This window comes from Amblyraja radiata, chromosome 19 (genome assembly GCF_010909765.2).
Source record: "Amblyraja radiata isolate CabotCenter1 chromosome 19, sAmbRad1.1.pri, whole genome shotgun sequence".
Lineage (NCBI taxonomy): Eukaryota > Metazoa > Chordata > Chondrichthyes > Rajiformes > Rajidae > Amblyraja > Amblyraja radiata.
Window position 1 is genome coordinate 46388408 of NC_045974.1, and position 144179 is coordinate 46532586.

At 44.3% G+C, this 144179-nt stretch overlaps 1 non-coding gene and 1 pseudogene across 1 annotated transcript; one reads left to right on the forward strand and one right to left on the reverse strand.

The window, feature by feature from the left end:
• The first annotated feature begins 22377 nt into the window (after positions 1-22377).
• On the forward strand, positions 22378-66760 carry LOC116984188 (annotated as a pseudogene).
• Positions 66761-125745: 58985 nt separating this feature from the next.
• Positions 125746-125937, reverse strand: LOC116984273. The gene has a single exon (XR_004414948.1). It is a non-coding gene; the product is annotated as a U2 spliceosomal RNA (small nuclear RNA).
• Between the last annotated feature and the right edge of the window lie 18242 nt (positions 125938-144179).

The window sequence follows — 144179 nt, forward strand, 5'->3', positions numbered from 1 at the left end:
TCGAACCTGAACAAAAGTATAAAAAAGGCCAAAGGCATCCACAGGCAAAGGGTGGAAGACTACTTTAATACCGCATGTGGCAGGGTGTCAGGGACATCATTGACTACAAAAGCAGCCCCGCCTGCCCCCACGGTGATATCGCTTATCAGTGAAAGATATTACAGCAGTGCTTTGGCAGGATAGATTAGAGGGCTCGTCTAGGGAGGCTATTTGGGTGGAACTGAGAAATGGGAAAGGGGTAGCAACACTTATAGGACTAGAGATGGAAATTAGCTACAATCTCGCATATTTACATGCAAATGTTCATTAAAATGCACCTTCCCTATAAACAAAACATTATTATTATTATAGACCGCCAAATGGGGATCGAGAATTGGAAGAGCAAATATGTAAGGAGATTGCAGATTTTAGCAGTAAGCACAAGGTAGTGATTGTGGGAGATTTCAATTTTACACACATAGACTGGGAAACACATTCTGTAAATGGGCTGGATGGGTTGGAGTTTGTAAAATGTGTGCAGGATAGTTTTTTGCAGCAATACATAGAAGTACCCAAAGATTATAGAGGAGCTATAGGATCTTTGGAAGTACCTACTAGAGAAGGGGCGGTGCTGGACCTCCTGTTAGGAAATGAGACAGGTTAGGTGGCAGAGGTATGCGTTGGGGAACAGTTCGGGACCAGTGATCACAATACCATTAGTTTCAATATATTTATGGAGAGGGTCAGAGGGTCAGACCTAGGGTTGAGATTTTTGATTGGAGAAAGGCTAACTTTGAGGAGATGCGATAGGATTTAAAAGGAGTAAATTGGGACAGTTTGTTTTATGGGAAAGCTGTGGAGTACAAATGGAGTACATTTAAAGGTGACATTTTAAAAGTACAGAACCTTTATGTCCCTATTCGATTGCAAGGAAATAGTAAAAATTGTAAAGAGCCATGGTTTACAAGGGGAATTGGACACTTGGTTCGGAAAAAGAGGGAGATCTACAATAATTATAGGCAGCATGAGTAAATGAGGTGCTTGAGGAGTATAAAGAATGTAAAAAGAATCTTAAAAAACAAATTAGAAAAGCTAAAAGAAGATATGAGGTTGCTTTGGCAAGTAAGGTGAAAGTAAATCCAAAGGGTTTCTACAGCTATATTAATAGCAAAAGGATAACGAGGGATAACATTGGTCCATTAGAGAGTCAGAGTGGACAGCTATCTGCAGAGCCAAAAGAGATGGGGGAGATATTGAACAATTTCTTTTCTTCGGTATTCACCAAGGAGAAGGATATTGAATTATGTGAGGTAAGGGAAACAAGTAGAGTAGCTATGGAAACTATGAGATTCAAAGAAGAGGAAGTACTGACACTTTTGAGAAATATAAACGTGGATAAGTCTCCAGGTCCTGACAGGATATTCCCTAGGACATTGAGGGAAGTTAGTGTAGAAATAGCCGGGGCGATGACAGAAATATTTCAAATGTCATTAGAAACGGGAATAGTCCCCGAGGATTGGCGTGCTGCGCATGTTGTTCCATTGTTTAAAAAGGGTTCCAAGAGTAAACCTAGCAATTATAGACCTGTTAGTTTGACTTCAGTGGTGGGCAAATTAATGAAAAGATACTTAGAGATAATATATATAAGCATCTGGATAAACAGGGTCTGATTAGGAACAGTCAACATGGATTTGTGCCTGGAAGGTCATGTTTGACTAATCTTCTTGCATTTTTTGAAGAGGTTACTAGGGAAATTGACGAGGGTAAAGCAGTGGATGTTGTCTATATGGACTTTAGTAAGGCCTTTGACAAGGTTCCTCATGGAAGGTTGGTTAAGAAGGTTAAACTGTTGGGTATAAATGCAGGAATAGCAAGATGGATTCAGCAGTGGCTGAATGGGAGAAGCCAGAGGGTAATGGTGGATGGCTGTTTGTCGGGTTGGAGGCAGGTGACTAGTGGGGTGCCTCTGGGATCTGTGTTGGGTCCTTTGTTGTTTGTCATGTACATCAATGATTTGGATGAAGGGGTGGTAAATTGGATTAGTAAGTATGCAGATGATACCAAGATAGGGGGTGTTGTGGATAATGAAGAGGATTTCCAAAGTCTACAGAGTGATTTAGGCCATTTGGAAAAATGGGCTGAAAGATGGCAGATGGAGTTTAATGCTGATAAATGTGAGGTGTTACACCTTGGCAGGACAAATCAAAATAGGACGTACATGATAAATGGTAGGGAATTGAAGAATACAGTTGAACAGAGGGATCTGGGAATAACCGTGCATAGTTCCTTGAAGGTGGAATCTCATATAGATAGGGTGGTAAAGAAAGCTTTTGGTATGCTAGCCTTTATAAATCAGAGCATTGAGTATAGAAGCTGGGATGTAATGTTAAAATTGTACAAGGCATTGGTGAGACCAAATCTGGAGTATGGTGTACAATTTTGGTCGCCCAATTATAGGAAGGATGTCAACAAAATAGAGAGAGTACAGAGGAGATTTACTAGAATGTTGCCTGGGTTTCAACAACTAAGTTACAGAGATAGGTTGAATAAGTTAGGTCTTTATTCTCTGGAGCACAGAAGGTTAAGGGGGGACTTGATAGAGGTCTTTAAAATGATGAGAGGGATAGACAAAGTTGATGTGATCAAGCTTTTCCCTTTGAGAATAGGGAAGATTCAAACAAGAGGACATGACTTCAGAATTAAGGGACAGAAGTTTAGGGGTAACATGAGGGGGAACTTCTTTACTCAGAGAGTGGTAGCGGTGTGGAATGAGCTTCCAGTGGAAGTGGTGGCGGCAGGTTCGTTGGTATCATTTAAGAATAAATTGGATAGGCATATGGATGAGAAGGGAATGGAGGGTTATGGTATGAGTGCAGGCAGGTGGGACTAAGGGAAAAAAATTGTTCGGCACGGACTTGTAGGGCCGAGATGGCTTGTTTCCGTGCGCTAATTGTTATATGGTTATATGGTTATATGGTTATATGGTTTATATGGTTATAGACCTGTTAGTTTGACGTCAGTGGTAGGCAAATTAATGGAAAGGATACTTAGAGATAATATATATAAGCATCTGGATAAACAGGGTCTGATTAGGAACAGTCAACATGGATTTGTGCCTGGAAGGTCATGTTTGACTAATCTTCTTGAATTTTTTGAAGAGGTTACTCGGGAAATTGATGAGGGTAAAGCAGTGGATGTTGTCTATATGGACTTTAGTAAGGCCTTTGACAAGGTTCCTCATGGAAGGTTGGTTAAGAAGGTTAAACTGTTGGGTATAAATGCAGGAATAGCAAGATGGATTCAGCAGTGGCTGAATGGGAGAAGCCAGAGGGTAATGGTGGATGGCTGTTTGTCGGGTTGGAGGCAGGTGACTAGTGGGGTGCCTCTGGGATCTGTGTTGGGTCCTTTGTTGTTTGTCATGTACATCAATGATTTGGATGAAGGGGTGGTAAATTGGATTAGTAAGTATGCAGATGATACCAAGATAGGGGGTGTTGTGGATAATGAAGAGGATTTCCAAAGTCTACAGAGTGATTTAGGCCATTTGGAAAAATGGGCTGAAAGATGGCAGATGGAGTTTAATGCTGATAAATGTGAGGTGTTACACCTTGGCAGGACAAATCAAAATAGGACGTACATGATAAATGGTAGGGAATTGAAGAATACAGTTGAACAGAGGGATCTGGGAATAACCGTGCATAGTTCCTTGAAGGTGGAATCTCATATAGATAGGGTGGTAAAGAAAGCTTTTGGTATGCTAGCCTTTATAAATCAGAGCATTGAGTATAGAAGCTGGGATGTAATGTTAAAATTGTACAAGGCATTGGTGAGACCAAATCTGGAGTATGGTGTACAATTTTGGTCGCCCAATTATAGGAAGGATGTCAACAAAATAGAGAGAGTACAGAGGAGATTTACTAGAATGTTGCCTGGGTTTCAACAACTAAGTTACAGAGATAGGTTGAATAAGTTAGGTCTTTATTCTCTGGAGCACAGAAGGTTAAGGGGGGACTTGATAGAGGTCTTTAAAATGATGAGAGGGATAGACAAAGTTGATGTGATCAAGCTTTTCCCTTTGAGAATAGGGAAGATTCAAACAAGAGGACATGACTTCAGAATTAAGGGACAGAAGTTTAGGGGTAACATGAGGGGGAACTTCTTTACTCAGAGAGTGGTAGCGGTGTGGAATGAGCTTCCAGTGGAAGTGGTGGCGGCAGGTTCGTTGGTATCATTTAAGAATAAATTGGATAGGCATATGGATGAGAAGGGAATGGAGGGTTATGGTATGAGTGCAGGCAGGTGGGACTAAGGGAAAAAAATTGTTCGGCACGGACTTGTAGGGCCGAGATGGCTTGTTTCCGTGCGCTAATTGTTATATGGTTATATGGTTATATGGTTATATGGTTTATATGGTTATAGACCTGTTAGTTTGACGTCAGTGGTAGGCAAATTAATGGAAAGGATACTTAGAGATAATATATATAAGCATCTGGATAAACAGGGTCTGATTAGGAACAGTCAACATGGATTTGTGCCTGGAAGGTCATGTTTGACTAATCTTCTTGAATTTTTTGAAGAGGTTACTCGGGAAATTGATGAGGGTAAAGCAGTGGATGTTGTATATATGGACTTCAGTAAGGCCTTTGACAAGGTTCCTCATGGAAGGTTGGTAAAGAAGGTTCAATGGTTGGGTATTAATGGTGGAGTAGCAAGATGGATTCAACAGTGGCTGAATGGGAGAAGCCAGAGAGTAATGGTGGATGGTTGTTTGTCAGGTTTGAGGCCAGTGACTAGTGGGGTGCCACAGGGATCTGTGTTGGGTCCACTGTTGTTTTTCATGTACATCAATGATCTGGAAGATGGTGTGGTAAATTGGATTAGTATGTATGCAGATGATACTAAGATAGGTGGGGTTGTGGATAATGAAGTAGATTTTCAAAGTCTACAGAGAGATTTTTGCCAGTTGGAAGAGTGGGCTGAAAGATGGCAGATGGAGTTTAATGCTGATAAGTGTGAGGTGCTACATCTTGGCAGGACAAATCAAAATAGGACGTACAAGGTAAATGGTAGGGAATTGAAGAATGCAGGTGAACAGAGGGATCTGGGAATAACTGTGCACAGTTCCCTGAAAGTGGAATCTCATGTAGATAGGGTGGTAAAGAAAGCTTTTGGTGTGCTGGCCTTTATAAATCAGAGCATTGAGTATAGAAGTTGGGATGTAATGTTAAAATTGTACAAGACATTGGTGAGGCCCATTCTGGAGTATGGTGTACAATTTTGGTCGCCTAATTATAGGAAGGATGTCAACAAAATAGAGAGAGTACAGAGGAGATTTACTAGAATGTTGCCTGGGTTTCAGCAACTAAGTTACAGAGAAAGGTTGAACAAGTTAGGGCTTGATTCTTTGGAGCGCAGAAGGTTAAGGGGGGACTTGATAGAGGTCTTTAAAATGATGAGAGGGATAGACAGAGTTGACGTAGATAAGCTTTTCCCACTGAGAGTAGGGAAAATTCAAACAAGGGGACATGACTTGAGAATTAAGGGGTAACATGAGGGGGAACTTCTTTACTCAGAGAGTGGTGGCTGTGTGGAATGAGCTTCCAGTGAAGGTGGTGGAGGCAGGTTCGGTTTTATCATTTAAAAATAAATTGGATAGTTTTATAGACGGAAAAGGAATGGAGGGTTATGGTCTGAGCGCAGGTATATGGGACTAGGGGAGAATACGTGTTCGGCACGGACTAGAAGGGTCGAGATGGCCTGTTTCCGTGCTGTAATTGTTATATGTTATATGGTTATATGGTTATCGCACTGGCCAACGAACTAAACACCTTCTTTGCCCGCTTCGAAACTGGCAACACCACCAGGAGGAGTGGAATAACCCCAGCCATGGCGGAGGGACAGGCCTTATCACTGAGCACTCAGGAGGTACAGTGCGCTCTGCGTAGGATCAATCCACGCAAGGCTGCAAGCCCGGATGGAGCCCAGGGAAGGGTACTAAAGGACTGTGCTGTACAGCTGGCGGAGGTATTCACGAGAATCTTTAACCTGTCTCTATCTCTGGCAACGGTCCCCAAGTGCCTGAAAACAGCTACCATAGAGCCGTGCCGAAAAAGTCTAAAGTCACCAACCTGAATGACTACCGCCCGGTTGCCCTAAATCCAATTCCCATGAAGTGATTCGAAAGGCTGGTCGACTACCACATTAAATCCAGCATCTCTGCCTCACTGGACTCTCATCAATTTGTATACAGGGCAACTAGATCAACAGAAGATGGCATCTATCTGGCTCTTCACACTGTCCTGACTCACCTGGATAGACAGGGCACGTACGTGAGGATGCTCTTCATAGACTATAGCTCTGCATTCAATACGGTCATCCCCACCAAGCTCACCACCAAATTCCATCAGCTAGGCCTCAGCTCGCCGATATGTGATTGGATCCTGAATTTACTGACGGAGCGACCGCAGGCAGTGAGACTGGGCCCGCACTTGTCCTCCACTATCACACTGAGCACGGCACACCACAGGGCTGTGTACTGAGCCCCATGCTCTACTCCCTCTTCACACACAACTGTGTTCTTGCATTCAACACCAACGCCATCATCAGGTTTGCAGACGACACAACGGTGATCAGGCTGATCATCAACGGTGATGAAACAAAATACAGAGCGGAGGTGCGGAACCTGGCGGACTGGTGTGCACGTAACAACTTGTCCCTAAACATCTCCAAGACCAAGGAGCTGATTATCGACTTCAGGAGGTCACATAATGGAGAATACGCCCCAATCTCCATCAACGGGGACAGTGTGGAGAGGGTGTCCAGCTTTAGGTTTCTGGACACACTTATTTCTGAGGACCTCACGTTGTCCACCAACACCGCTGCGCTGGTCAAGAAGGCACAGCAACGACTGTTCTTCCTGAGAAAATTGAAAACGACTGGTCTGCCCCAACAGCTGCTGACAACCGCTGCACCACAGAGAGCATCCTAACATTTGGCATCTCTGTGTGGTATCTCAGCTGCACGGAGGTGGTGAAAAGAGCTCTTCAGCGCGTCGTCCACAGAGTGCAGAAGATTATTGGGACACCGCTACCAGCCTTGGAGGGCATCTACTAGACACGGTGCCTCAGGAAGGCCATCAGCATCCACAAAGACTCCTCACACCCTTGTAATGGACAGTCGAACTCCGACCTACCGGCAGACATTACAAGGCCTTCTACACCCGCACCTCCAGACTCAGGAACAGCTTCATCCCCAGATCTATCGCTGCTCTGAACCGGCCCTGCTGAGTGCCCCCCCCCATGAACTGTCTCCCTCGGATGGTCACATCGCACATCGACCCGGCAGAGACACATTTGCACTTCAGACTGTTTTGACTGTTTCACTGTTTTATTGTTCTTGTTATAAATCATGTTTCTCGGGGTATCTAAATCTAAATCTAAATGTTATTAGTTGTTTAATTTATGACATCGGATGGAAGCTGCATACCAAATCTCGTTGCACATATGTGCAATGACAATAAAATATATTATTATTATTATTATTATTATTATTATTATTATTATTATTATTATTATTATTATTATTATTATTATTATTATTATTATTATTTATCCGCATTAAACTTCATCTGCCATGCATCTGTCCACTCACCCAATCTGTCCCAAGTCATACTGCATTATTCTTGAGTGTAGATCACAGTTTTATTCTTATTTCGCAGTCTCATAATGGCTTCTTTGACTTTCATTGGCACAACATTTGTCCTCATGTTGATAAACAGTAATAAAAGTCTCCAAAGGTGATAGAAAGACTGGAGGAAAGACTAGGTGCTGAGAGCTCTCGTATACCAGCATTAAGGAGACATTTAAACACCCCTGAACAATTACAAACACCTGTGAAGCCATGTGTCCCAAACATTATGGTCCCCTGAAATGGAGGGGGGACTATGTATAAACACAGCTGTAATTTCCACATGGTGAAAGCAAAATGTATAAAAAAAACCTTTAATAAAATCTGACAATGTGCACCTGAACCTCATGTGATGTTTTCTGTTACAAATCTCAAATTGGGGAGAACAGAGGTCAATAAATAAATGATGGGTCTTTGTCCTAAACATCATGGCAGGCACTGGTATTTAAATGCATGCTTAAACTGAGCGGTAACTATAATGACAAAGGTGTCTTCTCTGTTGCTACCTTTTGACATTTTTTTAATCTGTTGGTTGTTAAGGAAGAAAACGTTAAAATGAGGGTGCTCTTTGAAACTCTTTACCCTAGCATTCTAATTGGTTAAACCGATAATGAATGGGGACTTTCATTCATCAGGCTCGGTAATTCACTGACATATGTGACTTGCGTGGGTTCTTCAGCTTCACATTAAGTCGAGCCTTGCTAATACCACTTGTGAGCAGCAAGAAGTGGAATAGGCCATAGTCATAGTGTGATAAAGTGTGGAAACAGGCCCTTCGGCCCAACTCACCCACACAGGCCAACAATGTCACAGCTACATTATCCCATTTGCCTGCGCTTAATCCATATCCCTCCAAATCTGTCCTGTCTATGAACCTCACAAGAGATTAGTATACAAACTTAAAGCACACGGCATTGGGGGTTCAGTATTGATGTGGATAGAGAACTGGCTGGCAAACAGGAAGCAAAGAGTAGGAGTAAACGGGTCCTTTTCACAATGGCAGGCAGTGACTAGTGGGGTACCGCAAGGCTCAGTGCTGGGACCCCAGCTATTTACAATATATATTAATGATCTGGATGAGGGAATTGAAGGCAATATCTCCAAGTTTGCGGATGACACTAAGCTGGGGGGCAGTGTTAGTTGTGAGGAGGATGCTAGGAGACTGCAACGTGACTTGGATAGGCTGGGTGAGTGGGCAAATGTTTGGCAGATGCAGTATAATGTGGATAAATGTGAGGTTATCCATTTTGGTGGCAAAAACAGGAAAGCAGACTATTATCTAAATGGTGGCCGACTAGGAAAAGGGGAGATGCAGCGAGACCTGGGTGTCATGGTACACCAGTCATTGAAAGTAGGCATGCAGGTGCAGCAGGCAGTGAAGAAAGCGAATGGTATGTTAGCTTTCATAGCAAAAGGATTTGAGTATAGGAGCAGGGAGGTTCTACTGCAGTTGTACAGGGTCTTGGTGAGACCACACCTGGACTATTGCCTACAGTTTTGGTCTACAAATCTGAGGAAGGACATTATTGCCATAGAGGGAGTGCAGAGAAGGTTCACCAGACTGATTCCTGGGATGTCAGGACTGTCTTATGAAGAAAGACTGGATAGACTTGGTTTATACTCTCTAGAATTTAGGAGATTGAGAGGGGATCTTATAGAAACTTATAAAATTCTTAAGGGGTTGGACAGGCTAGATGCAGGAAGATTGCTCCCGATGTTGGGGAAGTCCAGGACAAGGGGTCACAGCTTAAGGATAAGGGGGAAATCCTTTGAAACCGAGATGAGAAGAACTTTTTTCACACAGAGAGTTGTGAATCTCTGGAACTCTCTGCCACAGAGGGTAGTCGAGGCCAGTTCATTGGCTATATTTAAGAGGGAGTTAGATGTGGCCCTTGTGGCTAAGGGGATCAGAGGGTATGGACAGAAGGCATGTACGGGATACTGAGTTGGATGATCAGCCATGATCATATTGAATGGCGGTGCAGGCTCGAAGGGCCGAATGGCCTACTCCTGCACCTAATTTCTATGTTTCTATGTTTCTATGTTTCTACCTGTCCAACTGTTTCTTAATTGATGGGATAGTTCCAGCCTCAACTACCTCCTCTGGCAGCTTGTTCCATACACCCACCGCCCTTTGTATGAAAACGTTATCCCTCGGATTCCTATTAAATATTTCCCCCTTCACCTTGAACCTATGTCCTCTGGTCCTCAATTCGCCTACTCAGGGCAAAAGACAGCGCATCTACCCGATCTATTCCTCTCATGATCGTATACGCCTCTATAAGATCACCCCTTATCCTCCTGCACTCCATGGAATACAGACCCAGCCTACTCAACCTCTCCCTATAGCTCACACCCTCTAGTCCTGGCAACATCCTCATGAATCTTTTCTGAGCTTGACAATATATTTCAAATAACATGGTGCCCAGAACTGAACACAATATTCCAAATGCGGTCTCACCAACGGATTATACAACTGCAATATGACCTCCCAACTACTATACTCAATACTCTGATTGATGAAGGCCAAAGTGTCAAAAGCCTTGTTGACCACCTCACACCACTAGTCATAGGCATCTAGTCTGAGAGCAACCTTCCTCCATTACTCTCTGCTTTCTTCCATGGAGCCAATTGGGTATCTATTCAGCTATCTCTCCTTGGATACCATGCAATCAAACCTTCCAGAGCAGCCTACCATGCAGAAGCTTGTCGAACGCCTTACTGCAGTCCATGTACACAACATCTACGGCTTTGCCTTCATCAACATTTTTGGTAACATCTTCAAAAAAATCAATCAGATTTGTGACACATGACCTCCCATGTACAAAACCCTGCTGACTATCCCTAATCAGCCCTTGCCCATCCAAATGCCTGTATATCCTATCCCTCAGAATACGCTGCATTAACTTACCAACTACAGATGTTAAGCTCACCGGCCTATAGTTCCCAGCATTTTCCCTGCAGCCCTTCTTGAAAAGAGGCACAACATTTGCCACCCTCCAGTCCTCCGGCACCTCTCCTGTATTTAAGGACGACTCGTAAATTTCAACCAGGGCTCCCGCAATTTCCTCTCTGGTTTCCCACAATGTACTCGGATAAAGCAGATCAAGCACTGGAGATTTGTCTACCTTCAAATACAACAATACCTTCAGTACTTCTTCGACAATAACCCTGACTGCTCTCAAGACACTTCCAGTGACTGCTCCAATTTCCTCCGTCCTACTGGCTTTCTCCTCGGTAAATACCAAGGAGAAATACTCATTGAGGACCTTGCCCATCTCCTGTGGCTCCACGCAGAGATGACCGCTTTGATTCCTGAGAGGTTCCACTCTCTCTCTAGCTACCCTTTTCCCTCTCATGTATTTGTAAAATATTTTGGGATTATCCTTAATGCTACCCGGCAGGGCTATCTCCTGGCCCCTTTTTGCCCTTCTGATTTCCTTTTTTAGTTTATTCCTTAGCTCCCAAAACTCCTCCAGGGATGCACTTGATCCCAGCTGCCTACACCTGTCCCGTGCAACCTTCTTGTTTTTGATTAACGTCTCAATTTGACTCGTCAGCCAAGCTTCCTTGCGTTTGCCTGCTTTGTCCTTCACTCTAACGGGGACGTACACATCCAGAGCTTTTTCAGTACACTTTTAAAAACATCCCACTTGGCCGATGGTCCTTTCCCATCTAATGACCTGCTCCAGTCAACTTGAGCGAAACCTTCTCTCATACCCTCAAATTGGCCTTACCCCAGTTGAGCATTTTAACACGTGGACCCTCTCAGTCCCTATCCATAACTACCTGAAACCTATTCGAACTGTGGTCACTGGTCCCAAAGGGCTCCTACACGCACACTTCATTAACTTGCCCTTCCGAATTTCCCAATGCTAGATCCAGCGTTGCCCTCACACGTTGCTGCTTAAGAAAACTCTCATGAACACTTTTGAGGAACTACACTCCATCTAAACCCTTCATGCTATGATTTTCGCAGTCTATATAAGGAAAGTTACAACAACCCTACTACAACAACCTTATTTGACCTCCAGCTGTTAACAATCTTCCAGCACATTAATTCTTCTAATTCCTGTTGACTATTCGGGGGTCCCACATAAAAATATAACAGAGACTTGCAAGAAGAGAGTCGTATTCCACCTATAAAGACAGGACAATTGTGTAGGAATTAACTGCAGATGCTGGTTTACACTGAAGATAGACGTAAAAAGCTGGAATAACTCAGCGAGTCAGGCAACATGTCTGTAGAAAATGTATAGGTGACCTTTTGGGTTGAGACCCTTCTTCAGACTGAGAGTCAGAGGAAAGGGAAATGGGAGATATAGAGGGTACATAGCAAAGAGAGAGGATGTTACCGAACTCTCGTCATAGAGAGGAGAACTTCTTCAATGTAGGCATACCTTGAGGAGATTTCTCAGTGAAGCAGACAAAATGTGTAGGAAAGAACAGCAGATGCTGGTTGACACTGAAGATAGACACAACATGCTGAAATAACTGAGCAGGTCAGTCAGCATATCTGGAGAAAAGGAATAGGTGACATTTTGGATTGAGACAGTTCTTCAGAGTGAGAGTCTGGGGAAAGGGATACTAGAGATAGACGGTACATAGCAGGGAGGCAGGTGTTTTAATAGCATCATGATGGACACTATTAAGGGGCTGTCCCACTTGGGCATCCTAATCTGCGAGTTTATAACAGTGTTTTCGACCTTCACTCGCAGCATGGTCGACACGTGGTCCTAGGAGGTCCTATTTGGTCACTGGATCTCTCCTTCATGCACGATGGAAGTTCCTGAATACCCGTGGCCACAGCTAGGTCGTGGAAAAAATTTCAGCATTTTGAAAATGTTTTGGCAAGTAGAATTTGGTCGGCATGGTTCTTTTTAACTCGTAGTGCAGAGGAGTGGGGTCGCTATTTAGTTACAGGCACTCGAGGGCAGCCGTAGGTAATCTCCTTCACTGACCGGGCATTTTGATTGGCTCATTGGAGTTTTCTGGACCAAGGAAGACCTTGGTAAAATGCCCGTTACACTTTATTAAACCTCTTAAAAGTATCTCCACTCCTTCTCCACACCTTCTCTCCCCTTCTCCCTCCCTTCTCTCCCTCCCTTCTCTCCCCTTCTCTCCCCCTCTCTCCCCTTCGCCCCCCCCCCCCTCCATGCTGTCTTAAGGACTTACCATTAATGTGCATCCGTTTTACCTTCATCTTCATCGCTGGTGTGAATTTCAGACAGCGCTCCCCCGCTTTCCCTGGCCCCCTCCATTGCGATGTGTTTGTGTGTGTGTGTGTGTGTGTGTGTGTGTGTGTGTGTGTGTGTGTGTGTGTGTGTGTGTGTGTGTGTGTGTGTGTGTGTGCACGTGTGTGTTGTGCGCGTGTGTGTGCGCGTGTGTGTGTGTGTGTGTGTGTGTGTGTGTGTGTGTGTGTGTGTGTGTGTGTGTGTGTGTGTGTGTGTGTGTGCACGTGTGTGTTGTGCTCGTGTGCGTGTGTGTGCGCATGTGCGCGTGTGTGTGTGTGTGTGTGTGTGCGGTCGGTCGATCCAGCTCGCGGATTCAACGTGGACGGTCGGTCCAGCTTGAGGCTTTCCAGGCGAGTGCCGGTGAGCTGGAAGGTCGAAGGCACTCTTTTTAACTCGCGGATTAGGTCGCCCAAATGGGACAGCCCCTTTAGGCACAGTAGAGCAGTGGTGGACGTTGCCCTACAGCACCAGAGACCCATGTTCAATCGTGACTACTGGTGGTGTGTGTACGGAGTTTGTACAGTACGTTCTCCCTGTGCCCGAGTGGGTTTTCTTCGGGTGCTGACATACACCAGTGAGGGCATTTGGAAGTTCCATGGTTAAATGTTACATATTTAGTAGTCACCCAGGAAAAACAAAATGCGCCTCAAATAATCATTCTAAATGAAACAGCGATTCACTTGCACTTCATTCAATCAGTGCATTCGGTGTTCACAGTTTGGTGTCGTATACACTGGAGAAATGAAACGCAGATTGAGTGGTCATTTTGCTGGGCACTTGCAATCTGTCGGCAAGGATGACCTGAATTTCCTGTAGCCTGCCACATTTATTCCCAATTTCACTCCCATCACCACCTGTCTGTCTACAACTCCTCCACTGCAACATTGTGACCCGAAAATAAACTAGAATAACAACACCTCAGCAACGTCTTGGCACTTTGCAACCCTCAGGGATGAAGACTAAATTACCCAAATTCATTTCACATTACCATGCTTGCATCACTTTTTTAATTTGCATTCTTTAAAATATATTGCTATTGATCTATAATTATGTTCATTTCATCTGATCTGAGGGTAAAACAGTAAACATCACAGGTCCACAAAACCTGTCGGACAGGATGAATTCTCCTGGCATTCCTGTTCTTTTCAAAATAACCCCTCTGCGTCTGTGCCTGGAATGTTTTCATCTGGAGCTATAATGTGAAAACTATGCTTTACTAAACATGACAGTAATCTTGACGGGTTTGCCAATTACTTTTGCTTTGATGAATTATATTGTTATCCTGTGTCCAGCTAATGAACTTTGTCCATGTGAAAATGCTGTGTTTGTTTCTCAAAATCACAAATGTGAAAGAAAATAAACTTACTCAAAAATATTAGTCCATAGATAGTACTGGCTCATTGGAGCAACACAGTGCAGATGCTGAAGATCTGAAGCAAAGGAAAAAACGGTGGATTTGCTCGACAGGACAAGCAGCGTCTACTCTAGCTTCTTAAACTAATCTGCACAACCCTAATACTAAATCAGCATGGAATACAAGGACCACTCCATGCACTACTATGAATTTGCTTTTCCTAATTGTGTTTTATACTGAAATCTTGCATCATGCTTTTTCATCTAGCCCTCAACATCATCAGCAGAATGGTTAACGGCTTCAGGTTTCTTGGTATCCCAGTCACGCGCAACTTTACCAGGTCCCTTTGTACTGATCTAGTGATCAAGAAAGTGAATCAGCATGTTTAATTTCTTACAGTAGGTGCATGAGAAGTTTTACCCAAGGATTCTCTCGGATTTCTACAGATGCGCTATAGAAAGTATATTGACGGGATACACCTCTTCCTGGTATGGCAACTGCTCTGCTTTTGACTGCCTGAAACTGCAGAGAGTGGTGAACGCAGCCCAGTCCACCACAGGCTCATCATTCCTTCCATCCAGTTCATATACAGTGTGTTGCACCAGGAAGGCTGGAAGTATCCTCAAGGATGTCTACCATCCTAGCGAACTGCCACTCCTCAGACCAAGAATACCTCACAGTGAAATGCCACTCTTACTACCTGCCATAGAAATGTATGTTGACTATCCTATTCGCAGTCTACATTCCACCCCATGCTGATGCTAAGCTTGCACTTGAGGAACTGCACACCATCACCATTAGTCTTGAAGCAAAGTGCCCTGAGGCCTTGTTCATAATAGCTGAGGAATTCAATGTGGCCAAACTCAAGAGCTTGACTTCAAAATGCTATCAGCACATCTCCTGTCCAACCAGAGATCTAAACACCTTCAACCACTGCTGCAGAACCAGCAAGGACTCCACCCCCCAACCACACATTGGTAAACCTGACTTTGAAGTTGAAGGACCAAGTACAGGAAGTCATGCAATGCCGGTCTGAGGAAACATAGAAACATAGAAACATAGAAAATAGGTGCAGGAGTAGGCCATTCGGCCCTTCGAGCCTGCACCGCCATTCAATATGATCATGGCTGATCATCAAACTCAGTATCCTGTACCTGCCTTCTCTCCATACCACCTGATCCCTTGAGCCACAAGGGCCACATCTAACTCCCTCCTAAATATAGCCAATGAACTGGCCTCAACTACCGACTGTGGCAGGGAGTTCCACAGATTCACCACTCACTGTATGAAAAATGTTTTTCTCATCTCCGTCCTAAAGGATTTCCCCTTTATCCTTAAACCATGACCCCTTGTCCTGGACTTCCCCAACATCGGGAACAATCTTCCTGCATCTAGCCTGTCCAACCCTTTAAGAATTTTATAAGTTTCTATAAGATCCCCCTCAATCTTCTAAATTATAGCGAGTACAAGCCGATTCTATCCAGGCTTTCTTCATATGAAAGTCCTGACATCCCAGGAATCAGTCTGGTGAACCTTCTCTGTACTATGGCAAACATGTGAGATCCTAGGCGACTGCTTTGAGTTGATGGATTAATCCTTATTCAAGGAGTTTGTCGCTAACCAAAATGAGTGTGTGTGCCACACCTGTCACAGACTTCATCAGCAAGTGTGCAGAGGAATGCATACCAAACACAATACGTGTGTGCCCCAACCAGAAACCATGGATGTGCCGCGAGGAACACGTTTAATTACAATTCTGTACTCAAATGGGTCAAACTATCCCAAAAGGTACAAGAAATCTATCCAGCAGCTTTGCAAAGACATTAAGGATGCCAAGAGGGAATTCCAGGCCACGCTGGAGTCCCTGTGCAATAACACACGTAGATTGTGGCGAGGCTTACATGTTATAAAAGGCTACAAAGTGGTCAGATTGTATTGCTGATAAATATGGGCCCCTCCCCAATGAGCTCAATTCTAGGCCCGCTTTGATCAGAAGGTCAGTAGAAGAACGTCACCCACCCCATCAGTCTCGGGTGCAGCTGAACCAATGGTTACTGTGGCTGACGTAAGATCGGCCTGAGAGTGATTCAGCAGAAAGCCACTGGCCTGGATGGAGTCTCCAGTCACGTTGTCAGGGCCTCCCCATGGACCAGATTTCACTACTTTCACTACTCCATTCTGAAATCCCTACCTGCTTTTACAAGAGATGCAAATAATTTATTAGCCAAGTATGTAAGAACATACAAGGAATTTGATTTGTCAGAGAGTCATACCAAAAAAGCAGCAAGACACACAACTACATAAAAATTCACTGATGGAAGGCAATAACGTATTATCTTCTTCCCTCCTTTTTTCCCGCGGTTGGGGTAGTCGAACCATCCGCAGTCGGGTCGATTGAAGCTCCCGCAGCCGCGATCGAAGCTCCCGCGTCGGAGCGATCAAAGCTTTTAGAAGACCACTATCATCGTGGGGCCAAAGCAAAGCAAAGTTGTGTGCCTCAATAACTATCATCCAGTGGCTTTGACATCCACCCTCATGAAGTGCTCAGAGATGTTGGTGGTAACACACATTAACACCAGCCACCAGCCTTGATTCACTGCAGTTTGTTTACACAGCAGCACAGTGGACACCTGTCTCACAACTCATCTCCAGAACACCTGGACAACATAGACACCTATGCTACACTCCCATTTATCACCTATAGATCCAGCTTCACCACCATAATCCCACCTAAACTGGTTACTGTAGCAGTTGTAAGATCGGCCTTCCTGAGAGTGATTCGGCAGAATGCCACTGGCCCGTGTCCTCATCTCCAAAATCTGGACCAAAGACTCAGCATACTTCCCTGCTCATGGATCCTCGACCTTCTGATCCATAGACCACAATAAGTGAGGATAGTCAACAACACGTACTCCACAATAATCATCAACACTGGTGCCCCTCAAAGATGTCATCTCAGTCCCTTACTGTACTCTCCATACACTCACGACTACCGTGGGGAAACTCTACTCTAACTCCAACTACAAGTTTGCAGATGACACCACTGTGGTGGTTTGTATCATGCACAATGAAGAGACAGAACATGGAAAGGAGATAGAGAGCTTAGTTAGAGGATGGAGGACAATATCCATCTCCTCAATGTCAGCGAGACAAAGAAAATATTTATCAACCACAGAAGGCGTGGTGAAGTAGATGCCCCAATCAGCATCAATGATGCCAAAGTGGAAATGGTTGAGAGCTTCAAATTCCTTAATGTAAATATTATCAAAAAGCTGTTGTGGACCAACCTCATTGAAGCGACAACCAAGTAGCCACATTAACACCTCTGCTTCCTCAATAGACTGAGACAATTCAGCATTCTCCAATGGCTCTTACAAACATCCACATATGCACCAATGAAACTGTCGGAGGGTTGCATCACAGCTTGGTTTGGAACAGCTCTGCCCAAGATCACAAAAAATTGCAAAGTGTTGTGGTAGAAGCTCAGACTATCACACAGACCAGTCTCCCCACCATTGACAGTTCACTATACCTCAGGAAAGTAGTCAACATAATCAAGGACCCTGGCCCCGCACTCTGTTTAGGCAGGAGATATAGAAGCTTGAAAGCACGCACCATCAGACTCACAAATAGCTGCTTCCCCACTGTTATTAGGCTTCTGAATGGTCCATTCATTAGCTAGATTACTGTTCCAATTCTTCAACCTACGCCATTCTGGACAATGCAATTTTCTTTGGAACATGTGTTAGATGAATTTGGAGAAGCCAATTTCTCTTTTCCCTACTTATTGTACTTGAGTTTAGCTCGATTGTACTGATGAGTGTACTTTCTGATTTGATTGAATAGCATCCAAAGAAAGCTTGTCACTGTACCTCTGTCCAAGTGACAATAATTATCCTGAAATATTTGTGTTTCTTTACTACCTTCTGGGACAAGAGACAGGAGCTTGAAAGCCTATCATGCAGACTTAAAAACAGCTTCAACCCCTGAACCAACCACCTATTTCACACTCACTTCCACGGGTGCTGACATTTTTACTCAATTCAATTCAATTCAACTTTAATGTCATTGCACAAATACTAAGTATGGGTACAACGAAATGCAGTTTTGCGTCAGTCCGTAGTAGTAGTGCATATAGAAATTTAAAAAAAAGAAGATACAGAATAATCAAAAATACAGAATAATTAAACAATGGGGACGGAGGGACCAGAGAAATCTATCGGCGGGACTCCGAGTTTAGCAATGTGATGGTATAATTGTAGAAGCTGTTCCTCATCCTACTGGTACGAGACCTGAGGCTCCTGTACCGCCTCCCTGATGGGAGGAGGGCAAACAGTCCATGGTTGGGGTGGGAGGGGTCTTTAATGATCTTCCCAGCCCGTCTCAGACACCGTTTTCGGTGGAGGGCATCCATGGCAGGGAGCGGGGCACCGATGATGTGCTGCGCGGTTTTCACCACCTGTTGTAGTGCCTTCCTGTCCGCAACAGTGCAGCTGCTGTACCATACCGTGAAGCAGGTGGTCATGATGCTCTCGATGGTACAGCGGTAGTAGTTGGTCAGGATCTGGGGGGACAGGTGGGCTTTCTTGAGCCTCCTCAGGAAGTAAAGGCGCTGCTGTGCCTTTTTGATCAGCTTGGAGGTGTTGAGGGACCAGGACAAATCCTCCGAGATATGTACCCCGAGGAATTTGTAGCTGGAGACGCGCTCCACCTCAGTCCCGTTTATATGACTGCCTCCTCTGACCTTCCTGAAGTCGACAATAATTTCCTTCGTCTTCTTGGAGTTGAGGACGAGGTTATTGTTGGCACACCAGGTTGTCAGGTGCTGGACCTCCTCTCTGTAGGCGGACTCATCGTTGTCACTGATCAGTCCTACCACCGTGGTGCCGTCAGCAAACTTAATGATGGCGTTGGATCCGTACTTAGGGATGCAGTCGTGGGTGAAGAGGGAGTAGAGGAGAGGGCTGAGCACACAGTGTTATAGTGGAGGAGGTGAGGTTGTTGACCCTGACAGACTGTGGTCTGTTGGTGAGGAAATCCAGTGTCCAGTTGCAGAGGGAGGTGGAGATGCCAAGTCCGCTGAGTTTGGTGATCAAGCTGGCGGGGATGACAGTGTTAAAGGCAGAGCTGAAATCAATGAACAGCAACCTGATGTAGGAGTTGTTGTTGTCCAGGTGGGTCAGGGCAGAGTGTGGGGCCGCCGATATGGTGTCCTCTGTAGACCTGTTGGGGGTCCAGTGTGGGGGGGAGGCTGGCTTTGAGGTGAGCCAAGATCAGCCGCTCAAAGCACTTAGCAATGACAGAGGTGAGTGCCACTGGGCGGAAATCGTTGAGACTCCCTGTGGCTGACTGTTTGGGCACTGGCACGATGGTTGATGTCTTGAGGCAAGTGGGGACAACACCCTGGGCCAGTGAGAGATTGAAAATGTCGGTGAAGACTGGGGATAGTTGTCCAGCACATGCCCTAAGCACCCGGCCAGGGATGCCATCGGGGCCGGCAGCTTTGCGCTCATTCACCTTGCTCAGTGCATCTTGTACAGCAGAGGTGGAGAGACTGAGGGGTTGTTCATTCGGGGGTGGAGCAACTTTGATGGCTGGGGTTTTGTTGTCCCGGTCAAAGCGAGCATAGAAATGGTTTAGCTCGTCAGGAAGGGTGGCGTTGTCTGGGGGAGGGGTGTTAACTTTATGGTAATCGGCAAGTGATTTGATTCCTTGCCACATGCGCCTGGGGTCAGAGTTGTTTTGGAAGTGCTCCTCAATCCGCCGTCTTAACACTACCTGATACAGTTATTCCATGATTGCACTTTGATTGTCTTTGCTCTACTTCAAAGAGTACAACAATCTTTTCCCCAATCTGCTGTTTTGCATTTGCTGTTGTATTTATAGGTGTATCTATCATTGCCATATACTGCTTGCTGTGTAAACTTCATCTGAACAAGGAAATGAATTGCAACCTATAAATATATAACCATAAATTAATCTGAATTTGACTCGTTTATTTTTTTCACATAAAATGGCATAACCTCTGTACTCTCTTACACAACTAGTTATATTTTAACTTTTAACTGTATCATTCAGTCGGGCGCTGATCCCAAATCACTTGAAAGAGTTTGTGGCCATCTTTAAGGGTGAACAATCCATTGTGCAGCCCCTTTCAAGATGTTCTTTGGGAAAGAGACTTTTATAATTGGTTTCTTCTTTTTTTTCATTCCAATGAAGAGTCCTTGACCTGAAAAGTCAATTTTGTTTCACTCCCTGATCACCTTAAACTTTCTTTGGTTTAAATAGATTCAGCATAATATATTGAGAAAGACTGATGGTGTGGCAATTCCAACACCGGAGGTTGCAGAGGGTGTTGGCCTCATCCCGATCTATCAGGGGAACAACACATCTCACCACAGAAAGCATCTATATGAATCATCTCAAGTATGTGCCATCTATCATCAAGTCCATGCCCACTTCTTACTGCTTCCGCCCGGCTGAAGACTCACACAATCAGCTTCAGACCAGCTGCTTTCCTACAACTTTCAGGTGTTTGAAGCAACCTGCATAACCCTAATCCTATAACCATATAACCATAAAACATATAACAATTACAGCATGGAAACAGGCCATCTCGGCCCTACAAGTCCGTGCCGAACAATTATTTTCCCTTAGTCCCATCTATTTGTATTTCACAATCGCCCATGGCAATAGTTAGAAAAGTATTTTTCAACTTGAAAAACAAAATGAAACAAATAGAACTTTGTACATGTCTAACAAGCAGAGGATTTGTATGTGATGGTTAACCATATAACCATATATAACCATATAACAATTACAGCACGGAAACAGGCCATCTCGACCCTTCTAGTCCGTGCCGAACACGTATTCTCCCCATGTCCCATATACCTGCGCTCAGACCATAACCCTCCATTCCTTTCCCGTCCATATAACTATCCAATTTATTTTTAAATGATAAAAACGAACCTGCCTCCACCACCTTCACTGGAAGCTCATTCCACACAGCCACCACTCTCTGAGTAAAGAAGTTCCCCCTCATGTTACCCCTAAACTTCTGTCCCTTAATTAACCATATAACATATAACCATATAACAATTACAGCACGGAAACAGGCCATCTCGACCCCTCTAGTCCGTGCCGAACACATAATCTCCCCTAGTCCCATATACCTGCGCTCAGACCATAACCCTCCATTCCTTTCCCATCCATATAACTATCCAATTTATTTTTAAATGATAAAAACGAACATGCCTCCACCACCTTCACTGGAAGCTCATTCCACACAGCTACCACTCTCTGAGTAAAGAAGTTCCCCCTCATGTTACCCCTAAACTTCAGTCCCTTAATTCTCAAATCATGTCCCCTTGTTTGAATCTTCCCTACTCTCAGTGGGAAAAGCTTATCCACGTCAACTCTGTCTATCCCTCTCATCATTTTAAAGACCTCTATCAAGTCCCCCCTTAACCTTCTGCACTCCAGAGAATAAAAACCTAACTTATTCAACCTTTCTCTGTAACTTAGTTGCAGAAACCCAGGCAACATTCTAATAAATCTCCTCTGTACTCTCTCTATTTTGTTGACATCCTTCCTATAATTGGGCGACCAAAATTGTACACCATACTCCAGAATTGGTCTCACCAATGCCTTGTACAATTTTAACATTACATCCCAACTTTTATATTCAATGCTCTGAGTTATAAAGGCTAGCATACCAAAAGCTTTCTTTACCACCCTACCTAATCCTGACTTGGCAGCGAACATTTCGGACCACTTCTTGCAATAACAAGAATTTGTTTTGCTCATTGTGAACACTGATGTCGTGCTTTTTATATATTTATATATTAACTGTGTTCTTGCCTTTCACCTCTAGAGGGGGAAGTCAGAAATGTTCTCATAGAAGTTCAAGACACAGTTTTATTCCGTGCTGTTCATGATGTCAATGGCCAAACAGAATAACTTTTACTGAATACTTTCATTTTTATAAAAATGAGTGTAAAGTATATTTCGTCTGAAGAAGGGTCTGATTACTTGTTGCGCACGGAACAGGAGTGCGTGTCGAATGTGTAATGGGTGTGCCATTATATAAGGACACATGTACAGAAGGACAGCGAAACTGGGAGGAGTCGACTTTTCAATCAATGTTTGAAGCATTCATTCGTGCTAAATGTGACCAGGTAATACCAACAGCAATCTGTCTCCTGCAGATAATTTGAAAGCTTCTCGACATCAATGAAAAGAAAATAATTGCAAATCGCAGGTAATTCAACGCCGTCGCGAACTAGTTTATGTTATTATGTTTTAGAATCAAATAAACTGTTCGTGCCTGAGAAAACACCCTCGCGATAAAAGCTGATACAAGGAACCGCAGATGCTGGTTGACAAAGTAAAAGACACGAAGTGCTGGAGTAACTCAGCGGGTCATGTAGCATCTCTGGAGAACATGGGTAGGCGATGATTCTGGTCGGTACCCTTCTTGTGACTGATTGTGGAGGGATTTTTTTGAGGAGTAGATATTGGTGCCCCTAGAAACAGTAACAGACCAACCACCACCACCACAATCAGTCTGAAGAAGGGACTCCGACGACAAACTCCATCTTATCGAAGTTCTCCAGAGATGCCGCCAGATAAAAGCTGCGGCTTTGAATTCTCGGAAGTATACTGGTCGATGGGGGGCTGATTCATAGACCTATTATTTCATGTGTTTTCGACAATATTTAAAGCACGGGGAAGATCATAGATTGGCTTTCACGATGAATGGCGTAACGCTAAATCAATATCACAGGTTGATCAATAAATAAATGACGGGTGGAAAATTGCGGATGATGCGTGCGGATGTTTTACCCGTGGTCTTCATGGGTTCAGGGACCAGAATATTAGATTATATTGAGATTGGAACCAAGTGCTAAAGTTGACAGCTTCAGCAGAAGTCATGTAACGCGACGGCCGGGTGACCATTTTCTAACAGAACACTGTACTTAACGTAGTGAAGAGACAATTACATACGAAACGTAACTAACTTCATACCAAAGATATTCCTCCAGTCCTTTGCCACAGTTTTACTCCCATTGTCGTTTTGTAAAGTTAACGTGTGAAGCCACGGGCGGAAACTCTCGAGCTCTTAATTGTTTTCTTAGTTGTAGATGTACACGGGATTGCGGGGGCCTCCAACATGGACAAACACACTACAAAAAAACCCACTCGTGTCGGACGATTCCTGATTTTGGCGTTGCTGGCACTGGCATTGGTGTTTCTAAACTTGCGGCATATAAAGGTGCGTAGAAAGATAAAACTAACGCTCATGGCTCCACGCAATGGATTGATAACTGTGTGAAATAGAAAGATTAAACGAGAACTTACCGTTTGAAGTTTGATTTTGAAGTGCCAGATGGGCATCAGCTTGGGGTGAGATATAGACCGCGGTCAGGATGATGGAGGTGAATTCCCTCAGTAGGTAGAAGGGACGGCACTTCACCGCCAGATGTTTGAGGTGTGGATAGGCCTGCCACGTCTGAGCTCCACGCAGAGTTGACCATGAGGCAGATACCCCCTCCTCTCCCTTTCCCAGATGCCAGTGTACGGTCCATACGGTGGATGGAGAACCCTTCAGGCTGGACTGCTGAGTCTGGGGAGCTGGGGATGAGCCGTGTCTCTGGGAAACAGAACACAGAGCATTCCCTCAGCCCCCTTTGTTAAAGCAGCCTTGCCCTTAATGCTTCCACTTTATTTTCAAGGGACTGTACATTGGTCAGTAGGAAAGTAGGGAGAGGGGATCGAAGATCCGAAAGTTTGATCAGTCTGATCTGAAATCCTGCCGGTCGGCCACGTTTCCAGTACACAATTTAGCAATGTTACAAAATGTTGAGATTTTAAAAATCAAGTCTGCAATGTATCCCATCAGATAAAGCATTAAAAGGAAGTTTAATTTGACACATAATTCCCTTTCATATCTTCTGTATTAAAAAAGTTATGGTCATTTTCATATTCGGAAATTAGCATCTTGTTCCCTATTGCTTTTGCATTGACAACACAAAAGTTGTGATCGAGAACAGTCAAAAGCCCATAACTTTCTTATAAATTAAGAAAACTGAATGAAATGTTCGGTTATTATAGATTGAAACATTCTGATACAAATATAAAACATCTTACTTGGATGACCTGAAATTAAAGCATATAATTAGTTAATTACCTAATTGTAGTCAATTATAAAATTGACTGGGTGTTCAAAAAGGAACTGCAGATGCTGGAATATCGAAGGTACACAAAATTGCTGGGGAAACTCAGCGGGTGCAGCAGCATCTATGGAGTGAAGGAAATAGGCGACGTTTCGGGCCGAAACCCTTCTTCAGACTGATGGGGGGTGGGGGGGGGGGGGGGGATGGAAGGAAAAGGGGGGGAGGGGGAGAAGCCCGAGGGCGGGCGGATGGGAGGGTGGGAGGAGACAGCTAGAGGGTTAAGGAAGGGGAGGAGACAGCAAGGGCTAGCAAAATTGGGAGAATTCAATGTTAATGCCATCCGGACGCAAGGTCCCCAGACGGAATATGAGGTGCTGTTCCTCCAATTTCCGCTGTTGCTCACTCTGGCAATGGAGGAGACCCAGGACAGAGAGGTCGGATTGGGAATGGGAGGGGGAGTTGAAGTGCTGAGCCACCGGGAGTTCAAGTTGGTTATTGCGGACTGAGCGGAGGTGTTCGGCGAAACGATCGCCCAACCTACGCTTAGTCTCCCCGATGTAAATCAGCTGACATCTAGAGCAGCGGATGCAGTAGATGTGGTTGGAGGAGATACAGGTGAACCTTTGTCGCACCTGGAACGACTGCTTGGGTCCTTGAATGGAGTCGAGGGGGGAGGTGAAGGGACAGGTGTTGCATTTCTTGCGGTTGCAACGGAAAGTGCCCGGGGAGGGGGTGGTGCGGGAGGGAAGGGAAGAATTGACGAGGGAGTTGCGGAGGGAGCGGTCTTTGCGGAAGGCAGACATGGGGGGAGATGGGAAGATGTGGCGAGTTGTGGGGTCACGTTGGAGGTGGCAGAAATGGCGGAGGATTATGTGTTGTATTTGCCGGCTGGTGGGGTGAAAGGTGAGGACCAGAGGGACTCTGCCCTTGTTGCGAGTGCGGGGATGGGGAGAGAGAGCAGTGTTACGGGGTATGGATGAGACCCTGGTGTGAGCTTCATCTATGGTGGTGGAGGGGAATCCCCGTTCCCTGAAGAACGAGGACATTTCCGATGCCCTGGTATGGAATGTCTCATCCTGGGAACAGATGCGGCGTAGGCGGAGGCATTGGGAGTAGGGGATGGAGTCTTTACAGGGGGCAGGGTGGGAAGACGTGTAGTCCAGATAGCCATGTGAGTCAGTGGGTTTGTAATGTATGTCGGTCAGGAGTCTGTCCCCTGCGATGGAGATGGTGAGGTCAAGGAAATTGACTGTTGTGACGGAAATAGTAATAAACACCCAGACTGCCTTGAAAATTCAAAAATGTGATATTCTCAAGATCAGAACATTAATATTATTGTATTATATGCTGTCAGTCAGTAACAGATAGGTAAATAAATTCCAATTTCTAGCAATAGACCAAGTCTTTATGGAGAAGATCAGTTGCTAGCTGGCACATTGGGATATCATAATCAGTAGCATCATCATACTCCTCAGACTGTAACTCTGTGCACCTTGTCTTTCCTCAAATTTTCAATTTTGGCATTGTAAACTACAAGTTTTTGCTCTTCAAACGACGTGTGACATGCCTTTCTGCCCACTAATTTCCCATTAAGAATGTCCTATAGATTCAATTTCTTAAGAAACTGATTTTTTTTTTAAATAGCCTAAGTATCCAAAAAACAAACTAATCCCATTCACACAAGAATTCACAATATAACATGATTTTTAAATCTCACTGTCATGAAGTCATATGCCAGATGGAAGGAATTTGATGTTTAATTCCCATAAATTAATCTAGAAACATCCACTCAATATAATCAACATTTTTATTATTTTGCACAATACGTGACTAAAACTGATATTTAGTATAAAAATATTGATTATGGGTAGACAATAACACAAAATATCAACGATGCTTTTGTGACATGATTGTCAAAAAAACCCAATTTAAATCATATTGCGAGTGGGTTTTTCTGGAACGCGATCGATTGGAACGTTGCATTTGCGGTGAATTTGAACCCCATATCGGCAAGAAAAACATTGCCATATTGTTCGTATGGGGCCCAAATCACATTTTTGCAACTTAAAATTTGATTAATACCATCCCAAGAAGCAAGATTATATGTAAAATACACGAATTACCTGGAGTTTTGTCCCGTTCATGCGATCCGTCACGCTGTAGGTGCTGAGGGCGTTAGAAGTCACTTATTATGTTAATCAAATCATTAAATTGTCTCGCGATTAACAAAAAAAAAACCGGGAACGCTAGTCCAATCGAATTTTCTTCATCAGCTAGGAGCCCGAGGAAGTCCACCTCCGCCTCCGACAGGCAGGAGAAAACGGCATTTTAATCCCCTCCCCCCACATTATCTTATTGAAACACAAGATAAAGTGGGTTTGGACACATCAGAGGCAGGAAACCTGTTCCCAATGTTGGGGGAGTCCAGAACCAGGGGCCATAGTTTAAGAATAAGGAGTAAGCCATTTAGAACGGAGATGAGAAAAAACTTTTTCACACAGAGAGTTGTTAGTGTGTGGAATTCTCTGCCTCAGAGGCGGTGGAGGCTGGTTCTCCGGTTGTTTTCAAGAGAGAGTTAAATATATCTCTTAGGGATAGCGAAATTAAGGAATATGGAGAGAAGGCAGGAACGGGGTACTGATTGTAAATGATTAGCCATGGTCACATTGAATGGCGGTGCTGGCTGGAAGGGCCGAATGGCCTACTCCTGCGCCTATTATCTATTGTCTATCTTTGTTTGTCTGTTTATGATTTAATCGATTGAGTACTGTGTTGTGAACCTGTTGTGCTGCTGCTGTCAGTAAGAATGTCATTGTTCCGTTCTAATACATATGACAAGAAAACACTCTCGAATCTTGAATAATAATATTCTAATCATGTTGTAAAAATTCTGTGATTTAAATTGAAATTTGAAATTTTTAGTCTTGAGGTTATAAATGCTGTAAAATAATTTGAAAAAAAAATAATTGACTTTGCTGTTTTCCATAGTTTGCGCAATTTTCAATTCCCGGAGCAAAGTCAGTGTGGATCAGATGCCCAGCTCCGAAGAATCATTCCACATTACTGCAGGAAGTAAAAATGCCGAAGACTGAATGGATCCACAAGCTGATGCAGTATGGCTATCAGACTCATAGTTTCACCCTTGAAGAAAGAACAGAGGGGACAGTACTGATGAAAATGATTGAATGGCCAAAGACTCCCGATACCAGTGTGCCCTTTAGGAAAAGCAGCGACCCGTTGCATACTTGCTTTATCATTTTAAATCCTGAGAAGACTTTCCACGTTGGAGATCAATTGCAGGTGATGCTGCGAATGTTTGACTTTGACGGAAATCCAAAACAATATGGAGGTGACTATCTGCAAGCACGGATTCACACCCCAGAGTTAAAGGCTGGTTCAGCAGGGACAGTTATAGATAACCAAAATGGATATCATTACATTAATTTTACTTTATCCTGGCCAGGAAAAGTCCAAGTGTCAGTTTCCCTAATTCATCCCAGTGAAGGGATCAAAGTACTAAAACGGCTGCGTGAAGAACGACCAGATCGAATTTATATGAAAAGCACTTTCAAAGCTGGAGCAATTTCAAAGACTACTGTTTGCCATGTGTTTTTAACTCCAACTAAACCACTATGTAACTTTACCGATCCCAGGACAGGTGAGCCTTGGTTCTGTTACAAACCAGAAAATCTTCCGTGTTCTACCCGAATCAATCATGCTGGACGTGGATATTTGAGAGATGTTTTAATTGGAGAAGAGAGGCTGTTTATGCAAAGGTATTCCTCCTACATTTTATCTTTTATATTTTTATATTTCCATTTAGTGTTTTCTGTTTTTATTTCAGATATCTAGCATCTGCAGCTTTTTGCTTTAAAGTTACAATTCATTTTGGTTCTTTATTTATTGAGTTCTTATTGATTTATAGTATTTATTAACTTATTTTAAAAAATGTAGGTAGTCAAGATTCCTCTCGTATCCCAAGTACATGCTGGTTGGTAGGTCAGTTGCTTATTATTAAGGCTGTCTTAAAACACATAAAGGTGGATAAATCCCTGGAGCTTTACCGAGTATATCCTAGAACATTGTGGGATTGGAGGAAATGAATTGCAGGGGTTCGGGCAGAGATATTTAATTCATCGTTAACCATAGGTAAGGTATCGGAAGACAAGAGGGTGGCTAAAGTTGTGCCTTTATTTAAGGAGAGGATAGGCTGGGGAACTATAGGCTGGAGAGCCCAACATCAGTGGTGGGAAAGTTGCTGAAGGGAATTCTGAGAGATTAGATCCACCAGCATTCTGAAAGTCAAGGACTGGTTTATGGATAGCGAGCATGGATTTATGCATGGGAAATCGCATCTCCTAAATTTGATTGAGTTTTTTCAAGAGGTGGCAGAGGATTGACAAGGGCAGGTTAGTAGACATTGACTGCAGGGTATCTAGTGAGGTATTTGATGAGCTCCCACATGGTAGGCTGGTCTTGAAGGTTAGATCACATAGGATCCAGGGTGAGCTGGCAAAATAGAATACAAAATTGGCTTGGTGGTAGAAGTCAGAGAGTGATAGTGGAGAGTTGTTGATCAAATTAGCGGCCTGTGACCAGCGGTATGCCACAGGCATCTGTTGTTTCTCAACTATATGATTTGGCTGAACATGTAGGTGGCACGGTTACTAAGATGATGGATGAGACCAACATTTTTGATATAGTGAAGTGAAGAAGGTTATCTAAGATTAAAACAGGATCTGTATTAGCTTGAACTGGGGACTGACAGATGGAATTTAAGTCGGACAAGTGCGATGTATCTCACCCTGGAAAACAGATTCTGATAATCTGGCCTATCATTATCTCTCATAAATCAACATAATTCTATCTTTTTCTTGCATATGGCGTGCACAGCCTAAAGTTGTAAGACAACTTGTTGTTTGATCTGTTTGTGCATGCCGGGTTGATTGCATTCGTTGAAACAGGGTGGACCACGTGAAGGTTGCAATCTCCCGCCCCGACATAATTCTCGCAGGTAGCCCATCAGCTTCTGACATTCCAGAGAAAACAATCCAAGTTTGTCCAAACTCTTCTTATAACCAATTGTCTTTATATTTAAATGATACTGTTTTTATTGATGCTACCAATGTGATGATATTATAATGAATGCTTCATGGGTTCAGGTAAAATGTATTTTTATTTTGTCTGTTTATCGTTTTTCTCTACTCTCTATTTGGAGGGTACTTTTTACATGCAGGGGTTCTGATCCATCCTGACAACATTGGTCTTATTACACATTTGTTACCTTGCACAACCATCTTGTAATTGATCTTTAATTTTCCAAATGGTTCCTCAGTTGAACCCCCACTATCTTGGTACACTCCTTGAAGTATTATAGGGAGGTATTTTATTTTCCAGCACAAAGATAAGTAAGCCTATCCATATGGAACTGGTTCCTTCTTCCTTGGTGTTTACAGAAATTAATAGTAAGATTAACCGAGAACTTACCAGTTTGAAGTTTGATCTTTATTTTATGAGGAGTTACGTCGAGGGAATACGTGAAGACCCCGCCAGCATGCATGCGCGGCATGCTTCAAAGCAGCGGTGTGAAATCACAGTAATAGTAAGTGAAATAAACATAGTAAGATAAGAAGAACTAGGAAGCCAGTTGACCTTTATGATAGAGGGTGGACGTGGAGGGCACATATTATCTCGACGTAACTCCTCATAAAATGAAGATCAAACTTCAAACTGGTAAGTTCTCGTTTAATCTTACTATTTTACTTCGGAGTCACGTGAGTAAATACGTTAAGATTTTAAAGATCTGTGATTTCATGCCGTGGAACAAATCCATGCTTCACTCACTGCCGAAGTCATCCAAGGGAGGAAGTATGTTATCGTATTCAGACATTAATCAAATTCAAACAATAACTATTAATATTAACAAAATTAATGCTCCCTTGGGTTAAATATATTACATAATTCAAAATTGATTCTGCAGGTTTGGCTATTGGCTTATTATAAAAGAGTTGGAAGTTCTTCTCTCTAGACTATCCTGCTGTTGCCAGGATATGGTCCATAGGCACTTCCCTGCAAATTTGGCATTTAGTGGAGATTTTATTGTGCTCTTTCGTAAGCAATTGATTTCATACTGGGTATTGCGGAGCAATGCCAGTGTGTCCTGTTGAGTGTCCGTCTTCTCTGTACCATCGACTGAACGAGCAAACAATGTGATGCCCACCGTCAGAAGTTTTAGAAACTTCTGTAGTTTGACCTCCTGGGTTCTTATGCCAGTCCCACTGTACCCCCAGATCACATTGTTTACTGCAGGCACTTTTAACGAAGTAAAGTTCACAGGAGGCATATACTTCTCCGTAGTTTCGTTAACTACTTGTTCCTGCAGAGGATGGAAGGACAGGTAGTCGATGCTGGCCGCCAGCTTGGTCTGCAATGGTGCTCCTGATTGCGGTGGTCCGCAAATTTCGTGACCACTCCCAGTAGCTCCTTAGGATCCTGCACCCCCAGCACACTGCCGTTTTCTTCAGCCACGTCCCCTTCTTCAGGACCAGCCCAGCCCTGGCCCGCAATGCTCCCCTCCGTCGAGGGAGATGCATTGGACGGCCCTGGATAAGGTGCTGTTATGGGAGTGCGAAGACTACCATGGTGAGCTTGCCCCATCTCCCGGAGCAAGTCACGTTGGAGCATTTGCTCCATCAACCGCTTGTGCCGGAGAGGCGGCACCTCTGCTGCACTCGGGCAGCGCGTCCTCCCGACCGGACTCATCTGAGTATATCGGCCGGACCAACTCCTGCTGGGCTTTACCTCCAGCCCGCTGCGCAGATTCGGGCTGTACAGCTCGCGGCGCTGGGCTCAGCTGTGCAGAGTTTACGTCTAACTGTGGACCGCAGAGTTGGTCGCCCCCAGCTGTCGGAGCTTTCACAGTCCTTCGCAGCCATACGAGACGCGACCCATTTTTCTTCCCCTTGTCCATAGTGCTACAACACAAAGCACAACAAGGGGAAGAGATACGACCTTCGAATAAAATGTCTTACCTGTAGGTCGGTTTTTTTCAATTTTCCCGCGGGAGAGCTCTTACCCCGCCCGCCCATCGCTGGTGCAATGCGTGAGATGATATATTTTGCATGCGTGCTGGCGGGGTCTTCACGTAGTCACTCACGTGACTCCAAAGTAAAATAGGTAGCCTGCATTTGCCCCACAGTGGCACACAAGCCATGGATCTATCCGATGTGTTCACAAACATAAGTAATCTCCATGGAGAGCGATGTCCGAACAAGGCCACATTGTTGCTCCAAAACTTTTTATTGTCTTTCTCACCACAATGTAGCACCTTATCACCAACAGACATCCAGTTGGAACGCAGCAAATCTAGTCTTTGCAGGGATAAGTTTATACTGACAAACCCTTTTGATTGTTAATCACAGCCTTACTTTGTTAACTTTGTTGTCTGATCCCTCTGTCAAAGCAGTATACTGAGCACTGCTTGAGGCTGACTTGCAGAGTTTACGCTAACTCATCCAGCTTACCCTAACTAACAAGTTCTCGGCAACTACTTTTTGTTGTTAAGACATCTGTGTTGTAATGATGAGATGATCACTTGACATGTCCATCCAAGGATGCTGACTGACTGAAACCTCTGCAAGGTGGGGGCTCAATTGATGTGGTGACAAAGAAGGCACTGACACAACTCAATCTTTATTAATATTCATATCAGTTTTAAATGAGTTAAACTGTTATAAAGACAGTTCGATCTAGCTCTTAGGGCTAAAGGAATCAAGGGATATGGGGGGAAAGCAGCACAGGGGTACTGATGTGTTCGAGAAGGAACTGCAGATACTGGAAAATCGAAGGTACACAAAAATGCTGGAGAAACTCAGAAATATCTAACGTTTCGGGCCGAAACCCTCCTTCTTTTGAAGAAGGGTTTCGTCCCGAAATGTTACCTATTTCCTTCGCTCCATAGATGCTGCTGCACCCGCTGAGTTTCTCCAGCATTTTTGTGTACCTACTGATTTTAGATGTTCAGCCATGATCGTATTGAATGGTGGTGCTGCCTCGAAGGACCGAATGGCCTACTCCTGCACCTATTTTCTATGTTTTCTATGTTTTCTATGTTTTATGTTTCTAAATTTGCAAGCATTTAACTAAACGATTCAACAAGAGCTTTGTAACTCTTAGTTTAAATCTTTTTATTTGAATTTTGAATTTAACAGCAATTTGCATACATACAATGATAACAGACAGTGATAATCAGGACATAATTGTACAACAGTATGTAAACGACCCTCAAAACCCTTACCCTTACCCTTACCCACCCTCGCCACCCGGGAACAAACAACACTCACATACGTACACATCCACACAAATACGATTTAAAAAAAAAAAAAAAAAATTTAAAAAGAGGAAAAAATAAACAAATAAATAAATAAATAAATTGTGGGGAGGGGGGGGGGAGGGGTTGAGGAGATAGCAGCTGCAATAAGACAGAGCTGTGATAGAGGACACTCAGTCCTCTTCCGAGTCCGGAAACAAGTTAAGAGAGTTAACAAGTTCCAGGAAAGGATTCCATGTATCTAGGAATGTCTTGGTAGAGCCTTTGAGAGAGAACCTAAGTTTTTCAAGCTTTAAGTTGTAGAGCACCTCCTTGATCCAGTGGGCATGTGTCGGGGGACAGGTTAGTCTCCAGTTAAGCAAAATCAGTCTCCGGGCTAACAGGGTTGTAAAAGCCAGGACCCGCTTCAACGCAACAGAGAGGTTGGTGTTGGGGGGAATACCAAAAATAGCTGACAGTGGGTTTGGAGGAATAGTCTGGCCATAGGCTCTGCTTAGCACGTCGAAAGCACTCCTCCAAAAGGTTGCTAGCTTAGGGCAAGACCAAAACATATGACTATGGTTGGCAGGGGATTGATTGCATCTGTTGCAGGTGTCTTTAACAGCGGGGTATATTCTAGATAATCTTGCGTTTGTGTAGTGGACTTTGTGAAGGACTTTGCATTGGATTAGGCCATGACGGGCACATATGGAGGAAGAATGGATCAAATCCAAGGCAGAGTCCCATTGCTGGTCTGTTAGTTTCATATTCAGCTCGCCCTCCCACGCAGCTTTTAATGAGGTATGAGGTTTCAATATAACCGACCCTTATAAGTTGTACAAAAAAGAGATGCATTTCTTCCGGTTGGGATCTAGAGCTAGGATGGAATCGGTCAGGGTTTCAGGGGGACGATTTGGGAAATGGGGGAATATCTTCTTCACAAAATTCCTAATCTGGAAAAAACGAAAAAGGTGGGAGTTTGGGAGGCTATAGTTGTACGAAAGCTCTGCAAGACGAAAAAATACCATCCTTGTATAGGTTTTTGATACTACTGATGCCATTACTATGCCAGGTTTTGAATGCGAAGTCTGTACTTGAAGGATTAAAGATGTGATTTTTAAGCAGTGGGGTCAAGATGGAAGGGCCTTGTAAACCAAAGTTTTTCCTAAATTGACTCCATATCTTGAGCGAGAGGGACGCAATTGGGCCTGCACCCGCAGATGTTATAGAAAGGGGGAGTTGAGAGCATAGGACAGACCGCAACGGGAGATGTGAACTCGCCTTTTCCATGTGTACCCAGGTCGGTAGGTGGTCGCAATCATCATTCATCCAGTACAGGATTTTTTGCAAGTTAGCAGCCCAGTAGTATCGCCTAAAGTCAGGAAGTGCCAAACCGCCGTCACTCTTAGGAGACTGTAGTAGCGTCTTTCGAATTCTGGCCGGTTTGCTACCCCATAAAAATTTAGATATTCTCCTTTCTAATTTATCAAAAAAAGATTTAGTGATAAATATAGGAACATGCTGGAAAAGGTACAGGAATTTGGGTAGGACGACCATCTTGACCAGATTTATCCGGGCCGCGAGGGATAACGGTAAGATTGACCAGCGGTCAAAGTCTCTTTCAGCTTTCTCAACCAGAGGCAGGAAGTTTGTGCGGAACATATCAAATATAGGTATTGTGATAAAAACGCCGAGGTAGCGAAATCCTTCCTCCGCCCATTTGAATGAGGTTAAAGAGCGAGGGAGCTGCTTAGCCAATGAGTTAATCGGTAATAATTCACTTTTTTGGTAGTTAAGTTTATAACCAGAGTACACCCCAAACCGTTCTAAAATATTCATAATCACAGGGAGAGAGCTGACTGGATTCGAGATGTACAGGAGCAGGTCATCCGCATACAATGAGACTTTATGAATTGTGTCAAACCGTGTAATACCTTTAAAGCCCTTCTCTGAGCGTAACCAGACCGCCAAGGGTTCTATCGCGACAGCAAACAGAAGTGGTGATAACGGGCAACCCTGCCTGGTACCTCTCTGAAGGGGGAAGTGGGGCGACAGTGTGTCGTTTGTTTGTACTGAGGCCACCAGGGACGAGTATAATAGACTGACCCAATGAATGAAACTATTGCCGAGGCCAAACCTGTCCATCGCCTCGTATAGGTACTTCCACTCGACCCTGTCGAAAGCTTTTTCGGCGTCGAGGGAGACCACTATCTCCGGGGTCTCACTACTTGGTGAATGGATGATGTTAAGGAGACGCCTAGTATTGTGGGAGGACTGTCGGCCTGGCATAAACCCTGTTTGATCTAATGAGATAATAAAGGGCATCACTTGTTGAAGACGGAGCGCAAGAACTTTAGAGAGGATTTTGAGGTCCACATTCAAGAGTGAAATTGGTCTATAGCTACTACAAAGCAGAGGATCTTTCTCCTTTTTAAGAATTAGGGAGATAGTAGCCAACGACAAGGTGGGCGGTAGGCGGCGATGTAAAAACGCCTCATTGTACATATCTCTCAGGACTGGTGCGAGGAGAACAGAGAAAGCTTTGTAATATTCTACAGTGAAGCCGTCAGGGCCGGGCGACTTTCCGCTTTGCAGCAATGTGATGGCTGCTTGGACCTCAGTGACAGTTATGGGACCACCCAAGACTTTCGTGGCTTCATCGTCAATTCGGGGAAACGTCATACTACGGAACATGTCATCTGCAGTGGGAGGACAATCGGAAGTGTATAGCTCAGCGTAAAATTTAGCAAATGCTTCATTAATTCTAAGAGGATCGGTATGAATCTCCCCTAAGCTGGATCTAATGGCTGGAATTAGCCGTGAAGTCGCCTCGGTTCTGGCCTGATGGGCCAAAAGCTTCCCAGCTTTATCCCCAGATTCAAAAAAGTGTTGCCTAGATTTAAGCAGTCGTAACTTGGCTTTATTGGTAGACATGAGGTCAAAGTCTATTTGTAACCTAAAGCGTTCTTTATAAAAATTAGGGTCTGGGTCAGATGCGTATTTATCATCAATGTCCTTTATTTTTCGTAACAGGTCTGCCATTTGGGACGTCTCGGCTCTTTTCAGGTTGGAGACAAAAGAGATAAGTTGGCCCCTAATATAGGCTTTTGAAGCTTCCCAGAGTATACCTCTTGCTATGTCCGGCGAGTCATTCAGCTCAAAATATAAGGTGATTTGGGAGTGCAGGAATTGCTTGTAGTGAGCCTCTGCTAGTAATTAGGAGTTGAACCTCCACTGTTTAAAGGGGTTAGTTCGTTTACGAAAGTGAAGATCGAGGGAAGTCGCAGCGTGATCTGATATCACGATATACTATGATACTCGCTGGATTTGATTTTGGAGAGCAGTCTGTTATCTAAGAGGAAGAAGTCTATACGGGTATAGGTACGGTGCACGTGGGAAAAAAATGAAAATAATTTAGTCGTGGGAAATGTATGTCTCCATGGGTCAGTGAGCCCAAGTTGTTTGGTAAAAGCATGCAAAGTCCTACCTGATTTAGTTAAAGTGGAGGCTTTGTTCGAAGATCTGTCCAGTATAAGGTCTTGGACCAGATTAAAATCTCCACCCACAATGATGTGGTAATTTTCAATGTTTGGGAGAGATGTAAAAAATTTGGTTACAAATGAGCTGTCATCCCAGTTGGGACCGTAAATACTGGCCAATATGACAGGTGTGTCTTGCAGTTTGCCAGAGACCATGACAAAGCGGCCAGCAGGGTCTTCCACCATTTTCTGTGGTTCGAACATAACGTTTTTACGAATCAGGATAGCAGTACCCCAAGCCCTATAATTAAATTTTGAATGAAATAAGTGGCTAATCCAGCCTCTCTTTAGCCGTGTTACCTCTCTGTTGCGAAGGTGTGTCTCTTGAATAAAAAATATATCGCCCTTAAGGTATTGCAAGTGGGCCAAGATCTTATCAGTCTTAGTAGGACCCCCCACTCCCCTCACGTTCCACGAGACAAATCTAAGAGTGCCGTTTGTGTTGGCCATATTTAGCTATATCCAAACGAGTGGGCAGAGCGCTGTAATACTGCAGATTGAAATGGAAGAGCGCATCGAAGCCAGCTGCTGAGAGTGGGGGTGCGGGTGGTAAAAGGGGAAAAGAAAAAAAACAAAACAAAAAAAAAACATACATACGTATACACACAACAAACGGTCGTGACACATATCACTTAACCATCTTTCAAACCTGAGTCCCCGGACCTGAGGTCCCCAATGTCCCAACCGAACCTTGAGTGCCCATTGCACCAAGGTACGTTGTCCTCGCATCCGCATGGAGTAGTCCGATCTTAACTCCCAATATTTCCACATCCCAAAGCAGCAAAGTCGCTCAATATCAGTAAAGTAACATAAAATGAATATAACTATAATAATGATAACAATGATAATAATAATTTGAGAAATGGACAATAGAAAATAGAAATAGAAATAGAAATAAAGTGAAGTAAACCTAAATGAATAGATACAAAGTTAAAATAATAGCCTTGGTAGTTGTACTACCAATGACATTGCTAACACTAATGGTAATAATAGTAGTGATGATAGTAATAATACAACAAGACAAATTAACAAAATTAACAAAATAGTGATACTAAATAAGTAAGCCAACGTATAAGTGAAACAGGAATAGCTTCCTTTGGTATAACATAGTATAACTTAAAGTTGGTAAGGTATAAAGAAAGAGTTAGCATTAGAGAGATTAACAAGTGGCAAACTGGATTCTTGGATTAAGGCGCAGGGCAGAAGAACATCAATTAAGTTTTGTTAAACAAAAACGCTGTAAGAGTTAATTGGTGTAACGCAGCCTTGACTATAATGAGTTTTTATCAGCCCCAGACAGTCCGCTATTAAGACTAGTGTAAACAAACCATTCAAATGCTGGCCAGCTGCTAAAAGCAAGAAGGCAGAGATCAAATCACGAACCACAATGTGGGTCCCTTTAGCCCTATTTTATAGCATGTACAGGGGAAGAGCCTTTCAAGTATGATTACACATAAACATTAAAAGGAAAAGTTGGTAAGACATAGTCATTGATATAACAGCAAGGCCGAGCGCTAGCAGTGGCTAATTGCTAAGGGCAGTCAAGCTAAAGTTAGCCCATAATGTAACCCATAATGTAACCGTAGATTAACTGGATCCCTGTGCCATTCGGATGTAAACGTACCGAGCAGAGTCAGTCATCTGTGGGTCCCGGTCTGCATCAACGGTAAGATGAAATGAAAGCCTGAGCATCCTCGGGAGATGTTAACCGTCGCCTCTTTCCCTCCCCGGCCATGATGAACAGCTTGGCCGGATAATGAAGGGAGGGTTTGAGACCCAGGTTGTACAGCTCCTTCATGACGTCTCGATATGCAGAACGTTGTTCAACTATCTCGGGACAGTAATCTTCAAAAATGTGAATCGGGATATCTTTGTACTTCAGCTTACCCCTCTGCCTCCGAGCCTCACGCACCACCAACTCGCGGGTCTGGAATCTATGGAAGCAAACCACAACTGCTCTGGGTTTCCCACCAGGGCTTGGTTTGGCTGCTAGCGTGCGATGGGCTCGGTTTAGCTCCGGGGCTGATTCCAGTATGCGTTCGCCAAGTGTCTCGAGCAGGAGTTGAGAGAAAAAAGCTGTTGTTTGGGGGCCTTCGATGTTCTCGGGGAGGCCGACTATCCTTACGTTATTTCGGCGACTCCTGCCTTCCAGGTCGATAAGCTTAGACTTAAACTTGGCGTTCTCTTCGATGACCGTAGTTAGCATTATCTCCATAGCTCGCATGTCTTGGCTGGTGGTATCTGCAAATGTCTCTAATGACGAAAGACGCTGTTGTTGATCTAGAATAGTGGTCTGGATATTGTCCAGCTTTGTTTCCAGCTTGGTGAACGCTACGTTAAACTCTGCCAGTAGCGATGCCTTGTGCTCTGTTAACAAGGCTGCTAGCGTAGCCATGATGGTGCTGGTCGACGAGTCTTCAATATTTTGCTCCTCTTTCTTTCTTCTGCCTGCCATCTTTACGATGTGGAGGAGTTGCTGTCGATGGTGTTAAATATTTATGGTAGTTTTAAAACTTCGGCTGAGCTGTAATAACAGTTGAAGGTTAACAGATTGGGAGCTTGGAAAAAGTGCGACTACTCCAGCTTGTTGCTCCGCCTCCTCTTTGAGCTTTGTAACTCTTAATCACCTAATTTACTGATATGGCTTTTCCTATCTTGCTGCCCAATAATTGAAACAGCACTTGGACATGGATTCCAGATGTAAGATGAACTGGTTGGGATTACTTCAATGGGTTGTAATCTTCTCTGAGTTAAGATGTCAGGGTTCGCCTTCTGTGTTAGCTGTCCTCGAGTAATATCACTCCTGGTGTACAATGTTTATTTGATGTTTTCACATCAATCTTCTAGAAGGCTGGGGGTCCTCAAATCCCAAATGAGGCAATTGGAAATTGGAGCTTGGACTTGATTGCTCCTGACAATATTCTCACATGGGTACCATAACTAAGTTTTTCTACATTGCTATTTCATCGTTTTAACCTGTACATCTGGTTATTCCTTATTGCCATAGTGATAAAGCCCCTTTTCCTAAGTTTGATGCCTTTGTTTATCGGATTTTCTTCCCTTAATACAACTAAATGGTCACTGTTGTGTTTTCACTTCATTTTGCCTCTGAGCCTGGAAACCCTGTGAGAATGATGAGAAGATAGACGGTTACTTGCTTCTGCTTTTCCTTCTATCATGAAGATCTGATTACAGTCTGTCCCACATAGTTTAATCGCCATCGATGGCCTTTTGCAACAGTTCCTGATTCTCTATTCTGTGTCACTATTCTTCCAGTTAAATTGTTGTTAATTATTTTGGTCTTCTCGGTAAACTTTATAGACCATGAGCTGAGCATGAGTGAAGTAATCAAATGGAACATAATGTCCAGTCTATGTTTCACGTTTGAGACCCTGCATCAATTTAAATCTGACACGACTATCGCTTTGGCTCCACAGATGCTGCTTGACCTGCTGAGTTCTTCCAGCAGTTTATTTTTTTGTTCCAAATTCCGGCATCTACCATCGCTTGTGACTACCCTCTGTTCTGAAATGATTATTTACAACAATTGTCTCACAATAACTTGCTTTGTAGAAGTTTAGTTGCTAGCCATGTGGCTACAATAGAGACATACAGCTGCTCATACTTAACTACATTAAACTCCATTAGCAAGCCTTGGGCACATTTGCTCAGCTGATCAAGACCCTGCCATAGTTCTTGATAATCATCTTCATTGTTTATGAAACTACCTATTTTAGTATCATTTGCAAACTCGCTTATCATGCCTTGTACATTCTCATCCAAATCTCAAGCAGATGACAAACAGCGATGGACCCCATACTGACCCCTGAGGCACACCACTATTCACAGACCACCAGTCCAAAAAGCAACCTTCTACCACCATCTACTTCCTACCATGAAGCCCATTTTGTTTCCAGTTAGCTATCTCTCCCTAGATCCCGAGCGGTCTACTCTTCCAGAGCAGACGACCATTGGTTAACCTGTTACATTTCCGGTGTGCAGCGCGACTCACGTCGCAGCGGCCTTGCAGTCCGTCTGTCTTTTTGTAATTTTTTGTCCCGTTTTAATGTAATTTTTATTTTTTTGATGGGGTATGTGTGTGTGTGTGTGTGTGTGTGTGTGTGGGGGGGGGGGGGGGGAACTTTTAAAATCTTTCCCCTGCAGGGAGAAACCGACCTTTTCCCTGTCGGGTCTCCGTTGTCGTTGGGGCTGCAATGTGGAGCGGCCTCCAGCAGGAACGTCCTGGGGCTCCAGTCACGGAGCTGCGGAGCTACTCACCATCGTAGAGCTGGCTGAGTTCGGAGCGGGTGGAGCGGTGGTGGCGCGCTGCTGCGACCCGACCCCCGGAGCTTCGGAGGCTTACCGCAGGTCTGGTGGACGGTGATATCAGGAGGCCGCGGGTCCCTGCTGGGAGACCGCTTTTCGGGGCTTCCGCAACGGCGACTTCTCCCGCCCGAGTAGCGGGGTCGAGGATGACCTGGAGCAGGGCCTTACATCATCGCCCGGTGTAGCTTCAACGGCTTACAACAGGATCTGTATTAGCTTGAACTGGGGACTGACAGATGGAATTTAAGTCGGACAAGTGCGATGTATCTCACCCTGGAAAACAGATTCTGATAATCTGGCCTATCATTATCTCTCATAAATCAACATAATTCTATCTTTTTCTTGCATATGGCGTGCACAGCCTAAAGTTGTAAGACAACTTGTTCTGTTTGATCTGTTTGTGCATGCCGGGTTGATTGCATTCGTTGAAACAGGGTGGACCACGTGAAGGTTGCAATCTCCCGCCCCGACATAATTCTCGCAGGTAGCCCATCAGCTTCTGACATTCCAGAGAAAACAATCCAAGTTTGTCCAACCTCTTCTTATAACCAATTGTCTTTATATTTAAATGATACTGTTTTTATTGATGCTACCAATGTGATGATATTATAATGAATGCTTCATGGGTTCAGGTAAAATGTATTTTTATTTTGTCTGTTTATCGTTTTTCTCTACTCTCTATTTGGAGGGTACTTTTTACATGCAGGGGTTCTGATCCATCCTGACAACATTGGTCTTATTACACATTTGTTACCTTGCACAACCATCTTGTAATTGATCTTTAATTTTCCAAATGGTTCCTCAGTTGAACCCCCACTATCTTGGTACACTCCTTGAAGTATTATAGGGAGGTATTTTATTTTCCAGCACAAAGATAAGTAAGCCTATCCATATGGAACTGGTTCCTTCTTCCTTGGTGTTTACAGAAATTAATAGTAAGATTAACCGAGAACTTACCAGTTTGAAGTTTGATCTTTATTTTATGAGGAGTTACGTCGAAGGAATACGTGAAGACCCCGCCAGCACGCATGCGCTGCATGCTTCAAAGCAGCGGTGTGAAATCACAGTAATAGTAGGTGAAATAAACATAGTAAGATAAGAAGAACTAGGAAGCCAGTTGACCTTTATGATAGAGGGTGGGCGTGGAGGGCACATATTATCTCGACGTAACTCCTCATAAAATGAAGATCAAACTTCAAACTGGTAAGTTCTCGTTTAATCTTACTATTTTACTTCGGAGTCACGTGAGTAAATACGTTAAGATTTTAAAGATCTGTGATTTCATGCCGTGGAACAAATCCATGCTTAACTCACTGCCGAAGTCATCCAAGGGAGGAAGTATGTTATCGTATTCAGACATTAATCAAATTCAAACAATAACTATTAATATTAACAAAATTAATGCTCCCTTGGGTTAAATATATTACATAATTCAAAATTGATTCTGCAGGTTTGGTTATTGGCTTATTATAAAAGAGTTGGAAGTTCTTCTCTCTAGACTATCCTGCTGTTGCCAGGATATGGTCCATAGGCACTTCCCTGCAAATTTGGCATTTAGTGGAGGTTTTATTGTGCTCTTTCGTAAGCAATTGATTTCATACTGGGTATTGCGGAGCAATGCCAGTGTGTCCTGTTGAGTGTCCGTCTTCTCTGTACCATCGACTGAACGAGCAAACAATGTGATGCCCACCGTCAGAAGTTTTAGAAACTTCTGTAGTTTGACCTCCTGGGTTCTTATGCCAGTCCCACTGTACCCCCAGATCACATTGTTTACTGCAGGCACTTTTAACGAAGTAAAGTTCACAGGAGGCATATACTTCTCCGTAGTTTCGTTAACTACTTGTTCCTGCAGAGGATGGAAGGACAGGTAGTCGATGCTGGCCACCAGCTTGGTCTGCAATGGTGCTCCTGATTGCGGTGGTCCGCAAATTTCGTGACCACTCCCAGTAGCTCCTTAGGATCCTGCACCCCCAGCACACTGCCGTTTTCTTCAGCCACGACCCCTTCTTCAGGACCAGCCCAGCCCTGGCCCGCAATGCTCCCCTCCGTCGAGGGAGATTCATTGGACGGCCCTGGATAAGGTGCTGTTATGGGAGTGCGAAGACTACCATGGTGAGCTTGCCCCATCTCCCGGAGCAAGTCACATTGGAGCATTTGCTCCATCAACCGCTTGTGCCGGAGAGGCGGCACCTCTGCTGCACTCGGGCAGCGCGTTCTCCCGTCCTCCCCATCCTCTCTCTAACCTCCCCTCAAATCCAGCACCAAGATAATTGCAATATTGACTAAAAGGGAGATTGTCACTTATCCTCTTCTCTCCTCTCCTGCACCCACTCGCCTCTCCCCTTCTCCCCTCATTTACTGCACTCATCTCCGCTCTTTTCTTCCCCTCATCCCCTTCTCAATCCCTCCCTCCCTCTTTCTTTCCCCGCCCCTCCAAATCAGCACCAAAGACTGTCTCCTCCCTCCTTTCCCTTCTTCTCCTCTGCTATTCTCCTCTTCAATCCTCTAATTTACACCCCACCTCCTCCCCTCTCATCTCCACTCCCCTCCTCCACTCTCCTATGCATTCTTACCCTCTCCTCACCTTCTTCCCTTCTCCACAACCCTCCACTCCCCTCCCCTCCTCTGCTCTCCTCTGCTCTTCTCTTTTCTCCTTCCTATGCTTTCCGCTCCTTTCCATTCTTCTCCTCTTCTCCCCCCCTCCTTCTTCCCATCTCCCCCTTCCTCTCCCACTCACCTCCTCACCACTCTTCCCTCTGTCCTCCACTCCCTTCTCGCATCTACTCTTATTCCCTTCACTCCTCTCAAACCCCCTCTCCTACCCTCCCTATCCCTCCCATCCTCATCTCTCCTCTCCTCCCCTCTCCCGTTCCCCCGTATGCTCCCATCACCTCTCCACTCCTCCCCTCTCCTATCCCTTACTACCCTCTCCTTTCCTCTCCCTTCCTCCCTTCCCCACTGCCCTCCACTCCCCTCGTCTCCTCTGCTTTCGTCATTCCTCCTCCCATCTCCCCCTCTCCTCTCCTCACCTCCCCAATCTCGTCTCCCTTCCCCTCTCCCATCTCCTCCCCTCCCCTCCACACCTCTCACCCCCCCTCTACTATCCCCCCTCTTCCTCCTCTGATCTCCTTTCCTTACCTCTCCTCTCCTCTATCTTCCCATTCCCTCCCTCCCCTCTACCCTCCTCTCATCCACTCCTCCTCCTCCCTTCCTCTCTCCCCATCCTCTTAAATACAGCACCTTTGATAATTGGTGGAGGTAAGAGATTGTCCCCTCCCCACCCCCATCCTCTCATCTCCTCTCCTCCCCACTCAATTCCTCTCCTCTCATTGCCTCTCCAATCTCCTGCTCTCTCCCCTCCCTCTGCCTCTCTCTCCCCTCCACTCATATCCAGCACCAAAGATAATTGCAATATGGACTAGGTGAGTGTCTGATCCCCTCTCCACTTCCCCTCTCCTCCCCTCCTCTCTGATCCCCTCCATCTCCCACTTTTCTCCCTCACCTCTCTTCTCTCTGCTCCTCTCCTCCCCTCTCCACTCCTCTCCTCTCCTCTGCTTTCCTCTCATCTCCTCTCTCCTTTCTCTTCTGCTCCCCTCCCGTCTCCTCACCTCTCCTCTCTGCCATCCTCGCCTCTGCTCTTCTCTCACCTCCCATCTCCTCCTCCTTCCTCTCCTCCCCGCTTCTCTCTCCCCCTCCCCTCAATTCCAGCACCAAACATAATTGTAATATAGTGGAGGCGAGTGATTGTTCTCTCCTCCCATCCTCTCCCCTCGGCCACTCATCTACTCCCCACAGCGTCTCTCTTCCCCTCTTCTCTGCTTCCTCACTCTCACCTGCCCTCCCCTCGCCTCTCCTCTCTTCTACTCCCCACATGTCCTCTCTTTTCCTCCCCTCCTCTACCCTCCCCTCCTCGCTCCCCGACCCTCCAAACCAGCACCAAAGATAATTGTAATATGGTGGAGCTGAGATTGTCTCCTCTCCTCTCCTCCTCCCCCCATTATCCCCATACCCTCTCTTCTGCTATCATACCTTCTCCACTAACTTCCCCTCCTCATCTGCTCTCCTTGTCCCTCCTCCCATCTCCCCCCTATCCTCTCCTACTCTCGGCTCCCCTCCCTCTCCCACTCCTCTTCTCTCAGCCCTTCCCTCGTTCTCCCCTCCCTTCTCCTCTACTCTCCTCTCCCCTATTCTCTCCTTGCTCCCCTCCTCACCTCTCCTCTCCCCCCTCCTCTCGTTTTCTCTCCCTGCCTCCACTCATCTACTCCACCTCCCCTCCTCTCCTTTCCTTTCCTCTCTTCTCTCCTTTTCTCCTCCCCCTCACCTCTCCCCATCCCCTCCTTTATTCTCCCCTCCCTCTTCTCCTCACCTCTATTCTAGATGCTTTCAAGAGAGTAAGGTAGGGCTCTTAAAGATAGTCCAGGAATATGGGGAGAAGGCAGAAATGGGGTACTGATTGTGGATGATCAGCCATGATCACATGGATAAACATGACTTCATCGGACAGAACCAGCATGGTTTTGTGAAGGGGAAATCCTGTTTAACGAATCTGCTCGAATTCTTTGAGGAAGTAACAACCCGGGTGGATAAAGGGGAACCGGTGGATGTGGTATACTTGGACTTCCAAAAGGCTTTTGACAAGGTGCCACATAAGAGACTATTGCTAAAAATAAAAAATTATTGGATTGGGGGTAATATATTAGCATGGGTAGAGGATTGGCTGACAAATAGGAAGCAGAGAGTGGGGATAAATGGTTCATACTCGGGATGGCAACCGGTAACTAGCGGGGTTCCGCAAGGGTCGGTGCTGGGACCCCAGTTGTTCACAATTTATATAAATGATTTGGAGGAGGGAACCAAGTGTAATATATCAAAATTTGCGGACGATACAAAAATGGGAGGAAAAATTGGGGATGAGGAGGATAGGAAGAGTCTGCAAATGGATATAGATAAGCTAGGTGAGTGGGCAACAACTTGGCAGATGAAATTTAATACTAATAAATGTGAAGTCATTCACTTTGGGAAAAAAAATGATAGGGCAAGTTATTTTCTAAATGAGGAGGAGCTGCGTTGTAATGCAACGCAAAGGGATCTAGGGGTATTAGTACATGAATCACTAAAGGTCAGTATGCAGGTGCAGCAAGCAATCAGGAAGGCCAATGGAGTTTTGGCCTTTATTGCTAGGGGGATTGAGTATAAAAACACGGAGGTCTTGCTGCAGCTGTACACAGTATTAGTGAGACCACATTTGGAATACTGTGTACAGTTCTGGGGTCCATACTTAAGGAAGGATGTACTAGCCCTGGAGGCAGTGCAGCGAAGGTTTACAAGATTAATTCCTGCAATGAGGGGATTGACATATGAGGAAAGGTTAAGTAAGCTGGAGCTCTACTCTTTGGAGTTTAGGAGAATGAGAGGCGATCTCATTGAAACATATAAGATCGTGAGGGGCCTTGATCGGGTGGATGCACCGAGGATGTTCCCAATGATCGGGGAAACTAGAACGTAGGGGACATAGTTGCAGAATAAGGGGGGGCTCTTTTAAAACTGAGATGAGGAAGAACTTCTTCACCAAGAGGGTGGTTAATTTATGGAATTCACTGCCCCAGGGAGCAGTGGAAGCAGAAACGTTAAATATATTTAAGTCTAGAATAGATGGTTTTTTAGCTGCCGAGGGGATAAGGGGCTACGGGGAGAGGGCAGGGATATGGACCTAGGTATGGTTAGTATAGTAAGACCTGAGTGATCTCCTGGACAAGTGTCGATTGCCTGGATTGGGGTCGGAGAGGAATTTCCCGGATTTTTTTTCCCGAATTGGACCTGGGTTTTTATCCGGTTTTTTGCCTCCCCCAGGAGATCACGCGGTTCTTGGGGTGGAGAGGGGTGATAGCGGTATGAAGGGGAGGGTAGTGTCTTGTGTTCTGTGTCTTGTGTCTACTGTTTGTGGGTAAGTGTGTCTGTTTAGTGTTCAGCCATGAGCGAATGGCGGTGCGGGCTCGACGGACCTGGTGGTCTACTCTCGCACCTACTTTCTATGTTTCTATGTTTCTATGAATGGCAGTGCTGGCTCGAAGGGCTGAACGGCCCACTCCTGCACCCATGGTCTGTTGTCTTCTGTCATCTGTTGTCTTCCCATCTCCCTCTCTCCTCTCCTCTCCAACTCTTGGCTCCCCTCCCTCCCCCATCTCTCTCCTCCCCGCTCTCCCCTCCCTTCTCCTCTTCTCTCCTCGCCTCCTTTCTCTCCTCTCCTCGCTCACCTCCTCCCCTCACCCCCTCTCGTCTCCTCTTCCTGCCTCCACTCATTTACTCCCTTCATCTCCCCTGCTTTACTCCCCTCTCCTCTCCTTTCCATTCCTCTCCTCTCCTCTCCACTCTACACTGCTCCCTTCTCCTATCCCCCTCCCTTCATATATCCTCCCCTTCCTTCTCCCTCTCCCCCTTCCTCTCCTCTCTCCTCTATTCTGGATGCTTTCAAGAGAGAGTTATATAGGGCTCTTAAGGATAGACCAGCGATCTGAGGAGAAGGGAGGAATGGGGTACTGATTGTGGATGATCAGCCATGATCAGCTGGAATGGCGGTGCTGGCTCGAAGGGCTGAATGGCCTACTCCCGCACCTTTTGTCTGTTGTCTTTTGTCCTCCCGTTTCTTCTTCTCTCCTCCTTCCCTTCTCACTCCTCCCCTCCCTCTTTCTCTTCACGCCCCCTCTCCTCTCCACTCGCCCTAAGTTTCCGCTCCGCTCTTCTCTTTTCTCTCCCCTACTCCCCCCACCTCTCCCCTCCTCACCTCTCACCTCACCTCTCCCATCCTTTCATAACCCTTCCAACCCTCTCCTTCCCTCACCTCTTATCTTCTCGACCCACCTCTCCTCTCCCCTCGCCTCCTATCTCCACCCTTCCCTCGCTCTTTTTCTCCCCTACCCTCAAATCCAGCATCAAGGATAATTGTAATATGGTGTTGAGATTGTCTCCTCTCCTTCCCTCCCACCTCCTCCCCTCTCCCCTACTCCCTTCCAATCCCCTCTTCTCCCCTCCTCTCCTCTCCTATCTTCCCCTCCGCCCTCTTCCTATCAGCTCAACCCCTCTCCTCTCTTCTCCTCTACTCTCCTCTCCTCTCCCCTCTCTTCTCCTCCCTTCTATCCCCTCCACTCACCCCCTCTCCTCCCCTCCCCCTCCCTTCCTCAGCTCTCATTTCCTCTCCACCTCTCCTTTGTGTCTGGCTGCCCATCGCCGCTCGTCTGGACATCTGCAATATCCACAGTCTGTCTTAGCCTACGAACGCCAAACTCTCCTGAACATCCCAGCCTCTGTAGTCGATTTCTTCATCCGAGGACAAAACTTCCTTCAGTGATCGGTCCTCACTCAACTCCCAGTAGGTGTATGGGCCCGGCCTTATGGTCATCGCCGCATGAACGGAGCCAGGATGCGGAGTAAACGCGTGGGTCCCCTTGAAACGCTGAAGAATCTATCCATCGGTGGTCACTCGAGCTCAGGTTTGCCTCTCTCCGTTCCATCATTCCGGTCCCTGGTCTGTCGGCCCGCGGGCTCCCAGCCAGGCTCTCTGTGAAACGCAGCAGCGTGGTTTCCCTGAACCTCCACCCGCTGGCTTGGGAGCCGCTAACGGACCACAACTTACCTGCTGTCCCTGTTAATATGGCCTTGATCAATGCAAGATTCATCCAAGGGAGGAAGTATGTTATCGTATTCAGACATTAATCAAATTCAAACAATAACTATTAATATTAACAAAATTAATGCTCCCTTGGGTTAAATATATTACATAATTCAAAATTGATTCTGCAGGTTTGGTTATTGGCTTATTATAAAAGAGTTGGAAGTTCTTCTCTCTAGACTATCCTGCTGTTGCCAGGATATGGTCCATAGGCACTTCCCTGCAAATTTGGCATTTAGTGGAGGTTTTATTGTGCTCTTTCGTAAGCAATTGATTTCATACTGGGTATTGCGGAGCAATGCCAGTGTGTCCTGTTGAGTGTCCGTCTTCTCTGTACCATCGACTGAACGAGCAAACAATGTGATGCCCACCGTCAGAAGTTTTAGAAACTTCTGTAGTTTGACCTCCTGGGTTCTTATGCCAGTCCCACTGTACCCCCAGATCACATTGTTTACTGCAGGCACTTTTAACGAAGTAAAGTTCACAGGAGGCATATACTTCTCCGTAGTTTCGTTAACTACTTGTTCCTGCAGAGGATGGAAGGACAGGTAGTCGATGCTGGCCGCCAGCTTGGTCTGCAATGGTGCTCCTGATTGCGGTGGTCCGCAAATTTCGTGACCACTCCCAGTAGCTCCTTAGGATCCTGCACCCCCAGCACACTGCCGTTTTCTTCAGACACGTCCCCTTCTTCAGGACCAGCCCAGCCCTGGCCCGCAATGCTCCCCTCCGTCGAGGGAGATGCATTGGACGGCACTGGATAAGGTGCTGTTACGGGAGTGCGAAGACTACCATGGTGAGCTTGCCCCATCTCCCGGAGCAAGTCACATTGGAGCATTTGCTCCATCAACCGCTTGTGCCGGAGAGGCGGCACCTCTGCTGCACTCGGGCAGCGCGTCCTCCCGACCGGACTCATCTGAGTATATCGGCCGGACCGACTCCTGCTGGGCTTTACCTCCAGCCCGCTGCGCTGAATCGGGCTGTACAGCTGGGCTCAGCTGGGCAGAGTTTACGTCTGACTGTGGACCGCAGAGTTGGTTGCCCCCAGCTGTCGGAACTTTCACAGTCCCTCGCAGCCATACGAGACGCGACCCATTTTTCTTCCCCTTGTCCACAGTGCTACAACACAAAGCACAACAAGGGGAAGAGATACGACCTTCGAATAAAATGTCTTACCTGTAGGTCCGTTTTTTTCAAATTTCCCGCGGGAGAGCTCTTACCCCGCCCGCCCGTCGCTGGTGCAATGCGTGAGATGATATATTTTGCATGCGTGCTGGCGGGGTCTTCACGTAGTCACTCACGTGACTCCAAAGTAAAATAGGTAGCCTGCATTTGCCCCACAGTGGCACACAAGCCATGGATCTATCCGATGTGTTCACAAACAGAAGTAATCTCCATGGAGAGCGATGTCCGAACAAGGCCACATTGTTGCTCCAAAACTTTTTATCGTCTTTCTCACCACAATGTAGCACCTTATCACCAACAGACATCCAGTTGGAACGCAGCAAATCTAGTCTTTGCAGGGATAAGTTTATACTGACAAACCCTTTTGATTGTTAATCACAGCCTTACTTTATTAACTTTGTTGTCTGATCCCTCTGTCAAAGCAGTATACTGAGCACTGCTTGAGGCTGACTTGCAGAGTTTACGCTAACTCATCCAGCTTACCCTAACTAACAAGTTCTCGGCAACTCCTTTTTGTTGTTAAGACATCTGCGTTGTAATGATGAGATGATCACTTGACATGTCCATCCAAGGATGCTGACTGACTGAAACCTCTGCAAGGTGGGGGCTCAATTGATGTGGTGACAAAGAAGGCACTGACACAACTCAATCTTTATTAATATTCATATCAGTTTTAAATGAGTTAAACTGTTATAAAGACAGTTCGATCTAGCTCTTAGGGCTAAAGGAATCAAGGGATATGGGGGGAAAGCAGCACAGGGGTACTGATTTTAGATGTGTTCGAGAAGGAACTGCAGATACTGGAAAATCGAAGGTACACAAAAATGCTGGAGAAACTCAGCGGGTGCAGCAGCATCTATGGAGCGAAGGAAATAGGTAACATTTCGGGACGAAACCCTCCTTCTTTTGAAGAAGGGTTTCGTCCCGAAATGTTACCTATTTCCTTCGCTCCATAGATGCTGCTGCACCCGCTGAGTTTCTCCAGCATTTTTGTGTACCTACTGATTTTAGATGTTCAGCCATGATCGTATTGAATGGTGGTGCTGCCTCGAAGGACCGAATGGCCTACTCCTGCACCTATTTTCTATGTTTTCTATGTTTTCTATGTTTTATGTTTCTAAATTTGCAAGCATTTAACTAAACGATTCAACAAGAGCTTTGTAACTCTTAATCACCTAATTTACTGATATGGCTTTTCCTATCTTGCTGCCCAATAATTGAAACAGCACTTGGACTTGGATTCCAGATGTAAGATGAACTGGTTGGGATTATTTCAATGGGTTGTAATCTTCTCTGAGTTAAGATGTCAGGGTTCGCCTTCTGTGTTAGCTGTCCTCGAGTAATATCACTCCTGGTGTACAATGTTTATTTGATGTTTTCACATCAATCTTCTAGAAGGCTGGGGGTCCTCAAATCCCAAATGAGGCAATTGGAAATTGGAGCTTGGACTTGATTGCTCCTGACAATATTCTCACATGGGTACCATAACTAAGTCTTTCTACATTGCTATTTCATCGTTTTAACCTGTACATCTGGTTATTCCTTATTGCCATAGTGCTAAAGCCCCTTTTCCTAAGTTTGATGCCTTTGTTTATCGGATTTTCTTCCCTTAATACAACTAAATGGTCACTGTTGTGTTTTCACTTCATTTTGCCTCTGAGCCTGGAAACCCTGTGAGAATGATGAGAAGATAGACTGTTACTTGCTTCTGCTTTTCCTTCTATCATGAAGATCTGATTACAGTCTGTCCCACATAGTTTAATCGCCATCGATGGCCTTTTGCAACAGTTCCTGATTCTCTATTCTGTGTCAATATTCTTCCAGTTAAATTGTTGTTAATTATTTTGGTCTTCTCGGTAAACTTTATAGATCATGAGCTGAGCATGAGTGAAGTAATCAAATGGAACATAATGTCCAGTCTATGTTTCACGTTTGAGACCCTGCATCAATTTGAATCTGACACGACTATCGCTTTGGCTCCACAAATGCTGCTTGACCTGCTGAGTTCTTCCAGCAGTTTATTTTTTTGTTCCAAATTCCGGCATCTACCATCGCTTGTGACTACCCTCTGTTCTGAAATGATTATTTACAACAATTGTCTCACAATAACTTGCTTTGTAGAAGTTTAGTTGCTAGCCATGTGGCTACAATAGAGACATACAGCTGCTCATACTTAACTACATTAAACTCCATTAGCAAGCCCTGGGCACATTTGCTCAGCTGATCAAGACCCTGCCATAGTTCTTGATAATCATCTTCATTGATTATGAAACTACCTATTTTAGTATCATTTGCAAACTCGCTTATCATGCCTTGTACATTCTCATCCAAATCTCAAGCAGATGACAAACAGCGATGGACCCCATACTGACCCCTGAGGCACACCACTATTCACAGACCACCAGTCCAAAAAGCAACCTTCTACCACCATCTACTTCCTACCATGAAGCCCATTTTGTTTCCAGTTAGCTATCTCTCCCTAGATCTCGAGCGGTCTACTCTTCCAGAGCAGACGACCATTGGTTAACCTGTTACATTTCCGGTGTGCAGCGCGACTCACGTCGCTGCGGCCTCTGCAGTCCGTCTGTCTTTTTGTTATTTTTTGTCCCGTTTTAATGTAATTTTTATTTTTTTGATGGGGTATGTGTGTGTGTGTGTGTGTGTGTGTGTGTGTGTGTGTGTGTGGGGGGGGGGGACTTTTAAAATCTTTCCCCTGCAGGGAGAAACCGACCTTTTCCCTGTCGGGTCTCCGTTGTCGTTGGGGCTGCAATGTGGAGCGGCCTCCAGCAGGAACGTCCTGGGGCTCCAGTCACGGAGCTGCGGAGCTACTCACCATCGTAGAGCTGACTGAGTTCGGAGCGGGTGGAGCGGTGGTGGCGCGCTGCTGCGACCCGACCCCCGGAGATTCGGAGGCTTACCGCAAGTCTGGTGGACGGTGATATCAGGAGGCCGCGGGTCCCTGCTGGGAGACCGCTTTTCGGGGCTTCCGCAACGGCAACTTCTCCCGCCCGAGTAGCGGGGTCGAGGATGACCTGGAGCGGGGCCTTACATCATCGCCCGGTGTAGCTTCAACGGCTGCGGGACTTTGCCAGCGCCCGCCGGGGGCTCCAACAACAAGACCCAGAGCGCGGCCTTGCATCACCCGGCGTGGCGTTAATGGCCGCGGGACAATTGCCATCGCCCGCCGGGGGCTTTGACTTTGACTCTGACATCGGGGGGGGAGAGGGGAGTGCAGGGGAGAGATAAGTTTTTTTTGCCTTCCATCACAGCGAGGAGGAGATGCGCTGTGATGGATGTCTGTGTAAATTGTGTTGTGTCTTGGGTCTTTTTGTCTTGTATGTATGACTGCAGAAACAACATTTCACTTGAGCCTCTATGAGGTTCAAGTGACAAATAAATTGTATTGTGTATTGTATTGTGTACAAAGTCCTTGATAAAGTCTATACAGTCTACATCTACAACCCTGGCCTCATTAACCTTCATAGTTGCTTCTTCAAAAAACTAATCAAATTCAGATGTTTCCATGGAACAGGAGACTGAGGGGTGATTTATTTGAGGTGGATTAAATTATGAAGGCACTGGAGGATGGAATAGAAAGAGACTATTTTCCTAGCAGACCATAAACATGTAAATGAGTTACTGGAACAATGACTGGATATGCGAAATTTTGTCACCTGGTGCATGAAAAGTTGTGACCTGCCAGGCTTCGGACCTTGTTCTAGAAAATGAGTTTTGCTTGCGCGTCGTTACATCTAGCGCATGGTGCAGCGACTGACTGGCAGACGCGCTGCTCCTTCTAGCGGCAAGTTTAAATCTGCAGGTAAGTTTTAAAACTTATTTCCAGGTTCTGTGTTTTGTCTTGCTGGAAGCTCTGTTACAGAGTTTGCCTGCTGGATTCGATTTCGGGGCAAAGTCCGGACGGGCCGCGGGGAAACCGGTTATGGACTGTGGGGATATCCCGGTCCGGACCGCTGAAGCGCGGGTAGCCGGCAGCCGTCGGGTTCGCTACCGAAGTCGCTGACAATGGGGTCAGCGGCTCCCAGACCGCTATGGTGCCCCAGAAAGGGGGTAAAACCAGGAGTAAGTCGGTCAGGCCTTTGGATTCGGACGAGTCGGGCCAGGAGGGTTCCCCTCCTTCAATGGGTGGCGACTACGGACGTCTAAACCCACATGGAGCACCTGATGGAGAGGTTGCTCCACAATGATACTCCAAAGGAGGGAGTTATCAGTGCGGGTCTCCTCGGGGGCCCACGGCAGCGGCACCTGTTTCAGGGCTGCACAATGTCTCCCTCTCTGAGGAGGGGAGCATTCGGGGTCAGTTCCTGTCTGACTCAGAGCAAAACTCCTGATATAGGTCCGTAGGAGGGTCCAAGTCAGTGCAGGTATCCTCAGGGGTCTGCGGCAGCACCTGTTTTCAGTGCTGCCTACGAATCTCCCTCTCTGTGGAGGGGAGTGCGAGTGGTCAGTGTGTAACTGACTTCAAATTCGAAAGTATGTCCGTGGAAAACACTGGAGCACATGCGTATGGCTCCAAGGAAATACTCGCAAATGAAGGGGTTACTGCCGGAAGAGTTGGTTCCAGCCGTTGGCAGAAAACCCGGAAGAGGGCAGAGTTCCCCTCATGCTATAAGTGCCGGCTGTGAACAGCGCTATCAGGGGTGAAATTGGAGGCATGAAATCCAGGAAATGAAACCAGCCACCGAATCTTCTCTTCGGGTAAGATTTATCCAACAGGGATACCTGGATGAGAAAGCAAAAGCTGTCGGCCAAATCAAGGTACCAACGACGAACAAAGCTTCATCGTTTTCGGCGACAACACACCCCACGCGTCATCGGCAGTAAGCAGATCACTGAAGCTGGTGGCAGCTTGAAAGCTGGGCAGAGGTCTTTCAGGCCAAGGTCCAAGCCGGTCTCAGGAAATATGGAATCCACACACCCTACCAGTCCTACTCTCCAATCAAGGACGGGAATAGAACCCACATGAGGGGCCTTTGGGCTTACCATAAGACCACCGGTAACCATGGAGGTAGGTGGGTCTGGTTCTTCAGAAACATGGGGTGTGTGGACCATTTACAAGTTGGTAATATTTACACTTGTTTTTTGTACAAATGACAATGATAACATGAGATTCAGATCCGTTTATAAACTAAATGATAACATGTGATTGGCTTATTTTGCACAGTATACAATGGTTCCAAGCATGGCTTGGAATTGGGGCCAGAGTTGTCTTTCGAGGCAAGCTCAGTATTAAGTCCAGGATTGCCTTTCGAGACAGGCTCGGGAATCTGGTCAGAGTTGTCGTTCGAGGCAGGCTGGGAATTATGGCAGTCGTGGCCTGTTTATTGTGAACGATGGAGGATGTCGGTTCATCCTTTATTTAACTCGCATGTGCAACATAGACTATTCAGAATATAGAACTTCCTTACTGTTAAACAACTGATTTCCATTCTCAGGGATCACCGGAGACATTTGAAATTTATCTGGATGGGACAATTATAACAGTTAAAGGGTTGCAAAATGTGTTCAATTCAGCTCCCAGGTTATTTACTAAATTACTAAACCGGTGCTTGGACTGCCAAAAGCTCAAAAACACTTGTTCTGGCTTATCTGGATGATATTCTAAACGCTGTATTTTGCTAAAATCAACAGTTTCAGCCCCAAACTATAATTGAGAAATTGCGGTTCCTCATCCATCCAGTTAAATTTAAGTTGCTACCAACTAGCGTTATTGATTATGGGATTTACCTTTAATTATTAATTTGTCTGTGACTCCGCCCTGGGGAAGAGAGTGGAAACAATAGAAGCCTGTAACAACCTTGTTGTTATGAAGCAGCCTTCTATTCATCAAGTGTAATTGGCAATATAGCAGCAGTGTTTCAGTTGTGCAAATTGAGCCTTGCATTAACAGAACTTACAACGTGCAAAGTAGTAACCTCTCAGGTGCCATGTAGGTCATTGTTAACAGACCTATGCTATTACCAGCTGAAGCTACCTAAAGACACTCTGTGCATTCTATGGGTTAAAGGGTTATTGTGCGAATATGCATAATTGGCATGCTCAATTCCAAGTTGATACACTGTGGTGGTAGCATATGTTAGTCACATGGGTGCAATCCAGTCATATATACCTAACCTCATTTGGTGTTGGTGTATCATCACGTAAAATCAATGACAACACAGAATCGATGTATTTTATGGCATTATGGCTCAATGAAACACCGAATATCGATATGTTTGTATCCAGGCTCATTCACTGGTTGCAAAAATATGTGGTTCACAGTAGTGAGAGATACATTCTCGCTACACGGGGGAGGAATGTTCTTTTATGCCTTTTCTCCATTTTGCCTCCAGTCGGGTATTGCAATAAATTCAGCAAGATCCCGCTTCAGAGTTTTCGTACTGTCTGACTGGCCTATGCAACCATGGTTCCCGCTTATGTTGGGAATATAATATAACCTTATATGGTTATTCTAAACATAAAACTTTGCTGGTTCAGCCTGTGACTCGGGAAACCAGCCCCTGCATGATAAAATCAATTCATTGACTTGCAGACTCTGAGAAGACTGCTCCTGCGGCTCGGATTGTCAGACCGATCAATGTGTGTGCTCACTGCAGAGTGCAGGGCTAGCACCAAAACATCAGTACATTTCCTCTTCAGGAGATGGGAAGCGTTTTGTTTAAATACTATGTTACATATAATATGGCACGGATTACTGACGTCTTGGAGTTCATTTCAAATCGGTCTTTGACAATAAATTGTTATAAAGCCATTAACGTAGCCCAACGTGCCTTCTCATCATATTTGCTGCAGCGAGCGGGACCCACTCTGTTGTGTCTCTCCCTTTGATATCCTGTTTATAAAGGATATCTTTAACACAAGTTCTCCCAGGCCCAAGCACACAGAAGTATGGGATATTGGCATTGTGTTAACACTACTTCACCAGGGTTGCTCCAGCTACATCCTTATCTTTGGCCCGGCTCTCTTGAGTTAGTTATCCTCAGGGCGCTGGTCTGAGCGCAACGGGTCCAGTGACTACATAAATTGCGACTGGACAGGATGGTTACACCTGCAAATAATATAATATTTTACGTTTATGATTTAGTTAAGTAGAGCAACCCAGGGGCATCAGGTCGCAAACTAGTTCTCACGGCATACCCCATGGACCTTCGGTAATGTGTGGTCACACATTTACAACAATACGTCAAGGTCACCTAGAGCCTTAGAGGCTCTGATACTAGCAACGTTTGTTAGTTACAAAAAACCTAATTAGAAGGTATCAGTTCCGACAATCTCCAGGTGGCTAAAACGGGGTTTTGGCTTATGCAGGAATATATACTAATATTTTCTAATCTCACTCCACCAGGGCTGCTACAACATCAGCAACAAGGGTTATGTACGTTCCGCTGGACCACATCCTAGTGACTGCAGGATGGTCTAACGAACGAGCTTTCCAAACATTTTATAATAACCCATAGCCAGACCGGGGGTATTTGCCAACTCTATTTTAGGATCTATTTTATAGTTCCTCCCAGATGAGAGGGGTTACTATTATTATTATTTGTTCATTAAATAGCATCAGCATGTTTTAAATCCATGTCATGTCTGTATGCGTTATCGATGTTTCCCTTGTCTGTGATCAACTGATGCTGTTGTGTTTGTGTGGACTTTTCCACGGCATGAAGTTACAGAGGTTTGAAATCTTCACGGAATCACTAACGTGACTCCGAAGTAAAATAGTAAGATTAAACGAGAACTTACCAGTTTGAAGTTTGATCTTCATTTTATGAGGAGTTACGATGAGCGATTACGTGCCCTCCACTCCGAACCCTCGTATCATAAAGGTCAGCTGGTAATTCTAGGTTTCTCTAATCTTACTGTGTCACTTCAACTACTGTTATCTGTGATTTCACACCGCTGCTTTGAAGATTGACGTGCATGCCAAGGGCTTCTTCACGTAATCCCTCATCGTAACTCCTCATAAAATAAAAATCAAACTTCAAACTGGTAAGTTCTCGTTTAATCTTACTATTATCCTCTAACCTGATGTTTTAGTTGTTAGTTACAATGTCTGATATTTTAAGAAAATCAATTGTTACCAGTAGAATAATGTAATTTAACGTAGATCAATTTGGATTTAGATGGATTTGTTAAATTACAGGTTCCATACTATTCAGAAGATGACATTTGAAGCTAAAATTGTGGAAGCTACGTTAATTGCGATGTGCTAGGTTGGATAAGTAGATTATTTGATGACTTTCTTGGACTGTCCTTTTTATGCATTTTCTATTGACACAGTGACTTAATGAATGGTATTAACATTTGCAGTAAAGTCAACCTCAACATGCCCATATTACCCTGTGCCATGGGTTATATAATCGTAGAGCCGTCACCTCAACCAAGTAAGATCATTTTCAATCATGTCTAAAAAAATATAGTCTAGTGTATTGGAGGAAATAATAATAGAATAGTGAAGCAGTTCCTCGCTATAAATATGCAGACCTTACAAACAAAATATAACTTTACAGCACATGTAGTTCTTTCTTGAATTTGAAGAACATTTAAGTTATAATTTAATCAGCAAAATGTATTATTTTCTAGGGCTAGTATTGATTCAATATTATGCACCTGTCACCTCTCAACCAATACAATCCATTTATTCTTATAGGAGATATGGTTGCCAATTGTATTTTTATAATTTTAATACATGGTTGAAAATATAATCTAAGATAAAACTGCATTTTCTGGGACTGAAACCTCTTTCCTGGTGTGGACCATCAGTAGTGGAGGCAGATATATAACAAATATAATATAATATAACAATTACAGCACGGAAACAGGCCATCTCGACCCCTCTAGTCCGTGCCGAACACATAGTCTCCCCTAGTCCCATATACCTGCGCTCAGACCATAACCCTCCATTCCTTTCCCATCCATATAACTATCCAATTTATTTTTAAATGATAAAAACGAACCTGCCTCCACCACCTTCACTGGAAGCTCATTCCACACAGCTACCACTCTCTGCGTAAAGAAGTTCCCCCTCATGTTACCCCTAAACTTCAGTCCCTTAATTCTCAAGTCATGTCCCCTTGTTTGAATCTTCCCTACTCTCAGTGGGAAAAGCTTTTCCACGTCAACTCTGTCTATCCCTCTCATCATTTTAAAAACCTCTATCAAGTCCCCCCTTAACCTTCTGCGCTCCAAAGAATAAAGCCCTAACTTGTTCAACCTTTCTCTGTAACTTAGTTGCTGAAACCCAGGCAACATTCTAGTAAATCTCCTCTGTACTCTCTCTATTTTGTTGACATCCTTCCTATAATTAGGCGACCAAAATTGTACACCATACTCCAGAATTGGCCTCACCAATGCCTTGTACAATTTTAACATTACATCCCAACTTCTATACTCAATGCTCTGATTTATAAAGGCCAGCACACCAAAAGCTTTCTTTACCACCCTATCTACATGAGATTCCACTTTCATGGAACTGTGCACAGTTATTCCCAGATCCCTCTGTTCACCTACATTCTTCAATTCCCTACCATTTACCATGTACGTCCTATTTTGATTTGTCCTGCCAAGATGTAGCACCTCACACTTATCAGCATTAAACTCCATCTGCCATCTTTCAGCCCACTCTTCCAACTGGCATAAATCTCTCTGTAGACTTTGAAACTCTTCTTCATTACCCGCAACCCCACCTATCTTAGTATCATCTGCATACTTACTAATCCAATTTACCACACCATCGTCCAGATCATTGATGTACATGACAAACAACAGTGGACCCAACACAGATCCCTGTGGCACCCCACTCGTCACTGGCCTCCAACCTGACAAACAACCATCCACCATTACTCTCTGGCATCATCACCCAACATACATCTAGTCAGTGCAGCTCTTCCATTGAGTTCACCGAGCCAGATCTCAACAGTAACTGTACCAATAAATGAAGGTGTTAACTTTTTGAACAGAAAAGGTATGGGCTTGAAGTACTATTGGTTAACCTGCTACTAAACACTTTGGTGATATGAAATTTTAAAGTAGCAATTCTGTGACCTCCTCTGGCAGTTCATTCCAGAGTGAAAAATATGCATCTTAGATTAGATTAGATTATTTAATGACCACACATTCAAGCTGGTGGAATTCAGGTTCAGTACAGGATGTTACAAGGTAGGCTGATTCCCGTCAAACATAACATAAAACACAACATCATACAATATACAGTACATGCATGGGTATGTACTGAGGATATGTGCTGTTGTCATAGTGTGTTCAGAATTCGGATTGCGTGTGGGTAAGAACTGTTTTTAAATCGAGATGTTTTGGCGGGCAGTGAGCTGTAGCGCCTTCCTGATGGCAGCAGGTGGAAGATGTGGTGAGCTGGGTGGGAGGGATCAGAGATGATTTTCTTCACCCTTGACACGGAGCGTTTGTGATGGAGTGATTCTATTGATGGAAGGGGAGTGCTGATGATTTTGGATGCTTTGTTAACTATGCGCTGGAATTTATTACGGGAGTGAGTGTCTAAACTGCTGAACCAGACTCTCTAACTTTAGAATCTTTTAAGTTGGGATAAATACTGGGTGTTCACTTTATTGCTGCCTCTCATAATTTGATATAGTTTATTAAAGTAACTCCATCAGCACCATTTTACAAGGTTCTACTATTTACTGTGCAAGTCCTGCCCTGGTTGACATACCAAAATGCAATGTATCACACTTATAAGAGCAGTTAAATCCCATTGGCTAGTCCTTAGCTCACCTCCCCAACTGATATATTCTGTTATGTACTTCAATATTACTGTGAGGTTTGAGAGAGCCTAGGGTAAGAAGGATCTCGGGCATCATTTTCACTCTGGAATGAGCTGCCAGATAAGGCTACAGAAGAAGATACACTTGCTACTTAATAAGATAGAAATTGATAGGAACGGTTTTGACAGTTATAGTCTAAATGTGGGCAAATGGGACTAGCTCAGAATCCCAGAATGGTCAACACGGCAAAGTAGTCCGAAGAATCTGTTTCCATGCTCTATAGCTCTGTGATTCAGTAGAATATGGAGAAAATGAGCCCTGTTGTGTAAGCATTACTCACTGTCCACCATATCAGCAATTTGGGTATAAATTTACTAACAATGTCAACAAACAGCAGTGGACCCACACTGACCCCGGCCATACACAACTGGTCACAGGCCTTCAATCAGAAAAACAACCTCCACAAATACCCTTTGTCCTCCAAACCAATTTTGAATCCAATGTCTAGCCTACCTTGGAATCTATGTAATCTGATCTTGCAAACAAGCTTACCAATGTGTGATCTTGTTAAAGGCTATGCTAAAGTCCATAAAGAGAATATTCACTGCCCTTACCTCATCAGTCGTTTGTTGACATCGAAAATAACCTGACAGATTCACGAGACACAATTTTCCGCAACAAAAGCCTTGCTGACTATTCTCGCCAATTCTGTCCCCTAGAATCCCTTCCAACAACTCTCCCACCACTGGCAGCTGGCTCGCTGGCCTGTAGTTTCCTGATTTGTCCCAGAGCCTTTCCCAAATAATGGTGCAACATTAGCCATCCTCCCAGCTTTCAGAAATTCATTTCTGGCTAATGGATCTTAACAAAGGAACCATCCACCCAGCTGCCCTGCTGCCAACCTAATTGACACAACATTGTTCACGTACTGCTCAGATTTGTTTACTTTGTACATTCTGTCCATGGAAATTATACCTAACCACTCAAAAATGTATTGATAGCCAAAGTCAAAATGTTTCCCTTTAGATATGTTAAGGGGAAAAAGTGTAGCAAAGTCAAATGTGGGTCCCTTGAAGGCAGACACGGGTGAAATTATTAACCATATAGGGGAACAAGGAAATGGCAAAATAGTTGAATAGGTACTTCGGATCTGTCCACTAAGGGAGACACAAACAATTTTCCCAGATGTACTGGAGGACAGAGGATCTAAGGGGGTAGAGGAACTGAAATACATTTTCATTAGGCGAGAAATAGTATTGAGTAGGCTAATGGTACTGAAGGAGGATGAATCCCCTGGGCCTGATGGTCTGCATCCCAGGGTCCTCAAGGAGGTGGCTCTAGAAATAGTGGACGCATTAGTGATAATTTTCCAATGTTCAATATATTCAGGATCAGTTCCTGTAGATTGGAGGATAGATAATGTTATCCCACTTTTCAAGAAAGGAGCGAGAGAGAAAACAGGGAATTACAGACCAGTTAGCCTGACTTCGGTGGTGGGAAAGATGCTGGAGTCAATTATTAAAGAGGTAATAGTGGGACATTTGGATAGCAGTAAAAGGATAAGTCCAAGTCAACATGGATTTATGAAAGGGAAATCATGCTTGACTAATCTTCTGGAATTTTTTGAGGATGTGACAAGTAAAATGAATGAAGGGGTGCCAGTGGATGTAGCGTATCTAGACTTCCAGAAAACCTTTGATAAGGTCCCGCACGGGAGACTGGTGACTAAAATTAGAGCACATGGTATTGGGGGTAGGGTGTTGACATGGATAGAACATTGGTTGGCAGACCGGAAGCAAAGAGTAGGAGTGAACTGGTCCTTTTCAGAATGGCAGGCAGTGATGAGTGGAGTGCCGCAAGGCTCAGTGTTGGGGCCGCAACTGTTTACCATATATATTAATGATTTGGAAGAAGGAATTAGGAGCAACACTAGCAAGTTTACGGATGACACAAAGCTGGGTGGCAGTGTGAACTGTGAAGAGGACGTTAGGAGGTTGCAGTGTGACCTGGACAGGTGGAGTGAGTGGGCAGATGCGTGGCAGATCCAGCATAATATAGATAAATGTGAGGTTATCCACTTTGGCGGCAAAAACAAGAGGGCAGATTATTATCGCAATGGGGTTAGTAAAGGGTAAGGGGGATGTGCAGCGAGACCTGGGTGTCCTTGTACACCGGTCACTGAAAGTTGGCTTACAGATACAGCAGGCAGTGAAGAAAGCTAATGGAATGTTGACCTTCATAATAAGAGGATTTCAGTATAGGAGTAAAAAGGTTCTTCTGCAGTTGTATAGGGTTCTGGTGAGACCACATCTGGAGTATTGTGTACAGTTTTGGTCTCCTAATTTGAGGAAGGCAGTGCAGCGTAGGTTCACGAGATTGATCCATGGGATGGCGGGATTGTCATATGAGGAAAGATTGAAAAGACTAGGCTTGTATTCACTGGAGTTTAGAAGGATGAGGGGGAACTTATAGAAGCATATAAAATTATAAAAGGACTGGTCAAGCTAGATGCAGGAAAAATTTCCCCAATATTGGGCGAGTCCAGAACCAGGGGCCACAGTCTTAGAATAAAGGGGAGGTCATTTAAGACTCAGGTGAGAAAAAACATTTTCTCCCAGAGAGTTGTGAATTTATGGAATTCCCTGCCACAGAGGGCAGTGGAGGCCAAATCACTGGATGGATTTAAGAGAGAGTTAGATAGAGCTCTAGGGGCTTGTGGAGTCAAGGGATATGGGGAGAAGGCAGGCACGGGTTATTGATAGGGGACGGACAGCCATGATCGCAATGAATGGCGGTGCTGGCTCGAAGGGCCGAATGACCTTCTCCTGCATCTATTTTCTATGTTTCCATGTTTCTATGTCTCCCTTTATATTCAGCCACAGTTCTTGACGAATGCGTCCGGGGAAAACCAATGTCTACACCATCTGGCTTTTATTATAAGGACCAGTGGATGCCACTGACCTGCAATATTCGTCGCTTCAACACTCCTGCAAAAGTTACCGAGTGCCTTCGAAGAAAAAAAAGTTCATCTGTTTGGAGATTCCACTATGCGTCAGTGGTTTGAATACTTGACTGCATTTGTTCCAGGTTAGTGTGATTTATCACTCTATACAGATTTGTCTGGCTTATTTGCCTATCCTTTTTATATCCAAATACAAAACTGAAATAAGGAAAAGAGTTAAATGAGAAACGAAATGAGAACTTTCAGCAATTGTGTGAGTAGCCAGTCTTAAATGTGGTACTAAAAGAGTGCAAGTGGATCAGTTAAATGAACCAAAGTAATTGTAGACAATCATCTTACTGAAATAGTGTGGAACAGGGCGGATATGGGTGTAGAAGTGATTTAGAGAAGTGAAATGCCAAGGACCCTGACGCTATGGTGTAGAACGTTATATGACCTCAGGAACATAGTCAAGGTCAGATAGACAATAGACAATAGGTGCAGGAGTAGGCCATTCGTCCCTTCGAGTCAGTACCTCCATTCAATGTGATCATGGCTGATCATCCACAATCAGTACCCGTTCCTACCTTCTCCCCATATCCCCTGACTCCACTATCTTTAAGAGCCCTATCAAGCTCTCTCTTGAAAGCATCCAGAGAACCGGCCTCCACTGCCCTCTGAGGAAGAGAATCCCACAGACTCACAAGTGTTTCCTCATCTCCGTTCTAAATGCTTTACCCCTTATTCTTAAACTGTGGCCCTTGGTTGAGGACTCCCCCAACATCTGGAACATGTCTCCTGCCTCTCGCGTGCCCAAACCCTTAATAATCTTACATGTTTCAATAAGATAACCTCTTATCCTTCTAAATTCCAGAGTAAACACGCCCAGCTGCTTCATTCCCCCAGCATATGATAGCCCTGCCATAATAACCTGGTGATAGTGTATCCTCATCAAATTCCTAATCATGTCATTCCTAAGTCTTCAGTTCACATCCCACTTGATCCTCAACCTATAACTTCTTTTAATTTACAATGGTATAGATGGTTCCCCAGTACAAACCTCCTTTTTCTCTTATTGGACAGCTAAGAAGTCAAGGCTAGCCAAGGCTAAACAGCTGACATGGATTCACACCGCCACTTGATCTTTCATTCACTGTCACCAGTTTAAATACCATAGATGTGTGCGTTATATGTGGTATTTGCATCTAGCAAGTCAACAGGCATACAGTATGTAGTTTGCAGCCAGACAGGTAGAAATGGAAGCCAGGAGGCAGCTTACTGCAGAGGACCTTGCTGAAGCCAACAGTTGGGCAGCTTGTAGAAGTGCAGAATTAGATAGACACAAAGTGCTGGCGTAACTCAGTGAGCCAGGCAGCATCTCTGGTGAAAAAGGGTGAGTGACATACTGAGTGGGGACCCTTCTTCAGACTGAGAGGGGTAGGTGTTATGAAGACCTGGAGCCAAGAAAAGACCAGGACCGATCAGGGCTGGCCACAAAGGCCCTCAGACAGGGCGGTACCCTGGTAGGCCCATTGTTGGCTAGGGAAGGTGTGATCTCAAGAGGGAAGCAATGTGGAGACTGGGGAACTGGTTAAATGACTAGGTTGAGGAAGCAGAGGGGAGTGGAGTGAAGTATAAGTATAAGTTACTTAAAATTATCGAATCATCATTCATACCACTGGGATGTAAGCTACCCAAGTGAAATATGAGGTGCTGTACCTCCAATTTGCGAGTGGCCTCACTCTGGCAATGGAGGAGGCCCAGGACGGAAAGGTCAGTATGGGAATGGGAGGGGTGTTGAAATGGTTGGCAATCAGGATATCCTGTCGTCTCAGTGGATCAAGCGTAAGTATTCAGCAAAATAAGTCTACGTTTCGTCAAGTATAAGTATGTTAAGTCACCAAGTCTACATTTGTTTTCACTGATGTACATTGGAGCACACATTGGGAACACCAGATGTAGTAGGTGGGGTTAGAAGAAGTACATGTGAACCTCCGTCTCAGATGAAAGGACTGTCGGGGTCCCTGGACAAAGCCAAGTTTGGAGATGCAAGGACATTTGAGGAGATATATATCGGCTATAGGCAGTCGGGATCAAGCAAATCCCTCACTGAGTATAAGAAGCGCAGGAGTATACTGAAATCAATCAGAAAGGCATAAAGAGGACATGATCTGGCAGTCAAGATAAAGGCAAATCCAATAAATTCTACAGGTGTATTAAGAGGAAAATGGAGGCTAGAGAGAGAATAGGTCCCCTTAGGTATTAGCATAGCCATCTTTGTTTAGTGCCACAAGAGTTGAGGTAGGTATTAAATGAAAATGTCTAATCAGTTTTTTTACTGAGGAAAAGGTCGTGGAAGCTAAGGAATTGGAACATAGATGTTGATGTCTTGGACAATATATGATTTATCAAAGAGAAGGTATTGATGGTTTTAAAGCACTTAAAGGTGGATAATTCACAATAGCCTGACCAAGTACATCCTCTATGGAGTCTAGGTGGAATATAGATGCCTCTGGTGCAATGGCAGTGTTAGATGGGGAACATAAAGATGGTTGCATCACTTTTTAGTTTGGTACTTCAAACGCTCAAGAACGAAGGAGGATGCAGTAAGTGGTGGACATTGTTTAGCCCATTACAGATACTGTTCTCCCCACCATCCCCACTGTGAAAATTCTATCCCTTTGTTCAACCTTTACCTTGGGTGGCAGGTAAATTGACAGCTCCCTTTGTTGTGATGTTGTTTGGATTGAAGTGCCCATCCCAGTTTCTTCAATATTAACATTGCCAATATTGTGACTTAACAATTTAAGTGTTCAGGTATTTTTCTGTTTAGGTATTAGAAGGTTTGACCTTGGAAATACAGGAATAACTGGCCCTCTGTGTGCCTTCGACATGCAAAACAACATCATGCTGAAATATTTTATTCATGGCCCGCCAATCCAATTCGGCACCATTTCAAGCCAGCATCTGTACTACATTTCAAATAAACTGAATGAAATTGAAGGAGGGAAAGACACAGTTATTAGCATTGCTATATGTGCCCATTTCAGCACTTTCCCAGCAGAATGGTACATCAGAAGGCTGCAGCATATTCGAAGATCGGTTCTACAGCTGCTCAGCAGGAATCCAGATACGATGGTCGTTATAAAGACTGCGAATGTACGGGCCCTGACACAAGATGTAATTCTTAACTACAGTGACTGGTTCACTTTTCAACTTGATTCACTGATGAGAAGGATGTTTGCCGGCATCAACGTAGCATTTGTGGATGCATGGGACATGACCATAGCCCACTACCTGCCCCATAACATGCACCCTCTGCAAATCATAATAAAGAATGAAATAGATGTGTTTCTTTCACACGTGTGCCCTTCCAAAAAGAGGTAACGACATCTGCATACCATGCATCACCACAATTACATTGCAAATCATAGATCTATCTAAAACTGAATGTAATTTTAAATATTTTCAAAATTTTGATTTCTAATTTTTGAATTCATCTTTGTCACTATATCGTTTGATTTAATTATATTATTTTAATTAGTTATAATTCTTAACTATTACCTGACATTAATAATGTTAGTTTTGATATTAAATCTTTGTTTGTGTGGAATAAATTAATTTGGAGGGAAATTAAAGGAAAAGCAGACTATGTATGACCCGTTGGGTCCCAGTCACACGGGGGCCTGGTCCCCCAATGCAAACCATTCCCCAATGGGGGGCGGGGGTGTGTGGTGGTGCAGGGGATGGGAGGAGTGGGGGGGAGGGATGTGTGTGGGAGAGGGGGGGTATGGGGGAGGGGATGGGGTTGTGGGGCGTGTGGGGGAAGGGGCGTGTGGGGAGAGGGGTGTGGGGGAGAGAGGTGTGGGGGAGTGGGATGTGTGGGGTGGGGGGAGAGGGGTGTGGGGGAGGCGGGGTGTGCGGAGGAGGTGTGGGTGAGGGGGCTGTTGTAGGTGCTGTGGGGGAGGGGGGATGTGGGGCAGGGGCATGTGGGGTAGCGGGTGTGTGTGTGGGGGAGAGGGTGTGTGGGGAGGGGCGGTGTGGGAGTAGGGAGTGTGTGTGGGGGTGAGGGGTGTGTATGGGAGTGTAGGGGACGGGAGGTGTAGGGGAGGGGATGTGTGTGGGAGAGAGGGGGAGGGGAGGGAGTTGTAGGGGAGGGAGTTGTAGGGGAGGGGTGCGTGTGGGGGATTGGGGCGTGTGGGGGAGAGGGGTGTGGGGGAGAGGGGTGTGGGGATTGGGGCATGTGGAGGAGGGGGCGTGTGGGGGAGAGTGGTGTGGGGAAGGCGGGCTGTGCGGACGAGGTGAGGGGGAGGGGGCTATTGGAGGTGCTGTGGGGGTGGGGGGATTTGGGTTAGGGGCATGTAGGGTAGGGGGTGTGTGCGGGGGAGAGGATGTGGGGGAGGGGCAGTATGGGGGTAGGGAGTGTGTGTGGGGGGAGAGGGGGGTGTATGGGTGTGTGTGTGGGGTAGGTGGGGTGTGTGGGGGAAGGGGCTGTGTGGGAGAAGAGGGGGGAGCAGTCAACATGATCTAAGACCTTTTCCACCCAAGCCATTCATTCTTGTCCTCACTCGGGCAGAAGATACAGAAGGTTGAAAGCGCTCACCACCATTCTCAGGAACAGCTTCTTCTCCTTTGGTATCAGGAAAATCGTTCCATAGGCTAGGGTACTGTCTAATTCCCCTCTACCTCATTGCAAACATTGGACCTTGTCTCTGGAACGGGTGCACTACAATGCTGAAAACTATATTCTACACTCTGAATTTTTCCCCTTCACTTTACCTATTGTACATGAGTTTGGCTTGATGGTATTGACATGTAATATTATCTGATTTAATTGGACAGCATGCAAAATAAAGCTTTGCACTGTACCTTGGTACATGTGACAATAATGAACCTAACCTGATGGCATACTTTGCAATTCTGTAATGGTACAGTATGTGAAGGAACATGGATGATGGCCATTTAGTAGCAGTCAAGGTCTTGGTCACTGGGTAGTGTTGAATGTTGTTCCTACTGTGTGTACGGCTTAATGACTGCACTCTATCCCAGTGCCATAAAGATTTTCTCCAGGCCTCGGAGCATTTCTTCTGTTGTTCCTCAGAATGACATACGTCTCATTGAAATCACCTTTTATTGTGTAATCTCCAGTCATACCCAGATGTAACCCTGATGAGTCTTTCATCCCATTTATTTCAGATGTAGAATTAAATTGTAGCTCATAAGGAGCGTGACGGCACGATGCCAACCAATGAATATATAACAGGGTGGTTCTCAAAGTGGCAGCTGCTTCCCTGGCAGGCAGGATACAAGTGGGAGTAAAAGAGGAGAGGGAGTTGTTTTATTGATTGAGAAGAACATCAAGGCAGTTGTCCAAAGTGACATTACCGTGAGGCTTTCTGGGTGGAGCCGAGAAATAAGAAGGGAATGATCACCTTGCTGGGAGTTGTACTTTTGACACCCAAATAGTCAACAGGAATTAGAGGGAAAAATGTGCAGGAGAGATGGCATGGTTAGTACGTTTGCAGATGACACTAAAGCAGGTTGTCTTAGAGTACTTGAAAGAAATGCATATGGTCGTGTGGAGTATATTCAAACTATAACCAGAGATGAGGTCTGGATTGCTGGAACAGTGACAACTGCATTATCTTGGTCGTTGGCAGCTATTCCACCAGCTGGCTAGCTTGGTGAGCTGGAGATACATGGGAGGTCACAAACTTTTGGTTTGTACGCGCAACATGTGCAGATGTTCTTGGAAACAAAAATGTCACTGGGATTCTGGGAGGAGACGCAAGCTAGAGTTATATGGCCAAATGTGATCAGTGAAAAATAAGACTATCACAATCAGTAAGACTGGAGATGTGTATCGTGCTGGTGAGTCTATCAATACCACAGACTAAGGGCAAGGTATTTTTATAAGAATCTTGCAAAACCTTTGAAGTGAGATTTAATTCAATACCCTCAGAGATTTTCATGAGTTTTACATCTGACATTCACTAGCAGAACTTAAAGAAATGGTTAGTGACTGGAAGGTCATGCTGAAAACTCTAGTTAAAGGGAGCTACTTCATGTTGTTTTCTTTTCATTGGGCGCTGAGGAATCAGTTAGTTTTTTAGAGTTTAGAGATACAGTGTGGAAACAGGCCCTTCAGCCCACTTAGTCCTAGCTCCAATATAATAATGTTTTAAAAGCAATTATGCTGAGAACAGAAGATCATTCTTAACAGAATAGATTCATAGATTCATAGCATGGTCTTGACAACCTCTTTACCGAATATTTACGCCTCCAAGGCTTAATGGATCTCCAGGTTGCTCTACATTTCAACTCTCCCATTCCCACTCTGACCTTTCTTTCCAGGCCTCTTCCACGGCTAAAGTGGGGTCACATGCAAATTGGAGAAACGACACCTCATATTCCACCTGGGCAGGTCGAAAACCAATGGTATGAATATTAAATTCACCAATTTGAGGTAACTAACCCACAAAGCCCCCTTCCCCATTTCCCCCCTCCCCACACTACCCACAATCCTTCCCCTGAACCCCGGCTATCCTTGTTTCTCCCCTCTCCCTGTCCATTTCTTTGTATCCCTTCTGGCTACACAATTCAAAATGTTTCTATCCCCAAGCTTCACAATCCACAACCATTCATCCCTCTAGAGCTCACATTTGTCTTCATTCTGGCCTTTGTCCAACAATCTGCCTATCAAAGAAAACCATCATCTGTGATAGACAAATCCCCTGAGCCTGAAGATATATATCCAAGGACACTGTGGGAAGCTAGTGCGGAAATTACAGAAGCCCTCTCGGAGATTTCTGAGTCATTGATAAATACAGGCGAAGTGACAGAAGTCTTGAGGGTGGCAAATGTTGTGCCTCTGTTCAAGAAGGGTTGCAGGGAAAATGCCGGAAACTATAGTGAGCTTAACATCTGTGGTTGGAAAGTTACTAGAGAGCATTCTGAGGGACAGGATATACAGGCATTTCGATGGACAAGGGCTGATTAGGGATAGTCAGCATGGTTTTGTACGTGGGAGGACGTGTCTCACGAATCTGATTGAGTGTAGAAACATAGAAAATAGGTGCAGGAGTAGGCCATTCGGCTCTTCAAGCCAGCACCGCCATTCAATATGATCATGGCTGATCATCTAGAATCAGTATCCCGTTTCTGCTTTCTCCACATATCCCTTGATTCAATTTTTTGAAGACGTGACCAAAAAGGTTAATGAGGGCAGAGCTGTGGATGTTGTATACATGGACTTCAGCAAAGCATTTGACACGGTTCCGCATGGTAGGCTGCTCTGGAAGATTAGATCCCATGGGATTCAAGGAGAGATGGCAGAATGGATAGAAAATTGGTTTCATGGAAGGAAGCAGAGGATGATAGCGGAAAGTTGCTTCATGGACAGTAGGCCTGTGACTAGTGGTGTAGCTCAGGGTTTGGTGCTGGGCCCATTACTGTTTGTCATCTATAGCAGTGATTTGGATGAGAACATACATGGTTAGCAAGTTTCCGGATGACACAAAAGTGTGTGGTATTGTGGATAATGAAGAAGGATGGCAAAAATTGCCACAGGATCTTGATCAGTTCAGCTGGTGGGCTGAGGAATGGTTGATGGAATTTAATACAGATAAATGTGAGGTGTTACACTTTGTTCAGAAACTGCCTGTAGTTATTATCAGACTCATATCATCCATTCTGGAACATTATAGTATTAATGTTTAGTTTAGAGATATCCAGTTTATCTTCTGTGTGGAAACTGGGATTGGATCGGCTTGCACCATTTTATATTAATTCATAGTTCTAACAGCAAAGCAAATTGAAAATCCCAGAAACAAAGTGGAAGGAAACTCCTAGCTCATATTTCCAGTAATTGATCCAAAATTAATGTCAGTGTTTCAGCGATTCCGACAGTTCTGAACAAGTGTCCCGAATTGAAACGTCGACTATCCGTTCCCGCCAGAGATGCTGTCTGACCCGCTAAGTTATTCTAGCAATTTGTGTTTTGCTTATGATTCCAGCATCTGCAGTTCCTTGTTTCTCCATTCCAGCAGTTTGGCATTACCTTTGAAAATGCCTGAATAAACATTTAGAATGGGATATAGGTATCTGGACTATTGTTTGTGTTTATTTATGTGGAGTGTTAGCTTTGGAGGGTCATGTTATTTGTAGGATTATGTTATTTATATGTTATTAATGAAACAGATTAGTGTAAAAACATTTATTTTACAGTGTTTTTTTTTGTGATGGTATGTGGTGATATAATGTTCCCCTAAAACGTTGAAAACTACATTTTCAATTAAAACAAAACATTAGAAAAAGATTACTAAAGTTAAATATATATATATATATATATATATATATATATATATATATATATATATATATAAAATTAAATTAGGCAATCAGGCCCTTAAACAGCTTTAACAGCAAGTAATGCCACCTGTATCTGTATCTTTTTTTCTTTAAAAAAAGCACTGATTTCATCCCGTTTCTTCTCATAGTGATAAAATGAATGCTATCCAAGACTGTTCGAGGAACTATTTGGCTATTGGGAATTTCTGTGTTTTTCTTGGAAATATCTAAACATTTCTTAATGTTCCAGTCAACGTACTGTTCAATTGCCAAAGGATTCTTCAGTGTAAATTTTCCATCTTCATTAAACTGGCATTAACAAAGTTCTGTGGTGAAATCACTCCCAGTTGCTATGAAAACACAATTTTTTTCAGTGAAATCTTCCCGTCATCCTAAAACTGTTATTAATAATGGTCTGTGGTTGCAGTTGCGGTGGTGGGTTTCCAGCTCACAGGGAAACATTGTGATGTATTTTCCAGATTTGCAAAGTCATCTAACTGGGAATCACTTTTGTACCATTCTTGTTCGTCCTCCTCTCATGTAAAATGTACCAGATAGCTGGAAGGTTGTGAATGAGGAACACAGTCATTCTTAATGGTCTACCCAAACTACCTATAGAGTCATGATCAACACAGGTGTGCCTGGATTGACTTCAAATTGATGGAGAAAACAAAGAGGTAATGACAGTGAAATACTGTCAGAAGGACCTGCAGATGCTGGTGTAGATTGAGGATAGACTCAAAATGCTGGAGTACCTCAACAGGACAGGTAGCATCTCCAGATAGAAGGGATAAATGGTAGGGAATTGAAGAATACAGTTGAACAGAGGGATCTGGGAATAACCGTGCATAGTTCCTTGAAGGTGGAATCTCATATAGATAGGGTGGTAAAGAAAGCTTTTGGTATGCTAGCCTTTATAAATCAGAGCATTGAGTATAGAAGCTGGGATGTAATGTTAAAATTGTACAAGGCATTGGTGAGACCAAATCTGGAGTATGGTGTACAATTTTGGTCGCCCAATTATAGGAAGGATGTCAACAAAATAGAGAGAGTACAGAGGAGATTTACTAGAATGTTGCCTGGGTTTCAACAACTAAGTTACAGAGATAGGTTGAATAAGTTAGGTCTTTATTCTCTGGAGCGCAGAAGGTTAAGGGGGGACTTGATAGAGGTCTTTAAAATGATGAGAGGGATAGACAGAGTTGATGTGATCAAGCTTTTCCCTTTGAGAATAGGGAAGATTCAAACAAGAGGACATGACTTCAGAATTAAGGGACAGAAGTTTAGGGGTAACATGAGGGGGAACTTCTTTACTCAGAGAGTGGTAGCGGTGTGGAATGAGCTTCCAGTGGAAGTGGTGGCGGCAGGTTCGTTGGTATCATTTAAGAATAAATTGGATAGGCATATGGATGAGAAGGGAATGGAGGGTTATGGTATGAGTGCAGGCAGGTGGGACTAAGGGAAAAAAATTGTTCGGCGCGGACTTGTAGGGCCGAGATGGCCTGTTTCCGTGCTGTAATTGTTATATGGTTATATGGTTATATGGATGGGTAACGTTTCAGGTCGAGACCCTTCTTCAGACTCGAAGAAGGGTCTCGACCCGAAACGTCACCCATTTCTTAGTCACCCACTGAGTTACTACTGCATTTTGTCTTTTCCACCAGTTTCCTTAGTTGATTCTCATCATTTTGATCTAGAAATGCACTTTGTGTACATTCCATTAATTCATCTTCCACCATGTTGCAGCAAATTTGTTCTGTCCAGTCCATGTAAAGGTTAAAGTCTCCCATAATTACCGTATTTCACACATCATATTTGCCAAATCGACTATATATATGTCATATATTTGCCATATCATCTATATCTCTTGTTTCCCTTTTCCTTAACTAGTCTGAAGAAGGGTCGCGGCCCGAATCATTACCCATTGCTTCTCTCCAGATATGCTGCCTGTCCCGCTGAGTTACTCCAGCTCTTTGTGTCTATCCAGTTTAAACCACCGTCTGCAGTTGCTTCCTACACAGAGCAACTTGGTTATGGTGTTCCTTTTAACAGAAACCAAGTTTAATTGCTGGGTTTTATTGACTTTTTAAAATTGGACTGGTTGGTCTGCTCTGTGATGCTTTTGGCAGGTTCAGGCTGAACTAGATGAACATCTAAAAGAAAACAGTGGATGGGTGTTCTACCTCTCTGCTGCACTGGCAATGATTTGGTCAACAAAAGTGGTGGCATTGATGAATTTGCAGAAGGTATTGGAGATGTTGACTCATCGAGTCCAATGAGCTAACACTTTCCCTACACAGATGCCAAGTGTCTGTTCTCATTTATCGGTTTACAGAGACATCAATTTTACATTGCAGAGACAATCGTTATATTCACAAATTCACAGCTGGTGTGGATAGTCTATTCTGCATTGTCTTAAAGGCTACAGTGTTTTGGTTCAGATGCTTCTTTTAAGCTTCAAGATCTGCCACCGAGAATGGAATTACATTTGCTGCAGAAAGCTGCACAGTGGCTCCCTCTATGGGTTGGCTGCAGATACAGTTAAAGTCTTTACAGGGGCTGCAGGAGTGTTGGAAGGTCAGCAATCGAAAGTCAATTGCAACACTGCGATGTGTTAAGGCATTGCAGTACCTTGCCAAAGTCAAAGCAGATGTGAATTTTCTACAAGAGTATGGGCTCCTACTCCTCTGCAGGCGTTGGAGGTGATCGCGATTGTCTCCACATGGATCGGCGGTATGGTCGGGAGCCAATGACAGTCTTGCTTCCGCCCTGGGGATCCTGCAATTTCACAATCACAAAATCGGGGAGGTGGTTGGGCGGATGTCTACTTATGATGGATGTAGTGTACTGTGACTCTCTGCTGTGGCTGATCAATGTGCACACCTTACCTGTGCGGGGCGAGCGGCTGGCCATCCTCCAGCAGCTCTCACTGTTGTTGGCAACGTCCCAGTCGCTTCAGCCAGTGACTTCACCTGCACCGTCAATGCAATGGATGATCCGGCGGTGCCCACAACAGATTGTACAGCACATCCAAGCTCCTGATGGAGATGATCAAAGACACAAAGCTATGTGATGCTTTCAGCAATCCCTGCAGGCAGAGCATGGCTGCAATTCACCTGGTTGAGACCGGACAGACTTCCACTTCACGTCGAAGGCCGTCATGGTCAGACATACCAATTGGTCATCTCTTACCACCGCATCCATTGGGCTTCCCGTCACCTACAGTAGAACCACAGGGTTAGGAGGGAGAGATAGATCAGCCATAATTGAATGACGGAGTCGGCTTTATGGGCCGAATGGCCTAATTCTGCTCACATAAGGCCTTATAACCCGAGGGCAGGCAGGGTGACGTGGAAGTTAATTGTCAAACCGCTGACCCTACAGAATGTCGAGGAACAAAAGAGGGACTACACAGGCTGGAGACCTCTGAAGCCCTTTTTGACTGCCCGATAAACTAATTGGAAGCACTAAGGTGAACATCAAGGTGTTCACCTTTCGCTAGGAAAGTATGATGGCGTCAGATGGAATTGTACCAACTCCAGACAAACTTGCAGCAACTCCACCTTCTGCATTCGAGGGGAGGGTAAATGTGAGGAACAGAGAGTCGATAAACCACAGATTTTGCCTCAGAATTCTCCAAAGTCATCTTACGACCCAAAGTTAACTCCATGGAGCAGGGAGGGATGTGTCACCGAGTTCACCAAATGTTGACTGATGTGGACTGATTAGCTATATCCATTCCTTTGCCTCAAAGTTCCCAGAAGTGATGGCTGGCCAATAGGGCCTGCACCTGCTAGAAGTGTACAATTGTGTCAGGGCTAAGGGTGGTGCAGTGGTAAAGTTGCTGCCTTGCAGCACCAGAGGCCTGGGTTCGATCTTGACTATGGGTGCATGTCTGTACGTTCTCCCTGTGACCTGCATGGGTTTTCTTCGGCATCTCCAGTTTTCTCCCACAATCCAAAGACGTACAGGTTTGTAGGCTAATTGGCTTGGTATAAATGTAAATTGTCCCTAATGTGTGTAGGATAATGTTAGTGTGCGGGAATCGTTGGTCGGTGCGGACTCGGTGGGCCGAAGGGCCTGTTTCCGCGCTGTATCTCTAAACTAAATTAAACTAAAAAATGTATTTATTACAAAGAAAAATGTCAGACTCCATGGGAAAGGGCATTATCACCCTCATCAACAAACCAAATGGGGAGAAGGATGACATAAGAAACTGGTGATTGACAAAGGTGTTTTGTTTAAAGATAAGTGCAAACACTATTCTGTATGACACTGGTAAATGTATAATACTGAGAATGTATGAAGAGTTTTTGGACAGTTTTAGTTTTGGATTTAGTTTTTATTCTGCTACAGTCAGTCTGAAGCAAAGTCCCAACCCAAAATGTCACCAGTCTATTCCCTCCAGATGCTGCCCGACCTGCTGAGTTATTCCAATACTCTGTGTTTTGCAGGACATTGTTAAATCATGTTAAAACTGCGTTTTGCAGGATATTGTTAAATCACAGATTATTCTCAACTTTAAAATAATTGTTTGGTCTGTAGAATTGTCCATGGAAACGGCTTGTATGTTGTTAGAGCAAATGGAAAGGCCATGTGGAGTTGCTGTTCAAAGTAACAGGTGATTTATTAAAACAGGTGCTTACCAGGAGACTAGTCAAAGCTGGTCTCCTGAGCACAACTTTTGTACAGCTTTTATATTTGCTTTTACAGCTTCTGACAAGAATGCATAGACAATTTGATTAACAGTAAAACTCGGTCCTGATTCCAGAATGGAGCTTACAGAAAGACTTAATTATGTGACAAACTAGGTCTTGATATCAGAATAAAATGATTATCCACAGATCTAACTTAGTTGACAGTAGATCCAATTTTACTTCGGAGTCACGTGAGTGACTACGTGAAGAACCCGCTTCCAACGCATGCGTGCCATATCGCTACACGCATTGCACGAGTCAACAGAAGGGTGGAGGACATCCCCCAGTAACGGGAGAAGGAAAAAAGGACCAGCAAAAGGCAGGTAAGGACTCTGCATTTTTATTCACAGAAAAATGGACTGAGTGAAAAGGAAGCGGTCTGCAAAAAAGCTGCCCGAGAAACGCGTTGTAAACGTGGATGAACGGCAGAGACAGCAGCCGTCGGCTCTAGAGGCCTCGGTAGAGGAATCAGCTGTGCCAGAAATCATTCTGGCACCAACGAAACTTACTCACCGGCCGGGAGGCAAAGTTCAAACTAAAACGCATCATCTAGAAGAGCCCGACTTGGAGCAGCAGCGGGCGACCAGCCCGTATCAATATCGGACCAGGGCTGAACGGGTGCGGCAGACGGAACAAACCAGCTATGAGTGGCTGCATACGGAGCAGCCAGGAGAAACAGCTGACCGGGAACAAACGTGGACCGACAGTCAGGACCGGTGTGGCCAGCGGCGGGACGAGGAAAGCCCGCAAACCAGCACCCGTGAGTACCGGGGACGGGAACAGCTGGGATACAAAGAGCAGCACACTGCTGAAAGGCTGCAAAAATGGGAGCAGCCAAAAATAGCAAGTGCAGCTCACCGTCTAAAGGAGCATGGAGGAGCTCCTTCACAGTGGCAGTCCCATGAATGTGGAGACTAGCCACAGTGGGCAGACAAGCCCCATATGGGTACCCCGTGAGGGACCCCCTGAAATCTCGACCTCTTCGGAGGAGAGTGGGCAGGACCCTGATGGGCCAGACCCTGATCACACAGCTTCCCATGATCCTGAATCTGCAGAAAAACATACACTGCTGGACATGGTGGCTGATTACTTCAAACCAAGTCAAACAGGGGCAGACTTGGATTCCAGGATGGCAGCCAGTATTAACTACATGTCTGGCCATCAACTCCAACAACAAATATTCACAGAGACACTGGCCAGACATCTGCCACCTGGTAACTGTGATGTATTACAAATCCCCAGTGTCAACCAATGCATTTGGAAGCATATGGGGAAGGAAATCAGGAACCATGATCTCAAAATCCAGAAAGCCTTAAAGGGGCTTACGGCAGGGATCACAGCTTACCACATCACAGCACCCTGGACAAAACAGAGCAAACTAAAGGCCACCAAGACGCACTAGCCCTGTTCTGTAATGTACAATATGAGCTGAATAGCATGCGGAGGGCGGCTATTCAGCCAGCACTGGATCCTAAATATGCAACAATTTGCAAACAAAGAGCCGTTAAAACCCCAACCCTTTTGTTTGGGGAAGCCAAGACACTGGGGCTCATCAAAACCAGCGCAAAGGCTTATTTTGGATCACGGTACCAGCCACATGGAAGACCGAAAAGTGTGGCTTATATCAGTGGCAGTGCCAGAACCCAATATAACCCGGAGCAGCCTTCTTTTAGGGTATGGCCAGGGACGGCCACCCTGGAAGATGCGGAAGCCTAAACCTCCAGTACAACCACGAACACGAATAAAAACAAAACCCCCTTTTTTCAAAAAACAAAGAAAATAATACAACCACCAGTAACCATGGAGGTAGGTGGGTGTGGTTCTTTTGTAAAAAAGGGACCCACGACGGTGGGAGGGAGGTTGCAATACTACAGTGACGAATGGTGTAAAATCACTACAGACTCGTATGTTCTAAGCAGTATTCAGGGTTATCTGATAGAATTTACTCATCCCAATAACCCCCCAGTACAACATACACCAGAAAGGCATTTCGTCCTTACAAAAACCGAACAATCTAAAGCCCACATGGAGCTACAACGATTGTATACAAAAGGTGTGATTGAGCATACTACTCATGAACAATTAAAATTTGTATCAAACATATTTATTAAAAATAAAAAAGATGGGGGTTGCAGGATTATCATTGACCTTTCAACCCTAAACACATTCGTTCAATATGTTCATTTTAAGATGGATACCTTTATCACTGCTAAAGAATTAGTATCAGCTGGTTTCTATATGACAAGCATTGACTTAAAAGATGCATACTATACAGTACCCATCAAAGGGGAACACAGACGGTAGTTAAGTGTAAATTGATACCAGAAACGAATATGGATTATCTAGGATTCACCATTAACACGGTCAATATGTTAGTAACTTTACCAATAAATAAAGCCGCAGCCCTACAGGAGGATTGCAGCGAGCTTCTTAACACCAACAGACCCTCCATTAGACGGGTAGGCCGGGTAATTGGGAAGATTGTGGCTACATTCCCGGCCACACATTTTGGGCCATTACATTATCAAAATTTGCAAAGAGCAAAAATTAGAGCACTCAAATTTAACAAAGGTCATTTTGATAGACCTATGGAGCTGCCTACGGAAGCTATAATTGAACTACAGTGGTGGGAACATAGCATTGGGTATTGCTCCAACCCCATCATTATTGACAACTCGTCTATGGTATTACAAAATGGTGTATCCAAAGAAACATTTGGATATCGGCAACATAACGGTAAGCTAAATTCAGTGGCAGACACCAGGTCACGCAAATTTAATGAAAACACGGAATGGATGTTAAATAAAAATGTATAGCAAGACATATCCAATTATACATGGAATATACTAAGAGCATTCGAGGTCAGGAAATGGCTTGGTTAATTTCTTACAAGAAACCGCACAAAAAGGGTCACGACCCAAACTATCTCAAGGTGGCTCAAATGTGTCCTAAAGATGGCAGGAATAAACACTAATGGTTTTAAATCTCATTCCACCAGGGCTGCAGCAAAATCCGCAGCAAAAATTCTGAGGTACCCACGGACCAAATCCTCAGAATAGCAGGATGGTCATCCGAAAGGACTTTCCAAAGGTTTTATAATAAACCAGTTTTTTGGAGCCATCATCATTTTCGGAAAGCATTTTACGTTCAATATTATAATTTGCCCGAAGGGTTACAGGGCTATGATTTCAATTAATAAATGTATTTTCTCGTTATATCACACAAGTCTTTGTATAAGTGTGTCTAAAATTGCTAATGATACTCTCTCCCGATACCCAAGGCAGTTGTGAAGCATGGACTCGTTCCACGGCATGAGGTCACAGAGCTTTGAAATCTTCACGTAGTCACTCACGTGACTCCGAAGTAAAATAGTAAGATTAAACGAGAACTTACCAGTTTGAAGTTTGATCTGTATTTTATGAGGAGGAACGTTGAGGGATTACGTGCCCTCCGCTCCCACCCTCCTATGATCATATCAAAACTGGTATCTCTTTGATAATCTTACTATGTTAGGTCATTATACTTTCTGTGACCTCACACCGCTGCTTTGAAGAATGGCACGCATGCGTTGGAAGCGGGTTCTTCACGTATTCCCTCAAAGTTCCTCCTCATAAAATACAGATCAAACTTCAAACTGGTAAGTTCTCATTTAATCTTACTATTTTCTGTTACAATGATGGGTGCACGCCATAATATAATCAATGAATGTCTTGAAACTTGGGTGTTATCACTGCTGCATTCCATGTCACTATTTTTAGGCTTTGTCTGTGGTTCCCTGTCACATATTAGTACAGTCCACATCGTTATTTACTAGTTATTAGCCCTCACTATTCTTTCCCTTGTAACATATGCATTTGCACATCCCATCAATCATGTTTAACCAACTTTAGTTTTAGTTTAGAGATACATCGCAGAAACAAGTCCTTCAGCCCACCGAGTCCATGCCGACCAGCGATCCCAGAACACTAACACCATTCTACACACACTAGGGACAATTTACAATTTTACCAAGCCAATTACCCAACAAACCTTTGGAGTGTGGAAGGAAACCGAGGCACCCAGAGAAAATCCATGCAGGTCACAGGGATAATGTACAAACAAAACGTACATAATTACCCACAGTCAGGATTGAACCCGGGTCTCTGGCACTGTGAGGCTACAACTCTACCACTGCGCCACCATGCTGCAAAAGTCTTTCAATTTTCTGTTGTCCTGGGTTGGACATTCAGCCTGCAATGTTTTCACCCTATCTAGATATCCAATCCATAACTAGACTGAAATATTCAAGGAATATTAAGTTTCAATCATGTGTACTTTGATTTTCTGTGACAAAATTACTAATGGAAGCACAATAAACTAAATAATGAAAATCAATTTACTCTTAGTAAACTCTGCAGATCCATACTCCTTAATCTCATCATCAATTTATAAGTCAGTGAAGCAGAATTCTGCCCTTCGGCCCATCAAATCTACTCTGTCATTCAATCATGGTTGATCTATCTTTCTGAACTTTCTGAAACGTTCTGAATTTTGTAGTCGGCAGTTTGCATATCGCCAACTTAGACAATTTTACATTTTTATCAAGCCAATTAATCAAGCCAATTAACCTACAAACCTGCACGTCTTTCGAGTGTTGGGGGAAACCGAAGAACTCGGAGGAAACCCACGCATATCACGGGGAGAATGTACAAACTCCATACAGACAACACACGTATTCGGGATCGAACCCGGGTCTCTGCCGCTGCATTTTGCTGTAAGGCAACAATACCGCTGTGCCACCGTGACCGCCTCTTTTTCTCTCAACTTCTCCTACCTTCTCCATATAACCTTTTGCACACATACTAATCATGAATTTCTCAATCTCCACATTAAAAATAAATAGACCTTGATCCGAGGTGCTTTTTCGATTAATTTTGTGACCCGAATCACGTATCCAACTGTATTTATCACATATTGTGTAAAAATATTATAGAAATCATACCTATAACTCGTCAAGAACAAAACCTGCTCACATTTTCAAAATATGCGAAAAACCTCCAATTTTCCAAGTAGTCATGGCCGTCCGAAGTGGGGGTGCATTGGGTGCGCTCGCACCCCAACCCCCCCCCTCCCACTTTTTCCCCCACAGTAAGAAAAAAACCTGAGGAAAAAAAAATTTGGAGCGCAATCTGAGTTTACCCGAAATTCTGGTTCCCACCCGCTGGATGATTTGGGGGAAAAAAATTGCGACCATCCGCGCCTGCGCAGTTGGGGGAACCCGGTGACACGCTAGTGACGCAAAATAACGCTGCCTCTCTGCGCGTGTGCAGTGGGTCCGGGTGGGATCAGATCGCATTTTGCAGTCTACACAATCAGCGATCGCCTGGATGCCTCGTGTCGACTCTGGTAAGTAGTGGAATATTGCGTTGCGGGAGGGGGAGTCTGGTTTTTATCCTGGGTAGCAAACTACCCGCGTGGGTCTAACAGGAGAACGTTCTCCCGTCGCCGGGTTGGTGCGGGAACGGCCGGCAGCGGCCCTAACCAGACCTCGACATCAGGCGCCGCTCTGCTCCGGCCTGGCCTTCGACTCTCCCACCACCAGGCTCATGACACCACCCACCCCCCACCCCACTGCCGCCGGGCCCATGCCTTTCTTTCCCCCCAGCCACGGACCCTCGCGGCGGAGTTGGGGGGGGGGGCGGGAGAGAGAGAGGGGAATAAAGAGAGGGGAAGGAGGGGAGGGGAGGGGAGGGGAGAGAGAGATGGGGGAAGGAGAGAGAGGTGGAGGGGAGAGGGAAAGAGGGATTATCTTTAGTGAGATTGCAAAATTAAGGTTGGTTTTAGATCTATTATATTTTCTCCTCCATTTCGGCACGGACTTGTAGGGCCGAGATGGCCTGTTTCCGTGCTGTAATTGTTATATGGTTATATGGTTATATGAATAATATTAAACAATATCAAGTAATATCGAACAATTGGAACTGCTTTCTTTTCCTTGATAACAATACTGAAAAATATGAATTCCATAGTTTGTGACATAATCATACATTTTAATGGGATCATTATATACAGATGTAACATTTCCATTTCGAGTTCAGGGGGGAGGGGGTGGGGGAAAATATGCGTCAAACCGATAGCCTAATCGTTAAAGAGTTAAAAGATAGCCTAATCGATAAAGAGCTGAGAAGAGGAATCAGAGCTGCCAAGGAAGGGTACTCTGAGAGGTTGAGGAGCAAGTTCTCAGCAAGTGACTCTTCTTCAGTTTGGAAGGGCATGCAAGAAATTACCAGCTACAAGAGGAAAGCCCCCAGCTCTTTGGACAATCGTCAGCTAACCAACGACCTGAATGAGTTTTACTGCAGGTTTGAAAATCAGAAACGTAACCCTGGTACCCCCTCCCCAACAAACACAGCCAGATCCCAGTCTGCAAAGAAAGGACCCTGCACCCTCTCCTTCCCATTCACCACTTCACACCTACTTAGGGCAGTATGAAAAGAGTGGACCCTTTCCCACCCCAACCAACACTTCACAGCCTGACCACAGTCTGCAAAGACTGGGCCTTTCTACACCAACCATAATCCAATCACCACTTCACACCCAATTACCCAATCCCTCCTTGCAGATCAATATCACTTCATCATATCTATATACTGTGTGTGTGTGTGTGTGTGTGTGTGTGTGTGTGTGTGTGTGTGTGTGTGTGTGTGTTATTTTGCATATGAAACGTATCTCCTCGAAAACCAGATGCAAAAACGCGGAGATGTTTACAATTTCAGTAGGGATTTAACTTATGAGTTCTGAAATCCACTCCTTGGTCAATTATTTCCCCAGATTTTAAAATATAAACGCCGTTTGCCAGCTGCTGGTGTGACAATGCCCACATGCACCACCAATCCAGGCCCACCTGCCTCCAGTCCCCCCCCCCCCGCTGTGGATTAAAGGCGCAAAAGATCGAGAAAATTCCGCAGAACAAAGATTCTACAGCTCTGTTCCGATAGATCACACGCTAAACCTTCTCATCACTGTTGGTGCAGCTCGTGAAGCCCTGCTCGACAATTCCAGCTGTGGGTTTCCAGAGTCAGAAGCCGCTTCTCTCTCTCTCTTCATTTTGCAGCCCGGCTCCCCTCCACCCCCACCCCACTCATCTTCTGACTTCCTCCACTCACCTTCCTCCCTCTCTCCCTTCTCCTCTCCACCAAAGATCCTATACACGATCGTCTGTCTCCCCCACCCCCCCCCCCCCCCGGCCCGGCCCAGCTCTGTCACGCATGCAGAAGCTACAATAGGCTGGTCCCCCCGCACCCCCGGTCTCCTGCCCATCTGTCTCTGCTCCTCTCTGTCTCTCGCCATTCTCTCACAGATGTCCAATCACAATGGATCTCATTTACATATGCCATCAAAATAGGACAGGTGTGGGAGATTGCAACCTTCACGTGGTCCCACTAAAATCAAACTGCTGCATGAGTCATAGTGCCACCTCACAGAGGTTTCATTACAATGGTTCTCATTTACATATGATATCACAATGGGACAGGGGTGGGAAATCTATTTCCCTGACATTTTAAAATATATTAAGGTTGCCCAGCTGCTGACTTCACAATGCCTTTGCACCTAGCCCAATTGCCCCCAGACAGTTAAAAAAAAATGTTGCAGTCTTCATTGACAGCTTAGGTCATACCCGCTGTGAGTGTGTGGGGGGGGGAGGAGGTTCTCCCCTGAATTCCATAGAGCTGCCGACAGCTTTCGTGCATGAGATGCGGACGCTTCTTTTCCAGAACATTCTGAATGCGTGACGCACGGTTGCATTTCGCTCTGTCTCTCCCCCTCTCCCCATCTCTCTCTCTCCCCATCTCTCTCTCTCCCCCTCTCTCTCCCCCTCTCTCTCCCCCCTCTCTCTCTCTCTCTCTCCCCCTCTCCCCCTCTCCCCCTCTCCCCCTCTCTCTCCCTCTCTCTCTCCCTCCCTCTATCTCACCCCTTCCTCTCTCTCACCTTCCTCTCCACCATCCCATCTTCCCTCCTCCACCCTCCCTCCCCAAACCTCCTTCCCCCCTTCCCTCCCCTCCACCCTTCCCCTACACCCTTCCCTCCACCCCATCCCCACCCCACCCTCCCTCCACCTTCTTTCCCCCAACTCTCCCCCTCCCTTTCCCCTCTCTCCTTCTCCCTCTCTCTCTCCCTCTCTCCTCCTCCTTTTCTTCTCTCTTCCCATCTCTCTCACCCCCCGCCCCCCCCCCCCTCCCCCGCAACCACACGTTAGGGGAACAGACCCAATGGGTCTGCACTTGGTCTAGTATTTCTATAAAATCCTCTCAAATCCTACACACCAAGGACAATTGACATTAGCAATTAACTTACCAGCTTGCATGTCTTTGGGATGTGGAAGGAACCCAAGGACCCAGGGGAAACCTATGCAGTCATAGAGAGACTATGTGAACTCCAGAGAAAAAGCACTGGAGGTCACCATCGACACTGTGGCAGTGGCAGCATCTTGTAAGCCAAGCTTGTGGGGTTAGACCAGTGTTTGATTCTGTACTATAAAATATTTCCCAAATATCTGTGATGTGCAAAGGAATATTCCATCTCCCTTTGAGCAGAAGTTAGTAAAGCTTGAAAGCAGGAACTACCAGGTTCAAAAGCAGCTTCTTCCCTGCTCTTATCGAACTCTTGAATAAATCTCTCATAGGCTACAGATGAATTCCCAATCTTCCAATCTACCCCGTTGTGGCCCTTGCAGTTGTCTTTATATCTGCACTTTCTCTGTAGCTATGCCACTTATATGTTGCACTGTTTATTTTCTCCTTTACACCACTTGATGTACTTGTTTATGGAATGGTTTGTCTGGCTAGTTTGCAGAACAAGTTTTTTCATGTTATCTCAGTACACGTGATAATAATAAACCAATACCAATATCAAATCAAATTCTGTCAACCCTCTCTGTTGCATTGTGACTTGGAGCTTTTCGCTGTGCTGTGCATTAGATAAAAATCAGACTCAAGAATTTTCACCTGCAACTACTGAGAACTGCACACAAGGTAGAGCTGCTGGCTCGCTGACCCGATGACCCATGTTCTACCCTGACATTTGCTGCTGTGTGGAGTTTGCACGTTTTCCCTGTGAGCGCATGGATTTCCATCAAGTGCTTCAATTCCTTCCCGCATCCAAAAGATTGAAAGGTTAACTTATTACTGCAAGGTACCATTTACATAGTAGGGTGTTGTAGAAAATGGGAGGAGTCAAGGATTATGTGAGGTTGAATGGATTATGGGGGTAGCACGAGGGAATGGGATTGGTGGGATTGCTCTGAGAGCTGGCATGGACACATGTCACTGTTTGTGTGTGAAGAAATGTGAAATATACTGAATCACATTTGAGATTACCAAACAGTACTGAGTGTCTGGCAGCTTGAACAGGGGCTTTTGTAGCATTCCCACAAACCAAAAACCACTGGGCAAAAGGTAGTGCCATTTTGTGTCAAAGTGTCCACAACCCCTCCCAGCCTGCTGTCGATGTCTATGTTAATCATTGATGTATTATGGTTAGGGTGTTTTTGAATACAAGCCATCTCTGGGTAAAACACAGGGTCCAGTTATACCAAAAGGGCACAAAACTGCCAATGCTGCCTGACCCGCTGAATTACTCCAGCACTTTGTGTCCTTTTGTGTATTAACCAGCACCCACAGTGCCTTGTTTCTACATTCTTCCGCTTCTTTCACATTGAAAAATACATAAATATCACTAGTTATGGGAACTATCCTCCCCAGTATTGTAAGGAATGGCATCAAAAGCAAATATGACAGATGAGAAGGAATGATTACTAAAAGCAGAGAGGGATAAAGAAAATGGTTTTGCTAGTATGTACAGAGGTCAGACATTTGAATTTAGTAATTTTAATGGAGGTGGGACGAGTGTGCAAGTATCCATAAATTGGGCATTAATAGCTCAGGGAAGGCTTGTATACGTCCAATGCACACTCAAGATGGAGTCAAGTGCCTTTGCCCAATGGTTGAGCTAGCTGGCAGTGCCCATTGAGTACGAGAAGCTTGACAATCACATCTAAGGAGATAAAGGAGTGAGAATAATTTGGGCCATGATTTGACTTCATTAAGTGGAGCAAGCTGAAGTGGCGAAATGGCCTCCTTCTTCTAGTTCTGATCATCTAATGTTATTCGGCACAAGTAAGGATCAGGTACGTCTTTCCGGTCTTGTGCCTATTGCTTTAATTTAAAAAGAAAGATATATCATTGATTTCAAGCCACATTGTTGCCACTTGAAAGTGATTGATTAAGTGAAACAAACTGAAGGCAGAATCTAAGTCACAATCCTCAACCAGTACATCATCTCTTACCCTACCTTCCCCTTCCCCACCATATTGCTTTCAGTACATAATCTCTGAAGGAATGACTGAACAATAGTGCCCTGACACCTGTGAGCTGATTTCACAAAAGACAAGATACCTCAGTAAGACATTGCACGGGCTTCAAAAGGTAACCTGCCTGGTTTCAACGGAATAATAATCACTACACAACATGCACGTGTGTTCCCAAGCCATCGGCAATTGGTTCAAAAGCCAGTCAATTTATTTCAGGGTGTCCAGTTTGGGTCCATGCTGTGATATGAATGCTAAATTCAAATCTTTGTTAAAAGAGAGAGACCCTTCAACTCTAATGAGAATTAACCCTAATGAAGGTATGTTGACGATGCACCCAATTGAAACCTGCCCTCCCACACCAAATCGAAAGTGAACAATCTCCCAGCAATATGTGTACAATGATATGTAAAATATAGATGTTTGATTAATGTAGGCATATGTTAATGATATAAAATGAACATGTTAGATTTTCCACAGCAGAACCTTGCTTTGTTTTTTGTGCTTTTGTCGAGTGTCTCTGAAGATTGTGCTTTGCAGTATAAGAGGCAACAGCTGCAGGCCTACTTGCACTGCTGGAGACAATATAGGAATAGTAAGATTAAACGAGAACTTACCAGTTTGAAGCGGCATGCTTCAAAGCAGCGGTGTGAAATCACAGTAATAGTGAGTGAAATAAACATAGTAAGATAAGAAGAACTAGGAAGCCAGTTGACCTTTATGATAGAGGGTGGGCGTGGAGGGCACATATTATCTCGACGTAACCTCATAAAATGAAGATCAAACTTCAAACTGGTAAGTTCTCATTTAATCTTACTATTTTACTTCGGAGTCACGTGAGTGACTACGTGAAGATTTTAAAGATCTGTGATTTCATGCCGTGGAACGAGTCCATGCTTCACTCACTGCCGTAGTCGTCCAAGGGAGGAAGTATGTTATCGTATTCAGACATTAATCAAAATTCAAACAATAACAATTTATTTTAACAAAAAATAATGATCCTTGGGATAAATTATATTACAGATTTAAATTGTTTCTGCAAACACCGCAGGTTTGGTGATCGGTTTATTATAAAAGAGTTGGAAGGTCTTCTCTCTAGACCATCCTGCTGTAGCCAGGATATGGTCCATAGGCACTTACATGTCTCTAGCTGCCAATGTTGCTGCTGCCCTGGTGGAATGAGATTTAAACATGTCAGTATCCACCCCAGCTGCTCCCAAAACGTGTCGGAGCCATCTAGAGATGGTCTGTGCTGATACCCTGCCATGAGGCTGTTTATGGCTGATCCATAGAGCTAATTCTCTACCTCTTAAAGTTTTAGTAGACTTAAGATATAGCAGAAGGTGGGTCATAACACACAGTGGGGTATCTGATGGGTATGCCCTGAATTCCAAATTCAATCCTGATGTTCATGGCCTGTTTTGTTTAACCAACTCCAAGATCCGAAAGTTTATCTTGTCTGTTGATACAATCATATTGTCTAGTCTCAGTTTATGTAGGGACTGGACCCTTTGAGCTAAGGCCAGTGCCATCAGCATAACTGTTTTAAACGTGAGCTTTTCCAGGGACAGGGACATTGCTGGTGACCAACCCCTGAGCAATGTTAGTACAACAGTGATGCCCCATATCTGCAAGTACCTCGCTCTAGGAGGGTTTGTGTTGTAAATGCCCCTCATGAGTTTAGCAACTAGAGGATGGGATCCCATGGAATGCTGTCCTGGTGCCTGCCACAAGTATGCTGACAGGGCACCCTTAGCATAATTGATAGCTCTGTAGCTCAGTCCATCATCAAAATGAAGACTGGACAGGAATTCCAGGTCATTGGTGACTGTAGCTGTATTACACGCTACACCAGTCCTTGAGCAATACAACTCCCATTTTCTTATATTCGAGAGGTATTGCTTCTTTGTTGACTCGATAGGCCGCCGTGATCATGTCCATGGTCCTGTCCATCAGTCCCAGATCCAGCAGTGGTCTCTTTAGATTCTGCAAACCAACAGATTGATCCTGTCATGGCATGTGTGACTCTCGCCCGTTACAGGATGGACCAAAATATATGATCGTTTAGCGATGGACATATATGGATCCGAGACCATGTCGAGGACCACAGGGAACCATGGCTGAGTAGGCCATTCGGGTACTACCAAAATACCTGATGTTGAGTCCATTTGTATTTTGCGTAGAACCCGACTGATGAGGCAGAAGGGGGAAAGCACAGTAAAACAATTTTCCCCAATCCAGCGAGAAAGCGTCCATCGCTGCTGCCCCAGGGATTGGTTCCCAAGCGACATATGTTCGTAACTGGTGATTGAGTCTAGATGCAAATATATCGATATCTGGTGCTCCATATCACATAATAATATCAGCAAATACTTTGCGGTCCAACATCCATTCAGTGTTGTCATTAAATGTTCGTGACCTGGTGTCTGCCACTGTATTATGCTTACCTGGTTACACCTAAGGTACTGGAAGAGAGAAGGTGGCAGACAGTGAGAAAGGAAGGGAAGCATGGAATGCCAACATCCCCGGGTGTTTTACCTCTTGTGAACAGGTTCACCCACTTAGAAGCTGTCGGGACAGAAGACGTGTTTACACTGAGCGGCGGACTGGCTTGCGATGTGATTAGGGCTGTTGAGCCAGAACCAAAAAGGCCTAAGGCAGGCAACGCCATTGTAATGGGAGACTCCATTGTGAGAGATACGGACAGGGGTTTCTGCGGCAATAGGCAGGATGCGAGCATAACCATATAACCATATAACAATTACAGCACGGAAACAGGCCATCTCGACCCTTCTAGTCCGTGCCGAACACATAATCTCCCCTAGTCCCATATACCTGCGCTCAGACCATAACCCTCCATTCCTTTCCCATCCATATAACTATCCAATTTATTTTTAAATGATAAAAACGAACCTGCCTCCACCACCTTCACTGGAAGCTCATTCCACACAGCTACCACTCTCTGAGTAAAGAAGTTCCCCCTCATATTACCCCTAAACTTCAGTCCCTTAATTCTCAAGTCATGTCCCCTTGTTTGAATCTTCCCTACTCTCAGTGGGAAAAGCTTTTCCACGTCAACTCTGTCTATCCCTCTCATCATTTTAGAGCCTCTATCAAGTCCCCCCTTAACCTTCTGCGCTCCAAAGAATAAAGCCCTAACTTGTTCAACCTTTCTCTGTGACTTAGTTGCTGAAACCCAGGCAACATTCTAGTAAATCTCCTCTGTACTCTCTCTATTTTGTTGACATCCTTCCTATAATTAGGCGACCAAAATTGTACACCATACTCCAGAATTGGCCTCACCAATGCTTGTACAATTTTAACATTACATCCCAACTTCTATACTCAATGTTCTGATTTATAAAGGCCAGCACACCAAAAGCTTTCTTTACCACCCTATCTACATGAGATTCCACATTCAGGGAACTGTGCACAGTTATTCCCAGATCCCTCTGTTCACCTACATTCTTCAATTCCCTACCATTTACCATGTACGTCCTATTTTGATTTGTCCTGCCAAGATGTAGCACCTCACACTTATCAGCATTAAACTCCATCTGCCATCTTTCAGCCCACTCTTCCAACTGGCATAAATCTCTCTGTAGACTTTGAAACGCTACTTCATTACCCGCAACCCCACCTATCTTAGTATCATCTGCATACTTACTAATCCAATTTACCACACCATCGTCCAGATCATTGATGTACATGACAAACAACAGTGGACCCAACACAGATCCCTGTAGCACCCCACTCGTCACTGGCTTCCAACCTGACAAACAACCATCCACCATTACTCTCTGGCATCTCCCATTCAGCCACTGTTGAATCCATCTTGCTACTCCACCATTAATACCCAACCATTGAACCTTCTTAACCAACCTTCCATGAGGAACCTTGTCAAAGGCCTTACTGAAGTCCATATACATAACATCCACTGCTTTACCCTCATCAATTTCCCGAGTAACATCTTCAAAAAATTCAAGAAGATTAGTTAAACATGACCTTCCAGGCACAAATCCATGTTGACTGTTCCTAATGGTGCCTTCCTGGTGCCAGGATCCAGGATGTCACGGACAGAGTGCAGAAAATCCTCAAGGGCGAAGGTGAACATCCGGAAGTGGTAGTGCATGTCGGCACAAACGATGTCGGAAAAAAGGGATGGATATTCTGCTGCGTGACTTTAGAGAGCTCGGAAAAATGCTGAAAAGCAGGACCTCCAGGGTTGTTATCTCCGGTTTGCTTCCAGTTCCTCGTGCTGGCGAGAGCAGGAACAGGGAGATATGGGACCTGAACGTGTGGCTGAGGAACTGGTGCACGGGGCAGGGATTTAGATTCTTAGATCACTGGGATCTGTTTTGGGGTAAGGGGGAACTGTACAAAAGGGACGGATTGCATCTTAACAGGTGTGGGACCAGCATTCTGGCAGGCAGGTTTGCCACTGCTACACGGGTGGTTTTAAACTGAATAAGGGGGGTGGGGTGTCGAATGGGATAGTGGAGGATGGAGTTAAAGAGAAAGGGTTTCTTAAATGTGTGAGCGTAGAGACAGAGGGGTGTAAAATGAGGGTAGAAGCAATAGGTAGCAAGGTGAAAAGTAAAAGTGGCAGGCAGACAAAACCAGGGCAAAAATCAAAAAGGGCCACTTTTCAACATAATTGTATAATGGGTAAGAGTGTTGTAAAAACAAGCCTGAAAGCTTTGTGTCTCAATGCAAGGAGCATTCGTAATAAGGTGGATAGGTTGAATGTGCAGATAGCTATTAATGACTATGATATAGTTGGGATCACGGAGACATGGCTCCACGGTGACCAAGGCTGGGAGCTGAACATCCAGGGATATTCAATATTCAGGAGGGATAGAGAGAAAGGAAAAGGAGGTGGGGTAGCATTGCTGATTAGAGAGGAGATTAACGCAATGGAAAGGAAGGACATTAGTTTGGAGGATGTGGAATCGGTATGGGTAGAGCTGCGAAACACTAAGGGGCAGAAAACGCTGGTGGGTGTTGTGTACAGGTCACCTAACAGTAGTAGTGAAGTTGGAGATGGTATCAAACAGGAAATTAGAAATGCGTGCGACAAAGGCAAAACCGTTATAATGGGTGACATCAATCTACACATAGATTGGGTGAATCAAATTGGCAGGGGTGCTGAGGAAGAGGATTTCTTGGAATGTATGCGGGATAGTTATCTAAATCAACATGTAGAGGAACCAACGAGAGAGCAGGCTATTTTAGACTGGGTATTGAGTAATGAGGAAGGGTTAGTTAGCAGTCTTGTTGTGCGTGGCCCCTTGGGCAAGAGTGACCATAATATGGTTGAGTTCTTCATTAGGATGGAGAGTGACATTGTTAATTCAGAAACAATGGTTCTGAACTTAAAGAAAGGTAACTTTGAGGGTATGAGACGTGAATTGGCCAAGATTGACTGGCAATTAATTCTAAAAGGGTGACGGTGGATATGCAATGGAAGACATTTAAAGACTGCATGGATGAACTACAAAAATTGTTCATCCCAGTTTGGCAAAAGAATAAATCAGGGAAGGTAGTACATCCGTGGATAACAAGGGAAATCAGGGATAGTATCAAAGCGAAGGATGATGCGTACAAATTAGCCAGAAAAAGCAGCATACCGGAGGACTGGGAGAAATTCAGAGACCAGCAGAGGAGGACAAAGGGCTTAATTAGGAAAGGAAAAATAGATTATGAAAGAAAACTGGCAGGGAACATAAAAACTGACTGCAAAAGTTTTTATAGATATGTGAAAAGAAAGAGATTAGTTAAAACAAATGTAGGTCCCTTGCAGTCAGAAACAGGTGAGTTGATCATGGGGTACAAGGATATGGCAGACCAATTGAATAACTACTTTGGTTCCGTCTTCACTAAGGAAGACATAAACAATCTGCCGGAAATAGCAGGGGACCACGGGTCAAAGGAGTTGGAGGAATTGAGTGAAATCCAGGTTAGCCGGGAAGTGGTGTTGGGTAAATTGAATGGATTAAAGGCCGATAAATCCCCAGGGCCAGATAGGCTGCATCCCAGAGTACTTAAGGAAGTAGCTCCAGAAATAGGGGATGCATTAGTAATAATCTTTCTAATTTCTTTAGATTCTGGAGTAGTTCCTGAGGATTGGCGGGTAGCAAACGTAACCCCACTTTTTAAGAAGGGAGGGAGAGAGAAAACAGGGAATTACAGACCAGTTAGTCTAACATCGGTAGTGGGGAAACTGCTAGAGTCAGTTATTAAAGATGGGATAGCAGCACATTTGGAAAGTGGTGAAATCATTGGACAAAGTCAGCATGGATTTACAAAAGGTAAATCATGTCTGACGAATCTTATAGAATTTTTCGAGGATGTAACTAGTAGCGTGGATAGGGGAGAACCAGTGGATGTGGTGTATCTGGACTTCCAGAAGGCTTTCGACAAGGTCCCACATAAGAGATTAGTATACAAACTTAAAGCACACGGCATTGGGGGTTCAGTATTGATGTGGATAGAGAACTGGCTGGCAAACAGGAAGCAAAGAGTAGGAGTAAACGGGTCCTTTTCACAATGGCAGGCAGTGACTAGTGGGGTACCGCAAGGCGCAGTGCTGGGACCCCAGCTATTTACAATATATATTAATGATCTGGATGAGGGAATTGAAGGCAATATCTCCAAGTTTGCAGATGACACTAAGCTGGGGGGCAGTGTTAGCTGTGAGGAGGATGCTAGGAGACTGCAAGGTGACTTGGATAGGCAGGGTGAGTGGGCAAATGTTTGGCAGATGCAGTATAATGTGGATAAATGTGAGGTTATCCATTTTGGTGGCAAAAACAGGAAAGCAGACTATTATCTAAATGGTGGCCGACTAGGAAAAGGGGAGATGCAGCGAGACCTGGGTGTCATGGTACACCAGTCATTGAAAGTAGGCATGCAGGTGCAGCAGGCAGTGAAGAAAGCGAATGGTATGTTAGCTTTCATAGCAAAAGGATTTGAGTATAGGAGCAGGGAGGTTCTACTGCAGTTGTACAGGGTCTTGGTGAGACCACACCTGGAGTATTACGTACAGTTTTGGTCTCCAAATCTGAGGAAGGACATTATTGCCATAGAGGGAGTGCAGAGAAGGTTCACCAGACTGATTCCTGGGATGTCAGGACTGTCTTATGAAGAAAGACTGGATAGACTTGGTTTATACTCTCTAGAATTTAGGAGATTGAGAGAGGATCTTATAGAAACTTATAACATTCTTAAGGGGTTGGACAGGCTAGATGCAGGAAGATTGCTCCTGATGTTGGGGAAGTCCAGGACAAGGGGTCACAGCTTAAGGATAAGGGGGAAATCCTTTAAAACCGAGATGAGAAGAACTTTTTTCACACAGAGAGTGGTGAATCTCTGGAACTCTCTGCCACAGAGGGTAGTCGAGGCCAGTTCATTGGCTATATTTAAGAGGGAGTTAGATGTGGCCCTTGTGGCTAAAGGGATCAGAGGGTATGGAGAGAAGGCAGGTACGGGATACTGAGTTGGATGATCAGCCATGATCATATTGAATGGCGGTGCAGGCTCGAAGGGCCGAATGGCCTACTCCTGCACCTAATTTCTATGTTTCTATGTTTCTATGTAAGTTGCTGACATCCAAATACAGTGGCTTGTAAAAGTTATCATACCCCTTGAACTTTTCCACATGTTGTCACGTTACAACCACAAACATAAATGTATTTTATTGGGATTTTATGTGATAGACCAACACAAAGTGGTGCATAATTATGAAGTGGAAGGAAAATGATACATGGTTTTCAATTTTTTTTACAAAATAAAAACAGAAAAGTGTGGCGTGCAAAAGCATTCAGCCCCCCTGAGTCAATACTTTGTAGAACCACCTTTCGCTGCAATTACAGCAGCAAGTCATTTTAGGTATTTCTCTACCAGCTTTGCAGTGGACTCTATTTACTAATTAGGTGACTTCTGAAAGCAATTGGTCACCATTGACTCTATGGCAGTGGCAGCATCTTGTAAGCCAAGCTTGTGGGGATAGACCAGTGTTTGATTCTGTACTATAAAATATTTCCCCAAATATCTGTGATGTGCAAAGGAATATTCCATCTCCCTTCGAGCAGAAGTTAGTAAAACTTGAAAGCAGGAACTACCAGGTTCAAAAGCAGCTTCTTCCCTGCTCTTATCGAACTCTTGAATAAATCTCTCATAGGCTACAGATTAATTCCCAAACTTCCAATCTACCCCGTTGTGGCCCTTGCAGTTGTCTTTATATCTGCACTTTCTCTGTAGCTATGCCACTTATATGTTGCACTGTTTATTTTCTACTTTGCACCACTTGATGTACTTGTGTATGGAATGGTTTGTCTGGCTAGTTCGCAGAACAAGTTTTTTCATGTTATCTCAGTACACGTGATAATAATAAACCAATACCAATATCAAATCAAATTCTGTCAACCCTCTCTGTTGCATTGTGACTTGGAGCTTTTCGCTGTGCTGTGCATTAGATAAAAACCAGACTCAAGAATTTTCACCTGCAACTACTGAGAACTGCACACAAGGTAGAGCTGCTGGCTCGCTGACCCGATGACCCATGTTCTACCCTGACATTTGCTGCTGTGTGGAGTTTGCACGTTTTCCCTGTGAGCGCATGGATTTCCATCAAGTGCTTCAATTCCTTCCCGCATCCAAAAGATTGAAAGGTTAACTTATTACTGCAAGGTACCATTTACATAGTAGGGTGTTATAGAAAATGGGAGGAGTAAAGGATTATGCGAGGTTGAATGGATTATGGGGGTAGCACGAGGGAATGGGATTGGTGGGATTGCTCTGAGAGCTGGCATGGACACATGTCACTGTTTGTGTGTGAAGAAATGTGAAATATACTAAATCACATTTAGTACATAAATATCACTAGTTATGGGAACTATCCTCCCCAGTATTGTAAGGAATGGCATCAAAAGCAAATACGACAGATGAGAAGGAATGCTTACTAAAAGCAGAGAGGGAGAGAGAAAATGGTTTTGCTAGTATGTACGGAGGTCAGACATTTGAATTTAGTAATTTTAATGGAGGTGGCACGAGTGTGCAAGTATCCATAAATTGGGCATTAATAGCTCAGGGAAGGCCTGTATACGTCCAGTGCACACTCAAGATGGAGTACACTGCCTTTGCCCAATGGTTGAGCTAGCTGGTAAGTGCCCATTGAGTACGAGAAGCTTGACAATCACATCTAAGGAGATAAAGGAGTGAGAATAATTTGGGCCATGATTTGACTTCATTAAGTGGAGCAAGCTGAAGTGGCGAAATGGCCTCCTTCTTCTAGTTCTGATCATCTAATGTTATTTGGCACAAGTAAGGATCAGGTACGTCTTTCCGGTCTTGTGCCTATTGCTTTAATTTAAAAAGAAAGATATATCATTGATTTCAAGCCACATTGTTGCCACTTGAAAGTGATTGATTAAGTGAAACAAACTGAAGGCAGAATCTAAGTCACAATCCTCAACCAGTACATCATCTCTTACCCTACCTTCCCCTTCCCCACCATATTGCTTTCAGTACATAATCTCTGAAGGAATGACTGAACAATAGTGCCCTGACACCTGTGAGCTGATTTCACAAAAGACAAGATACCTCAGTAAGACATTGCACGGGATTCAAAAGGTAACCTGCCTGGTTTCAACGGAATAATAATCACTACACACCATGCACGTGTGTTCCCAAGCCATCGGCAATTGGTTCAAAAGCCAGTCAATTTATTTCAGGGTGTCCAGTTTGGGTCCATGCTGTGATATGAATGCTAAATTCAAATCTTTGTTTAAAGAGAGAGACCCTTCAACTCTAATGAGAATTAAACCCTAATGAAGGTATGTTGACGATGCACCCAATTGAAACTTTCCCTCCCACACCAAATCGAAAGTGAACAATCTCCCAGCAATATGTGTACAATGATACATAAAATATAGATGTTTGTTTAATGTAGGCATATGTTAAAGATATAAAATGAACATGTTAGATTTTCCACAGCAGAACCTTGCTTTGTTTGTTGTGGTTTTGTCGAGTGTCTCTTAAGATTGTGCTTTGCAGTATTAGAGGCAACAGCTGCAGGCCTACTTGCACTGCTGGAGACCATATAGGAATAGTAAGATTAAACGATAACTTACCAGTTTGAAGTTTGATCTTTATTTTATGAGGAGTTACGATGAGGGATTACGTGAAGAAGGCCGTCAACCCACATGCTTTTAAAGGCCGTCAACCTTTAAAGCAGCGGTGTGAAAGCACAGATTACAGTTGTTGAACGGAAAAATAGTAAGATATGAGAGACTAGAAATACCAGCTGATTTTATGAGGGTTTGGGGGCGGAGGGCACGTAATCCCTCATCGTAACTCCTCATAAAATAAAGATCAAACTTCAAACTGGTAAGTTCTCGTTTAATCTTACTATTTCACTTCGGAGTTACGTGAGTGACTACGTGAAGACTTTGAAGCTCTGTGCTTTCATGCCGTGGACTCAAGTCCAAGCCACACACTGTATAGGTTGACCAAGGATAAGAGGTTCAGGCATTCAGACACGACAATTAGCACATGTTGATGCTTTTAATGGACAAATCATAATAAATATCAGATCCTCTTATCCTGGGAAACTACTAAACAGAACTTAAAACGGTCTCGACAAAGGCCCTTGATCTGGGGACTGGTTTATGATAGAATGCCTGAAAAGTACGTTCTCCTGACCATCCTGCGGTTACTAGGATCTGGTCGAGCAGGACGTCCATTGACCTTGCTGCTGTAGTAGATGCTGCCCCAGTGGAGTGAGATTTAAAATAGTCAGTATCAACTCCTGCGTATGTCAGCACCTGTTTCAACCAACTGGAAATGGTCTGAACCGAAACCTTGTTATGAGGTTTCTTAAAACTAATACACAATGCTTGTTCCGAACCCCTGAGGCTCTTAGTGACCTTAATATATAGTCGTAGGTGTGTTACCACACAGAGCCGGATGTCCAAGGGGTAAGCTGTAAAAAGAAGCTTGAGGCCGGAAGTACCTGGTCTGCTTTGCTTAACCAGATCATATACATAAAATGTGATATTGTAGTCAGGCATATCCATACTATCTAGTCGCAGCTTGTGTGACGACTGGGCCCGCTGAGCTAACACCAGAGCCATGAGCATCACTACTTTATACGTGAGCTGGGTTAGGGATAAGGATGTTGCCGGTGCCCACAGGCGAAGCAGAGTTAATAATATGCCTACATACCAAATTTCCGTATTCTGGGTTTAGGGGGTTTCATGGTGAAAACGCCCTTCATGAACCTAGACACTAATGGGTGTGACCCCACCGATTGGTGTCCTGATCGTGGTCCTAAATATGCCGATAGTGCACTTCTGGCACAGTTAATGGCACTTAATTTATCTTTAAAGAACAATTTAGAGATAAACTCTAACACATCTGTTATGTGTGCTGAGTCATAAGTTATTTTGGATAGTGAGCAGTACTCTTCCCATTTCCTAATATGAGAAATATATTGTATCTTCGTAGTGTCTATCCAGGCTGCAGTTAGCACATCCAATGTGTGTTCAGTCAATCAGTAAGATTAAACGAAAATTTACGAGTTTGAAGTTTGATCTTTAATTTATGAGGAGCTACATCGAGGGATTACGTGAAGACCTCGCCAGCATGCATGCGCGTATTCTTCAAAGCAGCGGTGTGAAATCACTGACAACAATAGATGAAATAAACATAGTAAGATGAGAAGAACTAGAATACCAGTTGATCTTTATGATAGAGGGTGGGCGTGGGGGGCACGTAATCCCTCGTCGTAACTCCTCATAAAATAAAGATCAAACTTCAAACTGGTAAGTTCTCGTTTAATCTTACTATTTTATTTCGGAGTCACGTGAGTGACTACGTGAAGATTTTAAAGATCTGTGATTTCATGCCGTGGAACGAGTCCATGCATCACTCACTGCCGTAGTCGTCCAAGGGAGGAAGTATGTTATCGTATTCAGACATGAATCAAAATTCAAACAATAACAATATATTTTAACAAAAAATAAAGATCCCTTGGGATAAATTATATTACAGAATTCAAAATTGTTTCTGCAAACACCGCAGGTTTGGTGATCGGTTTATTATAAAAGAGTTGGAAGGTCTTCTCTCTAGACCATCCTGCTGTAGCCAGGATATGGTCCATGGGCACTTACATGTCTCTAGCTGTCGATGTTGCTGCTGCCCTGGTGGAATGAGAATTAAACATGTCAGTATCCACCCCAGCTGCTCCCAAAACGTGTCTGAGTCATCTAGAGATGGTCTATGCTGATACCCTGCCATGAGGCTGTTTATGGCTGATCCATAGCGCTAATTCTCTACCTCTTAAAGTTTTAGTAGACTTAAGAATATAGCAGAAGGTGGATTGTAACACACAGTGGGGTATCTGATGGGTATGCCCTGAATTCCAAATTCAATCCTGATGTTCATGGCCTGTTTTGTTTAACCAACTCCAAGATCCGAAAGTTTATCTTGTCTGTTGATACAATCATATTGTACAGTCTCAGTTTATGTAGGGACTGGACCCTTTGAGCTGAGACCAGTGCCATCAGCATAACTGTTTTTAACGTGAGCTTTTCCAGGGACAGGGACATTGCTGGTGACCAACCCCTGAGTAATGTTAGTACAACACTGACGCCCCATATCTGGAAGTACCTCGCTCTAGGAGGGTTTGTGTTGTAAATGCCCCTCATGAGTTTAGCAACTAGCGGATGGGATCCCATGGAATGCTGTCCTGGTGCCTGCCACAAGTATGCTGACAGGGCACTCCTAGCGCAATTGATAGCGCTGTAGCTCAGTCCATCGTCAAAATGAAGGCTGGACAGGAATTCCAGGTCATTGGTGATTGTTGCTGTATTACACGCTACACCAGTCCTTGAGCAATACAACTCCCAATTTCTTATACTCGAGAGGTATTGCTTCTTTGTTGACTCTCGATAGCCCGCCGTGATCATGTCCATGGTCCTGTCCATCAGTCCCAGATCCAGCAGTGGTCTCTTTAGATTCTGCAAACCAACAGATTGATCCTGTCATGGCATGGGTGACTCTCGCCCGTTACAGGATTGACCAAAAGATATGACCGTTTAGCGATAGACATATATGGTTCTGAGAACCATGTCGAGGAACACAGGGAACCATGGTTGAGTAGGCCAATCGGGTACTACCAAAATACCTGATGTGGAGTCCATTTGTATTTTGCGGCTGATGAGGCAGAAGGAGGGAAAGCATAGTAAAACAATTTCCCCCAATCCAGCGAGTGATTCAATGGCAGTGCGTTCAGAGGGGGAAAGATTAGAGTGAGACAGGGGAGTGGAGAAGTTGAGGCAGTTGACGTCGCGGCGGCAGTTCTGGATAAAGAGTTCCAGAGCCCGGAGCCTCCACGCTGCTTACTCCCACTCTACTGGACTTAACTCCACTGGGTCCTAGTGCCCGTCTGCCCAGCCTTGCCAACCTCAGTGGCTGCTCCACTGACCCTCCCCCATCCCGCCCCAACCATGTCACCCCCGCTCTTCCCCACCCACATTACAGCCCTCTCTCCCCCCCACCCCCTGACCACCCACCACTCCTCCAACACCCACAACCCCCCCCCCCCCCCACACATCGCCCCGTCCCCAGTCCACCCACCTGCCTTCCTCTGGCCCCAACTCCCACCCCTGCCGGGTGTTCACCATCCCCCCCGACCTCCCCCTCTCCCACACCCAACGGTCTGTCCTCAGCAGAGGTCTTACCTTTGTCCCCCTCCGTCCCCATCTCAATGAGTTCCGCGCCCACCATGACTTGGAGCGCTTCTACCGTCGTCTCCGCCTCACAGCGCACTTCCATGGGAAGGAGTCCTCGCCGCCCAATGATGACCCTTTTTCCCGTATCCAACGCACCCCCTCCTCGTGGAACCCCTCCCATAAAGTCCCGGCTCTGGAACTCTTTATCCAGAACTGCCGCCGCGACGTCAACCGCCTCAACTTCTCCACTCCCCTGTCTCACTCTAATCTTTCCCCCTCTGAACGCACTGCCATTGAATCACTCCGCAAAAACCCAGATTGGGTCATCAAACCAGCCGACAAGGGAGGTGCCGTGGTAGTCTGGCGCGTCGATCTCTACAAAGCTGAGGCCACGCGCCAACTCTCGGACACCTCCTCCTACTTACCCTTGGACCATGACCCCACTGACGAGCACCAGGCCACCATTTCTAGCACCATCACCGACTTCATCAATTCCCACGCCCTGCCCGACCAAGCTTCCAACCTCATCGTTCCCCAGCCCCGCACGGCCCGATTTTACCTTCTCCCCAAAATCCACAAACCCGGCTCTCCCGGCAGACCCATTGTCTCTGCGTGTTCGTGCCCCACCGAACTCATCTCCACATACCTTGACTCCATCCTATCCCCCTTGGTCAAATCCCTTCCCACCTATGTTCTAGACACCTCAGACACTCTCCACCGCCTCCACGCATTCCACTCTCTGGGCCCTCACCCCCTCATCTTCACCATGGATGTCCGGTCACTCTACACCTCCATCCCCCACCAGGATAGCCTCGGAGCCCTCCGGTTCTTCCTCGACCAGAGGAGCAACCCATACCCAGCCACTGACACTCTCCTCCGCTTAGCTGAGTTGGTCCTCACCCTCAACAACTTTACATTTGACTCCTCCCATTTCCTCCAAACACAAGGCGTAGCTATGGGCACACGCATGGGCCCCAGCTACGCCTGCCTCTTTGTCGGGTACGTTGAACAATCCTTGTTCAATACGTACCAGGGCCCCATCCCCAACCTCTATCTCCGTTACATTGACGACTGCTTTGGGGCCACCTCCTGCGCCTACACACAACTGACTGACTTCATCCACTTCACCACCAACTTCCATCCGACACTCCAATACACCTGGACCATTTCCGACACTTCCCTACCATTCCTTGACCTCACCATCTCCATCGCAGGGGACAGACTCCTGACCGACATACATTACAAACCCACTGACTCACATGGCTATCTGGACTCCACGTCTTCCCACCCTGCCCCCCTGTAAAGACTCCATCCCCTACTCCCAATTCCTCCGCCTACGCCGCATCTGTTCCCAGGATGAGACATACCATACCAGGGCATCGTCCTCGTTCTTCAGGGAACGGGGATTCCCCTCCGCCACCATAGATGAAGCTCACACCAGGGTCTCATCCATACCCCGTAACACTGCTCTCTCTCCCCATCCCCGCACTCGCAACAAGGGCAGAGTCCCTCTGGTCCTCACCAAGGCGAGGCAAACAATTGGGCTACAGACACCCTCCAACCAAAGGCGAGGCAAACAATTGGGCTACAGACACCCTCCAACCAAAGGCGAGGCAAACAATTGGGCTACAGACACCCGACAACCAATATTCATTTTGTGAACACAAACTTGTTAAAAAAAGGCGAGGCAAACAATTGGGATGCAGACACCCGACAACCAAAATTCATATTGTGAACACAAACTTGTCAAAAAGGCAAAGCAAACAATTGGGCTGCAGACACCCGACAACCAATATTCATATTGTGAACACAAACTTGTCAAAAAGGCAAGGCAAACAATTGGGCTGCAGACACCCGACAACCAAAATTCATTTTGTGAACACAAACTTTTAAAAAAGGGCTGCAGCCACTTTACAGCCGCATCGAGGGGACTCACCGTGGTTTAGACGTGCGTTCAGTGTTATTCGCAGCTCAGTCTCTGCCAGACTCTCTCGCTTCCTGGGTCTGGCAGAGACTGAGTGAGGCACGATACTTGCAGGTTTTATAGTCCCTCCCCCTGCCACCAGCGGGGGTAGCAGAGAGAATGGGGAATTTTGTAAAAACATTAATAACTGTCTCTCATTTTTCATCGACGGAAAAAATCCTCTCCATTCATACGGCGGAGGGGGGCTCTGAGCGAGGTGGCCAAAAATGACGGCTGTAGGTGGCGGCATTCTCTCGGAAATCACAGCACAGTCGGCCAAATGCGGTCAAGATCAGAGATTTAGTAATATAGATGTAGCTTAGATCTGTTTGGGTCCATTAAGTTATATGGTTATAAGACTCACACACTTTTTAAGTACACATTTTGATTACTTTCCATTCTACCATAGAGATATAAAGTATAGAATTCTATACTTTAATTATATTTACACTTTAATTATATTTCTATGAATCTACAGACCTTGGCTGGGAACCTGGGGGTCACCAAAATTGATCCCAATGGGCCCTGCACCTCCTAAGGCCGGCCCTGCAAGGTGCTACCTGCTGGCACCAAGTCTGTAGCCGCTGGCTCTTCTGCTAGCGGCCCTGAAGGCGAAATTGGCGGCCGCCCGTTACCTGAAGGCCCGCAGTCTTCAGAAACCGGCTTCGCTGCAGCCCGCCTCTTCACCTTCGACATATTCTCCTGAAAATCCGAATACTCTGTTGAACAAAACAGTAACCGAACCCGGAGCAACGACCTCAGGTAAAGTATAAACACTTACCTGAGCATTTAAATTGTACTGCTGGAAGGAGCGACGCGCCCACCAGTCAGTCGTTGAGCACACGTCAGACATAATGACGTGCATGCGCCTTGACGGCTTTCTTCACGTAGTCACTCACGTGACTCCGAAGTAAAATTGTACACCATACTCCAGAATTGGCCTCACCAATGCCTTGTACAATTTTAACATAACATCCCAACTTCTGTACTAAATGCTCTGATTTATAAAAGCTGCTGCTCCACAGTCTTGGAGCTGCAACCGCAAAGCGCGGTCGACCCTGAGCTTATGCCTAGACCGCGGCATAGTCGGTAGCCCCAAGTCGGCCGACATGAGGGACGTGGAGGTAGAATGGTGGGTTAGCAGATGTTGGATGGAGGTGGGGGCATTGTATTCATAAAGGAGGAGCTTGAAATTGATTCTGAACTGCACTGGGAGCCAGTGGAGAGAGACCAGAATCTGGGTGATGTGGTCCGTTTTTCAGGTGCCCATCAGAAGTCTCGCTGTGGCGTTTTGGACCAATTGCAGGCGGGACAGGGATGATTGGCTGATGCCAGTGTATAGGGAGTTGCAGTAATGAAGGCGGGAGGACATAAATGCGTGGATGATCTTTTCAAGGTCGTCGAATTGGAGGAATGGTTTGATTTTAGCTATCGTGCGAAGCTGGAAGAAGCTAGCTTTTACCACAGCATTGACTTGTTTGTCAAACTTCTATGTGGAGTCAAAGGCCCAGGACCGTTGGAGACAGCGGAGGAGGGTCAGGGCGGTGAGTACTTAAATCGGGCGCGGGGCTTGTTTTCACAGAGGCCCAGGACCGTTGGAGACAGCGGAGGAGGGTCAGGGCGGTGAGTACTTAAATCGGGCACGGGGCTTGTTTTCACAGAGGCCCAGGACCGTTGGAGACAGCGGAGGAGGGTCAGGGCTTACCAAAGTCTGTAACGTTCCACACTCCACAGGGAGGGTTTTTGGTGGAAGCCGCTGATTGGTGGAAGCAGACTAGAGGAAGCAGCTGATTGGGTGCAACCTCAGGTGCAGTTTAAAGGGCAAGAGGGAGCAGCTGTTTGTGTCAGATACCTGCTGATTTCTCCCAGCAGTTTCTATTGTATTATACTGGTATCGGATCCAGGGTAAGGCGAGAGAATGACAGTCAGAGCAGTGTACTGTTCTGGATGTCTGATGTGGGAGGTCATGGTGTCGGATGACCCTCCAGACGTCCACATCTGCACCAGGTGCAGAGAGATGGGGCTCCTAAGGGACCGTATTAGGTTCCTGGAGCAGCAGCTCGATGACCTCTGTCTGGTCAGGGAGAGTGACGAGGTCATAGAGGGGAGTTATAGGGAGGTGGTCACTCCAAAACCACAGGAGAGAGACATGTGGGTCACGCTAAGGAAGGGCAAGGGGCAGAGGCAGGAACGAGGGAGTACTCCAATGTCGGTACACCTTGCAAATAAGTACTCCTGTTTGAGTACAGATGAGGATGACAGCCTACCCGGGGGTAGCAACAGCGGACGGGCCTCCAGCACAGAGACCGGCCCTGTTGCTCCGAAAGGTAGGGAAAAAAAGAAGAGGGCAATAGTAATTGGGGACTCTATTGTTAGGGGGTCGGATAGGCGTTTCTGTGGACGCAGTCGGGAGACCAGGATGGTGGTCTGCCTCCCTGGTGCCAAGGTCTCGGACGTGTCTCAATGCATCCAAGATATCCTGAAATCAGAGGGAGAGGAGCCTGAGGTCGTGGTACATATTGGTACAAATGACATAGGTAAAAAAAGTGAAGAGGTCTTGAAGGGAGGATTCAGGGTGTTGGGAGGAGAGTTAAGGAAAAGGACCAAAAAGGTAACAATCTCAGGATTACTGCCTGTACCACGCGACAGTGAGAGTAGGAATGGAGCGAGGTGGAGGATAAATGCGTGGCTGAAAGACTGGTGCAGAGGGCAGGGATTCAAGTTTCTGGATCATTGGGACTTCTTTTGGGGAAGGTGGGACTTGTACAGAAAGGATGGGTTGCACTTGAACCCGAGGGGGACCAACATCCTGGCGGGGAAATTTGCAAAGGTCACTGGGGAGACTTTAAACTAGTATGGTTGGGGCGAGGGACTCAAATAGAGAAAGCTAGTAGACAGAATGGGAGGCAGGAAGCAGAAAAGGGAAGCACTCGGACACAAGAGGAGAAAGAAAAAAAAGGAAATAAACAGAGAAGAAGAGACGGGGGGTTTCTTAAATGTGCATATTTTAATGCTAGGAGCATTGTAAGAAAGGTGGATGAGCTTAGAGTCTGGATAGACACCTGGAAGTATGATGTTGTGGCGATCAGTGAAACATGGTTGCAGGAGGGCTGTGATTGGAAACTAAATATTCCAGGATTTCGTTGCTTCAGGTGTGATAGAAGTGGAGGGGCAAGAGGTGGTGGTGTTGCATTGCTAGTCAGGGAAGATATTACAGCAGTGCTTTGGCAGGATAGATTGGAGGGATCATCTAGGGAGGCTATTTGGGTGGAACTGAGAAGTGGGAAAGGTGTAGCAACACTTATAGGGGTGTATTATAGACCGCCAAATAGGGAACGAGAATTGGAAGAGCAAATATGTAAGGAGATAGCAGATATTAGTAGTAAGCACAAGGTAGTGATTGTGGGAGATTTCAACTTTCCACACATAGACTGGGAAACACATTCTGTAAATGGGCTGGATGGTTTGGAGTTTGTAAAATGTGTGCAGGATAGTTTTTTGCAGCAATACATAGAGGTACCTACTAGAGGAGGGGCAGTGCTGGACCTCCTGTTAGGAAATGAGACGGGACAGGTGGCGGAAGTATGCGTTGGGGAGCACTTCGGGTCCAGTGATCACAATACCATTAGTTTCAATATAATTATGGAGAAGGTCAGAACTGGACCTAGGGTTGAGATTTTTGATTGGAGAAAGGCTAACTTTGATGAGATGCGAGATGATTTAAAAGGAGTGGACTGGGACATTTTGTTTTATGGGAAAGATGTAGAATGAGAAATGGTGGACATTTAAAGGGGAAATTTTAAGAGTACAGAATCTTTATGTTCCTGTTCGGTTGAAAGGAAACAGTAAAAATTGGAAAGAGCCCTGGTTTTCAAGGGAAATTGGACATCTTGTTCGGAAAAAGAGGGAGATCTACAATAATTATAGGCAGCATGAAGTAAATGAGGTGCTTGTGGAGTATAAGGAATGTAAAAAGAATCTTAAGAAAGAAATTAGAAAAGCTAAAAGAAGATATGAGGTTGCTTTGGCAAGTAAGGTGAAAGTAAATCCAAAGGGTTTCTACAGCTATATTAATAGCAAAAGGATAACGAGGGATAAAATTGGTCCATTGGAGAAACAGAGTGGGCAGCTATCTGCAGAGCCAAAAGAGATGGGGGAGATATTGAACAATTTCTTTTCTTCGGTATTCACCAAGGAGAAGGATATTGAATTATGTGAGGTAAGGGAAACGAGTAGAGTAGTTATGGATACTATGAGTTTCAAAGTAAAAGAAGTACTGACACTTTTGAAAAATATAAAAGTGGATAAGTCTCCAGGTCCTGACAGGATATTCCCTAGGACATTGAGGGAAGTTAGTGTAGAAATAGCAGGGGCTATGACAGAAATATTTCAAATGTCATTAGAAACGGGAATAGTCCCCGAGGATTGGCGTACTGCGCATGTTGTTCCATTGTTTAAAAAGGGTTCTAAGAGTAAACCTAGCAATTATAGACCTGTTAGTTTGACTTCAGTGGTGGGCAAATTAATGGAAAAGATACTTAAAGATAATATATATAAGCATCTGGATAAACAGGGTCTGATTAGGAACAGTCAACATGGATTTGTGCCTGGAAGGTCATGTTTGACTAATCTTCTTGAATTTTTTGAAGAGGTTACTAGGGAAATTGACGAGGGTAAAGCAGTGGATGTTGTCTATATGGACTTTAGTAAGGCCTTTGACAAGGTTCCTCATGGAAGGTTGGTTAAGAAGGTTAAACTGTTGGGTATAAATGCAGGAATAGCAAGATGGATTCAGCAGTGGCTGAATGGGAGAAGCCAGAGGGTAATGGTGGATGGCTGTTTGTCGGGTTGGAGGCAGGTGACTAGTGGGGTGCCTCAGGGATCTGTGTTGGGTCCTTTGTTGTTTGTCATGTATATCAATGATCTGGATGAAGGGGTGGTAAATTGGATTAGTAAGTATGCAGATGATACCAAGATAGGGGGTGTTGTGGATAATGAAGAGGATTTCCAAAGTCTACAGAGTGATTTAGGCCATTTGGAAAAATGGGCTGAAAGATGGCAGATGGAGTTTAATGCTGATAAATGTGAGGTGTTACACCTTGGCAGGACAAATCAAAATAGGACGTACATGATAAATGGTAGGGAATTGAAGAATACAGTTGAACAGAGGGATCTGGGAATAACCGTGCATAGTTCCTTGAAGGTGGAATCCCATATAGATAGGGTGGTAAAGAAAGCTTTTGGTATGCTAGCCTTTATAAATCAGAGCATTGAGTATAGAAGCTGGGATGTAATGTTAAAATTGTACAAGGCATTGGTGAGACCAAATCTGGAGTATGGTGTACAATTTTGGTCGCCCAATTATAGGAAGGACGTCAACAAAATAGAGAGAGTACAGAGGAGATTTACTAGAATGTTGCCTGGGTTTCAACAACTAAGTTACAGAGATAGGTTGAATAAGTTAGGTCTTTATTCTCTGGAGCACAGAAGGTTAAGGGGAGACTTGATAGAGGTCTTTAAGATGATGAGAGGGATAGACAGAGTTGATGTGATCAAGCTTTTCCCTTTGAGAATAGGGAAGATTCAAACAAGAGGACATGACTTCAGAATTAAGGTACAGAAGTTTAGGGGTAACATGAGGGGGAACTTCTTTACTCAGAGAGTGGTAGCGGTGTGGAATGAGCTTCCAGTGGAAGTGGTGGCGGCAGGTTCGTTGGTATCATTTAAGAAAAAATTGGATAGGCATATGGATGAGAAGGGAATGGAGGGTTATGGTATGAGTGCAGGCAGGTGGGACTAAGGGAAAAAAATTGTTCGGCGCGGACTTGTAGGGCCGAGATGGCCTGTTTCCGTGCTGTAATTGTTATATGGTTATATGGTTAAATATCATGGCAAGGTTTTTGACGTGAGGTTTGAGTAAGGAGGTTAGGCTTCCAAGGCTGCCTGCTATCATTTCGATGGAGTCTGTGGGGCCGAGTAAGATGACCTCAGACTTGCTCTCGTTTAGTTGGAGGAAGTTTTGCGCCATCCAACACTTTATATCCTCGAGGCAGTGCATAAGGCTGAGTAGATTTGATTGGTTGTTGGGTTTCAGGGGGTGTTAGAGCAGTCTGCATAGCAGTGGAAGGAAATGCCGTGCCTTTGAATGACTTGGCCTAAGGGGAGCATATACAGAGAGAAGAGAATGGGGCCTAGGATGGAGCCTTGTGGAACCCCGCAGCCGAGGCTAGCTGGGGAAGAGAAAGAGTTGCCTATGTTTGTAGAGAAACTCCTGTCTTTGAGGTAGGAGACAAACCAGCTCAGGGCAGTGCCATCAATACCAACCCCGTACCGGAGAAGGTCAATTAGGATGGTGTGGTCGACTTTATCAAATGCTGCGCTGAGGTCGAGAAGGAGCAGGATTGCACAGTCGCCGGAGTCAATGGCGAGAACCAGGTCGTTATGTACCTTCAACAAGGCAGACTCTGTGCTGTGGTGGGCCCTGAAACCTGATTGGAAACTTTCCAGGATGGTATTTTGATGTAGATAAGGCATTAGTTGGTTTAGAATGATCTTTTCAAGGTCTTTTGAAAGGAAAGGCAGTTTGGAAATAGGTCAGTAGTTGCTAGGCAAGGTGGGGTCTAGGTTAGGTTTCAAAGTGGAGACCAGCTTTACAAGGGAGGGTAGAGTAACGGGTTGGAAACAGTCTAATTTAGAAGAACAGACCAATGAGAATGCTAGGTCACGGATGAGAGGTGAAATATCAGTTCTGATGTTCTCAACTTTGCTGGTGAAAAATGTCGTAAATGCTTTGCACTTATCAGGGTACCCAGTTAAGCTGGTACTGGGGGCAGGACATATGGCAGAGGTAATGGTACTAAATATGACCTTGGAGTTATGGGCGTTTTTGGAAATAAGGTCGGAAAAGTATTGTGTTCTCGCAGACTTTACTGTTTCCTGGTATTTGAGAAGATTGTTTCTCAGAAGTTCCAAGGAAATTTGAAGCTTATCAGATTTATACTTCCGTTCTGATGTTCTGCACTCTCTTCTTAGGGCTCAGGTGATGTCATTGAGACAGGGCCAGCCGTTAGGCTTAGGCTTTTTCATTTTAAGAGAAGCAACAGAATCCAGGATGGAAGAGCAAGTGGTATTGATTGAAGAAATGAGGTCGTCAGTGCTGAGGTGGAGGGGAGAAGCCTCGATGGTGCAGATGTCGGGAGCAGCTATGAGAGCATCAGAGAATTTACTGGTAGTCGAAGAGTTTATGTAGCGGGAGTAGCGAACAGGGAGATGGGATTTTGAGGGAGAGAAAGGCAGAGATGCATCAAATATAATTGCACTATGATCTGACAGACACGCATCAATAATTTCTATATTACAAATTGTGAGACCAGATGATAGTACCAGGTGGAGTGTATGGCCAAGCTTGTTAGTGGGTCCAGTGATATGTAGAGTCAGATTGAAGGACTCAACCAGGTTCATAAATTCACTCACAAGAGGCTTAGTAAGACAGCAGACATGAATGTTAGGAGTAGGCTGAGAGCCCAATCCTTTCGTCCCCCTCTGCCCAGCATTTTCCTGGCGAATGTCCAGTCCCTGGAAAACAAGCTGGATGACCTCAGGGCGAGGATCAGATTCCAGCGGGACATAAGGGACTGCAACATCCTCTGCCTGACTGAAACATCGCTGACCTCGCTGATTCCGGATCAGGTAATCTGCCTAACCGAGTCCTTCACTGTCCACCGTGCTGAGAGAACAGAAGCATCTGGGAAATCCAAGGGTGGAGGAGTCTGTTTCATGACCAATAACAACTGGTGCAACCCTGGAAATATCAAGATGCTTTCCCGTTCCTGCTCGACGGACCTGGAGCACCTGACGATCTCATGCCGCCCATTCTACCTTCCCCGGGAGTTCGGCTCAGTGATCGTCACAGCCGTCTACATTCCACCGCAGGCGGACACCGACGTGGCACTATCGGCCCTACACGATGTGCTATGTCGACATCAAAACAAGTACCCGGATGCGGCTATGGTGGTGGCTGGAGATTTTAATAAATCAAATCTCAAGAAGGTCATGCCAAACTTCTACCAACACATCACGTGTGCCACCAGGGGGGAGAGAACTTTGGAGCACTGCTACACACCGTTCAGGAAAGGCTACAAGGCCGTTTCACTCCCTCCCCTAGGAAAATCTGACCACGCTGCCATTTTCCTGTTGCCGGAGTATAAACAGAGGATAGTTCGGGAAGCGGTAGAGACGAGGGACGTAAAGCGGTGGTCCGACCAGTCAGAGGCCATGCTGCAAGATGCATTGTGTGATGTCGACTAGAATATGTTTGAAGCAAGTTCTAGTGACGTCAGTGAGTTCGCGGAAGCAATCACGGACTTCATCGCAACAGTAACCGACAACATCGTCCCCACGGTAAGGGTAAGCACCTTTCCGAACCAAAAACCCTGGGTAGACAGGTCTGTTCGTGTGGCCTTGAATGCTCGCACCACTGCCTACAACTCGGGCCTGGCATCAGGAAACATGGACGTCTACAAGGCAGAGTCCTACCGACTGCGAAGGGCGGTGAAGGACGCAAAGAGGAGGTACAGAGACAAGATGGAGTTACAGATGGAGCAGCAGGACACCAGAAGCCTGTGGCAGGGGCTACAGATTGTAACCAACTACCGGAGCACCCCTCCTTCATCCGCAAGTGCCGGCACCTCCCTAGCTGATGACCTGAACTCCTTTTACGCTCGTTTTGAGAGGGGCAACACCACCCCAGGTCTGCCGACTATCGACAATACCGCCAGCGGGCTGGCTACCGAAGCTGAAGGGAGGAATGTGCACACATTCTCGCTGTCCGAGCACGACGTGAGGAGGGCTCTGACACGGGTGAACATGAGAAAAGCTGCAGGCCCCGATGGCATCTCGGGGCGAGTACTCAAGTCCTGTGCTATGCAGCTAGCTCCGGTGCTCACTACATTATTCAACCTCTCCCTGGACAAGTCCGTGGTCCCTGCCTGCTTCAAAAAATCCATCATTGTACCGGTACCAAAAAATGCCTCCCCAGCCTGTCTGAATGACTACCGTCCGGTGGCCCTTACCTCGGTAGTCATGAAATGCTTTGAGAGGCTGGTGAAGAAACACATCTGCGCCTTCCTCCCTCGGAACATGGACCCGTTGCAGTTCGCATACCGTCCGAACAGATCCACGGACGATGCGGTCTCCCAGGTCTTGCACACCGCTCTCTCCCATCTGGACAGCCAGAAGGGGGGCTACGTGAGGATGCTGTTCATAGACTACAGTTCAGCCTTCAACACGATAGTCCCCACCAGACTGGCCGGGAAGCTACTGGAATTGGGGCTCAGCACCTGCCTGTGTGCCTGGGCCCTGGACTTACTCACCGCCAGGCCCCAGGTAGTCAAGATGGGAGGGAATACATCGAAGTCCCTCACCCTGAGCACAGGATCGCCCCAGGGTTGCGTCCTCAGCCCCCTATTGTACTCCCTGTACACACATGACTGTGTGGCTAGGTTCAGCTCCAACTCAATAATTAAGTTTGCTGATGACACTGTGGTGGTGGGCCTGATCTCAGACAACGACGAGAAGGCCTACTGGGAGGAGGTGGCTGATCTAGCACTCTGGTGCCAGGATAACAGTCTCCTCTTGAACATCAAAAAAACGAAGGAGCTGATCATGGACTTTAGAAGGGCACATCATCCGAGGACGTACACTCCATTGAGGATAAATGGGGATCCTGTGGATAGGGTGAACTGTTTTAAATATCTGGGAGTCCACATCTCCGAGGATATGACATGGGCATCACACGCCTCAGCACTCGTTAGTAAGGCAAGGCAGCACCTTTACCACCTCAGGCAATTGAGGAAATTCAGAGTGTCTCCGAGGATCCTCCAGTGCTTCTATGCAGCGGCGGTGGAAAGCATCTTGTCCGGGAATATTACCATCTGGTTTGGGAATTGCTCTGCCAAGGACAAGAAGGCTCTGCAGAGAGTAGTGCGTTCGGCCGAACACACTATGTGAACTTCACTTGCCCCCCTGCAGGAACTGTACATCAGGAGGTGCAAATCCAGAGCCAACAATATCATGAGAGACCCCTTCCACCCCTGCAACGGACTGTTCCAGCTGCTACGGTCAGGCAAACGCCTCCGTTGCCATGCGGTGAGAACGGAGAGGTTGAGAAGGAGTTTCTTCCCAGAGGCCATTCGGTCTGTAAACGCCTATCTCACCAGGGACTAACTCTACTGAACGTTTTACCTTCCATTATTTATTATGTAAAAGAATATGTGTGTTTATGATTGTGTTTATAGTTTGTTTGGTTGTTTGGTTGTTTGTCTTTTTGCAGAAAAGTCCGCGAGCATTGCCACTTTCATTTCACTGCACATCTCGTATGTGTATGTGACAAATAAACTTGACTTGACTTGTTAAAATCACCAAGAATCAGTACAAGGTCAAATTTGTGCAACATAAGATCAGAAAATTGTGTGATACAGTCAATAAACAATGGGTGCAGGGGTAGGCCATTTGGCCCTTCGAGCCAGCACCGCCGTTCAATGTGATCATGGCTGATCATCCCCAATCAGTACCCCGTTCATACCTTCACCCTATATCCCCTGACTCTGCTATTTTTAAGAGCCCTATCTAGCTCTCTCTTGAAACCATACAGCCAACCTACCTCCACCGCCCTCTGAGGCAGATAATTCCACAGAAAAGTGTTTCCTCGTCTCCGTTCTAAATGGCTTACTCCTTATTCTTAAACCGTGGCCCCTGGTTCTGGACTCCCCCAACATTGGGAACATGTTTCCTGCCTCTAATGTGTTCAAGCCCTTAACAATCTGATATGTCTCAATGAGATATCCTCTCATCCTTCTAAACTCCAGAGTGTACAAGCCGAGCTGCTCCATTCTCTCAGCATATGACAGTCCCACCATCCCGGGCATTAACCTTGTAACCCTACGCTGCACTCACTCAATAGCAAGAATGTCCTTCCTTAAATTAGGGGACCAAAACTGCACACAATACTCCAGGTGTGGTCTCACTAGGGCTCTGTACAACTGCAGAAGGACCTCTTTGTCCTCCACTTGACTCCTCTTGTTATATCGGCCAACATGCCATTCGCTTTCTTCACTGACTGCTGTACCTGCATGCTTACTTTCATAGACTGATGTACAAGGACCCCCAGATCCCGTTGTACTTCCCCTTTTCCCAACTTGGCGCCATTTAGATAGTAATCTGCCTACCTGTTTTTGCTACCAAAGTGGATAACCTCACATTTATCCGCTTTAAACTTCATCTGCCATGCATCTGCCCACTCCCCCAACCTGTCCAAGTCACCCTGCATTCTCATAGCATCCTTCTCATAGTTCACACTGCCACCTAGCTTTGTGTCATCTGCAAATTTGCTAATGTTACTTTGAATCCCTTCATCCAAATCATTGATATATATTGTAAATTGCCGCGGTCCCAGCACCGAGTCTTGCGGTACCCCACTAGTCACTCTGCCATTCTGAAAGGGACCCGTTAATCCCTACTCTTTGTTTCCTGTTTGCAAACCATTTCTCTATGCATGTCAGCTCTCTACCCCTAATACCGTGTGCCCTAATGTTCCCCATCTCCTATGAGGGACGTTATCAAATGCTTTCTGGAAGTCCAGGTACACTACACTACTCCCTTGTCCATTTTCCTACTTAAATCTTCAAAACATTCCAGAAGATTAGTCAAGCATGATTTCCCCTTCGTAAATCCATGCTGACTTAGACCGATCCTGTTGCTTCTATCCAAATAGGCGGCTATTTCATCTTTTATAATTGACTCCAGCATCTTCCTCACCACTAATGTCAGGCTAACTGGTCTATAATTCCCCGTTTTCTCTCTCCCGCCTTTCTTAAAAAGTGAGTCCTTGTGCATTTTTGGTGGGCGATACACAAGAACAATTAAAAGTGGACAGACTAGACCAACTATAATTAGTTGATGTTTGAAGCTGGAGAAATGAGGCGGCAGTTGAAATGTTTCTTAAACACAGTGGCTGGGCCGCCCCCGGAGAGCCAGGGCGAGCTGAAAAAGTTAGTTATCAGGACGGAGTTCCACGAGTGGAGCAAACTCACCAGGATTAAGCCAGGTTTCTGTGACCAGTAAACAGTCCAATTCACGAGCAGTGAAGAAGTCATTGTTCAGTGAAGATCTTGCATTGATCAAGGCCATATTAACAGGGACAGCAGGTAAGTTGTGGTCCGTTAGCAGCTCCCACGCCAGCGGGTGGAGGTTCAGGGAAACCACGCTGCTGCGTTTCACAGAGAGCCTGGCTGGGAGCCCGCGGGCCGACAGACCAGGGACCGGAATGATGGAACGGAGAGAGGCAAACCTGAGCTCGAGTGACCACCGATGGATAGATTCTTCAGCATTTCAAGGGGACCCACGCGTTTACTCCGCATCCTGGCTCCGTTCATGCGGCGATGACCATAAGGCCAGGCCCATACACATACTGGGAGTTGAGTGAGGACCGATCACTGAAGGAAGTTTTGTCCTCGGATGAAGAAATCGACTACAGAGGCTGGGATGTTCAGGAGAGTTTGGCGTTCGTAGGCTAAGACAGACTGTGGATATTGCAGATGTCCAGATGAGCGGCGATGGGCAGCCAGACACAAAGGAGAGGAGGAGAGGAAAGGAGAGCTGAGGAAGGGAGGGGGAGGGGAGGAGAGGGGGTGAGTGGAGGGGATAGAAGGGAGGAGAAGAGAGGGGAGAGGAGAGGAGAGTAGAGGAGAAGAGAGGAGAGGGGTTGAGCTGATAGGAAGAGGGCGGAGGGGAAGATAGGAGAGGAGGGGAGAAGAGGGGATTGGAAGGGAGTAGGGGAGAGGGGAGGAGGTGGGAGGGAAGGAGAGGAGACAATCTCAACACCATATTACAATTATCCTTGATGCTGGATTTGAGGGTAGGGGAGAAAAAGAGCAAGGGAAGGGTGGAGATAGGAGGCGAGGGGAGAGGAGAGGTGGGTCGAGAAGATAAGAGGTGAGGGAAGGAGAGGGTTGGAAGGGTTATGAAAGGATGGGAGAGGTGAGGTGAGTGGTGAGGAGGGGAGAGGTGGGGGGAGTAGGGGAGAGAAAAGAGAAGAGCGGAGCGGAAGCTTAGGGCGAGTGGAGAGGAGAGGGGGCGGGAAGAGAAAGAGGGAGGGGAGGAGTGAGAAGGGAAGGAGGAGAGAAGAAGAAACGGGAGGACAAAAGACAACAGACAAAAGGTGCGGGAGTAGGCCATTCAGCCCTTCGAGCCAGCACCGCCATTCCAACTGATCATGGCTGATCATCCACAATCAGTACCCCATTCCTCCCTTCTCCTCAGATCGCTGGTCTATCCTTAAGAGCCCTATATAACTCTCTCTTGAAAGCATCCAGAATAGAGGAGAGTGGAGAGGAAGGGGGAGAGGGAGAAGGAAGGGGAGGATATATGAAGGGAGGGGGATAGGAGAAGGGAGGAGTGTAGAGTGGAGAGGAGAGGAGAGGAATGGAAAGGAGAGGAGAGGGGAGTAAAGCAGGGGAGATGAAGGGAGTAAATGAGTGGAGGCAGGAAGAGGAGGTGAGAGGGGGTGAGGGGAGGAGGTGAGCGAGGAGAGGAGAGAAAGGAGGCGAGGAGAGAAGAGGAGAATGGAGGGGAGAGCGGGGAGGAGAGAGATGGGGGAGGGAGGGGAGCCGAGAGTTGGAGAGGAGAGGAGAGAGGGAGATGGGAAGACAACAGATGACAGAAGACAACAGACCATGGGTGCAGGAGTGGGCCGTTCAGCCCTTCGAGCCAGCACTGCCATTCCATGTGATCATGGCTGATCATCCACAATCAGTACCCCATTCCTGCCTTCTCCCCATATTCCTGGACTATCTTTAAGAGCCCTACCTAACTCTCTTGAAAGCATCTAGAATAGAGGAGAGGTGAGGAGAAGAGGGAGGGGAGAATAAAGGAGGGGAGGGGGAGAGGTGAGGGGGAGGAGAAAAGGGGAGAAGAGAGGAAAGGAAAGGAGAGGAGGGGAGGTGGAGTAGATGAGTGGAGGCAGGGAGAGAAAACGAGAGGAGGGGGGAGAGGAGAGGTGAGGAGGGGAGCAAGGAGAGAATAGGGGAGAGGAGAGTAGAGGAGAAGGGAGGGGAGAACGAGGGAAGGGCTGAGAGAAGAGGAGTGGGAGAGGGAGGGGAGCCGAGAGTAGGAGAGGAAAGGGGGGAGATTGGAGGAGGGACAAGGAGAGCAGAGGAGGATGGGAAGTTAGTGGAGAAGGTATGATAGCAGAAGAGAGGGTATGGGGATAATGGGGGGAGGAGGAGAGGAGAGGAGTCAATCTCAGCTCCACCATATTACAATTATCTTTGGTGCTGGTTTGGAGGGTCGGGGAGCGAGGAGGGGAGGGTAGAGGAGGGGAGGAAAAGAGAGGACATGTGGCGAGTAGAAGAGAGGAGAGGCGAGGGGAGGGCAGGTGAGAGTGAGGAAGCAGAGAAGAGGGGAAGAGAGACGCTGTGGGGAGTAGATGAGTGGGCGAGGGGAGAGGTGAGGGGATGGGAGGAGAGAACAATCACTCGCCTCCACTATATTTAGGTATGTTGCAAAGCCTACCTGAAGCGTCGTTGAAAATCTGCCGCTGCGGTGTGCGCGATTTTGGCGCCGTTTAGAGGGGGGCGGGTTTAAAACGCGATTTTCTCTAGGCTGTTCAAATCGAAGATGTTCAGCCTAGTTAATTATTAACGAAAAATCGCTGGAAGACCCCGTCGCAAAAGCTATTATTAGTTTTAAAGGCCACGTATAATAGTTATAGTAGTTTAAAAATCCATCTCTAAACCCGCGACCGCCAGCAACCGCAAGGTCTCATAAAGCAAATAATTGAAGTTAGACTGTATATTTTTACATTAAAAAGGGCTTCTAAAGATCCCTTTATACAAAGTTTAATATTGCGAGTAGCTCAATTTGGGCCCATTATATCCCGCAGTATTTTTCTGGGCATTTGGGGCACAAATCTACCGCAATGTGAACGTTCCAAACCAGCGCGTTCCACAGGGACCCACTGGAAAGCTGATTTAAATGGGCATTTATTTACAGCAATTGAACACTGAATTCCTTCCATTTGGTCTATAAATTAATGTAAATGAGATTTAAAAATCATGTTTTATTGTGAATTATTTGTGAATATTATTTGGACATTTAGGCTATTTAAAAATGTTAATCATTTATTAAGAAATGGATAGATGTTTAGATCTAGTAATTGAAGTCTGAAATTAGCTACAATTAGGTAACTAACTAATTATATGCTTTAATTTCAGGTCATCCAAGTAAGATTATTTTATGTTTGTTTCAGAATGCTTCAATCTATGATAACTGAAAATTTCATTCAGTTCTCTTAATTTTTAAGAAAGTTATGGGCTTTTGACTGTTCACGATCACAGCTTTTTTGTTATGTCCATAGAAAATCAATAGGGAACAAGATGCTCATTTCCGAGTATGAAAATGGCCATAACTTTTTAAATACTTGAGATATGAAAGTGAATTAGGTGTCAAATTAAACTTATTTTTATGCTTTATCTGATGGGATAAATTACAGATTTGATTTTTAAAATCTCAAAATTTTGTAACATTGCTACTATATTACAATTATGTTTGGTGCTGGAATTGAGGGGAGGGGGAGAGAGAAGCGGAGAGGAGAGGAAGGAGGAGGAGATGGGAGGTGAGAGAAGAGCAGAGGCGAGGATGGCAGAGAGGAGAGGTGAGGAGACGGGAGGGGAGCAGAAGAGAAAGGAGAGAGGAGATGAGAGGAAAGCAGAGGAGAGGAGAGGAGTGGAGAGGGGAGGAGAGGAGCAGAGAGAAGAGAGGTGAGGGAGAAAAGTGGGAGATGGAGGGGATCAGAGAGGAGGGGAGGAGAGGGGAAGTGGAGAGGGGATCAGACACTCACCTAGTCCATATTGCAATTATCTTTGGTGCTGGATATGAGTGGAGGGGAGAGAGAGGCAGAGGGAGGGGGGAGAGAGGAGGAGATTGGAGAGGCAATGAGAGGAGAGGAATTGAGTGGGGAGGAGAGGAGATGAGAGGATGGGGGAGGGGAGGGGACAATCTCTTACCTCCACCAATTATCAAAGGTGCTGGATTTATGAGGATGGGGAGAGAGGAAAGGAGGAGGAGGAGTGGATGAGAGGAGGGTAGAGGAGAGGGAGGGAATGGGAAGGTAGAGAGGAGAGGTAAGGAAAGGAGATCAGAGGAGGAAGAGGGTGGATAGGAGAGGGGGGTGAGATGTGTGGAGGGGAGGGTAGGAGATGGGAGAGGGGAAGGGAGACGAGATTGGGGAGGTGAGGAGAGGAGAGGGGGAGATGGGAGGAGGAATGACGGAAGCAGAGGAGACGAGGGGAGTGGAGGGCAGTGGGGAAGGGAGGAAGGGAGAGGAAAGGAGAGGGTAGGAAGGGATAGGAGAGGGGAGGAGTGGAGAGGTGATGGGAGCATACGGGGGAAGGGGAGAGGGGAGGAGAGGAGAGGAGAGGTGAGGATGGGAGGGAGAGGGATGGTAGGAGAGGGGGTTTGAGAGGAGTGAAGGGAATAAGAGTAGATGCCAGAAGGGAGTGGAGGACAGAGGGAAGAGTGGTGAGGAGGTGAGTGGGAGAGGGAGGGGGAGATGGGAAGAGGGAGGGAGGAGAAGAGGAGAAGAGCGGAAAGGAGCGGAAAGCATAGGAAGGAGAAAAGAGAAGAGCAGAGGAGAGCAGAGGAGGGGAGGGGAGTGGAAGGTTGTGGAGAAGGGAAGAAGGCGAGGAGAGGATAAGAATGCATAGGAGAGTGGAGGAGGGGAGTGGAGATGAGAGGGGAGGAGGGGGGGGGGGTAAATTAGAGGATTGAAGAGGAGAATAGCAGAGGAGAAGAAGGGAAAGGATGGAGGATACAGTCTTTGGTGCTGATTTGGAGGGGCGGGGAAAGAAAGAGGGAGGGAGGGATAGAGAAGGGATGAGGGGAAGAAAAGAGCGGAGATGTGTAGTAAATGAGGGGAGAAGGGGAGAGGCGAGTGGGGGCAGGAGAGGAGAGAAGAGGATAAGTGACAATCTCCCTTCTAGTCCATATTGCAATTATCTTAGGTGCTGGAATTGAGGGGAGGTTAGAGAGAGGATGGGAGGGGAGGAGGAAGCCGGGGAGGAATGGAGAGGGGAGGAGTGGAGAGGAGACAATCTCTCACCTACACCATATTGCCGCTATATTGGGTGCTGAATTTCAAAGGTGGGGGGAGAGAGGGAGATGGAGGGAGAAGCAAGGAGGGGATTGGAGAGGGGAGGAGAGGAGAGGACAGGAGTGGAGAGGGGAGGAGGTGCGAGGAGAGGATGGGAGGAGGAGAGGAGACAATCTCTTACCTCCACCAATTAACCTCAAGTCCAGCACCAAAGATAATTGGTGGAGGTAAGAGATTGTCTCCTCTCCTCCCCCATCCTCTCCTCGCACCTCCTCCCCTCTCCACTCCTGTCCTCTCCTATCCTCCCTCTCCAATCCCCTCCTCCTCTGCTCTCCTTGTCCCTCCTTCCATCTCTCCCCTTTCCTCTCCTACTCTGGCTCCCCTCCCTCTCCCACTCCTCTTCTCCCAGCCCTTCCCTCGTTCTCCCCTCCCTTCTCCTCTACTCTCCTCTTCCCTATTCTCTCCTTGCTCCCCTCCTCACCTCTCCTCTCCTCCCCTCCTCTCGTTTTCTCTCCCTGCCTCCACTCATCTACTCCATTTCCCCTCTTCTTCCCACCTCTCCTCTAATCTAGATGCTTTCAAGAGAGTTATATAGGGCTCTTAAAGATAGTCCAGGGATATGGGGAGAAGGTAGGAATGGGGTACTGATTGTGGATGATCAGCCATGATCACATGGAATGGCAGTTCTGGCTCGAAGGGCTGAAGGGCCTACTCCTGCACCTATGGTCTGTTGTCTTCTGTCATCTGTTGTCTTCCCATCTCCCCCTCTCCTCTCCTCTGCTACTCTCGGCTCCCCTCCCTCCCCCACCTCTCTCCTCCCCGCTCTCTCCTTCCTTCTCCTCCACTCTCCTCTCCTCGCCTCCTTTCTCTCCTCCCATCGCTCCCCTCCTCCCCTCACCCCCTCTCGTCTCCTCTCCCTGCCTCCACTCATTTACTCCCTTCATCTCCCCTGCTTTACTCCCCTCTCCTCTCATTTCCATTCCTCTCCTCTCCTCTCCCCTCTACACTCCTCCCTTCTCCTATCCCCCTCCATTCATATATCCTCCCCTTCCTTCTCCCTCTCCCCTTCCTCTCCTCTCTCCTCTATTCTGGATGCTTTCAAGAGAGAGTTATATAGGGCTCTTAAGGATAGACCAGCGATCTGAGGAGAAGGGAGGAATGGGGTACTGATTGTGGATGATCAGCCATGATCAGCTGGAATGGCGGTGCTGGCTCGAAGGGCTGAATGGCCTACTCCCGTACCTATTGTCTGTTGTCTTTTGTCCTCCTGTTTCTTCTTCTCTCCTCCTTCCCTTCTCACTCCTCCCCTCCCTCTTTCTCTTCCCACCCTCTCTCCTCTCCACTCGCCCTAAGCCTCCCCTCCGCTCTTCTCTTTTCTCTCCCCTACTCCCCTACTCCCCCCACCTCACCTCTCCTCTCCCATCCTTTTATAACCCCTCCAACCCTCTCCTTCTTTCACCACTTTTCTCCTCGAACTACCTCTCCTCTCCCCTCACTTCCTATCTCCACCCTTCCCTCTCTCTCTTTCTCCCCTCCCCTCAAATCCAGCATCAAGGATAATGTAATATGGTGGTGAGATTGTCTCCTCTCCTCCCCTCCCACCTCCTCCCCTCTCCCCTACTCCCATCCAATCCCCTCCTCTCCTATCCTATCTTCCCCCTCCGCCCTCTTCCTAACAGCTCAACCCCTCTCCTCTCCCCTATCTTCTCCTCCCTTCTATCCCCTCCACTCATTCCCTCTCCTCCCCTCCCCCCCCCCCCCTTCCTCAGCTCTCCTTTCCTCTCCTCCTCTCCTTTGTGTCTGGCTGCCCATCGCTGCTTGTCTGGACATCTGCAATATCCACAGTCTGTCTTAGCCTACGAAGGCCAAACTCTCCTGAACATCCCAGCCTCTGTAGTAGATTTCTTCATCCAAGGACAAAACTTCCTTCAGTGATCGGTCCTCACTCAACTCCCAGTAGGTGTATGGGCCTGGCCTTATGGTCATCGCCGCATGAACGGAGCCAGGAGGCGGAGTAAACGCGTGGGTCCCCTGGAAACGCTGAAGAATCTATCTATCGGTGGTCACTCGAGCTCAGGTTTGCCTCACTCCGTTCCATCATTCCGGTCCCTGGTCTGTCGGCCCGCGGGCTCCCAGCCAGGCTCTCTGTGAAACGCAGCAGCGTGGTTTCCCTGAACCTCCACCCGCTGGCGTGGGAGCCGCTAACGGACCACAACTTACCTGCTGTCCCTGTTAATATGGCCTTGATCAATGCAAGATCTTCACTGAACAATTACTTCTTCATGTGAATTGGACTTTTTACTGGTCACAGAAACCTGGCTTAATCCTGGTGAGTTTGCTCCACTCGTGGAACTCCGTCCTGATAACTAACTTTTTCAGCTCGCCCAGGCTCTCCGGGGGTGGCCCAGCCACTGTGTTTAAGAAACATTTCTTTTTTTTTTTTTAATCTTTTTTTTTAGAAGTACGGTAAGTTACAATAATACACAACTCATATGTCTTAATACATTTTTTTGTACCGCTTCATTTTTTGAGCTTTAAGAAAAAGATAGAAGTAAAGGAAGTAAGGAAAGTGCGCAAGAGTCGTGAAGGTGCAAGAGAGTGTTGAGAAAAGAAAGCCCCTTAGAAAAGAAATTAGAGAAGGAAGTAAAGAAAGAAAGTAGACCCTAGAAAAGAAGGAAAAAGAAAGGAGAAACAATCGCTCTATTATAACATTAAACTCCGCAGAAAGGGAACTACCAACCAAGTCTGTTTTTGTTGTTTTACAGATCTGGCACCATTTATTTATTAATTCATTTATTTATTTTTTAGCTTACTATTGCACCTCATGCTTATAATAGTTCCAAAAACGTAGACCAGGTCTTTTGGAATTGGTCTGCTTTGCCTGCTAAGAGGAATTTCATCTCTTCCAGATGTAGTGTTTCAAACATATTTGATATCCACATTTTTATTGTTGGTGCGGGCGCATTTTTCCAGAATTTAAGTATGAGCTTTTTTCCCATTATTAGCCCGTAATTGAGTAAATTCTTCTGAAACACGTTTAGTTCAGGGTTACCTTCCGATATTCCAGAAATGATCCATTCTGGTTTTGGTACCAGTTTTATTTTGATTAATTTTGTAAAGATATCAAATATTTCATACCAGAATTTTTGGATTTTTGTACAAAAAACAAAAGAATGTGCTATGGTAGCTTCTTGACACAGACATTTATCACAGATGGGTGAGACATTAGGGAAGAGTTTATTTATTTTAGTTTTTGAATAATATAGTCTATGTAATGTTTTGAATTGGATGAGAGGGACAGAAGTTTAGGGGTAACATGAGGGGGAACTTCTTTACTCAGAGAGTGGTAGCGGTGTGGAATGAGCTTCCAGAGGAAGTGGTGGCGGCAGGTTCGTTGGTATCATTTAAAAATAAATTGGATAGGCATATGGATGAGAAGGGAATGGAGGGTTATGGTATGAGTGCAGGCAGGTGGGACTAAGGGAAAAAAGTTGTTCGGCACGGACTTGTAGGGCCGAGATGGCCTGTTTCCGTGCTGTAATTGTTATATGGTTATATGGTTATATAGAGTATGTCGTACGTTGATCGAACATTTATGCACCTGTAGTAAGTGATTATCCCAGCTCTCTTTTGAAATTTTAATAGCTAATTCTTGTTCCCAGTCTCTTCTAATTCCATCAGTTGTGGGTATTTCTATGTTTAAGATGATGTTATATAGGTACGATATTAGATTAGCTGATTCCGCCTTTGTCTTCATTGCTTCATCCAGTAAGTCGGTAGGCATATTATGATAGTCTTTTGTATATTTTTTCAGATAATCACGAATTTGAAGATATTTAAAATATTGATTATTTTTCAAATTATATTTCAGTTGTAGTTGTTGAAATGATAGTAATTTTCCCAATTCATACAGATCTTCGAGCGTTTTGATTCCCATTCTTTCCCATTGTATGAATGATTTGTCTATAATTGATGGTTTAAACAATGGATTATTAACTATTGGTATTTAAAGAGATAGGTTTCTTAATTTTAGATTCTGTTTTATTTGTTTCCATGTTCTAATTGTGCTATGTATAATAGTAAGATTAAACGAGAACTTACCAGTTTAAAGTTTGATCTGTATTTTATGAGGAGTTACGATGAGGGATTACGTGAAGAACCCGCTCAGTGCGCAGGCGCGGCATACTTCCAAGCAGCGGTGTGGAATCACAGATAGACACAGTTATTTGAAGTAAACATAGTAAAGATAAGGAGACATCAATTTATTAGTTTGATCCATATAATGAGGGTGGGAGCGGAGGGCACGTAATCCCTCATCGTAACTCCTCATAAAATACAGATCAAACTTGAAACTGGTAAGTTCTCGTTTAATCTTACTATTTTACTTCGGAGTCACGTGAGTGACTATGTGAAGACTTCAAAGCTCTGTGATTTCAAACCGTGTAACAGTTCATACTTCACTCGCTGCCGAAGTCATTCGAGGGAGGAAGTATGTTATCGTAATCAACCATGAATCTGTTTGTAAAAACAATAATGGTGTTATTAACAACAACAAGACCAATTGCTCTCCCGGGCTTAAATTATATATTTTTTGCAGATTCTTTTTCTGCAAACGATACAGGTTCTGTCAGTGGTTTGTTATAAAAGTTTGGAACGTATACTCCCTAGACCACCCTGCAGTAGCCAGGATGTGGTCCATAGGCTCGTCCATCCTCTTAGTTACTGACGTGGAAGCTGTCCTGGTGGAATAAGATTTTATACACGTTAGTATTTACTCCAGCAACTCCCAGTACCTGCTTGAGCCACTAGAGATAGTTTAGCTCGTCACCCGACCATGAGGTTTCCTGTGGCTGACCCATAAGGCTTTTTCCTCTCCCTCGGTATTCCTTATTGTGTCGATCTCTAAGTGGGTCATGACACATAAAACGTGGTTCAGGTGGGTATGCCCGGAATTTCATGACTGGACCTGATGTTCCTGGTCTGTTCTGTTTGGCCAACCCTTGAATGGGCATGTGACACTGTCTGGTGTTATAACCATGTTGTCCCATCGCAGTAGATGGGAGATCTGGCTCTTTGTGTTGATGTAAGGCCACCAGCATGTCCATCTTCAGGGTAGGCTGTTCCAGGGTGAGTGACCTGGCTGGTGATCATCCCCTAAGGTATGTCAGGATTTCACTGACATCCCAATTTGGGTGTACCTATTTCTGGGGAATGGATTGATATACCTCTCCTGTATCTGATCACCAGTGAGCGGTACCCAAGTTGAGTAGGCTAACAGAACATGTCCTTCATTGTGGTGAAGACCTGCCAGGAGCTCCAGTACAGTTTTTTGTTATAGTTGAATGTGTAATTCCTGTTTTGGAAACAGTGTACCATTTCTTGATGCTCCTCAGGTATGTTCCCTAGGATATGCGACGGAATGCTGTCATCAGGTTGATAGTGCTGCTGATCCAAGCACAGCAATGGTCTTCCCAATTCTGCAATTCTTTTAATGACCATGTCGAGGATCACTGGGAACCATGCTTGTGGACTTGGTCCACTGTAATTTGCGTAGTACTCGACTGATGAAGCCGTAGTACCTATTGAAGAGGTAGAAGGAAAGGAAAACATAGAGATTAGGTTCCCCCCACCCCTCAATACGCGGGAATGTCTCCATTGCCGCTGCCTTGAGATTGGTTTCATGTGACGTAAGTTAGTACGTGGTGATTTAATTGGATATAAGGAATCGATATCTGGTGTCCATATTGCTTAGTGATTTCAGCAAATATTTTTGGTTTAAATGTATGTTTACAGTATTTAGCTCACCTGATAGGTGAGTTACTGATGGTCAAACATGTTTGACGACATACGGTTTCCAATTGTTAATAAATTGTCACCTAATATCGATGTTCTCCGCCCAAGTGGTTTGGTATATGCCACCACTGTGATGTTGTTATCTTATAAACGAACATACAAATTTGGTGGATTACTGAGCAAATGCTTCACTAGAATTAAGTAAGTTAATATATAACATGTTTAAGTCAATTCATATTGGCATTAAGTATTACAAGCTCAGTAACACATCAGGACACATAAGATGTTACTCAAAACAGGTGGAAGTGTACAACCATAATCCTTCCTGCCGATAAATTCCATGATAACACTACAGATTAATCCATTTGCCCCCATATTACAGGTATGGAGATAGTTTTGAACACTAGTATCTCAGCTCATAGGAAAGGTACAAAGTTCAGTAGCTGGTAATGCTGCTATATCCCAATTACTTTGCCACGTAGTTGATTGGTGGTTAATGCACCATGACTGATAGTCTTAATGAATACCAGATAACAATGTTGTGGATGGTCAACGTAAATATCTGGATATATATTTTGTGCACCGTTCCCAGAGGCACTGCAATACTGGGTCGATGCGTGGAGTGGACGGAGCAAGCACCTATTCCATCTCCCTGTTCCAAAATTCAATTTAATATATGGTCCCTAGATAAGGGACGTATAAGATTATTAAATTGATAAGAACAGATACTACACTTGATCTTAGCCAAAAGGCCGAGAAGCGATGCAGCTAAAGCTGTATCCAAGGATAGTTTGTCGTTAATATATAGACATGCCATGACGGAATGTTTCTAAGTGTCAGGGCTAGTTGATTCTGGATAACTTTGACTTAAATGCCGCAACGCTCATCATGGTTACTCCATCCAGGTAATTGCGGTATATCCGAAACTTATATGAGAAGGTACTGAATAGTGTGCATCTTCAAGGTCGATGTCTACCATAAAGTATCCTTGGATCCATGGTAGTAGTTACAAATCCCATGAATGGGTATACCTGGTGAAATACTCAAGTGGGTTATCAACGATGGTGCGACATTCACCATCGTGGGAGGGTAGACCACTTGGGGTGCTTGCTGAATTGGTGGCAAGATATTAATTCTATTCCCCTTGTATTTATTTTTTGGTATATAACTACCAAGAGTGATAGCTTCCTAACCAGGCGTGATTCATCCACCCCTTGTTAGTACAACCCTTAACCTTTATGTGATGGTAGGAACCATACTTATCTGTCTTCATTGTTGTTTTCTTCGGTTTCTGGTTCCTTGTTCTTGTAGGGACGATGTTTGTTGGGGGGTGGCGCATTTTCCCCTGGGGCCTGCTGTGGGCCGTGGCCTAAAATGCTACGGGTTTGGCATGCAGGCCCCGAGCTTTCACCAGTACCATGAGGTAGATGCCCCTGGTGGACACGTAGAGGTACTGCTGTCTGGTTTAGTGTGGTGCTCATTCCAGACTCTGCCCTCTTGTGCCGAATAGTTTGAACACTTCGTCCAGTTTTTTAGGACTGGTTTGGTAAGTGCCAGGTAGCAGGATCTGTGCTTGTGAGGTCGGCGTTCTCATAGTCCTGTTAATTTCATAGATTGAGGGCAGGTTTGTGAGTTCATTTCAGAAGTTATGAGGTATACCGTTGAACAGTAGGGTCAGGTGTTTTGCCATACTACCCTGCCCTTCTGGAATGAGCAGGTGGACATGATAGCCGACGTCAGGGTACCAAATGCATTTTAAAAATATTTAGGTTAAATGCGCTGCTCAATGTATCCCCCAATAATGGCGGGCACTTTGAGTAAATGCAATTTAGGGGAGGCGTGATAAAGCCAACGCCTCATGGCTACCTGTCTTGGAGAGGTTTTTTGGAAAAGACAGGTAGTAAGCTGGCCATCAGTTGAGACTGAAAAGCCATCTCGCTAGTGGTGGAGCCACATAGCGGCCACACCCAGCAGCTCTTCCTGATCCTGTACCTCAAGCATACTCCCGATATTGTTCAGCCAGTGACCCCTCTTCATGACCAGCCCAGCCACTGGTCACCCCAAAGCTAACCACACTAAGGAGGAAGCAATGGGCAGTGCCTAGGCACTGTGGAGGGTATGCCTGAACCCTCCAGCGAGACTGCCCCTCACGTAGCGTGTCTCGCAGGAGCTCCTGCTCCAGGAGCCGCTCCAGCAGCTCAGGCGGCTGTCTCTCTCCCATGCGGGTGGAGAGACGTCCCCTCCGACAAGTCGGAAGCCACCGGCCGGATGCCTCTTCGGATGGCTGAACATCCAGCCCGCAGCTCAGGCACTAGCGGGACTGGCCTCGGCGCGGTGTGGGGATAGCGGCGCGCCCGGTAATTGTTCCTACCGCCTTCTTCTAGAGCTTTTGTGCCTTGTAGTAGCGAGAGCGCCCCTCTAGCAGCGCGTCTCGCAGGCACCTGCTCCGTGAGCCGCTCCAGCGGCTCAGGCGGCTCTCTCTCCCCCCGTGCGGGTGGAGAGACGTCCCGTCCGACATCGGGAACACCTGCCGGATGCCTCTCGAGTGGCTATGCGTCCAGCCCGCTGCTCAGGTACTAGCGGGCTGGCCTCGGCACGGTGTCGGGGAATTACGGAACACCGGGTAACGCTCCTGCCGCCTGTTGCTGCCCCCCTTCCCCCCGACGGGAATACGTTCCTCCTTGAACGGGGGACAGTTTTGTTCCAGAGCCTTTTTCTCTGCCTGTAAAAAACACAAGCAGAAAAAGGCTCACCTGTAAAAGAAAACCCGACCTCAGGGTACTCACCTGACGGTCCGGTTCATTCTGTAACGGGAGAGCCTAACTCCCGTTGCAAGCCGCTGTTGCACTGCTGGCGTAATGCCGCGCCTGCGCACTGAGCGGGTTCTTCACGTAGTCACTCACGTGACTCCGAAGTAAAATTGGATTTTTATTATAATTTTTGTTATTCAGATGTATTGGTGAGAGGAGAGTTGCTCCTATATTACACGGAGAGCAGTCCTCTCTTTCCATTACAATCCAGTCCACCTGCTGGGCAGAATTGTCCAGCAGGTGAATCATATTTTTAATATTTACTGCCCAATTATAATACATAAAATTAGGGAGCGCTAGACCCCCCAACTCTTTTCGTTTATTAATGTGTGCTCTTTGTATTCTATGGGATTTATAATCCCATATAAAATTTGTAATGTCTGAGTCCAATTTTTTGGAAAACTTTTTTGGGAGATATATAGGTATTGATTGAAATAGGTATAGGATTTGTGATAAAAAGATCATTTTTATAGCGTTTATTCTGCCTATTAGGGACATCGGAAGTGTTTTCCAGAATGTAATCAAATTATTTAGTTTCTTAAGTGAGGGGTTATAATTGGCTTTAAACATATCATGGTAGTTTCTAGTAATTTCAATTCCCAAATATTTGAATTTTTCTGTGGCTATTTTAAAGGGGAATATCCGGAGTTGTGTTGAGTCTTTTGGTTTTATCGACATAATTTCACTTTTGTTCCAATTTATTCTATATCCTGAGAAGGATCCAAAGTCCTCAATTAAATTTAATATGTTTGGTATACTAATTTGTGGTTTTATGATGTACAATAGTACATCATCGGCGTACAAGGATATTTTGTTATTTGAATATTTTGTATTATAACCATACATCCGGGTGTGTTCTTATTTTTTCAGCAAGGGGTTCAATTACCAGAGCAAATAACAGCAGTGATAGTGAACATCCTTGTCTATTGCCCCTTGATAGTTCAAATTTCAAGGATAGTATATTATTAGTTAGTATTCTAGCCGTAGGTTTGTTATATAATAGTTTTATCCATGCGATGAAGTTCTCTCCCAATTGGAATTTTTGCAATACTTTAATCATATAATCCCATACTACTTGATCAAACGCTTTTTCTGCATCCAGTGAGATGATAGATAACTCTTGGTCATGAGATTTATGTGAGTGCATTATGTTAAGCAAGCGTCTCAAATTATTGAATGAGTGTCTCTTAGGTATAAATCCTGTTTGATCCTCATTTATTAATCTACTAACATACCTGCTTAGTCTTCTGGCTAGTGTTTTCGCTATTATTTTTTGATCCGTATTTAACAAAGCAATAGCTCTATATGATCCTGGTTCTTCTATATTTTTATCTTTTTTAAGTATTAATGTGATCGTTGATTCTGCTAATGTTTCAGGTAAGCTTTGCTCTTTAAAAGCATATGTATACATTTTCTGTAATCATGGGGTAACTATGTCGTAAAAGGCTTTATAAAATTCATTACTGAATCCATCTGGTCCTGGTGTTTTTCCGTTCTTTAGTGTGTTTATTGTGTCTTCTATCTCCTTAGAAGTAATTTGTGCTCCCAGTTGGCCTTGATCAATGCAAGATCTTCACTGAACAATGACTCCTTCACTGCTCGTGAATTGGACTTTTTACTGGTCACAGAAACCTGGCTTAATCCTGATGAATTTGCTCCACTCGTGGAACTCCGTCCTGATAACTAACTTTTTCAGCTCGCCCAGGCTCTCCGGGGGCAGCCCAGCCACTGTGTTTAAGAAACATTTCAAATGCCGCCTCGTGAACGCTGATCATTTCTCCAGCTTCAAACATCAACTAATTATAGTTGGTCTAGTCTGTCCACTTTTAATTGTTCTTGTGTATCGCCCACCAAAAATGCACAAGGACACACTTTTTAATAAAGGCGGGAGAGAGAAAACCGGGAATTATAGACCAGTTAGCCTGACATTAGTGGTGGGGAAGATGCTGGAGTCAATTATAAAAGATGAGATAGCCGCACATTCGGATAGCAGCAAAAGGATCGGTCCGAGTCAGCATGGATTTACGAAGGGGACATCATGCTTGACTAATCTTCTGGAATTTTTTGAAGATGTAACTAGGAAAATGGACAAGGGAGTAGTGTAGTGTACCTGGACTTCCAGAAAGCATTTGATAAGGTCCCTCATAGGGGATTAGTGGGGAAAATTAGGGCAAATGGTATTAGGGGTAGAGTGCTGACATGCATAGAGAAGTGGGTGGCAAACAGGAAACAAAGAGTAGGGATTAACGGGTCCATTTCAGAATGGCAGGCAGTGACTAGTGGGGTCCCGCAAGGCTCGGTGATGGGACCGCAGCAATTTACAATATACATCAATGATTTGGATGAAGGGATTCAAAGTAACATTAGCAAATTTGCAGATAACACAAAGCTAGGTGGCAGTGTCAACTGTGAGGAGGATGCTATGAGAATGCAGGGAGACTTGGACAGGTTGGGGAGTGGGCAGATGCATGACAGATTAAGTTTAATGCGGATAAATGTGAGGTTATCCACTTTGGTAGCAAGAACAGGAAGGCAGATAACTATCTAAATGGCACCAAGTTGGGAAAAGGGGAAGTACAACGTGATTTGGGGGTCCTTGTATATCAGTCTATGAAAGTAAGCATGCAGATACAGCAGGCAGTGAAGAAAGCGAATGGCATGTTGGCTGTTATTACAAGAGGAGTCAAGTGGAGGACAAAGAGGTCCTTCTGCAGTTGTACAGAGCCCTAGTGAGACCACACCTGGAGTATTGTGTGCAGTTTTGGTCCCCTAATTTGTGGAAGGACATTCTTGCTATTGAGAGAGTGCAGCATAGGTTTATAAAGTTAATGTCCGGGATGGTGGGACTGTCATATGCTGAGAGAATGGAGCAGCTGGGCTTGTACACTCTGGAGTTTAGAAGGATGAGAGGGTATCTCATTGAAAATATAAGATTGTTAAGGGCTTGAACACATTAGAGGCAGGAAACATGTTCCCGATGTTGGGGGAGTCCAGAACCAGGGTCCACGGTTTAAGAATAAGGAGTAAGCCATTTAGAACGGAGACGAGGGACTTCCGGTGGCACCATGGAGCATTAAGGCGCGACATTGAGTTTCTCTCCCGCAAAAATTGCAGAAAAAGCCGTTTTAATGTCAGCACCGATTAAAAAAAAACTCACCGGAGCTGCTGGGTGTCGTGTAAAGGTGACATCATCAGAAGGTGACGTGAAAATCGGGGAGATTAACGGTAAAATCGGGAGTTTTAAATGAGCAATGATAAAGGCTCAAGAGCACCTAAGAAAAACACTATTAGTCTTCAGCTCGAGAAAGTATTGGATACTCTGCAAACGACAGAAGATAGTTCAGAAGAAGAAGAATCTTACAGCCAAGGGTCTCTGCTTGAAATGGCGACAAAAGGAGACAAGAAGGAGAAGAGGTAAAACAAATACTTTTAGATATGACTGCTACAATCAATATTACACTGGAGAAGATGCAAAGTCTGGAGACTAATATGGAGAGTAATAAGAAGAGTATGGAGACTAGCATGGAAAGAATTTCTCAAAAAATTGATAATACTTGCAGTGAGTTAAAAGAACAAGAAGCAATATAAGGAATTTGATAAAAGACTAAACTCAGAGTGTGTCATAATTGAAAATGATTACAACAAGAAATTTAAAGGTGTGCAGGATGATATCGGAAAACGGGGTGAGATAATGGAAGAGATGGAGAATGAGATAAAAGAGATGGTCACGGAAATAAGGAGTTTGAAAAAATCACAGAAAACTGAAGAGGAAAAACTTGGAAGAATGACTGATAAATGTCTGGACCTGGAAGCAAGATCTCGAAGACAAAATCTGAGGATTCTAGGAGTAAAAGAAGGACGAGAGGGACATGAATCTCAAGTATGTACTTTCGTTACTGATTTATTCAAATATGTCTTTGAACTGTCGGAAGAACCAAGAATAGGCGTCGCTCACCGAGTTGGGCATGTTGCAAGAGGAACAAATTATTCAAGACAGATAATCGTGAAATTCTGTGATATCGCTTCAGTGGAATTTATATTGAGAAACATTACCCATGGGAAGAAGCTGTCATACCGTGGGGATAATGTTCTAATCTTTCGCGATTACCCACCCGAGGTAGTCCGGAGAATGAGATTGTTCGCACCGGCAAGACACACTCTGAAGGATGTTCCCGGAATTAGATATGGGGTCGTCTTTCCCGGAAGAATGAAGGTACTTATAACAGCACTGAACGCTCATTTACAGATCCCGGAAAAGCTTTAAAGTATGCAGAGGATATCGTTAAGAAAACATCGGGGGAAGCTCCCGACAAGGAAGAAGATTGAACATTTTAATTCTTATGATAGAGTTTTGAACTGGTTAAAATGACCGAGCTTTCCAGACAATTATAAAGCTTATCTCTCTAGAATGTGTTGTTGGAGAGCCAGTGCCAAATTTCACCTTGAACGAAAAGCTCAAAGTTTAACCCCTTGGTACCTGCTTGTATAGTAGTTAACCCTTTGGTACCTGCTTGTATGGTGTTGGCACCTGCTTGTATGGTAGTTAAACAATGGGATATTATGTAAGAATCCTGGGTGGATATATATGGTAAAGTTTAGATTAGATTAAGATTAGATAAGTTGGAAAGACATATATACATATAATCGTGTATATGTTGTGTTTAAAAAAAAAATTTTTACTTCTTATGTCTTTTCCTGATTTTAGAAAAAAAAAATTTGGCTTTCACTGGCGCTGGTTTGATAAATTCATATAAGAAAAGACAAAATATGAAACGGTATGTAACTTTTTATGAGGCTCTACCAAGGGGGAGGAGCTCAATGTATAACATCACGGAGGTCTATAAATTTTTTGCCATCATTGATGGCTATTCGTCTTTAATACGCACCTTTTTTTTTAAAGCACAATCAAGATTTTTACTTGTTTATTTTTTTTGTAAGTAATTGTATATCACATTTTTTCTTTCTTTTTCTAAGGCACTTTACAAGAAGGAGATGCTATATAAATATAATAACTCGCGATGACCACCCAACTTCCAGAATTCTGAGGTATTTGGTTGCACCATATGATTCAGGAATACTATCTTGATTTACAATGCAAGACGATAGACAAATAAAGAATGGAGGAATTACATTCTGTAGTTGGAATATAAGGGGTGCCAACGAACCAATTAAGAGGGGTAACATTTTTGCCCAAATAAAATCTTTGAAAAGCGACATAATGATTTTGCAGGAAACACACATGAAACAACAAACACAAATGAGATTAAAGGCGAAGTGGATAGGCCAAACATACTACTCCTCATTTACTTCTCAATCTAGGGGTATGGCTATTATTATTCGAAAAGGTATTCCTTTTAAATTAAAGAATACTATATCAGATAAAGAGGGAAGATATATTATAGTTTCGGGAGAAATTTATGCAACCCCACTAACTATGATAAATATTTACGCTCCGAATTTTGACAACCCCCAATTTTTTGATAAAATTATAGATATAATATCAGAGTTTCATTACCAAAATGTGATAATGTGACTTCAACTGTGTTTTAGATTCATATCTAGATAAATCAGCAAAACAATGGAGGAGTAATTTAAAATCTAAGACTAGTGAACTTCTAAATACATATATAAAAAATACTGATATAATAGATGTATGGAGATCTGCTAATCCAGTTGGAAGGGAATACTCATTTTACTCTTCGGTACATAAAACGTATTCAAGAATTGATTATTTTTTAGTGGATATGAAATTAATGCCATGTACAAACAATCCAACATACCACATTAGTAGTATCTCAGATCACTCTCCGTTGACATTTTCAGTAAAATTTGAGGCAATGCCGGGTAAAAAAAATTTTGGGAGGTTTAATACACATATTTTAAATGACTTGCAAGGCAATCAATATTTAAAACAACAAATGAAACTTTTTTTTGATACAAATGATACCACAGGTACTTCGCCTTCTTTATTATGGGAAACATTTAAGGCATTTATTAGAGGAATTATAATTTCATATCAAAGTTTTCAAAATAAAAAGAATAAGACAGAACAAATGTTGTTAGAACAAGAAATCAGACAGTTAGAGTTAGATAGTGCTAAAGATTCCACGACAGATAAACACAATAAGATAATATTACTGAAATTTCAACAATCTAATTTTATCGGCAAGAGTAATAAGACTATTCCAAATTACAAAACAGGAACATTTTGAGTTTGGTGACAAACCACATAATCTTTTTGCTCGTCAATTGAAAAAACAAGAAAAGGAAAATACTATAACTAAAATTAAATCAGAGAAAGGTGAATTACTAATACTACCTAAAGATATTAATAATAGATTTGCTCAATTTTACCAAAATGTATACACATCTAAAATTAAAATAGAAGATAGTAAAATTAAAAAAAATTTAGATAACTGTGATCTTCCAAAACTGGACCTTTTGGAACAAGAGGAACTTGGAGCTCAAATTACAATTAAAGAAATAGGTGAAACAATAAAATTGTTGAAAAATAGTAAGATGGACCAGATGGTTTTAGTAATGAATTTTATAAAAAATTTCATGAGATAACGAACCCTTATTTATTTAATTTATACCCCCCTGCTTTTAAAGAAAACAAACTACCAGAAACACTAACATAATCAACTATTACGCTTATTCCAAAAAAAGATAAAGATTTAGAAGATCCGGGCTCATACAGAGCTATATCACTTTTAAATACAGATCTGAAAATCTTAGCAAAGACTTTAGCAAGAAGATTAAGCAAATATATTAGTAAATTGATAAACCCTGATCAAACGGGCTTTATACCCAAAAGATACTCATTTAATAATTTGAGACGCCTGTTTAATATAATGTACTCGCACAAAGTAGTGGAAGAAGATATATCGATTATTTATTTGGATGCAGAGAAAGCATTTGATCAGGTAGAGTGGCAATACTTATATAAAGTACTGCAAAAATGTAATATGGGAGAGAATTTTATAACATGGGTAAAATTATTGTATGATAAACCGATGACAAGAATTTTAACTAACATGTTATCTCTAAAATTTCAACTATCAAGGGGTAATAGGCAGGGATGTGCGTTATCACCCCTGCTATTTGCCCTTATGATAGAACCCCTGGCTGAAAGTATAAGAATTCATCCGAATATTCAGGGCTATAATACCAGGGACTCAAAGAATAAAATCTCATTATATGCAGACGATATACTTTTATATATTACAAAGTCACAAACGAGCATACCAAATTTATTAAATTTAATAGAGGAATTTGGGTCTTTTTCTGGATATGGAATAAACTGGAATAAAAGTGAAATCATGACATTAAAACCTCAAGAACCTACACACTTATTGAAGTTCCCCTTTAAAATCGCAACAGAAAAATTTAAATATTTGGGTATTCAGATTACTAGAAAATATAAAGCATTATTCAACGCTAATTTTATACCTGTATTAAATAAACTTAATACGCTGATTAAATTTTGGAAAACACTTCCTTTATCATTATTAGGTAGAATAAATGCAATAAAAATGATCTTCCTACCAGAATTACTATACTTATTTAGGTCTATACCGGTATATATACCAAAATATATACTTTTTAAATTAGACTCTAATATTACTAATTTTATTTGGGACTATAGATCACATAGAATTACAAAAAAACACTTATGTAAACCAAAAGAGGTCGGGGGACTTTCACTTCCAAATTTTATGTATTATTACTGGGCAGTGCATATTAAGAATATAATTTATTGGCTGGATAGTTCTACCCAACAGACAGAATGGATAAAAATGGAGAAAGAGGATTGTCATCCTTGTAATATAGGAACGATCCTCTTCTCCCCGAAAAAACTGAATAACACAATATATAAGAAGAACCCAATTATATATGGTACAATAAGAATTTGGAAACAAATAAAATTATCTTTAAAATTAAGAAAGTTATCACTGTTAATGCCAATAGCGAATAACCCTTTATTTAAACCATCTCTTATTGATAAAACATATAACCAATGGGAAAGTCTCGGAAATAGAAGGGTCGGGGATATGTACGAAATGGGAAACCTACTATCATTCCAACAATTACAATTAAAATTTAAACTGAAAAACAACCAATATTTTAAATATCTTCAGATTTGCGATTTCATGAAAAAATATATACAAGGATATCAAAAAATAACTCCTGAATTATTGGAAGAAGCAATGAATATTGAAGCTGACTCACAAAAATTAATATCATATTTATATAATAGTATAATAGTTATATAATAGGGGGCGCTGCACTGGCAGCAGCCTGTCGGCAGCGTGTCCGTTTTTTTCCAACTTTTTTAATTTTTTTAGTATGTTTAAAAGTCTGTTTTTAATGTTTCTTTGTGTGTTATGTGTGGGGGGTGGTGTGGGGGGGTAAGGGGGAATCCGTTTCGGCCGCCTCTTCCATGGAGAGGCGACTTTTTTCAGGTCGCCTCCCCCGTGGCCTAACAGCAAGGATCGGCGCGGACTTTCCCGGAGACGCGCCCGGAGCTTCAGCGGCAGGCGCAGCGTGGACTCTCGGCGTGGAGCGGGTGAGACCTCGCTGGAGGGGAGCGCTCCGTTACGCTGGCCCGCGGCAGCCGGCAGCCCGAAGCAGCAGTCTGCAGAACTCCAGCTGGTGCGGCGTCTGCAGCCCGGGATCCCTCGTGGAGGACCCGGGGGGAAGAAGAAGCTTCCACCGCCGTCCCGCGGCCGTCTTCTACCGCGGGTGCGGCATGGACTTACCATCTCCCCTGGAGGGGAGCTTCGACCGCCGGCCCTGCAGACTGCGGTGCTTCCGGCTGCGGCACGGCAGGTACTTTAAAACTTTGACCGCCGGCCTGCGGCCTACACCAGCCTGAAGCCGCGGTCTCTGGTTGGGAAGAGCCGATCCTGGACTCACCTTGACTTTGACCCTTACCATCTGGACGCCCGCAGCAACGGCTGTGGAGGGTGGAGGTCCCGACCACGGGGGGAAATGGAGGAGGACTGGCCAAGCTCTGTGCCTTCCACCACAGTGATGAATGCTGTGGTGGATGTTTGTGTAAAATTTTTATTGTGGTTGTGTTCTTTATTACTGTACCGCTGCTGGCAAACCAAATTCCACCGACCTTGGTTGTGTGGCAATTAAATTATATATCAATTAGTCTAAATATAGACCTACCATCGACAGAGGTACTTAGAGAAGAGTGGGAACGGGAACTAATGATAAAAATAACGAAGGTTACATGGGAAAAGTACTTGATATATATTCACAAATGTTCGATTAATGTAAGGCATAATCTAATTCAATTAAAAAATTTATTAATATTTAGTTATATTATTCAAAACAAGATTGAACAAATTTTATCCAAATATATCCGCCATTTGTGATAAATGTCTATCCCAAAATGCAACTATAACGCACTCCTTAGTTTCCTGCATAAAACATTATAGATTTTGGAGTGATATTTTCGAAATATTTACAAAATCATTTAAGATAAGAATGAAACCTAATACTGAAATGATTATATTTGGCGTAATGGAAGATGGGAATAAATTGAACACATCTCAAAATTTATTTTTTAACTATGGTTTAATAATAGCAAAAAAATTAATACTTAAATTTTGGAAAAAATACATCAATACCAACGCTTAAAATGTGATTGCAAGTATGTTGGACACCGCACATCTTGAGGAAATGCGATTCCTCCTAATGGATAAATCAGACCAATTCATAACGAGTTGGTCTCCATTTGTCGTCTTTTTGGAATCATATGGTGCAACACAATTGTAAAAAATAACTGTTTCAGGACTGGACGAGGGTTGGTCAAGATTATAAACAATGATCTCCTTACTTAATTTTTTTTTATTCTTGTTTATTTTATTTATTTTATATTATTTTTTTTATATTTTATTCTCTTTTTTCTATTTTCTTTTTCACAACTTTCTTCACTCATTCATCTTTTTTCTTTTTCTTCACACACTATATATCTCACGTCTTTCTATCCTTTACTATCTAATTTATTTTTCTTATTCTAATCTTCCTTTAATATAACAAAAAAAAGAAGAAGCTGTACATAAAATGTATTATGAAAATATATATTAGGCACTTTGGTGCCATATGATTGTACTTCTAATAAAATAAAAAATAAAAAAAATAAAAAGAACGGAGACGAGGAGACACTTTTTCTCACAAAGAGTGATGAGTCTGTGGAATTCTCTGCCTCAGAGGGCAGTGGAGGTCGGTTGTCTGGATGCTTTCAAGAGAGAGCTAGATAGGGCTCTTAAAAATACCAATTAATGATAAAGGTTTAATGTACTATACTAACATGACTAACTATATAGTAGGATGGATGGGGGAGGTTAGACAGATATTCTAAATACTAATTATGAAATAACTAACATACAGGTTAATGAAAACTGTGATTAATGACGAGGTGCTTTAACCCATAATAACTCTTATTTTATTTTAAATCTTCTAGCTTTTCTTCTATTTTACTTTATATTTTTTAGCTATTTATCGACCTGACATGATAATTTTGGTTGTAAGTGGAGGAAACCGACTAACGCTGGATGATACTTTACTAGGGGGGGCAAAGCCCAGTGCATAATTCCATCGACGGAGGTCAATTTAAAATGAATCTTAGCCACCATAGGTGGCTTTTTTGTAAGATAACGCTTTTTTGATAACTTACACTCACTTTTTTTGTTTATTCACTATTATGAGATGTATGATTTAACAATCTTTGTGAACACTTCATTTTATATTTTTCTCTTTCCCTTAATTATGTTTACTACTGCCAGGAGATGTAAAACTAGTGCAGAAATTATGAAGGACAACCCTGGACTTGGGATTCCGAGGTACTTGGCTGCATCACATGAATCATACATTCAATTCAATTCAATTCAACTTTAATGTCATTGCACAAATACTGAGTATGGGTACAACGAAATGCAGTTTTGCGTCAGTCCGTAGTAGTAGTGCAATATAGAAATTTAAAAAAAAAAGAGGATACAGAATAATCAAAAATACAGAATAATTAAACAATGGGGACGGAGGGACCGGAGGAATCTATCGGCGGGACTCCGAGTTCAGCAATGCGACGGTATAATTGTAGAAGTTGTTCCTCATCCTACTGGTACGAGACCTGAGGCTCCTGTACCGCCTCCCTGATGGGAGGAGGGCAAACAGTCCATGGTTGGGATGGGAGGGGTCTTTAATGATCTTCCCAGCCCGTTTCAGACACCGTTTTCGGTGGAGGGCATCCATGGCAGGGAGCGGGGCACCGATGATGTGCTGCGCGGTTTTCACCACCCGTTGTAGTGCCTTCCTATCCGCAACAGTGCAGCTGCTGTACCATTCCGTGAAGCAGGTGGTCAGGATGCTCTCGATGGTACAGCGGTAGAAGTTGGTCAGGATCTGGGGGGACAGGTGGGCTTTCTTGAGCCTCCTCAGGAAGTAAAGGCGCTGCTGTGCCTTTTTGATCAGCTTGGAGGTGTTGAGGGACCAGGACAAATCCTCCGAGATGTGTACCCCGAGGAATTTGTAGCTGGAGACGCGCTCCACCTCAGTCCCGTTTATATGGATGGGGGTATGTCTGCCCCCTCTGACCTTCCTGAAGTCGACAATAATTTCCTTCGTCTTCTTGGAGTTGAGGACGAGGTTATTGTTGGCACACCAGGTTGTCGGGTGCTGGACCTCCTCTCTGTAGGCTGACTCATCGTTGTCACTGATCAGTCCTACCACCGTGGTGTCGTCAGCAAACTTAATGATGGCGTTGGATCCGTACTTAGGGATGCAGTCGTGGGTGAAGAGGGAGTAGAGAGGGCTGAGCACACAGCCCTGTGGCACGCCGGTGTTCAGTGTTATAGTGGAGGAGGTGAGGTTGTTGACCCTAACAGACTGTGGTCTGTTGGTGAGGAAATCCAGTGTCCAGTTCTGGTAATAATAGCCAATGCAAGATAATAGTCGAATAAACACCGGAGGTCTCACTATCTGTAGCTGGAACATTAGAGGTGCGAATGAGCCAATTAAGAGGGGTAAAATTCTGGCACAATTAAAATCATTAAACACGGATACAAGAAACGCATTTGAAACAACAAACTCAGATCAGATTAAGGGCAAACTGGATAGGTCAAACCTACTACTCCGCATTCACTTCTAAAGCAAGAGGCACAGCCATTATAATTCGGAAAGGTATACCTTTTAAATTAAAGAAGTCCATATCTGATAAAGAGGGAAGATACGTTATAGTCACGGGAGAAATTTATAATACACCATTAACTATGATAAATATTTATGCGCCTAATTTTGATAACCCCCAATTTTTAAAGAAAATAGTAGATATAATTGTAGAGCCTAATTATCAAAATATAATAATGGGGGGAGATTTTAATTGTGTTATAGACCCATATTTAGATAAATCAATAAAGGTAGGGAAGCGTCTTGTTAAAACTAAGACCTGTGAATTTTTAAATACTTATATAAAAAATAATAACATAAATGATGTTTGGAGAATAGCAAACCTAAGTGGAAGGGAATATTCGTTTTACTCATCGGTTCATAAAACTTACTCACAAATTGACTATTTCTTATTGGATACAAAATTAATCCCGTATACGACTAAACCATCATACCATAATAGTATTATTTCCGATCATTCACCACTGACTTTTATACTTAAAATTGTGGGAATGCCGGGTATAAAACCTTTTTGGAGATTCAACGCACAAATATTAAATAACCCGCAGGGTTATAAGTATATAAAAGAACAAACAAAAAATTTATCGAGATAAATGAGACGGCGGGTATTTCTGTATCGCTATTATGGGAAACCTTTAAGGCATACATTCGCGGTGCTATAATCTCTTATCAAAGTTTTCAAAATAAAGAAAATAAAAGAGAACTTCAGCGGATAGAACAGGAAATAAAATCACTAAAACTGGACAATGCAACTGACCCAACCATAGATAAACATAATAAGATAACTTTATTGAAATATAAACTCAATAGAATATTATCGGCAAGAGTTATAAGACTATTCCAAATTACAAAACAGGCACACTTCGAATTTGGGGATAAGCCACATAAATTACTAGCGAGGCAACTGAAGCAACAAGAAAAGGAAAATACTATCACTAAAATTAAATCTGATAAGGGTGAGCTTCTAACACTACCAAAGGATATTAATAAAAGGTTTGCCCAATTTTATCATAATTTATACACAACTAAAATAAATACAGATGATAGTAAAATTACAATTTTTTTAGATAATTGCAACTTCCCTAAATTGGATAGTTTAGAACAAGAGGAATTAGGAGCACGGATTACTAGTGAAGAAATAAAACAAATAATAAATTCATTGAAAAATGGGAAGACCCCAGGACCAGATGGTTTTAGTAATGAATTTTATAAACGATTTCAGGACTCAATTGTACCAAGATTACTCAACTTATACACGCAGGCTTATACCGAAAATAAACTACCAGTAACTTTAGCAGAATCAACAATAACGCTTATACCAAAAAAAGATAAAGATTTAGATGAACCGGGTTCTTACAGAGCTATATCACTTCTAAATACGGATCAGAAAATCTTAGCAAAGATTCTAGCTAGAAGACTGAATAATTATATTAACAAATTGGTAAACCCGGATCAAACGGGATTTATACCCAAAAGACAATCATTTTATAATTTGAGAAGGCTTTTCAATATAATGTACTCTCACAAAGAGGACATTGAAGATATTTCAGTTGTTACGCTGGATGCAGGGAAGGCATTTAATCAGGTAAAAAATGGCAGTATGTATATAAGGTACTCCAAAAAATTTATAATGCAGAGAATTTTATTAGATGGGTTAAACTACTTTATGATAAACCTACGGCAAGAATATTAACTAATAATATGTTATCTCCAAAATGTTTTATAATGGATATAATACTAAGGACTCAAATAATAAAATGTCATTATATGCTGATGATATTATTTTATATATTACTAATACACAAATGAGTATACCCACCTTATTAACACTAATTGAGGAATTCGGTTCTTTTTCAGGATATAGAATAAATTGGAATAAAAGCGAAATGATGTCTTTAAAACCACAGGATGCGAGACACTTATTAAAATTCCCTTTCAAAATTGCAACAGAAAAATTCAAGTATTTGGGTATTCAAATTACGAGAAGACACAAATCATTATTTAGCGCCAATTTTATGCCACTATTAAATAAACTGAATATGATTAAATTTTGGAAAACGCTCCCGCTCTCATTGATAGGTAGAATTAACGTTATAAAAATGACTTTCTTACCACAATTAATATATTTGTTTCAAGCAATCCCAATATATATTCCAAAATATTTTTTCAAAAAACTAGATTCTTTTTTAAATTTTTTTTAATTTTTTTAATTTGTATTAGAAGTAGACATATTATAAAGAATAGTTGCATTTTATAGTAAAAAAACTTTTCATATACATCAATCATACATTATTAAAATTTTCAATTGTCGATTACTTCTACTTCTAGTGTTTTTTTTTATATAGAAAAAGAGAGAGAGAGAAAAGTTACAAATTAAAAAAAAAACAAAAAAGGTGGAATGGATTACTTATAATACGTCATTGGAGATAGGTTCGTAGATTATAAAGTAATCTTTTTCATCTAATCCTGAGTTCAAGTTTCAGTTGGGTTTTCGTGCCGGACCAATCTATCCCGTCAGGTAATTAATGAATGGAGCCCATATTTTATCAAAAAGTTCTTGTTTGTCCATTAAGACAAGTCTAATTCTTTCTAGATATAGGGTCTCCGACATTTCCACAATCCACATTTTAATTGTGGGGGTCGTAGGACCTTTCCAAAATTTTAATATTAATTTTTTTCCGGTTATTATACTGTAGTCGAGGGAATTTCTTTGGCTTGTTGTGAGTATTAAACTTTGCTCTGATATTCCAAGTATTATTAATTTTGAGTTTGGATCCAGTTTTGTATTGATAACTTCTGAAAATATTTCAAAAATATCAGTCCAGAAATGTTTAATTTTTATACAATTTGCAAACGTATGTGTTAAATTAGCATCTAGATGTAGGCATTTATCACAAATAGGAGAGATTTGTGGGAAGATTCTATTTAGTTTTATTTTAGAGTAGTGTAATCTATGTAAGACTTTAAATTGTATTAAAGCATGTCTGGCATTTAACGAACATTGATGTATATGTTGTAAACTTTCGTCCCACAGATCTTTCGTTATAGGATGACCTAATTCATTTTCCCATGTGTGTCTATATGGTTCCGTCGGTGGTACCTCGTTGTTTAGGAGGGTGTTATAAATATAAGCTATTAATTTTTCAGTGTTAGGATGCTTGTTCAAACATTCATCAAGGATTTCTGGTTTCCTAGTCCTGTAGACTTGTGTGTTGATTTAACATAATCTCTAATTTGTAGATATCTGAAGAAATTATTTGAGTGCAGTCCATGATTCTGTTGTAACTCCTGGAATGAAAGAAAAGTGCCTTTCCCATAAAGATGTCCAATCTTTTTAATTCCAGATTCTAATATCACTAATTCTATATGGGATTATAGAGCACATAGAATTCAACGAAAGCGGGCAACAGAGATGATGGAGACGTTACATCTGGAAAGAATTAGATTTGTCCTATTGGACAAGTATAATTCTTTTGAACAGATATGGTCTCCATATATACAGTATTTAGAGAAGTAGCTGTTCTTGGCAACACAGCTCGGCGTGCACCCTGTGGGATTTGGTGAGAATAATTCATTTTTATATTGGAATTAACATATATGTCTTTATTGATACTATCACTTGTAGTAGTGTTATTAATAATACATATTGTGGTTACAGTACATATTTTTTTTCTTTTTTTTTTTTTCGTTTCTCTTTTCTTTCTTATATATAATCAAATTATTATTTAATCACTCTCTTAATGATTTATAACTGTTCTATTCTTTCTCTATCATTATTTCTAAAAAAATAGTAGATAAGTATTACTAGTGTTTTACTTAATGCAAATTGAATTAATTTGATATAAAGTTGTTTGAAGCATTGATTACCTTTAATAAAAAAATATATTAAAAAAAAATAAAAAAAGAATTCAACGAAAGCATTTGTGTAAAACTAAAGAAGTTGGGGGTTTATCATTACCTAACTTTACGTATTACTACTGGGCGGTGCATATTAA